The sequence below is a fragment of the Aphelocoma coerulescens genome, chromosome 1A (assembly GCF_041296385.1).
Source record: "Aphelocoma coerulescens isolate FSJ_1873_10779 chromosome 1A, UR_Acoe_1.0, whole genome shotgun sequence".
NCBI lineage: Eukaryota > Metazoa > Chordata > Aves > Passeriformes > Corvidae > Aphelocoma > Aphelocoma coerulescens.
The window spans coordinates 56972310-57100094 of record NC_091014.1 but is presented as its reverse complement, the minus strand read 5'-3'; the positions used below and the strand labels follow the sequence as shown (position 1 = coordinate 57100094).

General features: G+C 41.4%; 4 protein-coding genes and 1 long non-coding RNA gene across 13 annotated transcripts; 4 read left to right on the top strand and 1 right to left on the bottom strand.

Moving 5' to 3' along the window:
* Positions 1–2088: 2088 nt before the first annotated feature.
* RIC8B (RIC8 guanine nucleotide exchange factor B) lies at positions 2089–34672 on the top strand. Its single transcript, XM_069002947.1, has 10 exons — positions 2089–2233; positions 5398–5445; positions 13259–13867; positions 16450–16544; positions 21064–21217; positions 21518–21613; positions 24022–24166; positions 24318–24462; positions 26235–26354; positions 33583–34672. Exons 1-10 carry the CDS (start codon positions 2120–2122, stop codon positions 33692–33694), a joined length of 1638 nt encoding a protein of 545 aa, XP_068859048.1. The 5' UTR covers positions 2089–2119; the 3' UTR covers positions 33695–34672.
* Positions 34673–38117: 3445 nt separating this feature from the next.
* On the top strand, positions 38118–42048 carry LOC138104724 (uncharacterized). Of its 4 annotated transcripts, none has more exons than XR_011148235.1 (3): positions 38118–38577; positions 40463–41275; positions 41859–42048. It is a non-coding gene; the product is annotated as an uncharacterized lncRNA (long non-coding RNA). The 4 variants fall into 4 exon arrangements; XR_011148234.1 differs by lacking the exon at positions 41859–42048 and adding an exon at positions 38995–39103 and having other exon boundaries at positions 40463–41515; XR_011148232.1 differs by lacking the exon at positions 41859–42048 and having other exon boundaries at positions 40463–41515.
* Positions 42049–60374: 18326 nt separating this feature from the next.
* On the top strand, positions 60375–75670 carry TMEM263 (transmembrane protein 263). 4 transcript variants are annotated; one of them, XM_069002946.1, is made up of 4 exons: positions 60375–60474; positions 63886–63947; positions 69147–69216; positions 73025–75670. In XM_069002946.1, the coding sequence occupies exons 3-4, from the start codon at positions 69153–69155 to the stop codon at positions 73309–73311; spliced, it is 351 nt and encodes a 116-aa protein (XP_068859047.1). In that variant the 5' UTR covers positions 60375–60474; positions 63886–63947; positions 69147–69152; the 3' UTR covers positions 73312–75670. The 4 variants fall into 4 exon arrangements, with proteins under 4 accessions (XP_068859047.1, XP_068859046.1, XP_068859045.1 ...); XM_069002945.1 differs by lacking the exon at positions 60375–60474 and adding an exon at positions 60858–60878; XM_069002944.1 differs by lacking the exon at positions 60375–60474 and adding an exon at positions 61242–61335.
* Positions 75009–83735, bottom strand: MTERF2 (mitochondrial transcription termination factor 2). 2 transcript variants are annotated; one of them, XM_069002942.1, is made up of 2 exons: positions 83532–83735; positions 75009–79520 (listed from the first exon to the last, which is right to left on the bottom strand). In XM_069002942.1, the coding sequence occupies exon 2, from the start codon at positions 79492–79494 to the stop codon at positions 78298–78300; it is 1197 nt and encodes a 398-aa protein (XP_068859043.1). In that variant the 5' UTR covers positions 79495–79520; positions 83532–83735; the 3' UTR covers positions 75009–78297. The 2 variants fall into 2 exon arrangements, with proteins under 2 accessions (XP_068859043.1, XP_068859041.1); XM_069002940.1 differs by lacking the exon at positions 83532–83735 and adding an exon at positions 82263–83436.
* Positions 83736–87135: 3400 nt separating this feature from the next.
* On the top strand, positions 87136–126684 carry CRY1 (cryptochrome circadian regulator 1). 2 transcript variants are annotated; one of them, XM_069002938.1, is made up of 14 exons: positions 87138–87623; positions 110094–110202; positions 113469–113611; positions 114987–115171; positions 116535–116623; positions 117192–117332; positions 117428–117739; positions 120142–120293; positions 120403–120605; positions 121342–121443; positions 122478–122570; positions 123744–123815; positions 123914–124021; positions 126014–126684. In XM_069002938.1, the coding sequence occupies exons 1-13, from the start codon at positions 87466–87468 to the stop codon at positions 124015–124017; spliced, it is 1863 nt and encodes a 620-aa protein (XP_068859039.1). In that variant the 5' UTR covers positions 87138–87465; the 3' UTR covers positions 124018–124021; positions 126014–126684. The 2 variants fall into 2 exon arrangements, with proteins under 2 accessions (XP_068859040.1, XP_068859039.1); XM_069002939.1 differs by lacking the exons at positions 123744–123815; positions 123914–124021 and having other exon boundaries at positions 87136–87623.
* The last annotated feature ends 1101 nt before the right edge of the window (positions 126685–127785 follow it).

Genomic DNA, 127785 nt, shown 5'->3' with positions numbered 1-127785 from the left:
TGCTCTCTTTACTCTCTTTTTTCTTTTTTTTCTCTTTTTTCTTTTTTTTTCTCTTTTCCTTTTTAAAAAAATTTCTTGTTTACATTCTGTTTTTTTCTAACAACAAATACACATTTTTATAAAAATGTCATATTTTTCATAGGCTAAAATGTATAACAAATTATATATAATATATGGAGTAGAATAGAAACTAGTTTTATATATTACAGCATAACTGACATAACACATTTAATATTTTTAAATAGATCTACACACACATAAATATATCTGTATGTATGCGTACAAAAATCCATTACAATCCTTCAAGATTTTTCATTACCAGGTAGAAAAAAGGCTCAGCGGGGGAAGAGCAGTGAGAACTCCATTCAGTAGCATGAATCCTGTTTTTGTCAGGCTACCACTTGCTGCTAAGGTCACTACCCTTTGACAAAAATGGCCTCTGACCTCCCCATCCCCACAATTCTGTTGTGACTGACCCTGAAACCCATGAAATTCAGGGGCAGACATTGCTTTGGAAGGTTTAGATAAAGCTGACTAACATGGGAAGGGCTCATGGTATGCACCCATCTGAAAAGGTCTGGCAGTTCTTTGGTAGAGGATGCAATTTATTCTGTCCCTCTCTTTCACTGAAATCCTAATCCTTCATATGCTACATAAAGTGGAAACTAAAATGCACTGATGATGAATAACAATGTGCCTTTAAAGGGCAGTAACAGTTTCCTAATCTTTATTTTTCAGGTTTTGTAATTAAAAAAAAAAAATTAATTGGCTATGTGCAAGTAAAATGAGTGTTTTGCTGTGCTGTGAAGTAAATCTAAGCAGGCTTATACTTTATTATAGAGTTGTAAATCTAACAAGCAAAACACTCTTTTCACTAGGTTTTTCTCCAAAGCTGCATTAGTTTACACATGGATCTGACTCAGAAGAAATGGCTGCACACTGGATGGCTGGATTTTGTTACTCCTTGCAGTCCAGTGGCTGTGCTGTTCTGGTTTTATATTTCAGCTCTTGAGGCGAGAAACCCCTAGGGAGGAAACTCAGGTTCTTGTTTGGGTCTGCATATGAAACGCTGCAGGCATGCACCGTCACATCTGAGCCCTCAGCGCCCCGTCCCTCTGCAGGTGCAACCTCCCTGGCATTGCCCACTGGGGAGCCGGTCACTTGTGAGATGAAAGGTTTCTCTTTCTCACGGAGTACCTCCTGAACTGTAGCAATAAATATTTCAAGGAGAGACCGGCCGCAGCTCCGTATGAACATGGGGTTTTTATTAACTTCAATATATCATTTTCTGCTATCTGGGCAATGAATTTCGATTATAGGGCGCCTTGAGTATGAAAATACTGTGTATCTGCTCTGTGTAGTTTAAACCCACGGTCTTGCAAAACCTTTATAGAGACATGGTTCACCTATGCCCGGCTCTGCCGATGCAGCCCACCTTCCCCTCCTGCCACTTCCGGAACAAAACGCAGAATTTTCGTGTACCACCATTGTTCTGGTGGGTTACACCTGGGAAAAAGGCGGTTGGTTCTGCTGCCACACGCTGTGGCGAAGCCCCGCTTCAGGGAACACACACAGGCTTCGCCCGCGGTGGGAGCCTAATGACCTAAAAGCTTCAGAAAAAGCGGCCAGCCCTGGTTTTGGCAGCCTTTCGCCTAGTGACAGACACGGGGTGGACAGGGCAGGTCGCAGAGAGCACACGATCGGACAAGCCTAAGGAGGAGGGAGGGATGTGCCGGGCAGCGCCCTGCGCCGCTGAGCGTCCCGAGAACGCGCTGCCGCTGCTCCTCTCGGCGGGGGCCCTCGGGGCTGTGGGCACGGACTGCAGCACCCATCGTGCCCCACGGCAACAAAGCCCCGCTCACCCCGCCGCGCGCCGCAGTGCCGCGCCGCTCGGCATGCTGGGAGATGTAGTCCTCTCTCCGCTACGGCCGGCCGGCGGGACGGCAGCCAATAGGAGGGCTCGGGGGTGGGCGCCGCCGGCCCCTCCAGCCAATGGCGCGCGGACGGTGCCTGCCAGTTCGGGCGGCTTCCGCGGGGAGCGTCGGGCGTGTCAGGGGGCGCGCGGGCGGGGCGGCCGCTGTTCGGCGGCGCCGGGTGGGGCGGAGCGGGGCGGTCGGGCATGGAGCCGGGCGCGGAGCCGGGCCCGGAGTTGGGCGCGGTGCTGGAGGCTGTGGAGGGGCGCGGCGGCGGCGCCGAGGCGGTGGAGCGCGTCCTGGCGCGGTACAACGAGGAGGTAACGGGTCCCATCCCCCTCCCCTCTGCGCCGCTCCCCCGGCGGTGTCGCCGCCCCGCCTCGCCCAACATCGGCAGCGCCGCCGGCAGAGTCCCGCTGCTCCCTGGGCTCGGCTCTGCGGCGGGTCCCCAGCGCTCACCGCTTCACCGCTATGCCCCTGCCCGCGCAGCCTCCCGGCCCTTCCCGTGCGCTCCCCGCCCGCAGGCCGTGCAGGGCACCGCGGCACTGCCGGGGCGGAGAGCCAGGGCACTGCCTAGAGGAAAGCAGACTCCCAAGGGAGCACAAAGCCCATTGCTAGGCTCGGCCCCCGGCACCTTCGGTCTTGCGTTCTACGCGTCCAGTGGGCAGTGTGGGTTTTCGGCGATAGGGCTGTAGAAGGAGCTATTTGATAGCGTACATTTGCCTCACAAGTCCTTTAACCTACGTATACCACTGGGCAGGGGCTGGACAGAATAACACTGAAGTCTCTTGCGTACCTGCCCACCTGCCTGAGGTGTTGCCCTTTGTGGGCACCCTTTGTCACCGGGAATAGAGAGGCCTTGCCATCGCCTGTGTGGCCGTGTCAGCGTGCAGGGACAGGGGTGTGAAATGGGCTGACAAACCTCACTTCATTTTTCTGTGTTTCTGGCCAAGCAAAACGAAAAGGGGACGATAGCTTAGAGCAGGTTTAGCTTTTAATGCTGGCAGGTATGAAAAAGTAGTAAGGGTCTACTGCTGTTGCAGCCCGATATGTGTATGCTCAGTCAAGAAGTGAGGGGGTTTCCTGCTAATGCAGGAAAGTGAAAATCAGAGTGAGAATAGATATTGGGTGGATTTTTGTATTTTTTATCCACCTAGATTTTAGTAGAGCAGTATAGTCCATTTTCAAAGATTATGTCTCAACCCATCAGGTGTCTGCCCTTTGTGTAGATGCTTATGTGACTGGTACACAGGTCTGTAAAGCTGGTACTGACTCAGAGTTTGGCTTTGCATGTAATTTAAGGGCAGTCACGTTGAACTAACTGTTGACTGAAATTTAGGAATCTCTTATGGGAAGGAGCATTCAGATTTTTAATTAAAGTTTCATAGCTTTGTTATTAGGGGTGAAGCCAAATGAATGTGGATGTGATGTGGGTATTCTTCAGCCTCCAAGAGGTGTCCTGAAATTTGCTGTCTTAAGTGCACTATGTTTTACATCTAACAATGGCAGGAGTTGATTTCTTCACTCAAACTGGAGCTTGTAGAAGCTTGGGCAACAGCCTTGACATAGGCTGCCTCTGTGCATGTGGAATTCAAAGGTAGAGACTGATGCAGCTGCAGGGCACTTTCTCTGAAGGATTGGTAGATAAGGAGTTGGTGAGACACATCTGTTTTAACTTGCTGACCTGTGAGGTACAGAGGAAAGATTCTGATTGAAGGAACCTTTTATCTCTGTCCTTACTCTTCAAAATGACCCTGTGTTAAATGTGTTCTGTCGAAAAGCATGCACAAGCATAATTTCTTAATTTTGCTGTACTGGATTTTATGCCTGCTCAGCAGCTTTCCCAGATGAATTATTTAGGCTTGAGTTGAATTCTCAAGGACAGAGTGAGAGCTCGTGCAGCTTCTATTCTGACATTTCAAGTATTTGAGTGAAGTATTAGAGTTAAATGTGTAGCTAAATACCTCTTTTGGAGTGGGATGGGGAGCTCTTAGTACTGTCTCAATAGGACATTGCTTTACTGTGTTTCTTCCTAGAACTTTTTAGTCATATTTCCTGCATCTCTTTTCTGTACACTTTTTTACTGACGCTTTGTGGGCCAGCAGAGACTGAGCAGAGTACTCCATGTTCCAGGGCTTTAGGTTTCCTTAGCTTTTTTTCCAATTAACAAATTAAATATGCTTTAATTGAAAAAAAAAAAAAGATCAAGCAAGTGTAGTTCCAAGGTGCAGGTGGCTGTAGAATAACTATAATGAGAGAAATGAACAGATCTGTTGGTGCTTCTCTGTGCTGTCCAATTTGCAGTGATTATTCCAAATCTCCTCTAGTGCTTAGGCTTCTTGCTCTCACTACAGTGCTCCTGTAAATTTGCAAAAATGTTCATGTGCAAACGTAAAGTTTGCATTCTCTTGGTTAATTGCTCATCATTTAATGCTCACCTGCTCTTGATTGGCATGTTGCTGATCTCCTGTTGGGAGATTGTCCAGTTGGGAGCCCTGTAAGACAGAGGATGGGAATTATTTGCCTACTATTGAGAGAGGAAGGGAATGACTTTCCTACCATCCTAAAAGCTCTAACTGATGTTGGTAACTTTTGGTGGTTGGGTAGATGTCCAAAGCCTTTCTGTGTCATTGTGAGCTTGGGTCATGAAAGGTAAGAGGCCCATGAATGTGCTCTGGAAAGTCACTTCTGTTTTCCAGTTGCTTCCATGATGTAGTAAGTTGCATATTAGAAGTAGAAATTGAGGTTTTTATTTTTTTGGAAGCTGTTCATCATTCTTGATCATTTAGATGGGAAGTTTTAAAATGTTAAGAGAACTGTCTGGTATTAGTGCTGTTTTCTTTGACTGTCATAATAACTTTTGCCATATATAAGTAATATTCCACTAATAGCGTTCTTCAGGATACTAACATAGAACTAGACCCAACTGCTATTTGAAGTGTTCAGTAAAAAGTAAGGACTTGTTGTTAGACCATGTCTATCTTCTACCAGAGAAACAAATACTTTGGTAAGGTGTTTTGGAAATTGCCAGATCACAGAAACTGGTAGTTCTTGTAGCAAGGCTTATTTGATTTGTACTACTTGTTTTCTGGGCAAGGTGATGCTGTGGTGGTTCTGGTTTGGGACAGTCAGAGCAGTCAAAAGCTGATCAGCAAGATCTGCTCAGGGAAGAACCTGAGCAATGAGATATGTGTAAAACACAAGGCAATCTCTCTCATTTTTCACCCTGTCAAGTGCTATATGTGAGGTGGTTGACTCACATCCCACAGATAAATGCTTGCTCTGCACCAGTAGTAGATGTGAAACTCTTCATTGGAGTCACTTACTGAAGCTTTTGCTGTTGGGGAGGATGGGAAAAGGGTGATGTGGTTGTAGCCTCATTATCTGAGGCTTAGTTCAACAAGTTTTTAATAGTTTTGCAGGTATTGCCTCTTCATCAGCTGCTGTGCATGTAACAAACACAAACTCTTGGTTTTACTTACAGAATCGGGCCACTTTCAGATTTGATCCTGCAGATGAAGACAAAAGAAAGGTGAGTAAAATAGGCTGTTGAGCTGCATATCTCAATGTAGAAGTATAAAATAGTAAAGGCAGTCTCTTAACTTAGCTGCCATTGTGGAATGGTGCAAGCAATGAGTATGAAGTTATATTTTAATTTTTGCTTCTTCAGTCCAAGAGACGTGACAACTACACATTCCCTTTTTTTTCTGAAAGAGAAATTCCCCTAGCAAAGCCCCCTCTCTTGAATGAGAGTAGTTACAGAAAAGCCCATAAATTATTTTGCTGGGTACAGATTTGAGGTGAGGTGGAGGAATAAGGGTAAAGATACTCTTCTATATCTACTGAGATAAAATTTTGCAATAGATTTTTCAATTTTCTCTCTTCTCAGCAGGTAGCAGTATGACAGATGTATTTCTTGTCTATGTGAGAGGCTTAAAGAATACTAGAGATTAAGATGAAGGGATAAGTACAGAAGAAAGCTATTAAGATGTAAGGAAGACAGGGTTGCAGAAGCCTATTATTCCAAAGGTGGCTGTAATCAGTGAGATGTGGTACGTGCATGTCAGGTGTCAAAGATGGGAAATGTGTATTGAGCTGTACAGGTGTGTCAGGGCTTAACACATCCCTTGGGATCCATCCACAGCCTTGCATTTAAAGCTAGGACATGGATTGGTTTTATTTTTTCCTATTATTTTTAGGGTGTAATATGTAATAACAAGCCCCTTCCTTTCCGTTGTGTAATTAGCTTTGGGGCTGATTTGCATATTTATTCAGAAAATGTTCATTAGTGAATGAGGCTGTATGTTTCTGCTATTTCTGAAATAAACTCAGAGCTTGGAATCAGAATTGCAAGGTTCCTACCGAGGATAGCTTGTCTAAAATAGGGCGCACATCGTTTCATTTCATGATTTTTTGCAAAATCTAAATATTTTAAGGGGCTTTTTGTGGTAGAAATGTGTGGGATGATAAGTCTGGCAGTCTTTTGCATTTGCAAACCCATCAGTTGTTTGTACTGTAATCTTCAGTTGCAATTCCTTATAACACAGAGGACCCAGAGACGTCTTAGCTTTGCTTTATCTGTGGCTTTACTCAAAACTGGCACTCAGTGATGTGGTGATGGGCTGTGTGTGTCCCTTCTGATCTGCAGAAGAACTGAGCTGGGATCCCAATTTGGTGTTCTTGCCTCTGTTCCCTCACTGTCCCTACCATCCCTTTTTACACTGCAAATGAGCAAATGTCTAGTCTGAGATATTGATTGCCAACTACAGAACACAGGAAAGGAGAAGAGAGCAGAAGCCAGATTGGCAAAAGCCAAATAAAGACAATGAGTTTGGAGGGGTGTTTGTAAGATATACAGTATAAGGATTTTTTTTTTTTCCTGTGGATGGTTGGGTTTGGTTTTTTAGGGTGGTGTTGTTTTTTTTTTTTTTTTAAGCAACCCATACACACCAGGGACATGCTGAAAATACAAAAGGTAGAAAGGGCAAAACTATGGCTTGACTAGAAGCTGGGTAAATTGAACAGAGTAAATTGTTCTGCAGTGATCTATGGCTATCAAAGCATGATGCTTTAGGCTATGGCCTAACTAAATCAGCAGTGGGTTTGTGATACTGAATTCCAGGAGGAAAGTAGATTGTGTCCTCTAGAAGGCAGGAAGAGAGGTGATGCTTGTTTGTCTGGACATAGCCACAGGACTGTAATACATCACAGGGTGATAAAAACACAAGATTGTAATGTGAGCTGTCCTAGTACTTGTCCTGGTTGTTTGTTTAATGATGTATGTGTCTGCATTGTCCTATCTGTCATGAGTGTTATGGATATAAATGAGATGGAAATCTGTGTTGTACTGTAAGATCCCTTCAGATCAGTACTGTAAGATCCCTTCAGATACCAGACACATCATGTCAGTGCCAATCCTTCTTAACTTGTTATATACCAATAAAAAATACGAATTTCTGGAAGCCTGTTTTCAGTTTCTGGGTGTAAACAGTATAGAAATTGCCAACGAGAAGTAAATGTGTTCTGAAAAAGCAGCTGAAGTTGCAGCAGCGGGGTTGTGTCTGAGGAGCATAACGATCTCTTAGAAATCTAAAATATTTGTTTCAAGCAATCAAGAAGTTGTGATGGTGTTTTGCTGGAAAAAGTTGAGTCTTCAGAACTGCAACACTTCACAGCACTGTGGCATTGTTGAGACAAACAGTTGGTTCTTTAGGTCTCTTCTGGAATCCACTCCAGAAAATTAGTATCTGTTAACTTGACCAGGCAGTCACCTTGGAGAGAGTTGTCAGGCATAGTGTCTCCCTTTCTGTGGCAAAGCAGGTGCTTCAGCTCAAGCTCACATGTCCTAATACAAAAAGGAAAGGGTTTTTTGGACCACTTGATCCTTATTTAATAGCTTTGCTCTCCATTATTTATACTATGTCAGGGCCAAATACTGCTTCTGAAATAGCAACACATTTGTGCTGTTTACAGACTTCAAATGGTAAGAAAATTACAGTACTGTCTGTGCCCTAGAAATGTCTGTCAGCACTGACTGCCTGCTTGGCCACAGCATTCCACAGCTGGAAGTTGCTACAGTGCTGTTTGCTGTGATATAACAGACAAAGTAAATCTGTCCAAGATGGCAAGTAAGGCTTTTTAAATTGGATAGAGGCACTTGAGTTTGTGAGAGGAAGGGGAGAAAGGGGAAGCAGCAGCCAAATGTAAGAATATGACTTACAAGCCATATTCTTACCTGAAATGATTGAGATGTTTCCTCTTCAGCTGCATACCTTTTTGTCTGCTTCACCATTTGTAGTACTTGCAACATCTGATTTCTCCTGTATCAGGTCCAGCTTACTGTGCTGGATCTCTGATAGAAATCTTCAGAATTTGAGACCAGTGTCCTTGAGTTATTGTCCAGGTTCAATTTGAACATGATGGATCTAAAATTCAGTGGGAAGAAAATCGCCAAAACAGTCTTTTCCCCTTGCATTGCAGAGTGTTTTCAAGGTGTTGAAATAGCTGGTGGTAAATCATATCAAATGTATCGTGGGGCTTTCTCTACAAATTAAATTCATGATGTGGGGAGATTCTCTAAGTCTGTGGACAGTACCATACCTTAACTCTGGAAGGATGGGAGGAATGAAGTATGTTGATGGAGCAAGATGCTGTCATGCTCTAAATCTTAGAACCTCACTCTTAGATAGTGCTGTTGATGCTGTGATGCTTCAGGGAGGTCTGAAGGTTCCTGCAGCCACCAAGGCACAGTTTTTCTCCTCCCAGTAAATTTGTGGCAAGCTTTTAAAGACTGTTAGTGAGTGTCCCGTAAAAATAATAAGGTCAGGTTCTCCTGTGGGCACACTGTGTGGTAGCTTAGTATTAGTTGCTGTTGTTATTGTTCTGACTTCACCAAAACCCCTTAAGGGAGTACCAGTCTGTAAGAGGAAAAAAGTGCTAAGTATCCTTCATTAATACTGAGTGTTTGTTCTAATTCCCTCTGGTCCTGCCCATTCCCATCCAGCATTTTTCAGCTTTTACTGAAACCTCGTAAGGTTCGTGACAAGCCAGTGAAACCAATCTCTCCTTTTAACACCTTTCTTTCACCCAGGATTACAGAGGGTTAAAAGGGTTCTCCCTCTCTCTGTCCAGTAAGGTGAGCAAGGAGGGCTGCTGTGAGTGCAGCTGCCCAGGACTTCACCTTTCTGTGACTGTGAAGCAGGTGTTTAATCCACCAGTTCTGACAACAGGGATTGCTCAGTGTGCTCCTCACCTCACCTGCAGAGCTGTCGTGCTCTCACATGTTCAAACCTTTGACTTGGAGCTGTGCCATGTCAGAGCTGGCAGGCTCCTGCCAAACAGCCAACCTCCTGCTGTCAGTGCGGGCTCAACAAAGCAGTGCTCGAGTGAAGCGGGCTGGATCCTCAAGGAATACAAGTATCCATCTTCCCTCCCCACCCACATCTGTCCACAAAGACTAGGCAAAAATTTGTCGTGGCCTTCTCAGGGGAGATTATCCAATTGTCTGTTATTCAGCACACTTGATGATACATGTTCTATAAATGTTGTCTTGGTTTCCAGGGAGAGTTTTAACTAATGTTTCGAATATCCTTGGGCTTCCTTCCTCAATGTCTTGGATGCTTAGCTCTGAAACCTAATAGAAACTTAAGCACAGAAACTAAAGAGTTGTACTCCCCTTTCCTTTCCTTCCTGTCCTCTCCCCTCCCCCCAATCTAATCAGCCTGTGAACAAAGATGGTGGAAGATAATGGAAGTAAAGAAATTATATTGGCCCAAAGACACACAGCAGGTCTGTGGATGAGCAAGGGAGAAAACACAGGTCTCTTGTATCTCAGGAGAGGTATTTTTCTACTGGGCTGTGTTGCTTCTTAGCATCAAGACTTTATGCTGTCAGGATAAAGAACCAAAATAGGTTAATAGCTTATTTGTCAAAAAAAGATGACAAATGGGTTTTTGTGGCATTCCTGTTTTAACACAAGATTTAACACTACAGCATAGACAAAAGGAATGGTGTGTATTGTTCTGTGTTAATCTTACTATTAGCACAAAAGCTGAAAAATCTTGAATTTCAGAGAAATGAATGGATTTTACAATAAAAAAAGTTAAAACTAGAAACTGCCTTGAGTCTGTGAACAAGTATATAAAAAACAATTCTTTTTGTAGCATGGTTGATGAAAGTCAGATTGTTATCTGGATGTCAGAAGGACAGAACCCCAAACAAAGAAATGTGAAAATCTTGCAGTGACTTAAAGGGTAGCATCAAAGCACCTGAAACTAGAACAATTATCATCCATGTTATGGAAGGGGGAGGTACCTTCCTGTCTGAATTTTCACTTGCTTTCACTTCCAACCATATAAATGAAATCTGTGCCCCTTAGTTTATGCCATACTAATGCCCTACAGGGTGGTAGAAAGAGCACCACCTAAAGAAAATTAAAAGCATAATAATGCTTTTGTGGTCACATATCTTCCCGTTTCTCTTCACTCTGTGCATTGTTTCCCTTGTACCATCAAGGCCAAAACAGAAAATGTGCTGTATGGCATTTGGTTTTAGTTGTCTCCAAGGCAATTTCCTGGTAGGGTGCATCTTCAAAATTTTCCATGGATAGCTCTGCAATTATAATCAGATACTGTAGCTTTTCCTGAGCTGCTGATGGCTCTTGGGATCACCCAGCAGTGGTTCACTGTCGCAGATATCCTGATTGCTGATTCCTCTAAAATCACTCTGAATGGCTCACTGGCTCTAACTCCAGAGAACTTTGTCAGCAGTTAAGTTGTAAGCAGGTTGCTAAATCTCAAAAAAAAAAAAAAAAAGTTCTATTTAATATCTCTCTCTAGTACAACTGCTCAGAGTTAAGACTCTTTGGGTGCTGCGTTTCACTAAGATTTGAAGCTAAGAGATGATTTTGTATTTTTTAATTGAATTACTTGTCTTTTACTGTATGGAGGGAAGGTTAGACTTCCACCTCTCATAGCAAGTCAGCAGGAGGTTGGTGCCCTTTGGGATCCCTCCTGCAGTGCTTTTGACACTTTGCAGTGACACTTCCATAGCAGCAGGTGGGTAACTTATAGAAAAAATGAAAAAATCATTCAGAATTTGAGAGGCTTGGTCTCTTTGTAATCAAACGAGTTTTCAGAATTTGGATAAATTGTTACGGACCATCTTGTAGCAGCTGATACCAACAAGGAAGACAGTAACTTCTAACTGGAAGTGCTTAAACACAAAATAAATTGGCATTTTTCTGAAGTGCTGTGAGCTGTCCATTCAGTTCTGTGTTATTCCTCAAAACCAGACAGACTCCACACTTCAGCTTGCAAAGCAGAGTTAATTGTATGGAAGACTCTCTTAGCAATAGGAAGTGAACTCTTGTAGGAAGTCGAGTTGTGATTTGGTAATTTGACTGTGGATCTAAACTGGTCATTTTTTGTTTCCTAGGCATTTTTAGGAACACTTCAAAGATGCCACCTTCAGAAACATTTAGTGCAGGTGTAGCATACCATGCTTAAGTCAGGGAGTTTTGCAGATCTGTGTGAGCAACATTAGGTTAATGGTGAGGAACTCTGAGAACTCTGTACTTGAGTATGTTTTTCCAGCCACAGTAAGGACCTATATGCCTGTACAGGTGGTCAGATGTGGGGTCTATAGTGTTGTGGTGTCTCTGATATTCTGATAAAAATTTCTTATGTTGCCTGTGTGATAGTAAGAGGAGAAGCTCATTCCTTGTTTTCAAACTCTTACTGAATTAGTCTAGTCAGGGGTGTGGAGATGCAGCCAAGATCTTGGTTGTCTGGATGGTGCTTTTGGGTGGGCTTAACCCCAGGACAAGCATACTAGGAATCATATTGTGAGTTCCTGCTGTTTGACTTTGTTTACAGATTTTCTTTTAACATTGTTGAAGTTAAAAGAAAACAAGTTGAAATCTTGTGTTGTTTTCTCCCTTATTCTTCTGGAGTGTCTGTTCTAGATGTGCTTTAGACTTAATGTTTGTTGCTGGTTTTGTTATTTCTTTTAATTTTGGCTTTAATTATAAGTCATCACAGTAATAATATTGGCTTAGATGTCCCAAGTGGAACCTTTGTTTTGAGCTTTGTGCCAGGATCATGGGCTTCTGTGCTCCCCACCTTTTCATTGTGGTGATGATGGTGAAAAGTGGAATTCCAGAGTCCATTCCTCAAGAACTACTTTATACTTTACTAGTATTCCTATGGTTTTTTAATCACTTTCTTGACACAGACTGCCTGAGATCACAATATGAATTTCGGGTCCTAAGCAGACTTCTGCTCTAGTGCTATTCAACCCACTTGCTGCTCTGGCTCCTTTGGTAATTTATTAATGTTGATGGTCAAGACACCAAGCTGGGGAGGTGGAAGCATGGAGGAACTGTCCTGGGAGGTACAGTCCAGTTTATATTGTATTGGGAACTTCTTTTTGACTATGCTTCTGACACTGGTACCCACGAGGAGTAGCGTTGTATTGAGCTTAAGGCATAAAAACCCATTGGAGTCCTCTCACATCAAGCAGTCCCTTCTGGCCTTTTTCCCCTTTTGATTGATTGTGCATTTCTGTCTTATAAAAGGCAGTACTTCTATAATTCAGATGTTACAGTTCTGACCTGCAGATTATTGGAGTGTTGTATTTTCTCATGCTGCATTTATATGATTGTTTACCCTTGCAGTCCCGTTGGTATAAAGAATCCGTGAACTATTTTGACATCAGGAACAATCTGTGTTGATAAAGCAGCAGTTTTGCTGGCTTGGTAAAACTGCTATAGTCTGTCTTCAAGTAAAACTGCATTATGTATCTGTCAGAGGTGATATTTCTAAGAGTCTTTCTTAAAATGGCAGAAGTGTGTCAATTAGGTTGAAGTGGCCACACAAACATGGAGTACTAATCCTTGTATGTTAAGTAGCACTTATTTTGGTTTCTTTTTCCCCCAGCCTCCTGACTGAAACAACCTTAACTTAAAATTCTGCAGGTGTTGTAGGTGTGACTGTTGTACTTTGACATATTTTTAAAACCTTTCACTTCTCTCTAGCGTTGTTACTCTTCTGGAGTTTTTAGTCCTGATGCTGTAACTGGCAGTGGTGGGTAACAGCTGCTATTTTGGCTTAATGCTTTTGCAAATGTTGATGTCTTTGGATTGTATCCATGAGAAAAACCGCTTTTGGTGCTCTCTGGAGGCCTTTTGTAACAGTTCATATTTTGAAGAGCTAATATGGAATACCTGGTTTCTCAAGTCAGATAAAACCTCAAAAGTTATATGGAAGCTTAGCAAAGTAGTTTCTTATTGCCACCAATATTTTGACACTAAAACTGTTCCCTTTTTCTTTGTTGTGTTTGCCTAGAAACTGTGTGAGGGAATTCTGAACATCCTTGAAAAAGACACAAAAACTTCATGTCAAGTTGCCTGCTTGGAGGCCCTCCGGATTCTCTCCAGGGACAAGAAAGTTTTAGTGCCTGTAACCACAAAGAGGAACATGCAGATCCTTATGAAGCTAGCAAAGCTGGACACTGTAGAAGATCCTTTGGAGAGAGTATCTGAATTTCCTGTGATAGTAGAAGCCTTAAAATGCCTCTGTAACATAATTTTTAATAGTTCAGTTGCACAGAAGCTCAGTTTGGAACTGAATCTTGCAGCGATGCTCTGCAATCTTCTGCAGAAATGTAAAGACCAGCAGCTGGTTGATGACATTAAATGCTTTGATTTGCGTCTGCTCTTCCTCTTGTCACTTCTGCACACAGATATTAGAGCACAGTTGCGTCAGGAACTACAAGGGGTGCAAGTTTTGACTCAGGCTTTGGAGAGTTCCCTGAGTGTAAGATGGACAGAAGAATATAAAGCAGCAGAAGATCGTGACAGGCCTCCTCTATCTTTGCAAGAGACAGATTGTGCCATTGAGGCACTAAAGGCTCTATTTAATGTAACACTTGACAGTTGGAATGTCCACAGTAAGGTAAGGCTTAGCTGAAGTGCTTTTTCCAATTGATTTTGTTTAGCCTGCAAGAACCAGCAGGTAGATAGACAAGAGGCACTTATTGTTCCTGTTACTACTTGGGCAAAAAATTTTATCCATGCATTTTCTGTGTAGTGGGAGAATAGCTTGGCTTGCCTAATGCAAGTTAAAACTATGTTTTTGAATACAAAAATGCAAAAAATACTATTTCATAAAAGTCTTAGATTTCCAAAAGAAAATAAATGTTGTTCACTAATAATTAGCTCGCTAGGAAAACCTTCTTAATCTAAGTGTACCAGAGGGCTGCATCTCTGGAGGTTTTGGACCATGGCAATAGGGTACTAGATAGAGCTGAGAGGACTCCCTAGTTTTTGTCTGTTGTATGATAAGTACATCATCTCTCATTTTTAACAAATAACTCTGATGAAAGAGTGGTACTGTTTTTAATATCTTTGGCCCATTCTCCCAACACCAGCTTTGGACTTAAACATTATCTTTTAAGGTGAGATCAAGTACAAGAACCAAATACAGTTTCATTGTTATGTCTTATGAATAAAGTTTATCTTGGTTTGTTTTCATTATTACATCAGATCTTTCTTTTCCTTAGATAACTGTGCTTCCTATGTGTTGCATCCTTTAACTTATAAACAGAAGGTACCAGGATAACTTTGCTGCATAAACTGAGTCTGTGCTACAGCAGGAGAATTATGTAGGGAACCTTTCTTTTTAGTCCACATCATAGTCTCTAGAACAGTGTTGTTTACTTGTCACTGGGCATTGTAAATATGCAGCATATAAAGCTGATCAAGATTCTACAGTAGTTAAAACTCGCAAATAATTGTTCTCTTTAGTGCATTGGACTAAACAGAAAATAAGACATTAATTATAACTTTAAGGAATGTAAAACTTGAGAAAAGTCTGAAGTTTATTCTTTGCTTTAATGTCTCAAGGATATGGTGAATAAGAAATCCTGAAATTTAAGATTAAGTGACGGAGGGATCAGAGAAGCTAATATTTGAGTTAAGGAAATACAGAGAAAGTGAGCTTGCTTTCTTCTGTGTATAGTCCCAACCTAGACCTTTATTAAAAGTATCTTTAACTTTGTCAAAGTTCTTTGTATAGACAAGTGATTGTTTTGGAGGTAAAAAAGCATGTAACACAGTTATATGGAAAGTTGGAAAAAGAACTGTATTACATGTTCACCTCTTGAGAGGTAAGCTCTTGACAGCTGGAAGTTGGTTTACTCTTACAAAATACTGAATCTGGAGAGATGTAAAGCCCAGCTCACTGCAGGAAGGCAGGCAGGAGATGGCACATGGTTGTGCCTTTATCTGCTGAGGTTTTGTGTGGCTGCTGTCTGTGGAACGAGGGAGGTTTTGTCCTAGAAATCTTTTCCTCCTTAATATCCCAAGCGTGCCTGCAGCTTGCTTTTTTTTTTTTTTTTTAATGAGAGTTTAAGACATCTCAAGGCAGGAGAAGCTTATTTTGTGTTTTGAGATAGAGCTTAGATGATTACTCTTTGCTAGAAATTCCTAAAAGCAGAAAACCTTTACGTTAAAGAACTTTTTAGTGGCTGTTAGCCAGATATGTTAGGTGACATTCTATTTAGTGAATATTTCAGTGGCAATTTTAATGGTCTGGAAGAAGAGTGAAAGGCATGTTAATGAAGTGGGCTGAAGATGCAGAATTTGAAGAGATTCCAAACAGGAGAACACATGGAAAATAAAAGGAGAGCACAGATGTTGGGAATGTGGGTAGAAAGCTAAACAAGACCCACCCTAATGTGGAGAGAACCATTTGAAGCACCAATATTTAATGCCTGGAGATGATTTCAAAGTAGCAAAGCCAGACAAGAGCTGCAGGTGGTTCAGTTGGCAGATTTGGATGCTGATGCTACAAAAGATGCATTGGGTGCTTTGTGCCAGGTCAAGCACTCCAGAACATATGGATGCTAAGAAGAGCTGTTGAAAAAGGGTGAGGACAGTGGTACACAGTTAAATGGTTGCAGTTACTGGTGTAGTTTTGTGTGGCTGCTGTCTGGTGGGAGACTGGCATTGCTTGGAGAGAGGAAAAAGCGGGGCAGATGAGGTTGCTGAGAAGTTACTGGAATGGAGGAAAGGAAGCAAGGGAATTAGAAAAAGAGACAGACTGGGTGGAGGGAATGAAACTTGGCAGGAAAAGGCCTAAATGAGGAGAAGACAAATTAAATTAAGAACATACATAATTTAAATGGATGAAGAGGTGGCCCGGTGTAAATACAAGAAGGAAGAGAGTGGTATGTTAGGAACAGTGGTATGGAATTGAGCAAACACTTGTAACTGGGTTTTCTAGTAATGAAGGCTGATTTAACTGGAAAAACCTCCCCAGTGAGTTTTACAAGGCCTAGTTCAAAGTCATCTTATGAGAGTTATGTAGCATTAAGCATTCAGTGAACACTAAGGTACAGTCCTTTTTTTGATAGGGATGGATGTTATGATCTAATAGGTATTTTCCATCTTTAATTTTTATTATTCTAGTGACCTGAAACCCTCACTTGCAATCTTCAAAATGAAAAAATATCTTCATAATTTATATTTATATAGAATGAATCTCATCAATTTCGTTACATGGCTGCCATCCTTCGACACTGCTTATTAACCACGGGCCCTACTGAAGAAAAAACTGAAGAGTTGCACAGGTTGGTAGAACTGCAGACCCAATCTATGTTAAAAGGTTTTTGTTTGGTTGGTTTTCCTGAATAGAAATTACTTTGCCTAAAATCTAAAGTGAAAATCTGAGAAACAATGAAAACTACTAACTTGGAGTTAATATTGGTAATTTTTTTTGATGAAAGCTGTTTTCCTCAAATATTGTTTAAACATGTCCAGTTTTCCAGAGAGAAGGTGGCTGGCAGGATTGTTATTTTCTATCACTGATAATGAAGCTCACCTTTTTAAAATTTTCTTTTTACGTTCATGTGTGTGTATCTGAGGATGAAAATACATTTGGAAATTCTAAGTGTAATTCAAATTGAAGTGGAATACAACTTCTGTTGTTTTGCACAGAAGCTGATGGAAACAGTGCATTTTGAGATTTCTATATGTAAGTTTTGCAATTCTGATGGATTGGGGTGGAAGTAACAAGTTGATATTTTATCCCAATAGTTCTATAGCTATATCCCAATAGCTATTTATCCCAATAGCTTTATTGGAAGTACAAATCCTTTTTCCTTGGTAATAGTATTTTTTTCAAAGATGAGTGAATCACACAGTTTTAGGTGTGTGGTTTGTTTGTTTTTTTTCCTCAGTCCTGCACCCAACTGTTAGTATTGGCAGCCAGTAATTCAGTCAAAATTCAAATTATTTGGGGTGAGGTGGTGGTTCTTTGTTTAGTGTTACTGTTCTTTCTCCATGACGCCCTTCTTTTACCAAGTAGGTCAGCTGTTCACTGGGCCTGGCAGTACAGTAGCTTCTGTCAGCAATGAAATGTTGCCATTTTCTTCTTCAGAGGTATCTGTATATCTAACTGTAGGGTCTTTTGAAGGTCTTCAAAAGGAACTAGTCTCTGGGAAGAAAGATACAGCTTTTCCCACCCAGCAATCTTGAAAGTGTTAAATGACCTTGATTAAAATCTTGGAAAGCTCTTAGAGATCAACAGTCTTAGAAGGTGAACACTAAAATCCTACATCAGAGCCCTTCTCAGCTGGTGCAGACTAGTTTGGAATAATTTAGGATACTGCTGCAGTAGTTGCCATGACTGAAGTTAGCGCTGCATCGTAAAGGGCAGTTAGTGTTTTCTCTTTGCTGCTGCTTGTTGTGGGTGCTTTGTGCTCTCAGCTTCCTTTAAGGGAGGGACTGGCAGGAATAAAATCCCTACTGCTGGGAGAATTTAACAGTTTTGCATACAATCAACAATTACAAGAGAGTGTTACGAGAATTATTATACAGCTGATGCTCTTCCCAAGATCTCTTTCCTTGTCCAGAAATCTGACTAGTCTGATCACTCTGTTAAGTATACTGCCCTGTAAAATTTAATTATCTTGTGCCATTGCAAAGGGATGGAAATTATGCAGGTCCTTTTGGTTTTAGCTTTTGCAAACACTTGCAGATGAGATCCAGAAAGGGCTTTACATAAAGAAGTAGGCAGCTGTGAAGATGATGTAGTGTTGGTGTGATTTCTGTCCTTGCTTTTTCAGTCACAAGGGAGATTTTTTGTAGCGGTGCTGCCCATGTGGGCCTTATGGAGACACCAAGTCAAAGCAAAGGCTCTCCATAATTCTGAGAGGGGGAAGCAGGAAAGAAATGAGGACACACATCACTGCCTTGAGTCACTTCCATTGTTCCCCCTTCTCCAGCAGACTCAGTGTAGCACTGCATCAGTCTTTCTGCTATGCTGAGAAAACAACTTTGTCCCTCAGCAAACTGTAGCTGGTTAAGTTAGCTGAAGAGTAAAGAATGCGTCATTGCATGTGGTATTTGATCTTGATTTATGTGCTACAAGAGCACCGTGCAGGATTTGACTGCTGCAATTCAAATATTTCAGCCTTTTTGCTGAACTTGAGTTTTGTTTCTGAATGCTACAAGGATGCAGTAAAAGCTGAATAATTGAATTCCACCAAGATTGTTCATCACAAGGCAACTCTGGAATAGAAAAGCTATACTCAGAAGTAATGCCCTGCAAATCCTCAAAGGAACTGGGGCTGCATCAGAGGGCCTCACTCCAGTCTGCTGATGTATTTGGACAAGCAGAACTTAATTCCTGATAGGAGCTTCACTAACAAATGAGTGAACTGTTGTGAGCAGTGTGTAGCTAAGAAAGAGAGGCTGTGTCATCATTTGGGCTATGCTGGACTCTGACCACGCAATCTTTATTGCCAGAGATGAGGTGTGAGTCAGAGAGCAGAGCACAACTTCCAGCTCTGCTTTCCACCTGGAGCCTATCAGCAAGGCAATTATGAAAACTGTGTTAAAAATAAAATAAAATACCAACAGTGGTGAATGCAGAATAAACTTTAAGAAGCATCAGGGGGATATAAATATATTTCTTAGGATTGCTGATCACTTGCACTTCCCTAAGTCTGTAAATCTGCTGAACCTAAGATGCTTCAGTGAAAGGTTTGGGCAGCCCGTTAAAGCACATCATTCGTATGCCTGTGCTTGAATCTGTAAGTTGAGGATTTATTTTAAGGGAACACTGAATGTTGGATACATGCCCTGAGCCATGATGTGCTGATTGTCAGTGTGACTATTTCTAATAAAAAAGCAGAAGTTAGCCTTAAAAATATCTTAACTACTTTAGTACCCAGTAATGTCATTGTGGTTCTGTTGCGTCATTACTTAATGTTTGAATATGAGCAGCTTAAAGTACCACGTATTAGAGTGAGTGCCATTTTTGCCCACTAACAAGGTTTTAATCAAGGCATTCACTGGCTCTAAATAGGCCTTTGCTTCTGAATTTGCATATCAGGAGGGGGCTGGGAGCATGAGTGGGTGGATGTCATGTCCCAGTGATTAATGATCTCTAGGAAGCCGAAAAGGGGAGAGTAATATACGCAGTATTTCTACCCCCTGGAGTAGGAATGCAAACACTATTGTGCATATCTGTGCATAGTCACTGACTTCCTGGTAGCTGGAGAATTTCATACACTCCTCTGCCACAAATAAAACTGTCAGTGGAGTGACAAAGATCAGAAAGCCGGCCTTAATTTATTGAAAAGAATAGCTCAGACACAGTGATCCAGAAAATTAATTTTGTAGGTGTTTGGGAACTTGGTTGTTTAATAAGAAACTGGTAAAAAGAGAACTTTTGATGAAAGGCCTGAAGCCACCAAATATTTGTTGAATTTCAATCTGTTTTGTTTCTGACTATTCTTGAATTATTGGAGAGGAATAACTTCCGTGATATAAAAGACATATCTTGAACAGGAATTAGAAACAAAACAAAGAGAACAAGCGTTCCCAAAAGTAATAGTTGTCTGAATTTCAATTACTGAAAGAGCAAAAGGGAGATGGCACCGTGTGGAACAGCCACCCAGTCTGATCAAACCAGAACCAGCACATTTGTTAGAAATCCAGTTATGGTCTGATGGCCATGATTTGCTTTCTCTTTTGCTAATTCTTTGTTAGAATTGTATTACTAACTTAGAAACAGAGGGCAGCTTCTAAGTAGATATTATTAAAAGTCGTAAATGAAGTTGTTTGAAAAGTTTTCTCCATTCTTGGAACACTTCACTAGTCCTTGAAACATCAGTGCTCATTGGTTCATTGATAGCTTTGAGGTCTGCATGGGTAAACCTGAATAGTTTTGTACTATTTCTAAATGCATCCATTTATAAGTTTAGTTGGACATCAGCAAGTAAATGACGGCATTCTAATTTTTGCAGCATCTGCCTAATTTGTCCCAGTATTCAGGAACAGTACAAGCCCAAGTCTGTACAGTGAGAACAGGGTAGATAGCAAACTCAAGGGATGTGTACCCCACAAGAGACCCTTGCAAAAGTAAGTCCCACCTTACTCCATTAAAGAGGAGGGAGGGACCCTGTGGTCTAATTGAAATCACTTAATGGCTCTTTGGAAATGCTCCTCTTTGTGTGTTGTAGAATGAGAACACTGCCAGTTACTGAAGGGTGGTGCTTGGTAAATAAACCCAAGTCTTCTTTTTAATGTGTCAAAAGCCTTCTGTATTTCATGTATGCTGCAAGCTAAATAAAAGTGAAAATATTTCAGGGCACCTAAAAAAAAGGCTACCATGCCCCCCTGTTACAGCAGGAGGAAATGTTGTCTATATTGTATTTTGTCACATTAATGTTGGTAATGTGGATGAGTGGTAAAATGTTTTGAGTTTCAAGGAGGAAAAAACTCTGACCGCTGCAAATCAATGTGAGAGTTCCCCCTGCTGTCCTGCAGGACCAGCTGCCGTCGCTTGCTGCTGGAAGCTGTGCCTTATCCATGGGATGGGACACTGTGGGGGCTGGAAGTAATACTGCACTGCTGCTTTTGGAGCTTTTTGTCTTTCTTTTTCCTTGTTTGTTCCAAGAGCCAGCACTCAGGCGATAATGCAGGCCACCTTCTTTAAAACACAGAGAGGAAAAAATAAAGCATTGTTTGAGTTGTAGGGTCTCTCTTTGATTGCAGTTGTACAAGCAGTTTATGGTGTGTTGTACTCTGGTTTTAATTCTTTCTTCCAAATGAATAATGAATTTTTAAAATCTGTTTCAGCAATGCAATCAACCTCTTAAGCAATGTGCCTGTTTCTTGCTTGGATGTTCTTATTAATCCGTCGTCCCAAGAGGAAACAGATATAAAATACAATGGTATGAATATGGGAGCTATTCAGATTTTACTGGATTTCATGGAGAAGAGAATAGACAAGGTATGGACTGCAGGGATTTTTCACAAAAAGGGGCTTCTTTCACTAAAGCAAAAAGTGCACATATATCAAGCTTTGTATAAACCTTTCAGCCAGTACTTAGCACAAATATGGATGTCCTTCCTTCTAGATTGTGAAGCACCTCAAAATAAACAAATTCCTGTGAATATCTGAAGCTATTTGCTTATATGTGTCTGAGGGTGAACATTGGCTCTTTGTTTATGTAAAGTCCATATTTTGGCTGTCATATAGAACTTCATTGTTACTCTTAAAATGTTTTATTTGTATTTGGTTTTATTTTAGGGAAGCAGCTATAGAGAAGGCCTGACTCCAGTTCTCAGTTTATTAACTGAATGCTGCCGAACTCACAGGAATATCAGGAAGTTTATCAAAGCTCAGGTGAGTAAAATACTCATTAAAATTTGAATATGAAGCTAGTGATGAACTTTGATGTTTGTACATCAGTGCAGGACAGTGCTATAGAAATAATTTTTCAGTCATGTAAATCAGTAGATAGTATGGCCTGAGTTCCATGATACATTGTGTAGAGCTGTTAAATGATAACATCAGGGATATTGTAAAGCTGTGTTTATGTGAGTCACCATAATCGTATGAGATGGGTAGAAAACTCAATGAGGTCTGTTCCCTGACACCCAGCATGTAAAAAACATTTCAGTGCAGTTAATTAAACTGTGCAGAGCTGTGTGGTGGCCAGTGAGAATGCAGGTGTTTTTACAGGTTCTGCTTGAGGTTTAGTTTTACCTCAGCAGGAAGGACTTGTTGGGATTAAGACTTGTGTACCAGTGTGGATCAGCTATCCTGTCAGAGTAAAACTGTCCCTGGACAGAGGCACACTTCATCACATTGTCTCTTAAAAGAGCTCTTTATTACAGTATTGACAGTATGGCTTTTTGCAAGGAAAAAGATTTCTGTGCCATGGTTAAAGACCCAAAGGATCTGTGTAGCTTGGTGGTTGAGTGTGGGGTTTTCTGTTCCGAGGTCAAGTGGAGAGAAGTTAAAAGATGAGCAAGAGAAAGAAGTTGCTCCTCTAGTTTCTGCTGTTTTTCTCCTAAGCTGCAGTGACTTTTGAGTTGCATCCTAGATGCTGCTCCCAGATCAAAGCTGTGCCTGAATTCATAAATGGAGTTTAAAATGAAAAAGAGCATATATTTTCTGCCTCTTTCATCTATATCAGAAAAGTGGTTTTGAGGAATTTAGGGAAGTCATTCTTGTTGTTTTTGTCTTCATTCACAGCAGTTCATTTTTAGGATACTTTGCTGATCTGTTAACTTAAAAAAAAAAAAAAGTTGCAGAGCCAAGTGTTCAGAAGCTAGAAAATGAAGTTGTCTGCATGTTTTTACGACATCTCGGCATCTCGATGTCAGGATACAATTGCATGCTGACTCCTGCCACAGGACCACTGCCTCATATAGTGCAGAGAATGGATGGATGTTGCTAACTGCATGACTGGATATTTGATATTTTGAATTACCCTCATTGTTAAGTGCTGGCCTTGGGCTTTATTTATTGTGTGCTATTCAAATTGTGATCTGAAGACAGGATGATTGATTTCCTCATGGACTGTCCTATGGCACTCATCACTGTATTAGTATTAGAGTACTCTAAAAACATTAATTCATTCTTACAACACACTGGGAAATGGCAGTCATGGTACTATCCCCATTGGGGGGAGTAAGCAGGGACAAAGTAAAATGTGTTTGCTAATTGTTTGAATACTTAGCTTGAGAAAGACAGGGTCTGTTTTATCCAAAGTAGTCAATACTGTAGCACTCATGTAAGGATCAGTTCCCAGTGAGTCCAATTTCAGTAGTAATTGTGCTGTAATTTTACACAGGACATGGCACTTCATGTTAGACACCTAGAAGACAAAGGACCTGCAATTTCTTATGACAATTAGTGACATGTTTTGTTTTATTTCCTAGTAAAATATTGAAGATCCATAATTCTTATTAGAGTCTTCAGATCATTAGGTATTTCATATTATGGCTCATATTAGTTTGCAGATCATATCACATATCCTGCGAATGTGAAAAAATTTACATAGATTTTGAGTCTGAAGGCATCCACACAAGGAGGCAGAAGTTAGTTTGCCAAAAAAGCCATCATTCATGCATCTCCTGCCTTTCTTGAAGGTTGAAGTTAACAATATTAATGACCTCTCATGAAAAATAGTGTGTTTGAGGAAATGTTAAATAGTGATTTCTCCAAAATATTTCTGAAATTTAGCTTGAGCTTTTGTGTAAGTCTTTTCTGGTTGAAGTATGCATTTCCTCTTTATGTAGAGCCCATTTTTGAAATAGAGTAGTAGAAACTTGTAGTAGAACTTGCAATGTATTTTCCTGCTTTTCCATTATGAGCATATCATTGGTCTATATAAACTACACAGCATTTTAAGAGTGTAAGTTTTGGTAAGCTGGTATTTCTAATATTTTTACCAGATACATGAGCAAAACAGAAGAAACAGAGAACATGAAGTTATGGCTGCCTGTTGACCAACACTTTTGGGACACCCATTTGTGCTCATAAACTCCTAATAATTGTATTTTTAAAGTCTGCATTTGAGACTGAGTACTTTTGTGCCCAAAATGACAGACCAGAAAACTTAAAATATATTAAGAAGCAAGAGACACTACTAATGGATGTAGGCATAGTTGTCTGATTATTGCCTTTTTTTTTTTTAAAGACAGAGTATTTTTTAATTCTGTTGTCTACATTTGTTTTTGCAAGTATTGGGTAGATATTTCCATGCATTTTATGCTATTCTTCCCTTTCTTTTGTGCTGCCAGGTACTGCCTCCATTGAGAGATGTCTCAAACCGTCCTGAAGTTGGCACAACAGTGAGGAACAAACTTGTGCGCCTTATGACACACGTTGACCTTGGAGTAAAGCAAATTGCAGCAGAGTTTCTTTTTGTTCTTTGTAAAGAGAGAGGTAAAAATGACTTTTTCTTCTCCCTTTTGTGTAAGGTCTTGCTGTTATTGGTATATTTGCCTCTTGCTATAACTCTCAATTCTTGTAGCACTCTGGTGGGTTTGTTTTGTAGGTGATTACAGCTGAATAATTTCCTCTATCCTCTTTGCAGTTGATAGCTTGTTGAAATACACAGGCTATGGTAACGCAGCAGGATTGCTGGCAGCCAGGGGCCTGCTAGCAGGAGGAAGAGGAGATCATTGGTACTCAGATGATGAAGATACAGACACAGAAGAATACAAATCTGCAAAGCCAAAGTATAGTATTGTTTTCAATTCCACATATCCTGTTGTGTTTTGGATTCTTTTGACATAATTGTTTTGGTTTTTTACCTTTTTCAGAGAGGCCAGTTTTGGAATGATACATGCTTTTATTAACTCTTGTCTTCTGCTGATTTCATGGTCTAATTGTTGAGAAAGCAGCCTCTAACAGTGACCATCACGTAGTCATATATGGTTGCAGCGGGGAAAAAAATCGCTATGAGAATGATTTAACATCAGTCTGAATAACTATTTAAAATTCAAGAGTGGAAAGAGATTTTTAAGAATACAATAAAAAAAAAATATAGTAACAAACTTAAAAAGGATGGGTTTTGTCCCAGATTTTTTGAGGAACTCACTTGAAGTTGCCAAGCTGCTAACTGTTGTTTTTGGGGTATATCTCTGTAATGGAGAAAGTAATGGCGTCAGATATGGCTAAGGGTTTCCACCAGAACTTTGTTAAAAAGGAACAAGCCAGTAGGTCTAGTTTCAGTTTTGATCGAGTTTCAGATTGCCTGGTACTAAAATTTTTCTGAAGAATCAAGTAGGTTGCATATATAAATATGGAAGGAGCAAAATAACATCTATAGAAGTCATGCATAAGGAATCCAATATATTTGTTGGAAGGATTCAGTGACCACATAGAAGCTCTGTTGATCTTTATTAATTGTTATTGACTGAGTGTTAGAGGTTTTAGTTTGTTGTGTTACATCTAAGATTTGGTGCTGTTTTAAGGATGTTCTGAAATTGTTGATAGTGGAGATCTGAAGTGTTAACGTTATTTTTCTGTTTTACTCTGTTTGCCTTGAATTACAGACATGGTTAGGTGTATAAGGGGGGCTTGTGGTTTATTGAAAGATTCTTATTAAGGTACATGAATGAAGGACAGAATTAAATGGATGAGAATTAGAGGAATTACATTGCTTCTATGCTAAGAAATTAACTCTAAGCCAGGAGGTTTCTTTTTATTTCTGCACTTCAGGATTTTTTTTCTTGCTGTTTCTCTCTGCTCTTCTTTCAAAAGCCTGACATTCAGTTATATGCGTACAAGTAAAACTATAACATCTATTTAGCTAAAAGCTAACACTTAAATGGAGCATTCAAGACAACTGTCAGTTGATTTTCTGTATTGCTGTTAAATGTTTGTGATTAAAATATTTGAAAGGATAATGTACCCTGACAGTTTTCTTTAAAACTACTTCTTTGCTTTTGTTACCTTTTCTGTATCACTGTTCACTTATATTAACAGTGAAAATAAAGCTGGCTTTGTAAATTCTCAAAGTAACTTAATCTGGTCTGAGCAAAAAATCATCATTGTGGAAGGCCAACAGTTAACTAATTTAATGGAAAATTAACTGGAACCTGTCTATATTTTTAAAATTGTGCCTGTACAGAATTAGTTTCAGACATGTGTCTGTCCTTCAGTTCCTTATTTATGTCATTAGTACTAATGACATTGTCATTGTTACCATCATTATTCCCCTGGTTTCAAACTGCTCCTCTATGGATCCAACAACAAGAGCTACCAGGCTGTGCATTTCTGAGTACTGACAAGACATTAGTGCCGTGAATCAACAAGAAGATACAGTCACGATTCATGAGAAAATACGGTATAAATATGAACCTTGGCTATTTATAACAAAACCTTTCATGTGCAGTTCAGACAGTTTTAGTCTTGATGGTTTCTGTGCTTTCTTCCTCTTTCCTGCTATTAAGAAGACAGAAAATGTACCTATTCCTGCAGTAAACTGTTGTTTTTTCACCTCCAGCATTAACCTTATCACTGGTCACTTAGAAGAACCAATGCCCAATCCTATGGATGAAATGACAGAAGAACAAAAAGAGTATGAAGCTATGAAGCTTGTCAACATGTTTGATAAACTTTCCAGGTATTATTATATTATAGTTGCTTTTGAGAGGCAGCTTGTATCCTGGCTCTTTCCTAAGGTCTAGTGCTTCAAAATAGTGCTAGAATCAACTTCTCTGCAGAATTAGGACCACCTTAAATACAGAGGAAAATGTTTAGCACTTCAAAGAAAAGAGTGGTATGTTGCAGGACTTCACAGGAAGCCTCTTTTGGAGAGGATTGGACAGAACTGGGAAGATCTGGTGGTGAGGGACTTGCCTCCTGAATAGATAGGCTGATGGTAATAAAGAGAATTTCTTCTTTTAAAGTATGGGACACAATCCAGGCCCAAGGCAAGTGGGCTTATTTTCCCCAGGTTAATGAGCAGCATCTCGTTGTAACTACTTATGTCTGCTGCTTATACAAAGAACAAATATAGTGTGAAAATAGTTGTTGTCAGAAACAATAAATTGTATAATGGAGCAATTAAAAGGGAATTTACTGTTAAGACTTACTGTGAATTTATTAGGCTAAGTGTGAACTGGATTATAAATCAGCCTTTGTAATTTGTGTTATGTGATAAAGGTAATGCCATGAAAGAAATGGGTACTTCATCTGACATAATGGTGTTACAGTATTGATACAGAGAATTGATCTTCAGTTTATAACTTTCTGTGTACAAAAGAACATAGACCTATGCTGTTATCTCTAGCTTTTTTTTCTCTTTGGCTCAATATGCCTGGAATTTGCTGTTTTTTCTTTCCTCATACTTCTAGCCATACTAGAGTGATTGCTTGTAGGTTTTTTTAGTTCATAAGCAAAGAAAGTTACATTCTTGAGAAAGGCTTATGTAATACTAATTTCCTATTGAACTGAGCTGTAAGAGGTAAATATGTAACTGCATCCATTCTTCAAACTTGGCAAAACTCAGAAATGTGCTTGTTTTGGGAGAGTCTATAGATAGTCAATGAACAAGATCTATTGAGAGGAAATGCAGCAAAACCAGTATTTTTTACATCTCTGTTAAAGATTAGGAATATAGCAAAAGATACAGGAGAATCTGGATTTTACATTAGCTGTCAAAAACTGAATTACAAGCAGGATCAAAAGCAGGGAAGGAACTTAGAACAACTGATCTGAGACTGTCAATGAAGTAATTGGATATTTTTTCACATTATTTGCATGGAAAGCAAGTGTAGTATGTCATAGTCTTCTTAGGAAAGAGAAGGAAATGCAATGCACGTGTAATCCTAATTGAACTCTCTGTAAAATGTAACATTGCTGTGTTAAACTAGAGAATTAAGATGCTGAGCAGCATCAAGGACACCACAATAAAATGACTAAATGGTCTAAAATGTTTTTTGAAAGAAAGATTGAGACTGTGGATAAGCTGAGACTGAGGACAAGTCAGTTGCTGTCACTGCAGCAGTTACACAAAAACTCCCAATGGTTACTGTGGCACAAGAGCCCTTTCAGTTTGGAGGGTCGGAGGCACCTGCTGCAGTGCCTGCCATGGGCTGACAATAACTGAGCAGCTGCTGCCCTGTGTCACCACTTATCCTCTTGGCCAGCAGCATTGCTGTCACCTTGAGCTTTCTGTGCCCCTTACATCCACCTGCAGTTTCTTCTATAGTGCTTACACTGCCTCAGGGCTGGCACTCTTTGCAGTAGGGTTTTTGTTTGTTTAGTATTGGGGTTCTTGTGGGACAGCATTGTTGATGTGACCCCTTTAGGTGCTGTGATAACATGAATAAAGTCATATCACTGTTCTTCCCACACTTCTTGTTTTACTAAAATTTGGGGAGGAGAGAAATGCTGGCAGGAAGGAAAAAGTAAGACTTGGATTAGGGAGGCTGTGGGATGTTTTTCATGAATGTAATTGAGTGCAACTGTGGGCCTTGCAGATGTTAAACAATGTGGGAAATTGCCAGTCTTGTATACAAGAAGGAGTTAGTAACATGCTGATAGCAGTGGGAGTCCCTCCATGGTTTTGGAATAGGACACTTGTGCTGCCTCCAGCTTCAGCCCTTCAGTGCTGAGAGTTTGCAGACTTAAATCTACATGGAATGCACTTCTTACCCTTGGTTTGCCCCCTGCAGATGCAAAGCAGAGGTTGCTTGGTTGGAGTCTTCGGTTGATTCCGGAGTTTGAATCTTGCTTTGAGGCAGAGTGCTCATGGCAGGTTTCCTGCTTCTGCTGCTCTCTGTTGTCATCATAGGAGGGAAAATGTGCCATGAACAGGTTCAGTTTGGTGCAGTGCTTTGTTATAAAGGGGAGGAAGTTGAACAGGAACAAACAGCTTCTTCTCATCTTGAAGTTTATATAACTTTGTGTAACCTGAACAACTTAGAGTAAACTTGTATGATGTACCACAAAACAGGTTTGTTTAGTTCACTGGTATTGTCCCAGAAGTGAAAGATAAGCTTTAAAGAGTTGCCACACTTTTACTGGAGAAAAGTATGAAAAGAAATGTTGAAGGACTGACAAACTTGCTTCCCTCCTGACTGATGAGGATAATCAGGCCAGTCTGTCACTGGGGTACTCCAGATTTGGCTTTGACTGTCTGAGTATCAGAACTCAGAAAACAAATCTGCAAAGCAGTACTACTTCATTGGAAAATTACAGCTTTCATTAGTGGCTGCTGAATGTTTACACTGTACCCTTTGTAAAGGTTTATTGAAGCTCTAAGTACAAAGGGACATCCTTTCCCTAGTTCCATAATATGCCAGTGGATTTTTGCTTTTCAGGTTTCTTTTTATTTTCAGCATTGGCAGTGAAAAATTGAAACTTTTTGAGGTCATGTAAAACTGATTGATGTTTTTGGTCATTTCAGGTCATATTTCTAAAGCTTTTCTATTATTTTAGATTGTTAGTGTTTGGGTCTGTTCATGGGGTAGTTAACCATCAACATGGCTAAATTAAAATTTATTACCCAGTTTTGACTCAAAGTCCTGTAGGAAAGCTGAATATTTTATTGTGAACCTATTTCCCCTGCTCCAGTATTTTAACATAGACTTGGATTCTACAAAAACTTTTATAGAAATTAATATTTTGCTCAAATTTGGCTGGGTGAGATTACTTTTTAAAATAATTAAATATATACAAATGATAAGTATAAATGAACATGAAAAATCTTGATTACTATATTCCTTGGGAGATGTACAGGTTACTTAGGCTGATCCTGGATGCCTGAACTTGGCCCTGATGTAACTCTGTTGGTTTTGTCTTCAAAAAGTGTCTTGCTGGTTCTTTGAGAGTTGTTTGGTGACTGTAAATCAGTGTCCTCTGCACATGATGCACATCTTTGAGCTTTGAAAAACTCCCCACATCTGCAAGGATTTAACTCAGCCTTCCATTTTTTTGTGCAAAACATCCAGTTAGCCACCTTAAGTCAGTGTTGTGTGATATTCTGTCTATATAATAGATTATTGGAGATACTCCGTGTTAATTAAAATGTCTGGAAAAAATGCTAACATTTTTTCTATTATAAATGGTAGGTAGAATTGTATATTAATTGACTAATTTAAAATGTCAGGATGCTTTTTCCAAGCCAACCTTGTATTAATAGCAAGAATCCTTTTGCTGATAAAATGGTCTCCAATTATCGCAGCTCAGGTTTTGTTGTACATTGAACAGAAGTCAACAAAACGAGTAAGAGAACCTGTCTAAATAAGGTACCCTACTCATTAAAACCACAAAATTAATCATCGGATCAATGAAGAAGGCAGTGCTACATCGAGTTTGTTTTTTTTTCTTCCCCTTTCTAATCATAGAACAAAATAATGTTCCCTGAAAGGATCGGAACTATTATGTGGCACTCAATTATAAGGAGGTGAATAGGTCCCCAAGAAGCTGTTTTATCAAAGGGGCAGGCTGGTGTTTACATGATGGCTGTTTGATTACAGACACCATCATTAATTCTGTGTGGCAGTGCTGCCCTGCAGCACAGACAGCAGGCAGGAGAGAGTCACCCTTCCAAACAAGGCAATGATTTTTGAGTCGTTATCAAGCTAAAGGGCAAGCAGGAAGGCAGAACTTGTATGGATATATTTGAAGGGACTCTTGGGAGATCTGAAAGTGGAAGGAGAGAATGCATTTTACCAACTGTTTAATTATGGTGTGTTTCTAAGTACACTTGAATAGAATGCTTTGTTTGCATTAGAAAAATGAGTTGTTGCAAGGTGCATCTGAGTATGTGGAAGGCCACATAAGGATGTTCAAGCATGTATACACACACATTGTATGCTCATATAGATCTTCATGGATACAGAATTCCCACTGCCATCTACTGGGCTGAGGCCAGTGATGTTCTGTGCTATGGATGTGCTATAAACATCCAGTTTCTGGACAGTGAACTGTTCTCTGAGGCTCTGCCTGTCAGTTCCTGCCACTTCCCTTCCCACCTTGTTTCTCCCCATGGACAGTGGCCTCAGGTAGCCTGGGATGTCAAAGCACAGCTGAGGTCTCTAAGCAGCCAGAGCTAAATGGGCAAATTGCTGAGGCTGGCAGGACTGAGACCCTTCCTGCCAGGTAAGGAGCAGCTCTGGGGGCTCTTGGTGGTACTGAAGTTTAGCTGAGTGGTGCCTCTGGCAATCCTACCCAAAATTCTGTTATTTAGCAGAAAGTTGTTCTGATCTTAGGAAGCTGGCTTTGTGGGCAGCCCAGACCTTTTCATCTGTCTCCCTCCCTCTGTCTTTTCCCTCTCTGAAAACCAGGAGTGAGCTTGTGTGGTGTTCAGAGCTTGCAGTCAAGTCATCACTGACAAAAGGATGCTGTGCTCAACACTATTTTAGGACTAGATTATGGTTAGAAACAAAACAGGCTGATCCCTGCTTCTCCTCCTTCTTCCTTTGGTGGCTTAGCATATTTCAGTCTTTGCACAGTTCAGTTTTACTGGGTAGCACTTGCCTGAGAAAGGATGTGTGGAATTCAGCCTCCTAGTGCAGAGAGCAGCAAACCCCTTCCAGCCCTCTTCCATCCTGCTCAGGGACTTGCAAAGCAGGAAGCTCAGGCAGGAGCAGAAAGGTACTTGAGAAACATCCTTGTTATTCCATGCAAGGTGAGCTCAGCCTGGCTCCCATCGTTAAAGCCTAAAGCTAAAGTGGGATGTGAAAGTGAGGCTGGAAAAGGGAAGCCTCAGAGAAAGAGCTTTGCCTTTATAATTGGGAAATGATGAGATAGGACATCTTGACGGTATTTAAAGACACGAGAATTGTTGTGAGGAGAGGGAGGTCCCCACATAAAGGAACCTTGGGACCTTGTTTTCCTGTGTTTCTCTTTCCTTTTTCATGAACAAATTCTTTCTCCTTTATTAACCATTATAATTCATTTATTACCAATTATAAATGGTAAATGGCTAGAAAACAATATGAATCCCTGACTTCTGGCTGCAATATTTAATATTGCAATTTAAGAGTATGCTTTGGGATTTTTAAAGCAAAAATCTAGGATGCTTTCAGCTCAAAGGGCAAGCAGTGGTGATTTTGTTCTTTGTGGCTATATTTTTGCATTTTAGAGGGCACTTGTTTTGTATGATGTTTAAAGTTTGAAAGCCAAAAAGACCATAGATGTATAGGGTGTTTTCTCCGTGGAAAGAAAAGTCTCTGCTATCAGACACAGCTCCAAAGCATTCCAGGTTTGCCTTTGGGGGACCCCTACAGCAGGCAGGGTTCTGGTCCTCTTTGGACACCAGGTTTGCAGTCTTTGTGTCCTGAGCCCTTTCAATTCTGATTTCAGGTATTCTTTTGATCTCTTTTCCACACATCTTCAGCAGATTCTCTACAAGTGCTGTCACTTGGACAGAATCTGCACACTATGGATTGCATTGCCAGAAGGGAGAGGACAGTCCTTAAGTAATGGGAAGCTCTCTCCAGTCTGTTTAAACATAGATCCTGCTCTTCCTCACACACTGAGGGAGAGCCTGGCCTGTGCTCTTTGATCTGGTCTTACAAGCCTCGTCCCCTGGCCTGCAGCTTCCCACCAGACCTGCTCAGCCAAACCACAGCAATTGTTTCTCGTGTGGCATTTGTGAGTTTATCGCCGCAGTATCTGATTGTCACATCGGCACAAACAGCTGCATTTATCTTCCTGGTCTCTCTTGGAGAATTGATTTAACTGCATCTTGACTGTACGGTGTCTGGCATATGCATGCCTTGTGACTCAGATGTTGCCTTTCTTGCTGTTCCTGTGGGTGCATCAAGGTTGGATTGATTGCCAGCTGTGTACAAGGAATTGTTGTCCCTTTTTTCAGCCAAGGTAGTAGTGCAGACCAGGCAGAGAGCTGGGAGGCGCCTTTGCTTCCCCACTGAGCGATGCAGTTTTATTGTCCATGGCTTGGGAAGGTGGTAGATGTATGTTAAACTGACAGTTTTACTGGGCTGCCTTTCAACCACGAGGTAAATTAACATCAAACCTCTGCTCCTGTATTTAAGGTGACTCCTGAATATTTAGAGGTATTTTCTCTTTTTTTTTTTTCAGCATAAAATCAAAATGTTATCTTTGCCCTTACAGCTTTTGCCATAATCCACATATAAATGAGGTGATAAAAAGTAAGGATTAAATAAATCTTTGCTAATACTTTCTGATTGGCTTAATCAATAATTAATCATCTCTTAGATGAGGCTGTAGCTTGTGGAGTAGATATAATTGGATTAACTGCTGAGCAGCCTTTGGAGCTTTGAAGAGATTAAAATGGCTGTAAATCCTGTAATTAAACTGCCACAAACAAAAGCAATAGTATTAGAATCAGTCAGCTTTTTTTAAATGAATCAGCAAGTCCTTAACACACCCCTAGTAGTGGTGTAGGCAGAGTCTGTTCTCTTAACTGATTTATTTCTTTCAACAAGATGAATATGTATCAAATCATTGTTTTAATTGCTTGGGCATATATTAGCCAAAATGGCAGGTGAAATTTTAGGAAGAACTGACTGTCAGAGAACTCTTAGAAGAAAAGCTAGTTTGTGTATCCAAAACAGTGAACCTGCTCCTTGTCTGGAGCCTGTTAAGCACTGACTTTTCATGGTGTCTTTAATTGGCTAAGTAGGTTTGGCCTACATGAATGAAGTCTTTATCTGTCCTGCTCTTCCCCTCCCACCTATTTGGGAAGGTTTTTTTGTGCCTTTTTCTTTAAAACAGAGGGCTTTAGCAGAAATAACTTCCTTTTAGAGGCTCATTATGTACTGAGGCATATACTGTATGTGACTGTATTATAGACATGTGAATTGATATGTGTGCACATGCTAATATGGATTCTCTTTTTAAATCTCTCACAGAGATGAGCTCATAAAGCCAATGGGAGTGCGGCCGGATGGGACAATGGCTCCTTTGGAGGAAGCAGTGAGCCAGTACCATACCAGCAAGCAAGAGAGCTCAGATTCAGACTAAGGCATCACCTGCTTCACTCTCAATTCTCCTCTAATCCACACTTCTCCTTAGAGCCACATCTTTTATCCTCACATTAGCCAGCATCACTTTAACTGTTCTATTATTGGCATATTTAAATGATGGGTCCTGTGCTGTAATGTCTGAATTTTTATTATGTCTCTTTAGAGAACATATCAATTTATTAGTTCATGATCTTTATTAATTTAAAATTAAACGTATTTCAAAGGGATAAAAAGTGAAAGCCTACAGTGTAAAATAAAGTCCACTTTCATTTTCCAGAATCCTGTTTTCTGAACTCTGTAGGTTTTCCCATTCTTGATAATCTTTTGTATTGTCTTGCCAGTCTTCCTCTTTATATAATTGTATTAATGAAGCGTGTTTACTTAATGGCATTAGGAGCAGAAGGTGTTTAGACTTAGAAGGCTGATTGACCTTGGAGGCTGCTGTAGCTGGTATTGAGCAGTGATTTCAAAACTCCCCTTTTTAAAGTGCCCTGGGGTTTCTTACTCTGCTACAAACTTCTCCAGTTAAACTGCTGCTTAAGATTTTAACAATGTGTCAGTGACAGACTGCTTCTAAAACTGCCTTTAAATTGGGAACAAGATGATGTATGTTGTATGTCTTCCCTCCCTCCCTCCCTGGTTAAGACCACACGAATATACCCCCTCCTCCCCTCTTTGGTTAAGTAAAAACATCCTTATTGAAAATGGTGTTCAAGTATTGCACTTAAATGTTGCCATGAATGGGAGAGGACTGGAGTGCATGTGCCAGTGTTTCACTGAATTGGGGCCTACTTTTGGAGATTAACTGCTATGCCTCACTTCAAGGGAAGTCAAACTAATCAACAAAGAAATATTTCCTGTCAGAGAGAACTTAGAAAGCAATGGGATAGAGAATGAGAAGGTGAAAAGGAGAAGAAAGTGTCGCTTTCAATTCTGTACTTTTAAAAACAAAGATTAAAGTTTTAGGCGTGCTGCACTGCTGTTGTTTCCTCTGCCTGCTTGGTTTCTTTCTGTGTGTTTCTTCCAGCATGAATTACATGCACAATAATCCATGCCCTAATTTCTAATTCTTATTTTGTGCAGAAGCTTACACATGCCAGTCACTGGGAATGTTTCAGAGGTTGGTGATGGTTCTCCAGTTTGTTTCTTATGACTTGACACTGGTTCTCTGAACTAAGGAAGTTGTTGTTCAAAAACCCTGTAAAGGGAGGATTTGGTATGAAATTGTGCTGTGGTTGGTCATGTGAGGAGCTTCTACAGATTATAGTAGTCTTCCAAAGAACTGAAAAGAAAACAAATAATGCACTGCTGTCCTCTCAGAAGTTCAGTTAGTGTTTCCAAAGGACACTGCTTGGCCACAGCAATGTCCCTCCTGATACATTTGTAATATGTCATAGCTGTTCTGTATGACTCCAGAAGAGGAAGGGAGCAGTTGTCCAAGAGAAGAAATGTGCTTGGGTGCATCTAAGCTGGGTCTCAAAAATGTAATTCTGGGTTTAACATCATCCACTGACTACTCTGAGCCCAGCACAGGCAAGTATTGTGTGCTCTACAGGTGCAAAGAATCTGTGATCCCTTCCCGAGGAGCAAAACTTCTCCGGCTCTGTTAGTGAGGACCTGTCTTGGTGTCAGCTGGGGCTGTTTTGTGGGGCTGGAGAAGGAGTTGTTTCAGTCATGAGCTTCTGTAGGGGCTTCTTGCTGTAGAGCACTACGTCCAGAGCCTGAAAAAGAGCAAAATCTCAATTGTTGTTTTACAAGCTGTAGAATATCTCCTACAATTAGCTGGCTAAAGAGATTAATAAAACAATAATGGCTCCAGGGACCTCGTTACAAGCAGTGGAGCACAAGGCTCTTGTGGTCTGCCTCTTGTCATTTGCCACAGGGCAGCAACATTTGCAATCAATAGTTCTGTTCAGTTTATCTTGGAAAACAGATGCTTGTAGAAGGTTCTACAGACATGGGATGCTGCTTCAGTTAAGAAGAAAAAAGTGAAGACCAAGCATAGGAGGTTCTGCTTGAATCCTTCAGCTCAAGAGTGGCTGTCACAACTGGATTGCCTGTAGTGCAGGTGAATGTAGATAAATGAGTAACTTGCACTAGTGCAGTGTCCCAGAGCATCCCTTGTTCCAAGGAGATAGTTTGGAAAAGCTGCTGCAGGCTTTTTGGCTTTGATATAACGTAAGTCCAACCTTAGCTGTGCTGAGTGGAGATCTGGGAATGTCTTGGGACAAAGGTCCCTCAAATCAGCAGTGCCTCTGCTTCCTTTTGTGCTGGCTGGTGTTTTCAGAGTAACTGTGCACAGGGTAGGATTTCTCTTGGATGGGAGTCTGGAGAAAAGGGAGGTTTTGGTGGTTAAAAAAAGGAACTCCCTGGAATTTTTTGTGTGCCATGAAATTAGGATTTGCTCCTGAATTTATTTTCAAAGTTGAACCTCCAAAACTGGAGGCTCGGGCAGCTGAGTCTTGCTTAAACCGGCAAACTGGGCAGTGTGGGAAAGGGTCTCTTTGTTCCCCAGCAGAGCAAAGAGGGGCTGCCTCTGGCTCTGAGTGAGTGTGGGACATTCCTGGCTGGCTGACTGACCATGGGAATCTGCTCCAACCTGCAATGTTGTAATACCTGGGAGTCCCAAGCCTGGACAGCAATGAAAGGTCTGCTGCCTCTGCTACCAGGATTTCATCCCACAGGGTATGAGCTATTCTGTATTATATGAAATATCAATATTTAATTATATAAATGCATACTTTTTCCTCCAAAACACTTGAGTAAGAAAATATTGTAATCAGGAGAAAGAACCCTTCTGAGTAAAATGTCAGTAGATTTTCTAGTGGTGACTGTAAAGGTGTTATCCTGTGGGTTTTGGGGACACATACCTTTTGTTCCCATAAAGTCTTCCATAGTCAGTCCCAAATCCAAATCTTGTGTTTCGGTCTTTACTTTGGCAGTCCAAAGGAGCACAGTTCTCATTAAAGCTCATCAATGATTTGGAAACTTTGCTTCTCTTTGTTTCCCATTAGAGTTATGAAACAAAAGATGATGGGAAATTGCTGAAATTTGTCAGAATACTTTGTTCTTTTGCAAAATAATACAGACATATTTGTTTAAATGTTCGTGAAAGCTTCCTGGCAGGTATTCCCAAATGGTAATTGAAACTTCATGTGCCCCAAAAGTGGTTTTTAGGAAAAAGGGTCGTTTACAATCTGTTAAAAATGTTGTGAGAAAATTACCAGAACTTTAAAGAAGGTTGCCAAAGGGGAAAACCACATTAGCTTTGATGTTTTGAATGTACAACATTGTTGTATGTTTGTGTGGCCAAAGTAGAATTTTTACCCTATATCTTGAGTTTTTCAAAGTACCTGAAGAAAAAAAAAAAAAAGAACAACCAGGCAAGAGCACATTTCTCTTACAGTTCTTCAAACTGTAACTTTCCTGTACCTGGGTGAAAAATCAGTTGTCAAAGGTGGCTTTAAGGAAGAGAACATTACAATAAAGCTGTAGCATTAGTGGGTTGCCAAGCACCCTAGTCTGAAAGAGGAAAGTAAACCCCAAAGCACACAAGATCCCAAATCTCCTGAAGGAGCATTCCACAACATTGTACTTCACCTTATTACCACAAAACAGCTAATAAAATCCTGTGCTTTAATAAGGCTGGCTGTAAAAAGACTCTTCCACTGTTCAAACAGTAGAGAGCCAGACTTTGCTGGTCTTTGAACAGCAAGTTAAACAGCTGCCCAGGTCAGATTCTTTTCTGGTCAAGCATGGATAAGCAGTGATTTAGTAGGAGTGCAAAGATGTGGCTCACTTTTAGACAAAAAAAAAAAAAGCAATTCAATCCTACAAATGAAAATCCTTCTTGCATTAACATCTTAGTTACTCACATGAGTAACTAAGTAACTCTGGCCCTTCTGGAAAGTGTCAGGGAACATTTCTTGTTCTCCATGCAAAAACTTTTGCTCATCCAGAAGCTGGTTCTCTCCAAAATACTCTGGTGATGCAATATTTATAGACCAGGAATTTTGGGGGAAATTGATGTACTTTTGGCATTTCCATGTATCCTCCAGCAGTGCCTGGGAAGCAGCTCCCTCAGCACTGGAGGAAGAGCAGGCAGAAGAGTCTGAGAGGGCATCCTAGAACTCCTTCCTGAGCTGTGGTGCCAGCCTGGGGTGAGCTGGGCCAGGGAGCAGAGGTGTCTTGGGAGCCCATCCGCCTTCCCCGGCTGCCTGAGGGAAGCAGGGCAGGCACAAGGCTGCAGGGGGCCCAGGTGGATATGAGGTGTGGAAAAAGGTGGTGGTTGACTACTTGCAGCAAAGCTGAGTGTTTTTCAGGTCTCCTCCCCTCACCACAGCAATGCAGGTGAGTCCTGTTAATCCTCTGCTTTTCCCTGCGGCTCGGCCCCGTGGAAGGCTGTGCCAGCCTCAGGTTATTGCCCTTGGCTGGGAGGGTCGGTCACGCTGTGGCTGTTGCAGGTCAGTCCCTCACGTGGGAGCTGCACTGTGCTGCTGTGCCCTGCTGTCCTCCTTGAGGGCAAGCCCCTCTTCCTTGCTCTGGATGAGTGAGGAGGAGGAGAGAGTCCCACAAGAAGAGACCAAACTAATTTCTTGGGAAGGAGGTGGGAGCAGCCCTGTCTCCTCTCTATGCAACGTTGGAGCCACTTTCAATTCCACCATGAGACAGCTCCGAGGACCAGGCTGACCTGCAGCTACTCCCACCTCAGCGGTCTCTAGCCAGGCTCAAGGACAGCAGATGCAGTCTGTGAAGCAGGGAAAAAACCCCCAAACCCAAATCTGCTCATTGCCACAAGCTATCTTACAGCATCATCTGGCAGCACGTGGGTCAGCTCAGTTCTCTGTCCTGGCTGGGAGCTACAGGGTCCAACAGGACCAGGTAAGTTCCTCGAGCTTTCTCCAGAGCAGGCGGGAGCGCAGATCACTGAGCTGCTGACGTGCCTGGGAATCGATCCCTCTGACAGCATGCCAATCTCGGTGGGGTACCTAGGCATGCTTTCAGAGGCTGGTGGGGAGGGAATTATTCAGACCACCCATCTTAGCTGGCTAAATTACCCTGGTAGTCTCTTCTAACTCCTTTTCCAGTCACGGATGAAAGAGAGGACAATTCAGAGTAAGGCTAATTTGGGTGCACTGAATGACCCTCTGCAGGAGCTTTGCTTTCCCTCCCTCGACTACACAGGGAACCTGGGGAGACCAGCTGGTTACATTTAACTGCTAAATTGGTTGCCAAAAGATGAGTGGTGAGAATTCCTTGCAGTTTTCCCCTTTGCTGTGGACCACACTCTTCCCACAGCAGGATGCTCGCTTGCTCTCTCCTGCAAATTTGGAGACCACTCAGTGCAGTGGGATACAGGCCCCCAGGAGCCACCCCAAGACAAAAGCTGCATCACACCCCTTGGCAGGTACTGTATAACACTGTGTGCAGGATTTCGTGGACTTCCTGCTTAAACAGGTTCTTTAAAGCAGCTTTGCTTATGGGAGCCTGTTTAACATCTTGCCTTGGTATAAGCCAAGTTTTAGATACGTTCTGAAATTTGAAAAACAAAGTGAAACCTCCAGCAAAAATTGTAACTAGAGAGGGACAGATAAGAGAAAGACTTTTAAGTTTGCTCTGAATGTTACAAATGGAGAGGAAGGTAAGGCCATTCAGAATAAACCCTGCTGAGATTGCCCCTTCCTCTTTGCCTGATAAACCCATTAGAAATTAAAAGAAAAGCAGCCAAGATCATCAGGCTTCAGGATATCCATTAGCCCTCTTTTACATTTTAGAGCTCGTAACAGATGCAGACTGTGGGCTTTAGTCCTTGTCTAATCAAAAAGCCCAGTTCTTATTCTAGAAGCTTAAAATACAAGTTTCTGCTGTATAAAAGCCAACAAGTGTAAGAATTCAAACCTGAAACTAAACTACCAGGATTCTCAGGCTTCAGGATTATTTTATGCTCAAGAAGTGATCTTGCCTGGTAAATCACAGTGCTGTGGCACAAAAACCAGTAGTTTATTAGTGTTTTTTTCCTTTTTGAGAAGACACTAGTGGCTGTCTGGATTCCCTCCTGTTTTCTCAGTCCCCAAATGTTCATAACACCCTGTTGGGGAGGAATAATTCCCATCCAAGTTGTAAAACACACTTATAAGTAGATGGGAAAAGCATGAACAGAGCTGTAAAGAAAACAAAACCGCCAGGAACAAGATCTTATTTTGCATGCTTCTCACTGTTGTATTTTTGCCCCAATTAGCATATTTTAAAGACAAGCCTTTTTTAAAAAAAATTCTGCTATCTGCCTGAACTGTTCTCAAGCTTTGAACTTTTTCATCCTTTCTATTGATTATGGCCAAGTGACCCATATTTAAAAAGCATTTACAATAAAATTATAGCACTTTCTTTTGTGCTGCCGGCTTTCCCAGTGAAAAGCTAAAATGTTTTAAAATTGCCACTTTTTGACAGAGGTAATGGCTGTAATATATTTAGTCTCTTCCCCCTTGTTGTGCTTAAAATGGCTATGCTAATAAAGGGCACAGCTGTCGATACTTTATGGCCTGCTGGGGGAAAGAGGGGGAACGAAGGCAAAAAACAGATTGACTGTGTGTCAACAAATGCAGCTGGGAAAGAAAAAAAGAAGCCCCTTGAAGGCCCCTGCAACTTAAAGTCCAAGATAAATGATGTCCCTATGCTTAAAAAAAAAAAAAAAATGGAGGTTGGAATTCAATAAAGGGGAACTGAAAAGGAAACTGCTTAAAACTGAAAGCCTTTTCTCTGCCTCTAGACAGCTTACAAGAGAAATGAGCAAAACTGACCACAGAAAGAGGGTGAGCGGCCAAGAAAGAAAACAAAAGCCTATCCTGGAAAATATATTGCATCAAGGAATTATCTGAAGTGCACTGCGGCCGGCGGGCGGAGCGCGTACAGTTTAATGGAGATGCAACAGCTTTTACTCGCCGCCGCCTTTGGGGAGCAGGCAGCTTTGTGCCCAGGGAGGGAACAGGGCAGCTGGAATTATTCATATCAAAGCAGTAAAAGTGGGGCACAAGGGCAGTGGGGTGATGGTGGCTGTCCCTCCCTGGGGAGCCAGGCTGGGCTGTCCCCATGGCTCCTGCCCTGCCACTGAGACTGACGGCTTGGGGCTGCTCCTGAGGCACGGAGAGAGCAGCAGCAGGGCTGGGAGGGGTGCAGGGATGGGCAGCTGGAATTAATGCAGTGAGGAAATGGCAATATTGGGTGCAAACCCGCAAGAATCAGGCAGTATTCATTCCCCAGGTCATAAGGCAGCTGGTTTGCATGGAGGCAAGTTCCTAACAAAATAACAAGTGGCAGGGAGCCATTTGTTCATTGTCATTTCTTGGACAATTATGGAAGATGAGGGCAGATTTTCCCAGCCTAAGGCAGAACGCCTCTGTAAGTGTGGCTTGTGTTTCCCAGAGGTATCCTGAGAGTATGGGCTGGCTGCACCAGTGCCACCAGAGCTGCTGTATCCACCTGCTGAGAACCAGGGCCCAGGCACTCCCTCTGCCTGTTCTGGGCCTGGAAAGAGGCTTCCTGGAAAATAAACCCTTGGCAGCAGGCAAGGCCAGGAGAGCTGGTGAGCTTGCAAATAGCCTCTGCTTCTGCAGTGGGAGGGGATGTGGTCTGGGGTGGGATGTCCTGCTCTGAGGAACTGTCTGCTCTTCTCTTTTACTTTCCCGCTTCTGTCATTCTTTGCTCCCACCACTTTTTAAATTTATTTTTCATTCGAAGCCTTTTTTTCCTGGTGTGTTGATATTCAAGAACATCTGGAAAAGGTAGTCAAATGGAAAAAAAAGAGTTATCTGCTTTCTCAGTTTCTCAGTTTTTGCGTGTGTGTATGTATTCCCTTTAACCTCTGCAAATTCTGTAAAAATGGGAGGAAGGAAAAAATAAGTAACTGAAGACAAGGTAAAATCAAGAAATTGAAAAAAATCCTGAAATGAAATGAAACAGTCATGTCAAATTTTTTTACTAAAGCAGCAGGACATTGAAATGGCATAGTGAGTTCTCATTTCCTTCTGTAATTGTTTGAAAGAGTTTTAAAAGGCCATAATTTTTACTATTCTTGCTAGATTTCACTTGGTAAAGCTCTTGCACCATTAGAGGTCAATACCTCCCAGTGATTTTGGGATGAACAGTTTGGCTTTGCTTTTCTCCAGAGAGGAGTGGAATTTGGTATGGCTGATGTGCAAGAGGAAAACTGGAAGGTAGCTGTGCCCAAGGACAGAAGAGTTAAGAGATTCCCCTACCCACAACTGGGACTGACTTAGGGAAGCAAACCTCCTTGCCTGTGACAGTGACTCACTGTGTGAGTCCCACTGCTGCTTTGTAGTGGGCAGCTGGGAAAAAACTGAGAAAAAGAAAAGAAACATACCTGAACTCTTGAGTGTGTGATACAACTGATGTGTCCACGGGTGTGGGTTGGGGTGGTTCCACAGGCAAAGGTTCCCCTGCAGCTGGGCTGAAGGTGGGAACACATGAGCCTTGCTGGACAAAGAGGTCATGTTATGAGAAGAAGTAATGCTAAAGTTGGTGTGGCAACTTTACAGCACCTGTAGCACGGCTGTAAAGTAACTCAGCAGTACCTGACCTGGAGCTGCTTTTGGAGAACATTCTCCAAAGGAAAACTTCCAGCAGGTTTCTGGAAGACCCGTGGCCCTGGGGGACTCGATGTCCCACATAGCCATGATTTGGGAAACAGCCTGAAGAGGCTGGAGATACCACAGAGCTGGTGTGTGCTGGTCAAAGCCAACGCGTTACACAGAGGCTGCATAGTCCCTGCACAGGGAGTGTGTGAAAGTGCCACTTGCCACAGGGAGCTGATCCCTCTGTACAGCGCTGCAGAGACCATGGCTGTGGCCAGCTCCCTGCCCACAACCCACGGACCTGCAGAGGCCTGGAAAACCCAGGGCAATGATTTACGATGGTGCTGCTCAGCACGCCCAGGGGAAGGCTGAGAGGAGGCTGTGTGGGAGCCAGAGCAGATGGTTTTGGCAACTTTTCCTTTGCAGACCAGCACAATTTTCCAGGGGAGACACAAGCCCGGGATAGTGGCTGATGAGCTCACAGAGTTGCTTTGTTTAATTATCAATTGCAGACTGTTTGGTAGGGGCCTGGAGACCCCAAGAGCCACCAAGAGCCAGAGGCTGACAATCACCAAATATCTCTGTAGGAATGAGGTATGTAAAACTTTCATTTATCTAATGGAGCTGGAAAATACTCAAAATAGTATTTCATTACATAATTGGGCATTGAAGTGACAGACTCTGAGCTCTGGTGAGCTTTGCTGTCATCTGAAGCTCTTTGGTTGGTCAACTTGCTTTGGTTGGTCAACCTGTGCAGCCCTGCCTGCTGGTGCCATGGGTGTTCCATGTGCTGTGAGGGGTCTGGAGATCCTCAGAATGTCTGTGTTTTGGAGCAGTTACTTCTAATGCAGGTTTTCATGTTAAAGCCTTTCAGGTATGGTGTCTCCCATAGTCTTTCTAAACAAAAAAATCTCAGCCAGCAGCAGGTGAAACTCTACCTTTTGTTTTTAATATATATTTATAAATTCAGGCAATTTTGGATGTTGTCCTCATTTCTGGGTCTGTCAGTTTTAGGGGTGAAGGTTGTCAATACATTGTGTCTCAGCCAGGGCCTGACTTTGGGGCTGGCATTCTCTTATTTCCAACCCACGTGGTGTGTGGGTGCCTCTGCTTCCCTCCAGGCTCTGCTGCTCTCTGCTGGTCTCCTTCCACTGCACTTGGGTTTCTCAGAGGAGTCAAGTCACCTAAAATTTAAATAAAGGAGGCAGGGACAGGGGAGGAAAGGGTTCAAATGTGCCCTTTGCCTTTGTAAAATGGGGAAAAGTGTTTGGGGTCAAGCTGGTACCTTCTTATATCAGGACCTGGGCACGGATTTGTAGGAAATGGGTTTTGCTGGGTCTTGTGTGCAGGAACAGAGGGTCTTTTTTAACAGTTTCTTCAGTAATTGTTTCATCCTTCTAATAACACCAGCACTGTGTGGAGGCACTTGTGTGCTTCCATCCTTTCCCTGTGTGCCTTCTGGTGGTTTTAAACCTGCTGGCCCGCTTGAAATGCATCTATCAGCACAGTGAGGGTGTCAGAGATACATCAATGCCATGTTTAATGGAAGTCTGTGCCCTAGAAGAAAAGAGAGGTGCAAAATAGGCCCCCTCCGAGGGAAGGGCTCCAGTACATGCTTGCAGTTTGCTGCAGAATTTCCCATGCAAATACCCCAGCTCAGCCAGTCCCTGGGTCCCCATCAGACAAACATCTGCAGGAGGCCAGATGTTAACCCTTCCAAAACACCACAGCAGTTTTTCTCTACTTCCTTCCTGCTCCTTCTCTTCTCCCTCTCCCTTCTCTCCCACAGAGACAGCCTCTGGCTTTACCTTGCCGGATGATGCTTAGAGATGAGTTTAGGGATGCTCAGAGGACATCTGGGGGATGTGCTAGAGCTCAGGGCTGCACCTAAGGCAGGCATCTCCTGGCTTTTTTGCTCTAGAAAGGAGGTCAGCCCACCTGGGAGACCTGTCTTGGGAGGCATCACTCATCCTCCAGGGCTTCCCATCTCTACACTGACTCCAGAACAACCTGCAGCAGATCACACACCTGTTTTTCAATCAAATCCTAGAGTTTAATTTTAATACTGCTTCTAACTCTGGTAGTTAGATCCCGAGACCTGCTCCCAGCAGATGTTTCCCAGGTGAATGAGGAGGGCTGCTTTGCCCTGCTGCAACCCCTGAGCTGCCTGGTGAGGTGTGAGATGCTGCAGTCAAGGAGCCCAGAGTGACTGTGCCACCCTTGCCCACACTGTGACCATTGCCACCTCGTGTTTCCAGCTGGGAAAGGAGCTCCCACACACAGCAACCAGAGAAACACACACACACACACACCCCCTCCCACACGTGGGGGCCCGGGTGTATTTTTAGCTCTCCTGCCAACCCTTCAGAGTGAGTTATGAGATGGCTGAGAGGGATTTGGTCCAGACTTGTATCTCTGCCACCAAGCCAGGCTGTGGACCAGAATCAGGCAGGCTTTTCCACCCTCAGCTTGCCCTTAGATGGGGACAGAGCAGCTGCAGGAGCAATTTGTGGTGTGAGTAACTGCAGCATGCAGCTCTGAAATACCTTCTGCTTGCAGACCCTTGTACTGCCCCAAAGGAATCTGAGCAGATTGTCAAGGGAGGATGTTACAGTGCAGGATCCCAGAACTGTGAAAGGATTTAATCCAAACATTTGAAGGAGTCAGCCAGTTGGATCCTGACAGGAGGGACATTGGTGCAAAGCCCTTGCTGGGTCTCTGACGCTCAGAAATCTTCCTAACAATCCCTGTGTCATGAATGCTTTGGTGAGGAACCATATAAAAATACCAAAAGTACGTTATGCAGTAAGATGTTTGGGGTCACAGGGGAGACCTTGGAAATCTAGCCACGAGGAATTTGCATGCAAAAAATAACAAAATTAAAAAAAAAAAAAAAATTGTAGCTTATTTCAGCTGCAACCTAAACTTTGTGCTAAGTTAAATCTCCCCAGCCCTGGTCTGATCCCTGTAGCCCCTCCAGGGTTTTCAATGCATCCAACAATGAAAGTGAAATCCAATCCCATCCAATTAGGGGAAAATGAATGGCTCATCTACAATAAATGGGCTCTGAATAACAATAAGCCAACAAGAGAGCAATGAACTGGAGACAGAGTACAATCTTCCTGAATGTTAATCGACAACTAACTCCACAAGCTTCTTAGAGGTGGAAAGAATTGGAGGAAAATAGATTAGGGAAGCTTTAGAGCACATTGCCTTTTAACTGCTTAGGCCTCACATTTTTACCTAAATACAAGAATGTTTCTAATGCTGCCTTTTGCAGGGTGAAGGGGGTTTGTGTGTGTGTGTGTGTGTGTGTGTGTGTGTGTGTGATGGGGGTGTTTGTTCTCAGACTTAAATGTTTTCAATTTATTTATAATTTCATATGGTAAGTCCTACTGTATAGCCTCTAGTGTTATTTAATTGTTTCATTTATTCAGAAGGCCATTTTTAAAATTGCAAAGTAAAATGGCAGAAGCCTTGGAAAATGCTTTCTGTAGATCTGAGGAATGGGGCTGAATGAATCCAGGAGTTAGCCTGAGACTGACGAGAAGCTGGAGAGGTGAAAGAGAAAGGATAAGGAAAACTCTGCAGTTCAGTGGTTGAAGTGCTGTCTGTACCCACAGCTCCTCCAGTGCTGTTTGTTGGTCCCCCCTAGACACCTTTTCCCTGTGTCAAGGCCTGAAACACCTGCAGAGCAGCTCAGCTGCTGCTTTCCACTGCCCTCAGCCCCACAGGTAATTCTTGTAAAGACAGGGAAGATGCAAGGTGTCCTGACCCATCACTAAGAAGCTCCCACAGCCATGCAGTCTCCATACCCAAGGTAACAAGGTCTCACCCAGCTGAGCTGGGCTGCCCATCCTTTCTATTCAGCCTATTAATTCCCTAATAACCTCCAGACAGGCAGAGAGCTTATTCAGCTGGCCCAGCACAGCCATCCCCTCCTGCCTGCCTTCATCCTCAGGAGCCAACTCAAAGGCCATGGAGGCCAGGCAAGAGCAGGCTCACCTCACTGCAGGCTGGGCTCCCACCTTGGCTGTGGGGGTGGAGGGTTGACCCTTTGGAAAGAAAAGTTCCCCAGTGCTGGTGCTGCCACAAAAGATGGCGTGGAGAGGTCCAAGCAGAAAACAGAATGGAGTAACTTTTAAGGTAAATGACACTTTAAGTTGTATCTTTATAATTTATTCCATTAGCAGGGTTTTCATGTGTTGCATTCCTTATCACAGAGGTCTTCCCAGAAGCAGCTCCTAATTTGCTGTCTCGTGGCCTAAAAAGCTGGCAAACAGGTCAGTAGGAAACCAAAGTCTGTCCTTTCTCTGCAAGATGGGAATGAAGAGAGGAGCCATATCTACCTTTCCCTCTCCTGATCTGCTGTACAAGAAAAGGGTCACTTCTTGTATTCTTTCAGAGGAGCAAGAATTTGATAGGCATATAGATAAGCTATTAAGTAATATACATGCAGAGCTAAAGGGGATTTGGAAGGGAGAAATATTAATTTGTAAATTAAATAACAATTTTGTCTCAGTGGCATTAAAATGCATTTCCAAAGACCATTGTTTGCTTGAACAAAGAAAGGAAAGGAACTGTTAGAAGCAGTTTACACAGCTCAGATATGAGGGGTTGTGTGTCTAAATAAGACCAGTGTTGGTGTTCAGCATGCAGCACAGAGAACACTTTTCCTGCAGTGCGCTGGGCATGCACTTGGGAATAGCATCACACCCTGCCAAAACTTAGCATAGAGAGCCAAGGGGAATTTCAAATTTCACAAATGCATTTTCACTATAAACTGACTTTAACTGTGGGACGGGACAGGACAAGGCGGTGGCCAATAGGAACCTCTGGGTCTGGCATTTTGGGGACAAAATACTGTTCCTTTCCCTTTCACTGTCATCCTTCCCCCATCTTGCCTCACACCCTCAGCAGTAAACACAGAGCTTTTGCTGGAGTCTCCCATCTTGTTTTGTTTCTCAGCTTTGGCTGCCAGTAACTGCAAAAGTGATTCTTTGGTTAGTAGGGGATTTTCAATGCAAGAAGGTTCTTCTGCAAGTCCTGGGAAAAGTTAGGAGTGCTTTTCTCCCCAGATAAAAGGCAGTATAACATTTAGCCCAGGCCCAGGCACCTTAGGAAGCACTAAAAATCTTAGCACTCTAGCCTTATTGTGCAAAACTGCATGGCTTTATGCTCATTATATGACAAAAAGGGAATGGCACCAACAGGTTAAATTGTTGGTCTATAAAACCAGGTTCTGGTAACTCAGTTTACCCCAAAGAGCAGCATCTGTTCCTCAAGGTTATGCCTGTGGAGACAGGGATACTGCTTATGTAACAAGTGCTTCTCATCATGGGGAGTCATACTGAAGGTACGAGGTAGGGTAAGGACATATCTGATGACAAAAACAATATTCTGTGAGAGTTTCAGAGCAGTCATTACCATTTAGAAGAGCAATATCCTGTGAAAACAAATTCCCTTTTCATAGGTGCTCATCACATTTTCATTTTTTGGCAGAACCAGCTCCACTTGCTCCTGTGACTATAATACCTCCAAAGCACTGCGGTCCAAGGGCTGATGTCCATTTTCTTTTGGCACTGGACCGCCTCTCCCATGAGGACCTGCACCAGGAGCTCCTAGGAGGCTCCTGCCCCTGCTTCACACAGTGGGTAGCTGAGATGCCAAAAGGATGGATACCTTCTATCAGCCAGAAGTGCTTCCCCACTGGAGACTTCAACATCAGTCCTGGGGTAAGGTCAGCTGTGGTTTGGAGGCTTAGGGCTGTCCCCATATCCCCATCTCCCTGTGACCTGTGAGTGGCAGCCTGGCCTGCAGCAAGCTGGCTGTGACATTGGCAAAGAAGCACTTTGAGTCACTTTGAAGCAGCACAAAGGTTAGCCTCGCTGGGCAACAGAGAGGGCTCTCTGCTGAGATCTGTGCTCGTGGGATGGATGTTCCCTGTCATATTTTGTATTCCCAGCCTGCTGAAGTGGCTGATGCCCAGAGCAGAGAGCAAGGCCAGTGCTGCCCTGGCACACTCACAGGGCTGCTCCCCCTGGAACAAAGCACTGTTTGAGACCAGCTTGGGCAGCCCATGGCTCCCTATGGGGATCTCTTCCATTGCAGAGAAATATCTGGAAAATTTTTGCCTTTTCTGTCTTGACATTTGTGACTGTTCCCACGTCAGGAGGGGTAAGTCAGGGACAGAACAAGTCGGCTCCTGCAGCTCCCAGCACAGCGCTAAGACCAGACACCTTTCCCTTGACAAGCTTTATGGATGTTGCATAATTTGTGGGTTGATAATTAATAGCTAACTCCACCTATGTAAATCTGCTTTTGCTTTCCTCTCTGTTGTAGACTGTCTGGGAAACCAAGCTGGGTGAAAGAGCATTTTAAAAGGGGCAAAAATTGTGCCCAGGTAGTTCTTGGAGGAAATGAATGTCCAGATGATTTTTCTATATTACTGACATGAACATTTTACTGACACCGGGAATATCAGTAGTCTGAAAGGGAGTGCTTACTGAGAAGCATATTGTTTATTAAGTAATACTTTGAAAGAAAAGGATCTGTTTTAGAAAAACACTGGTCTGGGTGGAGGCTTCCTGTGCTGAACTGCGTTGTACACATGGGAACAAAAGTGGCCTTATGAGGATGGGAGATACTGCTCTACCATGGGAGCAGTTGTACCTAGTCATGTACCTAGTCATGGCACCTATGCCCAGGAGAAGGAGGGGTTTAACACTTCTCACTTCAATAATCCCTCAGAAAAAACAGAAGCAGATTTCTGATTTACAACTGGAGCCAAGGCTCAGGCCAGAGGTGGCCCTTTGGGCTGAGGTGTACAACAGTTATTGCAGTACCCATCTCCTTTTTCAACTTCAGGCACTCATCATCTCCCACATTTATCTTACAAACCCATGTTGTTTAGATTCAGATTTATTCCTGATACTGTCAAAGTCTGTTGGCAAACCTTTCTGCTCCCAGCTCGCTTTTATTCGAGTGACTGACTCTATCGACAGTGGCAGACGCTTTGCTCCCTTGGATCTTGTAGGGGAGCTCAGCATCTATATCCAGTGTGTCCATCCCCCTCCCAAAATTCAGGAACTACCATAACACTGTAACACTCCTGCAGCACCCCCATCAGCAGGAAGCTCAAACTCAGACCCAGCTTTCCTAACATGCAGCTCTCTGCTGCATCTTTATTAGCTGTAGCACTGCAGGAGGGAACATCTCAGATCTTCATGTGCACCTTTTTTCTGCTCAGCTCACCTGAAAAGAGAGGTTTTAGAATATCTTTGTCCTGGGCAGGCAGGATTTAGTCTGCAAGCTCCTTCTGCTCCCTCCACTTTCTGAGGTGTTACAGGCCTGCCACATCCTTAGAGGCTGCCAGAGCATAGCACAGTTCATTTGAATTTGAATAAAGTACTGAACTTTATTTTGAGCCCTAAAATTCAAATCAGAATGCAATGAGCACACGCCTGGAGGATGTGCATTTTAAAAAGAGCCGCTGAGCTCTTTTTTAGAGCTGTCCATGTTTCCCACCTCTCTGGTTTTATCATCTGGAGAGCAAACACTAAAAAAAGGAAAAGCCTCTGCATTAAAACATTTCCCAAAACACAGACCTCACTGAAAGAGTTTTTGCTGTCATTTTTCCATGACAGGGAAAAAGTGACCCCTTAGACAATATATCCTTGTTTCTTTTTCAGCAGAATAAAATTTTGGTTAACTCAGAGAGGCTACCCTAAATATCTTAAGGGAAAAAAAAGAAAAACAAAAAAGGGAAAAAAAAACCCCGAAACCAGTAAAGATTAATCCCAATTAAGATTTTGACAATTTGGGCAGAGCTATGTTGTTTTGGAAACACAGTCAAAACTGAAAATTATCTCAAAGTTTGCTACAGGAAAATGGCTGTCACATTTAGTGGGTGCAGCAAAAAACCCTCAATAGTTTATAAGAGAGAGAGAAAAATAAGCACCCTGTCCCTGGAGTTATCCAGGGCTCAAATTGGCGAGACTCAGCAGGTACTCTTTTTTCAGCAGAGGTTTGCAGAGAGACTATCAAGCCAATCCAAGAATAATAAAAACATTAATTATAGGCTTTGTCTCCCTGCAGAACACATGGACTTTAATGCCTCTTGTAGGGATTTATGACACGTGAGAATGTGGCATATTTTTTACTGCTCCTTCTTGCTCTTTTACTCATGAAATACTGGAATTTTCCAAACATGATGCTCTCAAAGACTAATTCCTTAGCTGGTAGAAAATGGGATCATGCAGCTAATTCCCTCTGCAGCTATCCTGATTTGCACTGGCTGCAGATCAGTCCTGTTACATTACCTAGGCACAGACTGGAGCTGCTTTAATTCTTTATTCTTGCTTGATTTCAATTTCAAAAATAAAACTGTCTTGCAAAGTACATGTTTACAAGTGAGTCAAAACCCATTACATGGAAACTATTTAATTGTAAGCAGGTTAGATCAGCTTTCCTATGATAACATCTTCTGATATTGGTGACTCTTTCTTGTTCAGGCTTAAAACTTTGCTCGCAAAATCTCCTTGTATTCCTTTGAACTCCCCTGGGAGATTAAAGAAAAAAAAACCCTCCAGTTAACACTCCCTCATTTCATTTTTAAAGGTCATGCTTAGAGCTGGCAGTTGTTATAGGAGCTGTCCTCTGTAAAGAAAAGTCTTAACTAGCCAGGCACAGACTTAACCTCAACATGGAAAAACTAACATTGTCACTAGGATATGGAGAAACCATGGTGAAGAACTAGCAACAGCCAGACCACGGCAGAATGAGCAGTCGGCATCTGCTCGGTGGGCCTTTATCATGCAGTGTTGTATGTACGATTCAAAATGCACAGGACGATTGTTGAAATGATGTAGACAAATTGACTCAAATTAGTTTAGCATGGGCCATGCAAAGTTTAAGCTTGTTGAGCCCAGACACATAGCAACAGCTCCACACGGCCCCGCGCTCGCGGCACAGGCACACAACGGGCACTGCAGCCCACGTTCGTGGCGTTTGCTTTTGTGCCTGCCTGCCTCTTTTCTTTCCATTTTGCCTGGCTCTAGACACTCTTGGCAGAAGCAAACCCTGCTGAAGACTACACTAGCACTGATAATTTTATAGAAGTACTTGTGAGCTTTAATGTCATTTTATACTTCCTTAATCTTTTGACTGTTACTTAATGACAAACAAATCCCCAAAGAACTGGGGAGGTGGGGGGAAGATTAAAAGGATTTTGAGATTGTATTCTCTGCTTTCAGTCAAACTGTCCCAAATCCTGCCAACACAATTCTCCAGTGCCCTATGACACTCCTCCCCAGACCACCAGGAGTGAGTTTCTTATTGTATTTACAGTAATCTAATTACAACAGTTCTCAATTCACAGCCAGCTTTGGTATACAGACTTTAGCAAGAACTCTTCTCTAGTGCAGATTGCAAACTTTAATCTTTTAAACTAACACAGAACACCCCCCTTCCCCCCCAAAAATTTCTGAAATGCCTGTGTAAGCTACAAAGATGTATTCCCCCTCCCACACCCGCCAACACTTCGCTCATCTTTTTGTTAAGTTTCTTTTGTGCCAATTTACTGCCTAAGGTAGTAAGAGAGTTCCTGAGAGGTAATATTCTGCAAGGTTATAAAATGATGGTAAAAACAAGTTGCCTGCCAGAAAATTTCTTCTAAAAAAGATATTTCTCTAAATATGTGTAGTTACCTTAGTTTTTTTTCAACTTCTCTCTGTTCTTTGTAGTCAAAGAAGCAGCTATGTAGAAAAAATATAGGCTGAGCATTTTACTTAAAAATTAAATAGTTTCTACTTAAAATTGTCATTACTCAAAGCCACTTGATGCAAACCTTAAAGTTAATCAGCTTTATTTAGATGAAACAGATGTCAAAAGTTGATGGAGTTTGTACATAATAAAAATGTCAAGAAAACAAAGACAGAGAAGATTGTTTTACATGAAGCAAAATACAAAACAAAAGTACATCCACGATCAATTAGCAAATCTGGACATTCTTAATGTGCCATTGCAGCCATCTAGCTCTGGACACAAGTATTGCACTGTTCACTTCCCATCACAGGTTTTCCACTCAGAGCTTTCACTGTAACATCGGGTTTACAAAGGCACATCTTCCAGCAAGTTCTTCAGCTTTTCTCTTCTTCCAGTCTGGCATTTGACTTTGTGAGTTGTGCTCACGAACAGTCTAATCTGGAACTCGCTAAAGTTAATGAAATCTTCACTCCCAAAAAAATTAGGAATAATTTAGGTCTTCCTCATTACTGTGTTCTTTTGAAGATACACAGAGGGCAGAAATAACTTATGCTCGTATTACATTTGCGAGTGTTTCAAATACTCAGTTTGCCCTTTGGAATCTTGTTGGTTGGTTTCTGTGAGACCCATCAATCATTTTGCTTTCTAGTACATTATCAGCAGTCCTTGTCATGTCAAAATTGTTTTAATATTTAATTCCTCTTGTTGAGATTCATTGCTATGCAAGTGGAAATGAGCTGGCCAGTCAAACCTCAGCTATTTCCTACTGTTTTCTGTGAATCCTGAAAAACTAGGAACACAATAGTATCTTTTCTGGTCTCACATTCCCTCTTGAAAAACTACTTCTAAAGCACCTTTGTGCTGTTTTCATCCAAGAACAATGTCCATGGCAATGCTTGATAAATGATGCAATTATTTAGCTTGTAAAATCTCTGGGTTTCTAGATGATCTCTATATTCTGCTTAATCCAAAGAACTCAGAATAATGAAATAGCTTTGAAAAGTTCATAAGAAAGAGCAGCTGCATGAAAACCTCCCAACTACCATCAAAGTGTCTTGCAAATGACAGATTTTATGTAGTGGTTAATTTCTGTGAGATCTAACTTCAGTTTTAATCTCCGAGATAATAGATCTAATCCTCACAGTCCAGTAACTTATCAGGTTGGGCAATGTACAGGAAATACTCCGACCCTTATAAAAACAAAGTTCTTTACCAGTTTGGGAGATATTCTCATGTGAGGGACTCGGGCTCCTCCAACGAAAGGAAAACGCTGCGTTGCTCCAAAGGGAAGTGTAGAGCAGGGATCCCGAAGTGTATGGATGCCATCTGCTGGCATTGAAGAATATGACCCTCTATCCACCTCGAAGATGGATGTGGAGGGTCAGATCTCATTTTTCACACTGGCATGAGCCACTCACGTTATTCCATGTCTCAACTCGCGTCATTAGAAGAAGAATTAAATTGAGATTATATAAGCCCTCCTTTAATGGGTATCTCTGTGCTTCAGCATTAGGTTTGTTTAATGTTTCATGTCATCAGGGCTTAGTTACTGAGGAATAAAAGGTATCTCTGCTTGCAGTTTTGCTGAATATCATGTTTAGATGTACTAATCCTCACACAAGTTTATATCCATTAGACCATTGTCTCACATGCAATGCTGCATGGAAAGGGTTCTGCCAGGAAAGCCAGGTTTAGCCCAAGGGATTTAATTGCTCTGGGTTTGTGCCCTTTATTGCAGCAGTGCAAGGCACAACCTTTCCAAATTTGACACAGACCTCCAAACTCACAGGACCTGAAAAATACCAAACATCAAATGGGTTTAGCTAGGCTTTGCATGCCCTCTGGCTCCTGAGCTGTTAAGATTTACATGCAACTCATTCTCTCTCTCCACAGCATTACTCCAGACACTGCAAGATGTCAGCGTGGATGGAACAGTTGGCACGGGAACCTTCCCAAAGAGGAAGGTGTGTGACCAGGGTGTGTAATTTAATCTGTATAGAAATGAGACTGATTTGGGTGGTTTTGCCTAGAAATGCTAGGGTGAATTTACAGAGTGTGGTTGTAGTTTATAATCAGAATTATCATATTGGCATTTCATAATCAAAAAGTAGTCAGAATATTCCTTTCCACATGTTTGATAATCGTCTTGGGACTATGCACGAAGAAAGGGCACCACCTCCATCATACTCCCCATAATGTACAGTGAATATGATACACTATATTTTTTCCAAATGATCCATTCTTGTGAGGCTTTCCCCATTTCACAGTTCTTCTTAGAAAGATGTTTTCTCTTTTTCTTTTTTACTCTAGGCACTTCATGTTGTTAGAAATGACCCAGAGCCAAGCAAGCTGAGAAGCCTGTCATTATTTAGTGCCTGAACTCTAAAACAGGGTCAGAGCCAACAGTGTAGCTAATGATGGGAAGAGGTTAATGAGGGATCAACGAAGGGATATGACTAATGAAGGGAAAAGGATTGCAGAACTGCAAAGTCACTGAGTGCGCTGCACGGCAGATAAAAACTCTCTAAGTCCTTATAACCCCAAACCCACAGCCATGTTTTGTCCCTCCTACTCCTCGTCCTTGTAGCACAGCAAGAATTTCCAAATCACCCATGGCAGGACCTGGCAAAGCTGCAGCTCCCGCTGCTGGAGATCAGGCTGACCACACACCACCTCTGCCACCCAGCCTCTCCCTGCTCCACAGGGAGCTCAACAGAGAGTTGTACTGGGAAGTCCCCTAAGCGAGGACGTCAATCCCACCAGTTCTTTCCCCCCCAAAAAGGTGTTCTGTGTCCTCTACAGACTGTTAACTGCATTACAGGAGTGACTCAGTGCTTTAAAATGTAAGTAAGTAATTATGCTGCCATCATCATCACTGTTATAATTTTTATCCTTTTCTTGAAGAGAGAAGAGAATTAAAGGAATTATAGGTTTGATTTGAAAACTTGGGAGAAGGAAGAAAACTGTACTCCACATAGAGAAGAAGGGTTCTAAACCATTGTGCAGAACTTAGATCTAGCTGTGTATGGGGTTGTATTTGACAAAGTTCAGAGGCTTGAGTCTGGGGTTTATGAAATCCTTTTTTTCCTTTACTTTTCAATGTTCCTTTCATCCACTCAGTATGCCAACTGTCAGTATGGAGTGGTCAGGCAGAGATCAGGCACAGCATTAGAAAGCTCTGTCATCAAGTATTTCCTGCTTAGCAGTGTCAATAGGATCTTACTTTTTATTTGAAGTAGGTGACTTGTAGTTCAAAATAACCACGAAGGTACTTCTTGTGAGTGTTCCTACACCTATTTTACAAGTCTCTGTTTCGTATTTGTCTTTTCATTTGTAGGAATAAACACAGCAACAGCAAAAAGAGTCTCTGGTACATCACTGTGGCAATATGCACAACTTGAGAGCCAGTGGCAAGCTGTTGGCTCTCCTGATTAGGAGCTGGCAGTGATCAGACCATTTACTGGACCTTAAGACATCGGGGAGTGGTTTACTGTTATGCTGCCATCTCTGAAAGGTACCAAGAGGACCTGAAAGCTTTTGCTCATCTATAACCCAGTAATTAAATAGCTGCAACAAAGTCTGGAGGTCCCTCTGAATTTCCAAATGCTTGTGTGTTTCATCAGTCCCCTGGGAAGAACAAGGAAGCAGAGCAGGGAGCTGAATGTCTAATTAAATTGGTGGAAGGCATCTACTCAGCTCTGCAGAGACCTCTTGGGAGAGAAAAGCAAGGGAAGAGGTGTTCGGTGCCTTTACATGCCTGGGTTTTATCTTTGCTTTGTTTGTAACCTCAAAAACATGGAAGGACTTCTTGCTGTGTAGATCTGTAAATCCAATCATGTTAATGTTTTATTTCATAACAAAAATGGAGGCATGGTAGAGATAAACCTTAGGAGTGACTTCATGCTAAGCACACTGTGTTATTTTAAATGTCAACCTCTTGGGGAAGGTTCCCATGCCAACAATTTTCTTTGGAGGTTATGCTGTGAAAGTGGGTGAACACACACCCAACTCATAACTCACTCAACCTTCCACCTGCGTAAAACAGAGCAAAAAAGCTTATGAAATCACACCAGCAAGTAGAGCACACAGCTGGGAAACAGCAAGAAGGATATTTTACTTAAAATTGAGTAAAAAGCCAAAATGTCACAAGAGTTGCTGCACTTCTATGCAGCACACCACACCTAGGAGATTAAACAGCAGTATTGTCATTTGTACCTGTTTATTCAAGGCAGGGATCTGACCTTTCCAGGCTCATTTGTTTCAGCAAACTTTGCTCATGCTACTCGTGGCTGCTCATATTCATAAGGCTTGCAAGATTAGAACATCAAATAATTGCTGATAATATGAAGACAGTGTGATAGAAGGAACAATAGTGTTTCTTATTATGTGATTATCTTTCTTTTTGTTTTAAGGCTCTGAGAAACCACTTCAATTATTTTGATCATTTTCCTGTCAAAGGTAAAATTTTTAATTGGCTACTGTGTTTCTACAGATAGGAAGCTTTGCTGCGATCTTTGCAAATCTCAGTGAATACATTAAATCAGATATGATAGTTCTACTAAATAATATTACTGTAATTGTTTTGTTCTGGGTTTGCCAATGTCCACCCAATCATTTTCTCAGTCGTATGGAAGAAATGCCACCCTGCAGGTTGAGCAACAGATCCAGCCTGCTTCAAGGGATGGGTGGCTTCAGTCTCGTCCCTTGACCCCAAAATGACACTGTGGCCTGACCTATAAAATGAGGACAATTAAATCTATTCACTTTTGTAAACACTAGTGCAACCCATGGTTGAATAGCACTATGTAAATTTAAAATCTTAATTAAACTGAGGCAGAGCGCCAAGTAATCACAAAGCACACACTACTTGAAACCAGCTCATTAATAGCTCTGCTGCTGGAACCAGTTTCTTAATGGCTCAGTAATGAGCTAACTACAATCTGCAAAACCATGTTTCTTGATAATTTTTTTAAAGTATGTAATTATATTGTGATAATGTCTTGAACTTGTGTGTGCACAGGTAACAAAAAAGATACCTCCAAACACTTAACAGCCCAAGATCTAAAAAGTCTGTTATTTTTTATTCACGATTTGTATTAGTATAACCCTGTAACAAAAGGGAAGGAGGATACTCTGGCTTTTTTGTTGGCACTGCTGTGGTACTTCAGTAGAACATTCGATCTGTTACTGCCTGGCCCCTCAGCCAAAAATATTGTGCAAGCAACTCACTTCTCCAAGTTTCTTCCCTTGCATGCTGCAGTCACCCAGGACTAGCAGACAGTCAGTTTCCTTTTCTATGAGACGAGATGCATGTGCAGGTGAGGCATCACGCTTAACCAAGCATGTCTCTTCATATGCAATGAGGACATTATATATGTTTGAGTGGGGTATGCTGTTCTTTCATTCCTGCCTGGTTTTGTCAGCAGTAAATCAGCCAGCAGCCTCACTACCAACAAATGTTGGATATTAACCTCCCTCCCTCCTTCCTTCCAGCACACTATTAATCTAGGTTATCTACGCAGGGAACACATTTTAAGCCCCAAGGTAGATTTATATTTGGAATTTGCAGAAGTACAGTCCTTGCCTAATCCCTCTCCATTACACCACAGGCATGGATCTGCGATGGGGAGGTATTCATGGCATACAAGTCAGGAGATGGCATCCACTAAGGTCCATCTCTGGCCTTGGCTGCTCCACTTCAGAATCTTTAGAAATGGATCAAATGTAACAGCACATCTCAGCAAGCTTTCCTGTTGCCTTCCCTGTTCAGGTCTGCTGTTGAGCACCCAGTTCAGCTGGAGTTTGTTGTCAGTCATATGCCTGTAGACTTCACCAGACACCTACCAGACACAAACCCCACAGCTCTGACTTTTCACAACAGCTACCTACAACAGGAAAATGGAACTGCAAGGCCTAGGAATTCAGGAGACAGTAGTCCCATTTTAAATTAAGTTCTGCACTGAGAGAGATGGACTTCTTTTAGGGCTCTTTCCTAGGTCTACATTGAACCCAACGCAGTAAAACTCCAACTCTGGCTGTAATTCCCCACAGCTACTGCAGCAGAAGCAACCACAATCCTCACAATAGAATACAAAATGTATATATTTTGACCTTGCTTCAATTATTTTCTGCATCTATAATCATAGTGCATTCACAGACAAAATAAAAGCCTATAATCTAAATGAAGGAACCACTCCTCCACAGGGAAAGAGAGAATGTTGTCTTTTTTCCATTTTAAAATTGTTAAGAAGGTAATTACATGTTATTTCCAGTGAAAGCATGTTATTTATCTCTCAGAAAGATTCAATAATACTTAAGAAGTCTTTTCTGAATATACCAACAGCAGACCATCTTTGAGCCTATTTATAAAGGAAACGTTCAATGAATGAAAAATTAAATGAGACTAAAAATAGTCATGATGACAACACCTCTGCAACCAAAACCTCTCCCTCAGCTTCAGCGTTAGTTTAGCAAAGTAACAGGGACACTGCTCATTTTTCTGTTGTCTGCAGAGATGTCAGCCTGAAGTTATTTCAGTCATTACACCTGTCAGCGAGACTCTTCTCCCTGTAGCTGGGGCTTTACAAGGAAGTTGGCTCCTTCTGTTGGCTCAGCAAAACACTTAACCGACCCAAGTCCTGTGCTATCCTAAGTCTTTCAGTGTTTGAAAAGAAGAGATGTTAATCTCTGTGAGGCCTTTCATTTTCAGTCACTAGGAAGCAAAACATTCTTCAACACCTTGTGCTGTAAAGTTTATGAGTGATTACCGCTATTACAGCAAAAATACTCGAGCAGCAACTCATTCTGCTGCCATGAGGAGCTTCAGGCCTTGCACTTGAAGCATATATAGAAAGCATGTATAGAAAGCACTGTGTACAGCTGGGCCTTAGGGCCAGGGATGAATAGCAGCTAGAAGAAAATATCCTTATCTCAAAGACCAAAAAGATGTCAACAGTCGCAGGTGTCGTCTATTAGAACCAGGCAGGCAAACACTAAATAGTAAACGCAGTCTGCAAACACTGAGTGTTTGCAGAGTTGCAGCCTTCCAGACGGAAATCAAGGTCCCAGAGTAGAACTCCCGTGTGTCTGTGCAGTATTACTTCCAAAGAACATGACTAATTCATGCACTCTGTGTGTCTCCCATATCCTGACAGGTCCATGGTGTGCTCCCTACCAGACACCACCCTCAGTGTTTTGCTTGGATTCTCCCACATCGATGATTTCACTCATTCAGATCCAAACAAGAGAATATGGATGTTATTCGTTCAGCAGGTCAGGAACGCCAAGTCCCTGTTATCAGCAAGCTCCTCTGATCCCATGCAGCATTGCTCTGATAGATTACATTGACACACAAATGAAGGAGGAAGCAGAGGTGGTATTTTGTCTACATAACTTTTCTAAACTCGTGAAGCATTCAATAAAGTATTTAGTACTCCTGTGCTTCTGAGAGCAGTTCTGTTTCTAAACTCAAAGTACCTGTGCCTTTCTTCTCTCCTCCGGCCATCCAGCATTTCCTTATCTAACAAACTTGAAAGTCACTGTTCATCCCCAGGGATGCCTAGGGATGTACGTGGAGAAGTCCCAAAGAAGGGGGTGAGCATCATAAAACCTGTCTTTCCCCAACTATCCTCATTGGTGCAGTTACCTATCAAGCCGTGCCCTTAAACCATGACTACCACGAATTTGTTCTCTACAGGTGCCATGTGAGAAGCTCAGCTCACTCAAATAGCTGGGATAAAGGGCGCAATGTAAATATTGCTTAACGTAAACGCAGATCCTTGGGATTAGACGCCGCTGGCACTGGACTGGGTGCAGCTCCTTGTCGGAGTGCGCTGCAGGGAGTTTCTGCAGCCTCCCCGTTGTGCCAACAGCACGGGCAGGGTGCCCCCCCAAGGAACCATGTCTTCTCCAGGACCTCTCGGCCGAGATGCTTCCCAGCCCAACTGAGCGCAACAAGCCCCTCTCCTGGACCCCGAAGCATCCCGGTCAGCTACGGCAACGCCGGCACCCCTTCCCTGCTCTCCTCAGCCCTGCCACTACCCGGCATCTTCCTCCACCTCGGTGCCCGGCCCCGCAGGACCCGCGTCGTGCCTGGGAGACGAAGGTGGCCCCGGGCCCGCAGGGTCCGCGGGGGTCGGGCCGGGCCTGCGCAGGCCCCCGGGGGCGCGGCCCCTCGGAGGGAGCGGGCACGGGCGGCGGCGGCGCAGGAGGCGGGGGCCGGCGGGTCCCGGCACCCCCGGGGCGGGGAGGGGGCGGGAGCGGCGGCGCCCCCCGGCCGCCGAGGGGCCGCGCCGGGCGCTGGGGCGGGGTCTGCGGGCGCCGGCAGGGCGGGCAGCGGCGGGCGCCACGTCGGCAGCGGGGACGGGCGGAGGAGTAAAGTCTGAGCGGAGCCCGGGCGGGCCGAGTGAACTGCGAGCGCCGTGCGGTGAGTGAGGGAACGAGGGAGGGATGAGCGGCCGCTGCTCCCCGGCCCCGCCGCCAGCCGGGCGGCCCCCCGAGCGTCCTCCCTGCCTCCCCGCGGAGAAAGGGGAATTTGGAGGGGAGGAGGCGAGAGAGCGCCGGGCGCGCCCCGGTGGAGCCTGCGGAGCCGCCGCCACCTGCCCCCGGCGCGGGCACGGCGCGGGCACAGCCCGGCCGCCTTTGTGCTTCCTGCCGCGGCTCCGCGGGGAGCGAGGGCCGGGCCGGGAGTAGCGGCTCCGCCGCGGCCTTGGCTGCCACGTCAGTGCCGCCGCCCTGCGCAGGGATGCCGGCGGTGCCCACGCCGGCCCGGCGGGGCACACGAGCGGGGGTCGCTGCCAGGCCGCCTCCGCAGCTCCGCCGGGCGCGCAGGTAGCTGCGGCGGGAGGACGGGGAGGGGACTGCGGGGCTTGGGCCGCCCTGGGGCGGTGTGGAGCGGTTCCTCGGGTGCGGGGCCGCGGGCGGGGTGGGCTGCTCTGCCCTGCCGCTACCACCCTCCCTGGGCCGGGCGCCCGTGGAGGAGCGGACCCCGCCCACCTGGGAGGGAGGGCAGCGGAGGGAGCCTCGGCCTGGCTCCTGGATGGTCTTGTTCTGCCTCGTGAATTCTCTGACCTAGGAAAAGCTTTGTTTCGGGTTTTCTTCTTTTTAAACTTTGAAGTGTTCGGATGTTTGCTGTAGTAACATGCTCTTTGTTTCATCCATGTCTTTCAAGTCCAGCTTGACGGAGTAGCATACGAAGAGGGGTTTTTTTTGTGAACTGTTTGGGACCAGCTTAGCTTTCCACATTCACCTAGCCCAGGCGTTTATGTGATGTGGCCTGGAAACAGAGGCAAGTTATTTTAGCCATACACCTGGTTCTGGTCATTGTGTGAACCACAGAGACAGCCCCTGTGGATGCAATTAAATGCTTTCTTCTGCTCATAATTGGGCTGAAAATGAGAACTCTGAATCAGGATGTCACTCCATAAGGAAGATAAATACCAAGCTCATGTAGCTTGTTTCAGTGTGTCCACTGTGTTGCTTCAGGCAGCATGCCCCTGTATAACTGTTGGGGTACGTACAAGATTGCTTAATTTAGCATGTAAATACTGGTTTGTATGCACATCAGTTTTAAGACTGCTTAGTTAATGTTATCCAGCATATCATGTAAAGCTCTCTGTTAAACTGTGGCTAAATATGCAGAAAAGTTAGTGTTGCCTCCTCTGCGTAGAAATGGACAGCACTGCAAAAGCACAAACTGAAAAGGGGTCCTTGTCCAGCAAGTGACCAGGTCTAAATGTCAGGTAGGAGCCAACAAACAGGTGGTGGATGCTAGGGAAAAGATTCTTTATTTCATTAGCAGAGGTGGCAGGGAAGTTCAGAAGCTGCTTTATCGCTGGCTGTTAGGCACAGTCAGGTTTTGCCTTTGAGGGCCTTCTGGAAAAGGAAGTCTGAGACTGATCTGGAGCTCAGGTATTAGGAAAGTGTAAGAAGAAATGGGGAAGGCTCTTCTGAAAACTGAGCTAGCATGAAGTGGAGGATGACAGAACTGGTAAAATGGAGTTTTCATGGTCTTTCTGAAGCTGTACTGGAATTTACCACGTGCTTCTTAGGAACCAGTTTTGGAGAACTAGAAAAAGGGAATTCTGTTTCATGCCACCTTTGATTTTGTACCTTGTAAATCATTACATCAAAGAAAACTTGATTGCCAACATCAGGTGTTCCCTAGAGCCTCTTCTGGACCCTATCTATGTTTTAGTTGACAGTGATGGAAAAATAGTTGATTCTCCATCCATGGTAGATATGATATAGTAATGTCCTGGGCAGAGTTAAGGGCTTTTTTTGCAGGAGATATTATACCTCTCTTTTGCTTTTAATCATGGTGTGTGTGTTTGGTTTTTAATACTGATATGTTGCATTACCTTCCCAGCTGTGTTCAGTATCCTGCATGCTGTGAGCTTGTTATGTACATTACTTATGGCAATTTCTTTTGGAGGAAGTTGTCTGCCTGCTGTAGGCTTGGAAGTAAGTCATGGTTCACACCTGGAAGCTTCTGATCAACTTCTTGGGGTCTTTACTTGAATGCAGTCTTTTTTTCATTTGAAGTGGGCATACTTGCTTCCAATCCACTCTTGCTTTGTATATAAATCAGAATTTTGAAACTTGGGTTTTAAACAGAAGGTTTGTTGAAATACTTGCTATGCTCTTGGTTTTTAGCTACGTGCTTTCTACATGCCTGGATTTGTTTTTTTACTTTAGTGCTGTAAGCACTGACTCTTCTTGCAGAAGCTCAGTCAACTCTCTTCCCTGCAGTAACAAACTGAAGCACACATTTCCATGTTGGCTGCGCTCGGAGGGTAGTGTCTGAGAGAACTAAGAGCACTGAGCACACTTACCTGTGGCACGTTACAAGCCCTAATCCAAGGAGTAAGGCAGCGAAGCTGATAGTGAGGGCTCGCTTGTGCAGCTGAAGCAGTACCCTGAAGAGCAGCCATGGCTGGGATTACCTTTTTGGCTTCATGTTTATTTCCTTGTTTAATTTGGAGAGCAGAGCACTGTTGCTCTTCCAAAAATTTATTTCTTTAACTATCATACCTAAAAATATTTTTTTTCCATGTATGTAAAATACATTAGGTTCATTCAGAAATCTGCTGTAGCTGCTGAAAGAGGGGAATGCATGTGGCAAGGGTTGTTTGTTTTCCATCAGCTCTGTAGCCAGGCTTTCTAACTGCATAGCTGGTAGCCAGAAGGAAGATAACTTCTTTTGTGGTGGAACAAGACAGGGAGATGGGTTTGTTTGCAGCTCTGTCAGGTGAGTAGTTCCAGCACTGGTGGCTGCTGTCTGGAGCAGCATTAAGCTGCCAGCTGAAATTGGCCCCATCCTTGGGTCGTTTCATTGCTGCCCACAAATATCTGAGTAGTGGCATTGAAACAAGCCAGTTTTCACTGGCTGCTGCTTGGACCAGGTTTACTGTGCTGAGACAGAAGGGCTTTTTGTCTGTAAAGTTAGAAAGACACCGAGAACATCCGCTAAAACTCGGGAAGTTACACGTCTGCAATGGTTAGAGCCCACTTCTCAATGGAAGGCTAAAACTTTACACAAATTACTGTCCAAGAACTGCAGGCTCATTAAGAAGCATTTGTGTCTTAACATGGATTATTGTGCTTCATAGCAATCCTCATGGCAGTACACAGAGCAAGTAAAAATATCTCTGTTGCCAAGAAGGAATTGGTGCTTTGGTGACATAAATCTCTAAAAATGTGGTATCTTAAGGCCATACCAAGTGTGCTTCCTCCATACTGTGAGGATTTGTATTCCTGTTTCCCACTGTACACCCATGGCAGGTGTGTGACAGTTGCTGTTCCATAAAATGGCATTAACCTTCTGCCTTTCTCATAGGTGTATGCAGAATACTTTTGTGGAAACAACTAACTAGAAATCTTCACAAAGGAATATATTTGGTGAGTAAGTTTTATTTTAATCATCTTTGATGTGAATGTATGTGTAGCTCTGCCATTACCTCTAGAGCTTCTTGGTGCTTTCATTTAGGGTCTTACAACAGTGTTAATGTTACAAATAGCTCTTGAATTAAAAACCCTCTTCTAAACAATTTCTTCTTTATTTTTTTCCAACAGGGTAAAGCATTTCAGCTTTCTATGTATTTGTATTCTGTCAATATGGAAGTGTGTTTTCTTTCAAATCAGTTGAGTGACTTCCATTTTTATTTTTTAAATCTTTTTCATGTGAAGGCTATAATTTATTTTAATGTGTTGTTAAGAAAGATGAGAAGTTATCCCTTATCTCTTGAATGAATAGCATCTTCATGAGCATACGGGGAAAAAACCCCAAAAGGTAGTTTACATTTTTCCCTGTTTGAAATCTCTTTTAAGAGCTGAATTTGCTTCCACTTCTTGACATGAGAAAACACAGATGAAGAAGGAAACTGGAGTGTGCCAGTGATATGATTGGTTTCTGCTTCATGAATGTCCCTATGAGTTTTGCTGGGCCTCATGGAGATCCTGCCTCATTCCATGTCATCATTTAATGAAGATGTTAAATGAAGCTGGAGGCTTTTCTGCAGTGACACAAGTGTCAGTGAATTTGGCATCACAGGATGAAAATGCCAAAGAAAGATCTCTTTGCTTGCTTTATTCTTCCCTTTTTCTTTGGCCAGTCTTACTGTACTTTGAAGAAGATTCTGAAAAACCTATCAGAAGAGTTCCAAAGTTCGGGTTTCTGGTAGATCTTTGCCTTGTTGCATACGCCTTCAGTACTGGTAATCATTGTGACTAATGATTCAGTGCACAGTGGGGACTTTGAATCTGCAACTTCCAAGCTTCCAGAGTTCCTTAACCTATAGCATGTCTGAATGACTTAACTCTGTGCAAAAGTCTTACACTTGCATCTCCATGTCACTGCCTTCGATTTTAGCTGAGTTGTAATCTCTGTTGGGTCTCATGAATTTTGCTTTCTTCTTCTCTGTGGGGATGCATCTTCAGGAGAAATCTTGAACAGGATCATCCCTTAGGATACACTGCAGTCTCATGACCAGAGGATTCTGATGCAAAGCAGGACATACAGGCCTAGATCTTAGTAGTCAAAGGTGGCATTGAGTGCTTTCACCTTCATGGTATTATGTAAAATGTAGTGAGTGGCTTCTGTTTTTCTGTCTCCAGTTTTTGAAGATAAAAGTTATATTCCCACCCTCTTGCTCTGAGGACTGGATGAAGTAATCTGCCACCAAGCAATTATTCCAGGCCTTTGACCTCCAGTCAATAGAAATACTCATCTTAAATCTCTGGAGGGGAGCCAGGTTTAAAACATGTTCCTGTGCATATCCTGTTTACCAGATATGCTGCACCTTGTTTAGCACACAGAATTTTTGGATCACTTTTCAGAGTCTTTCAAGTTTCCCGATGTGTTAAATTGGATACAAGGATGCTTAATGCAGACTGGAATGTAGATATTTGAAAATTTTCTGTAGAAGTCCTTTATTGTATCTTGGTCTTGATTCTGTGATTCCCTGGAGAGCTTCTACGGAAAAACAAAAGGACCTGAATTGTGCTTTGTGAGGTCTTACGTGCCAAGCTGTGTTTTGGGTCAGGCTGTGAGCCTTTTCTGACAGTGATGTCATTCGGTTCTCGCTTGCACTGACATCATAGAACACTGAGTAAAACCTAGTACAGTCTGGTTGGGCACATCTCTTGCAGCATCATAGAATCATCAAGGTTGGAAGAGATTTTCAAGATCATCCGGTCCAGCCACCCACCTAACATCCCTGGTGTGCTTCTAGGATCTGTAGAACCACCCATCATACAGTAGTTTTCAACTTTCTGGTCTACAAACCCCTGAAGGCTCCCTTCTGTGTAGAACAAATTCAGTCCTACCAACAGTGACTTACTTGCCTTAGCTGCTGTTCTCAGGCATGTGTAGTTCTCTGTTGAATTCTGGGGTCTTATAGCAGCTGGTTGCCAGTGCCTGGGCTGCACAAGATAAGATAGGCCACTTTGTAGTTGTGAGTGAGTGAAATATTTCTGTTGCAATTGTGTTAAACCACTGCATGTGAATTGCACATATTGTGTAGTATTCCCGTCTAACTTTTAAGGAGAAGCTTGGGGTCAAGAATTATGTAGCTTTGAAGTTCTGCGGAAGGTAATGGGAAAGAATGCCTAATCTGAACCACTCTTTGTATATAGTGCTGTGATTTTACATGTGCTGCTATTTTTACACTAATATACTTTTTAACTAGACTAGAAACTCTGCTGTGAAATTCCCCTGCCAATACATTGCTTTGCTCATTTAGCTTTGCAGGAACTGAAACCAAATCTGACAGTCTAAGCTAGACTGTGGAGACTTATGAAAGCTTCCCTTGCCTGTCTTGTCTGCCAGTCTTACTCTAACTCTTTCTATTGGACAAGTCTTATCTTAATTAACTACTGATATTATGTCATGTACAACAGATTCTAGGGGCTTCATCTGGGCTGTATCTGCTGTTAGGGTTGCTGTATCCGGTACCTCCTTAACAGCAGAAAATACTAAACCTTGTGTGAAGTCTTGTGACGCTTTCTAGTGTTCTGCCTATGTCCAAAACTGGTACCTTATTCCAACTCCCCTCTAAACTTGTTGGTAATCCCTGACAGTGTTTTCTCTGTCCTCTGAAGATTCGATAACTTCTCTGAATCTCTTATATGGAATTGTTGACAGAAACATTTTGGAAGCAATTTTATCTGGTGTTCTTTTAGGAGTTACATGCTGTCTAGATACAAATAAATTGGTGGAGGTAGTTCGTTATAAAAAATAATTTACCTCTGTCTTTACTCATTTGTCTCCATTGAGTCTGCTTTAGAACTGCTTTGATCACTTTTTTATTCCTTTGTTTGAACTAAGACTTGCTAGGCTCTGACTTTTATTTTACTCTCTTTAGGACTTTCCCTAAGGCAGTGGTTAAACTCCTTCCACATTCCTGGTAATCATCTTTGTGACTGAAATGGCCACATGTTAATTAGGAACATAGTTGCTTCATCTTGATACAGATATTTTGATTGAATAATGTCAGGCCTGTCAGTTTCTTCTGTCTACTCTTTCTTACAGTGCTTTGTATTATTTCAAGTTGGAAAAAAGCAACAAACCTACCTGGGACTTCACGCAGTGAGGATGATAACCTTGTATTTCTTCCAGCTTGCATTAGATGAATGCAAAGAAGTCATGTAGTATCTGAATCAGGTCCTTTTCCAGAACCTGATTGCCTTCAGTTGCTTCCTGTGATTGGTCAGGTTCTTTTTAAAATTTTTTCCCCCCTTATTTGTGATTAAATAAAATAACAAGGAGTTCTATAATTGATACTTCTAAAAATTGTCTTTTAGCCCTCATGTGTTTTAGTCTCCCAGTTTGCTGTGTTGCTACTCTACAACTTGCTCACCAGTGGAAGCAGAGGGGCGGACACTGATCTCTCCTCTCTGGTGACCAGTGACAGGACCCAAGGGAATGGCATAAAGCTGTGTCAGGGGAAGTTTAGGGTGGATATTAGGAAAAGGCAGCCCCACAGGGTGGTTGGGCACTGGAAGAGGCTCCCCAGGGAAGTGGTCACAGCACCAGCCTGACAGACCTCAAAAAGTATTTGGACAACGCTCTCAGGTGCATGGTGTAATTCTTGGGGCTGTCCTGTGCAGGGCCAGGAGTTGGACTTCAATGATCCTTGTGGTTTCCTCTCAACTTGGGATATCATATGATATTTTCCTGTTTCTTAGCGATCATGTTCACATGTCTGGCTTTTGAGTGGTACTTGTTCAGCATTTCCATCAAATTGGCCATCCTGGTAGTAGGTATTTTTGCTTGCTTTCCTGTTCAGCTTCTTGTGTAAAGGTACTGTGTTTTCTGAGCCCTAAACTGATACCCTTAGTGCTGATTGGGAGGACTCTTAAATGTTCAATTTAGGCTTGCTTCTCATCCAAAGATCTGTGATTTAGCATGTGGGTGCCAGTTTTTACTGTGATGTTTTAACTTCATAATAATACTGTGAGGGTTTTAGCTCTTGTTTTCCAGATGAGTCTTCCCACCTGCTTCTGCCTCCGCATTCCTTCTTCAGATCCCAACCACTGCTTTCTCACCCAGAGGAGGTACAGAGAGATCTGGGCACAGCAAGAGAAGGAGGAATTATTTTTGTGGTGCTTGTTGACTCCTGGAAGAAATTAAATTATTTAAAGACTTGTGCAGAGGGAAGAGAACTAAGAGGTCACTGGCAGAAAGAGAGAAGGATGCTGATTGGTGTAACGCAACTTGTTTTTCCTTCTGACCTTGGTGCCTGCTCAGGAGGGAAAGCAAGATTAGCAGGAAGATTCAGGGGAGGAGGCAGGACTTAATATCAAAGCATGCTTTGGTGGGGGAGGAAAGCAGGAAGGAAACCTGGACTGGTTATTACTTTCTTCCCCTCCAGAGGAAAAATTCTGTAAGCAGAGCTGCTGATTTGAGCTTTCTCCTATGCTTCCCCTGTCAGGCACTGCTGCTCTAGAACTGCTCTAGTAAACTGCTTCTGGTGTAAAAAAATCTTTTCTGAAACATTTTCATTGGAAAGTTTGTGTAGAGTTAAAACAGCCTAGTTCTGCTGCTGTCACTGCACCATTTATGCAGTTCTGTGACAAGATAAATTGTGTGTTTCTGTTGCTGTTCTTCCATCTTGTTTTCATGGCATTTGTTCAAATTACGCTGCAAGGACTTGTTTTTTTAAAACAGCTTTCCAGGTATCAGCAGATCTCACAAGCATGCTGCTATTGTTTCTCTAGTGGCCACCACCTCTATGATCACTAGGCTTTTCTTTTTCAGTACTTAAACATAAGCTGTTGTATAGCAGTTGCTGTTTTGTTTTCCTGCTTGTTGTTTTCCTGATTGCTTTTTTCTTGAGATGCACTTGGTGGTGTGGCAGCTCTCACCAAGACTGCTGATGTGGTGGAGAGCACCTTTTTCAAGTACTGAGTCTGGTTTAAGAATGCAAAAGCACAGTCTGATGATAAAAATAGGAGCAGTTTGACAGGACCTGCTAGCTTATCTAATAATGAAAAAGAAGTTCTCTTTGTGGAACTTAAGCTACTTGAATTTTGGATTAATGGATTACATTTATGCTTTGCCAGAAAATATGTATAGCACATGTGAATTTCTTTTTTTAGGCAATAATGAATCAAATGGATAAAAGTCAACAGGAAGTCCCATCATACCTTCATGATGAACCACCAGAAGGTATGTATTAGTTTTCATGACATGAAGTAAATTATTCAGAAGTTCAGTTCTCTCTTAAAGAAATGGATCTGCAAGCTGAACACTTGAACTTTCTTTTATGTAACAGTAAACAAACCATCCCTGGGATGAGATAGGCCTGGATCACTTCTGCATTATCCTGATTACAAAAAGGCCAGTGAATATAACTGAGTAAACAACTGTACCTATAAATTATAGAGAAGATGGGCAGTTACTGAAGGACTTAATTTGCAGATTAGTTTCCAGAGATATGAATTGGTCTAATGGGTATTTATTTCTTCTATTCATTATGTGAGATGGAAAGAGCCCAGCTTCATTTTTGGACATGTTGCTGTGTTCATAATGCATGTGACTTTTATGCAAGATGTGTTTAAAAATATATAGAACTTCATTAGTGCTTCTGGAGACTGTTTTCCATCATACAATTAACCGTGGTTCTAACTGTTCACAATCTCACAGTTTCATAAAAACAAGCACGCACTTGACTTCATTAACGAAGTGACGTCATGGTCTCCTGAATCAACTGAATGTTAAGCTGGTTATTAGATCTGCAGAGGAAATGCAGTTGCAAATGGGCAGAGTTTCTTCCAAGCTGTGGACTGGCAGGATTGAGCAGAGTCCTGTTTACATAATGTGACTGGAAGCATACTAGATCAAAAACTGTTCTTGGCACATAGGTTGTCTGTGTTCTGTCTGCTCTTGCTTTAAAACCAAATGTGTTGGATGTAGAGGTCGGTGAGTTGTGATTCCTCTTGGTTCATTGCTCTTCAGTTTATAATGGCCCTTTAAAGTTCTGTTTGTTGGTCTGCCTTTTTTTTCACCTCATCTTTTATATGTTGTATAACCAAACAATTTACTTCATTTGAATGACAGTATTATCCATTAACTGTAGCAGAAAGGGTTGAAGGGGAATAACTCACTCTATTCTTGACAACTATTAGGCAGGAAACACTAGCGGAAGAAGATGAGAGGAAAGGGAGTAGATTTTCATGGCACAGTGGTTCTTCAGCTGTGTTATACTTGAACTTGTTATAGTAGCATGGTATGAGGACAGAAACTCTTGCTCTTTTGGTGTTAAGATCCCAGAAGCATTTCTGCTAGCAAATGCCAGACTGGAAACTATACCTTAATGTGTTACCTTCAAGTCTAATTTTTAAGGCTGTGTTTTGTTTGCTTAGTTCTTAGGGGGTTTTTTGCCTTAAAGATTCAGTTGTATTCTATACATGGTAAACATCATGTGTAGAAAGTCAACAGTGGTCTGAAAACTAGAACAATTTTTTTATTAAGGCAGTGAAACAAGTGGGTATTTTTTATCTTCCTAGAATATTCACGAGGTTTTCCAGATTCAGAGCATAACAGCAGAATTTGATCATCACTGGTTATTCCAAAGTTTTATTTCAAATTTGTGAGCAGCTAAGACATATTTTCTTCTGCACATTGTTTTCTTTCAGTATGACAATAACCAGTTTGAATATGAAGTCTAAATAGATGGGGAAAATTGGTGTAGTTAGAGGGAGTAGAATGAAGCACAGCTCATCTTAATGTAAACTCCATCCTTGAAGAGGCTTTTTCCTTTTGGTTCTGGTTCACATGCACTCTTCAAGCCTTATGAGTTTAGTTAAAATATTGGAATACCATTGAAAAACAACCCCATTTTGAATGTTGGGCAAGGCCTTATACGTGATACATTTACACCATCCTAGAAAGATGGCCAAAATGTGGATGGAAGGATACCAGTTCAATGCTGGCAAGATCATCTCTTGGAGTAGGCTGCCAAAATACTCCTTAGAGGAAAGGCTCAATTCCAAAACCAATTTGCAGTTTTTCCTAAAGATAGAAATAGTTGTAGTTTGTTCAAATCACACTCAACAAGCTTGGCGCCCAAAGGCTTTAAAGAATGTGTGGAAGAAGCTTTTGTGCTCCTGCTTTTTATGAGTAGTGCTATTCTAATGCTGTATTTTCTGCCTTGCAAGTGGCACCAACTGTTGCAACCTAATTTCATTCAAATTCTTGTTTGTTCTTGGATTCCTTTCAGCGGGAAGCTGGCTGCAAGATAGCCTGGTAGAGCCAACTCCTGGATAGGGAACTTGTGTCATTTTCTCAGTGCTCCATAAATCAGAGTATTCTCAGAGTAAATATTCTGAGGTGCAAAGCACCCACAAGGATCATTGAGCCCAACTCTTAAGTGGAGGGCCCATGTGGGGATCATCCCACAACCTTGGTGTTGTCAGCACCATGTCTAAGTGACTGAGACAATCTCCATAGATTTAGGCATGGTCTGGTACTCTTTGGAAACATACTCTTTAGAAAAAAGGAGACCAGGGATGTGTATCCTAGAACAGAAATCAACTGGCAATAAAACTTTGCAGCTCTGGGCATTTGCTAGACCTCATGGACTATGCAAACAGGACAGAAATTGAATGTGTCAGCCATTACCAGAAGTTAGTTATACACTGTCACATTCTGCATTTACACTTCTGAAATTGAGTAGATGTCAAAGGACTGGCTACCTGAACTAATGTAAAGAAAAACACATAAAGATTACTTTTGTTTGTATGTCTTACTATTTTTAAAGTTAGTTATGATGGATCATTTCTTCCTTACATCAATTCTGATTCATTGAAATCAGCTCTTAAAATTCTGTGGTGTGAAACTTTATGCCTATTTCACCCTGATTGTAGTGAACCAGTTAAGTGGAAGTGAAACAGTTTCTGACCAACTTTGTTACAAGTTTTATTAGTCTGGTCACAAAAGTCCTCTAGTGAATAATCCGTAGACATTGGATTTTATAGCAGACTCTGCACGCTTCCTTCCAAGTGTGATGCTTTAAAGGCCTTCTGTATGTAAATAGAAATTCTGCTCTCTGTGTGCTTGTGTTGGCAATGCATGTTTGCTGGAGACGTTCGTGTTGAAAGCTGCTGGCCTGGAATGAACCAGGAAGGGTATTACATGGCTTAAAGTACAAGGCTTCATTTATGTTTTCAGTTTCCATTACCCTTTCTATTATCAATATCAATTTCTTAAATAGGAGACTAGTGTAAGCTGGAAGGACTTTCAGTATTTTCTGCTGCTTTGGGCTTCACTATTCTGTATCCTTGTTTTCCTTTTTGTCAACTTTGTAGGAAATTCTCTCATCTAGGTGGCACCTTTTGTTTTGGAATTATTCCAGGCGTGCCCATAGGAACTCTGACCTTTAGAGTTTTTTAATGAATTCTGAGTCCTGGGTCAGTCCTGGCATTATCACAAACGCATTGGCAGTGCATGGGAAGTTGCTCACCCTGGTTTTCATCCTGTAGTAGACGAGTGCTGGGATGTGACTCTTGGAATCTGTGCTCTGGATGCAGGTTGTCAGCAGTGAGAGTGCTGGGGACAGACCTGTTCTGCTGCTTCTCCTAAGGCATGTTGCAGTGGCAAGTCAGTGTGTTGGCAGAGCTGGACAGAGGTCTCTGGTGCATCTAGAGCTGATTTTTCTTTCCTACTGCCTCCTAGACTCATTGTCCTCCTCCAAGCATGTTACTTCTGCTCCTGACTCCCTCACCTCTTTATTTCACGTTTGTTTCTTCCCTAGCTCTGTCCACTATGGTTCCACTTGCTCTTTTCTTGGTTTTCTTGTTGTTTGTTATTTGGGACTAGGTGGTGTATGAGCATCCAAGAAAAGCAGCCTGCAAGGTAAGTATAGGCTGTGCAATAGCTGTTGGGCTAGAAAAGGAAATACTTATAAGTAACACTTTTTTTGAAAATGCTTAAATCCTCGTGCTGAAATTGATTTGCTTGTTGTTTGTTCCCTTAGGGTCACTCAAAGACCACCCGCAGCAGCAGGCTGGCATGCTTTCTCGTGTGACTGGTGGCCTCTTCAGTGTCACAAAGGGAGCTGTTGGTGCCACAATTGGGGGTGTTGCTTGGATTGGAGGGAAGAGCTTGGAAATTACCAAAACAGCGGTCACATCTGTGCCTTCCGTGGGAGTGGGTCTAGTCAAAGGAAGTGTTTCTGCTGTAGCTGGAGGTGTTACGGCTGTAGGATCTGCTGTTGCAAGTAAAGTGCCTTTAACAGGAAAGAAAAAGGACAAGTCTGACTAAAACCAAAACTGAGACATACTCGATTCTCCAGAATGTTGTGTCAGTGGCATTAAAATCTGCTAAGATTGGGACCATGAGAAGCCATGTGTCTTAGACACTATCTTCTAACAAGTTGTGCAAGTAACTTGATTTCATCTGAAAAGGACAGAAGAAGCTTGGCTAGCACAGCGTATGAGGATTTATTAGAGCCTAGATTGAAGCTTTGTATCTGGTGAAATGTTACATTTGATAACTATAGAAGTGAGTGTATCTGAAGGAGTAATACATATTTGAATATTCATTTACTGTAAGTCTTCTGCAGTTTTGGACTAAAATGTGAATGTAGAGGCTCGGTAGTCTCTGCGATGCCATCGATACAACGAGATGCCAGTTACTGTTCTCAGTGGTTTCCACATCCTCTTTTTAAGGATCCTTCAGCTGTGTAAAAGCATTGTTGGATGTACCCAGTCTTGGTTATGAACCTGTATTTGCAGGCAGCCTGTAAACTATCCCTGACTGCATTCTGCCAGTGAAGACTGGAGCAAAGAGACTGGAGGTGTGCAGAAATTGGAAATGAGAATGGGAGATAGAAGTGAAAAAGTTTAACAACATGGTAGAAAGGATCATAAAGAGTAAACTAACTTAATGCCTTATTAGAAAAAAATCTTTTACCAGGTGAAGCTGTGTAAAGAACTTCCTGTTGTTTCAGTGCAGTTTACAAAATGAGCTTTAGGCTCTTTATAAATCCTGCTATCTGAAACTTTGTCAATTTTTACTGAAAACACGATCGCTCCATCTCAGGTGTATTTAATAACATGCATCTATCTCCTGCAAGTGAGAACTTGCTTCTAATAAACTTCTTATAGACACTAGAAAAAATGACAGCCTGTGGCAACTGGGCTGATGTTTGTGGTCGTCTAGCACAACTGTCTAACTTGCTAGAAATTCCTTTGTGTAGCTGGAAACCGCTGAAGAACTAGCAAAGCTGTTCTCTCAACTCCATGATGCACCAGGTTAGCTTTTTGCTCTTTTAAGCAAATGCAAGGAATTTTTCACTACGTCTCTTATACTTTTCATTTTGATTTTTGAGTAAAATGCAATACTTTTATTTAAAGCAAACCAAAAATGGTAGATGAGGCCTTAAAAAAAAAAAAAGATTCAAGTAATTTGTATACTGACAGATTCCAAATGTTGACACCTCAAATGGGAGCATGTGTACATCCTCTGCAGCGTGTGAGGCAAAATGCACTTGAAATGGCACAGCGTGAGATTGCCTTAAAATAGAAACCATTTGTGATCTTTTATTTGTGTACTGACTTTGCAAATAAGCAACCTCTTTGGAAGCCCATGGAAGGCATCTGTTCCTGTTGTATATGCAGTATTTTCTAAAATCTTGTGTTTCTATGGAGAACTTGTACGCTTACTTTTTCAGTGGCTGTGGTTGTACTAGAAGGATATATGGGGGGACTTCTTAAAAATGCAAAAAAATCGAAACATATGACTTGTCAAACCTAGTCCTCTGTTCATGGGTGTTGAAAGTACACCATGTCTGAATTATGGTACTGTAGTCACCCAGTCTCTCTGAGCCATTGGTACTTCAACTGCACTCTGTAACAACTTTATTTTATATCAGTAATTGTATATGTTGGAAACATGATACTTGTAAGCATGGGAACTTGGGGTGGTGGGGAGAGAAAAAACCCAAGAAATGGCATCTGCTCCTTCTATTAGATGCACCAGCTGCTTGGTTCTGATCTGCTGCAAGGGTGTAATGAGGTAAGTTTATGCAACAAATGGAAGCCTTTAACTTTTTTTTATAGTCAAAAGAAAACTGCATATAGTATAGTTTAGAGGTACCAGTTAGCTCTAGAAATGAGCTAGCCTGGGTATCAGAGGCAGGCAGTCTAGTTGCAGCATATAATTTAGTATGGTCTGCTCTGCTGCAATTTCCAATGTAGCCATGTCCCCCAAGTGCTGCCACTGAACTCTTTAAGAGTCACCTGTTTGGAGCACAGTGATAATTTGCGACACTCAACCAAACCCTTCCTAATAGTTTTTCTGAAAACCCATTTTTTTATTATATTTTTTAATTTTTAAACTATGAAACTTGCAGCAAAACAAGTGTGGTCTGAGATAAGCAATGTTGGGTATGTAAAGAGTTGCCAACACTTCATTTCGTTTTGTTCTTAACATATCCTGTAGCTATTATTTTGAGTCTTGTAACTGAAACTTTTACATGGCATATGGTTTTAGTTTTCAAAGAGCTTTTTCCTATATCCTGTGTGTTTTCCATTCACTTATAAAACTTGCTTCATCTTAAAAACTTGATCCATTTCTGTCCTGGCACCTGTGAAACATTAAATTGTTGCTGTTTCAGACATTTGAAAGCTTCCTTAGCTTTGTGGAAAAAGGCATACTTAGCTACCCATCTTCTCACACTACCATGCCTCCAGAGTGTCTTTTAATTGTATCTACTTAGCACCAACCAGCTCTTAACAAAAGCTGTAACTTCAGTGTGTAAGCTGTGCACAGACACAGCACAAAATCCTTTGCACTAATCTTCTTTTCCCCTGATCAATGATGCTTAGGAATACCCACTTTTAAGATCATAGTGAGCTGAATGGAATATGGAGCTGAAATTTTCAGGGGGAGTAGTGAGGTTGTTCTTATGTCTTGGGATTGTTTTTGTGGTAGCTTTATGTCACTTTCCTTTTCCCAGTCCCCGTTTCAAAAGGGGAAATGTTTATGAAGGCAACTTGTATGCCTGACTGCTTGCTATGTAATGAAAGGCTTACTCACAGGCTGGTCCACAGTCACTGTGAGTAACAAGAGATGAGGATTTCAGCAATACAGTGTTTTGGTGACTGGGAGCTTTCCTGAGGTTTTATTGTAAATAAATCCTGTGAAGAAGACAGAAACAGGTCCCAGGCATAGAGTTATGAATGAAGGATTGACTGAATTTTTATCTGGTAGTAGAGAAAAAGCATTTCTGCTCATGCTTTTATTTTGAAAGGGGAAGAGAAATTGAAACATTCAGAATGCAAAATGAGTTTGTGATAATTCAGGCTGTGACTCAGTTAAGGAAGTACATCCTTGTCCTGTTCTGTTGCCACTGGAGATAATGTGATGGGAATAAGCTGTTCCAAGAACTTTGTAAAACAGGCAACTGTAGAAATGCTAGAACTAAATATTCAGGGAAAGCACTGTTCTAATGTCTTGGTTTCCTTTTCCTCCTAAGCCACCAATCAGGTCTCTGGCTCAGTTACACATTGTGTTATGAAGAGCTTTGGAGAGCTGAAATGCCCCCTTGTGTCTGAGGGGAAGGAGGCTTTTGAATTCAGACAATATTGTGGTCTGTTTAACAGCTGAGCAGGGAAGGACAGTCAGAAAGTGACAAAGGCAAGTTCCTATGAATTTTTAATACGGCTGTCTTACCAGTTTCCTCTTAAAACAGTCACCTGTTTTGAAAGGGTCAGCATAGACACGGCCTAGTACCACAGCCTGATTTTCTTCATGCTGGTGATACGTCCCCTTCTTGAATTCCTGCCACTGTCGCACGCGCTCCTGCACGAGTGGCATTTACCCCAGGAGCTCCTGTCATGTCCACAGTCGCCTGCAGAGTGCTCAGTGTAAGACCTTCAGCTGTTGAGATCTTGGCACTGCTCCTACCAGGTGTTTGCTGCCCTTCCCCAGTGCACAGCCTGGGGAAGGGCAGGTGGCAGACTATATAAAATCATCATCTTTCAGCCCACCCTCTGTACCAGTAATTCAATACCAGCTTTCTTTAGCAATTCAAAACCGCATTTTAAGAAATGGAGGCCTGGACTTGCTGCCAAAATGGGTGTTAAAAATGACCTTGAATAATGCCTGGAGTGAGGGTGGTGTATAGCTGGTTTTTATTCTGCTGTCAAGAGGGAATGTGTGTGGAATAGCTAGGTAGGAAAGTGAGAAATAAAATCACTGATGATCCTAATTCTATTGAGATGATTGTCAGTGATACTACTATTTTATATTATCGTTCACAGCCCATAAATGAGAAGAAATCAAATCCCCTGAGAACTTAAATGCTGATAGTTACTATTTTGAAAGCCAGCACTTGTCGCCAATTGTCATATGGTGTTATCTGAGATGCAGTGCCACCCATATATTTAGAAACTTGCAGCTGTGTGCAAATCTGGTAGTCATTTTTAATCACCAGTGGTTTACAGACTAGAGTTTTGTTGCACCTAATACAAAGCATGACTTCCTCTTCTCCTACCGTCATTTGAGACTTGAGTCTCTCCCTAATTTTTCTTATCCCCGAGCCTTGCTAGAAGAGATTAAGAACTATACAATAGCAATAAATGTATTTCCTCGTGTCCCAAACCTTTTGAAAAGTAAGTAAATTTTGAAGTCTCAGAAAAGTGAAGGTTGTCATCTTGTAGTTTCTTTGCATTATGGTTTGTACACAAACATACTAGGGTCTCACCATAGCAGTCACTGAATTTAAAAATAAAATGTCCCGCCCCTGTGCGCAGGACAGGGCTTTCCTATCCAAGAAATCAAGTCTGTTGCAGGTCAGGATCCAGGAGCTAGAGCTACTTCAGCAATAAGGAATAAAACTCCAAGAGAGTTTCCTGAAGATATTGAAGCAGCAGACTGATGAACGCTGCTGGAAAAATAATCCTCCTCCTGTCTTCCTCAGATAAAAATTGTGCTAATCACTACCACAGGCTCGACTGCAGTGACAGAGCTGAAAACCTAAGGCAGTTAATGCCCCATCAGGTAAGCAAATGTCACATCTGAGGTACCCTTAGAAAAAAGCAACCTTTATCATAATTATTACTTCTATGATATTATTTGAAAGCATTAGAGTACTACAACTGTATAATGAAGCTGTACCTAAGACCCCTCCTGGACAAAGTACAGTATAAAACTACAGTCTGGTTAAGATTGCTTTTGTTCCATCTCTTCTCAAAGAACCAACTTCCCTTTTGTTTTTGCGTAACTTGAAGTACAGCATTCAAATTAATCTTCAATGTGTAGAGGAGCAACAGGATTAAAAATAGGTCTCTCCTTCTTTGATTGTATCTTACCATAAGTGACTTCAAAATCTTTTTTAGTACCATTCAAGCTTTCTAGACTTCCACTCTTTATATCATATCCTAATGCAGAGAGCTTTTTAATTCGGTACTGAACTATTTGTGTTGTCAACTCCAGCACCATTGGTGTGTCTCTAATCTGCGCTATAGAAATTCCTTCCTTCAGTAGTCCTTCAAGTCTTTCTTCCAAAACTGGAACAGAATAGTAGAGAAGGGCTGGGCATTTCAGCACTAGTTGTTTTAGTTCTTGATCACTGCACTTAAAGACGTTTTTGGAGAAAAGCATACTCTTCTGCATAGTGGTAGAATTAAGTTGAAAAATGAAGCCTTTAAGTTTAGAGAGCAGCTGTAGAACTTCCTGGTCAGTGAAATCATTCTTCTGGAGAAATTCCAAGTTCTCCTGGATTGCAGTGGAGGTATTTAATAAAATAAATGGATTTTGGCTCAATAGCTTCAGTATCCAGATCTTCATATTTGCTTCAGAACCCCCTAAATTTAAATAATTTCTTTGTAATGTCTCTATCACGGTTTTGTTTTTCTCAACAGGATTATAGAAAATATTGGGTGCACTTGTCAAGAACCTGGTGATTATATTATTCTTAAGTCCCAGCTCTTGAAAAAACAGTATGTTTGCCTTCTGGTTCTGCTGACAGTCAGTAGTAAAAAAAGACTCTGGAAATTGCTCTATTAATTTAATCAGGTGTTTTTTATTCTGGCATACTAATTGCCATAAATCTCTTTGAGAGTTTATCTCTGCTGGGGTGTGGAGAATTGCCTCAGGGCAGCGTTCTATAATGTTGGCTACAGTGGTCTCATCTGCTCCCATTTCCTGTAATATACCAGCAATTTCTTTAACATAGGCCACATCCTGGAGAAGGACCCATTCCTTCAGTCTCCGTATCTTCGTGATGTCAACTGACAAACTGTAGAGACTCTCAAGGGTTTTTTTATTTTCCTCTCTTGACTTGGTATCAGTTGTGTAACTGGAATGTATTAGGAAGCTTCTGTTTGCTACGTCAGGCCATACTGATGAAAACTTCAGTCCCAGGTTACAGCTCTGAGATCTTGTCAACAGAAGAGTGAATGTGTCTTTTGCACAGTGAGCGACTCCTCTCAACATCATGGAAGTCAGTCCTATGGAGACAACAACTGTAAGAAAACACATTTAAGGAATGAGTTAATGGTCAGAATCATTGATGTTTAGACAGAGCTGGCATAAGAAATTACTCTCAAGAGTGGTTTTAGTTACTGGTGCAAAATCCAGCTTTCACATGAAAGCAGGGAGAAAAGACTATTTTTGAAAGGTTAATGTTCTGATGGACATGTCACTGGAACAGTAACATGGATGCAACAGACCTGACGTGGGGCAGTGCTCTGTTCATATAAATGCCTGCAGTCATACAAGCTCCAAACTGTCAGCCATTTCTTGCAGCTAACATTGTTATTGCATTACAGATCACTCACGCTGTATGAGAAAAATGATTCATGTGGTTTCATTTGACAGCAATCCCACTAAATTAACAAAAATGGCAGCTTAAATATCTTTCTTAGTTCTTATGAATGTATTTGCTTTAACTTCTCAAGCATTATTTGGAGTGTGAGTTGTTCTTTCGTGTGTCAGAGACCCATCACGCAGTGCTGCTTCAGCAGCAGTTTGTAGCGTAACTTCATTTTAAAATCATTCTTTATATAATTAAGGGAGAAAAAAACTCACATGAACCCTTATGTAAGCGTTTTTCACCAGCTGAGTGTGTTAATTGATGTTGAATAAGCACCCTGGTATTTTGGGGGAGGAAGCAAGTACACAGTAGCATTTCCATGCCTTCGCCTGCCTCTTCCAGCACGTATTTTGCTACAGCTGCCCCTTGCACCAATGCCTTTTTTTCTGCCTCCAGGTCTCTTCTGTAGGCAGAGTCCTTGTGGAATAGGTGTGTGGCTGTGCTGGAGTCCACAGGGCCAACCCCACACCTCACCTTTGCTCAAACTGGCTGCCCAGTTATCACCAATAGCACATGTGCTGTCACCTGCTCTGCAGGGGCAAAGGAGCCGCAGCAGTCAAACAAAGATATCATCGAGTGTATCTTTAACTTCCCGGGGGTGTTTTCGTAACAACCCTTTGGAAGTACTGAGTGTGAAAGGGAGAACTGCTGATCTCTGCAGTACTCCTGCAAATGGCTACTGCTGGTAACATGCTTAAAACTGCTTAAACTGAAAGTGAGAACATTTGGACAGTTGCTTTCACCTCTCCCTAAGTATAGCATGCTTCAAAAGGTACCTGCATGAGCACTGTTAAATAACTTTTGTTGGGTTTTTTGTTGTTGTTGTTCTATTTTTTTTGTTTTGTTAGGAGAGAAAATACTGTTATCATCATCTGTTATATATACTGTTATACTGCTATATCATCTCCTACATAACAGACCAACATACCTATTGCCCAGCTGTACAAGAGCCCTAGAATCTTCCTTATAGCCCATCTTCTAAGAAAGTACATGGTTTGTTTAAAGAACTTTAGTGATAGATCCTCTTTCTAGTTGCCAGGTAAGGTTAAATATTTTCTAGAGGTAAATCCTTTATCTCAAGAAAGTGTACCTTTGCTTTTAGGTTGCTTTTTTTCTGCTTCTAAGCCGGACTATTGTTATGTTACTACATCATAAACTAACAGTAAGACAATTTCCTATATGCACACTTATGTTATTAACAGAAGCTGTTTATTGATAACTTGTTCTTTAGTATTATTTCACACCTCTAAGGCAAAACCAATTTCCTAATGAGCTGCTTGTGTCAGAACCTCAAGGCGGATGGTTTTGTCTTCATACAGCTTGTGACTTCAGAAGTGCTGTCCCAAGCCCCAGCACAGAACAAGTGATTTTTTTCCAGTAACCCTGAAAGCACTGGAAGTATAGGTAAGTCACAGATGTTTTGTGTGCTGACCTTTCCATGTCCTGAAAAAGTGACTGCAAACTAAACCTCTCCTCTACAGGAGTGACACAACTGCCTGTGTCTGAGCACTCTGTGCAGTCCTACTGAGTTTAGTGGGTCCAGTCAGAATAAGCAAATCTCTGAAGAATCAGGGCTTTATTCATTAATGCTTCAGCTCAGCTAGAAGCTGCCAGCAAAGCGAAGCGTTGTAAAATTGTTTGGGATGTCAAATAATACTTCCAAAGTACAAACTGGAAAAATAACCATTACTTACTTTTACTTCAATGTGTAATCCTGCTGTTAAACAAAACTGCCTTGTGAGTAATGCAGTCCCTTAAAATACTGTAATTTTTACTATTACTTTTAAAAAATTCTGATATAGTAAATTGTGCTCTTCTAAAATCTGACATGGGAATGGTTGTTATATTCACTTAAAAGGGGCTTTACATTTCCTAAAAATGTCTGGCTTCATAGTTGATTTTTCCCTGTTGTTAGTAAGGATCATCAGAAACACAGAATAGTACTGTAAAAGACAGGAAAACTATTTGCCAGAACTCATTTGACTGGGGTACTCAGGAGCCCTTGTAAAAAAGCCCTATGCAAAATACAACATACAAAATAATATTAATGAATTTGAATGTCATGATGTTCTATAGAAACCAAGAATATCAGAGTTACTCGATGTATTTCCAAGTCCCCAGATGACAGTATCACATTTCCAGGGTATGGAACTGCTTTCATGAATTCAGAGTTCTCTTAAAGCTCTTGTTGGATCTAACGCATGTTCTAATGTGCAGAACCACACTGTAACTTTTTACATACTTAGATTGCTGTTGGGGTTGTAAACCAATTGAGAGATTTAGGAAAAAACCCAGCCAGCTCAGATAAGATATTTGCTCTCACTGCCAGTAGCACCCTTGCACCACCAAGTGTAAGAACAGCAATAAGGAAGTGGGCTAATGTCGAAGTTACCTGTGATCCTGCTTGCTAGCACACTTGCAGAGACCTGTATATACAGAGCAAAGGGGTGCTATAAGGTTCATTATCTAAGGAGACTTCTACGTAGATCTTCTATAGGAAATGGATACAACGATTAACTGGTTGATTTATCCCTCATTTGAATTTCTGAATGTGTGCTTTGAGACTTAACATCTCACTTTTTGAAAATTAGCAAACCCAAACTTTTACTCATGTTGGATTTTTCACAAACTCTTTTAGTAAAGAGGGCAACAGTATGACTGCCTGACCACTACCATTCTCATTACAGGAAACTTAGTAGGCTGTAAAGAATTAAATGAAACTACTGAATGCCTAGATTGACCTTTAACCAGGAAGATTAAGTATCTACCTAGAAGAGAGCAGTGTAGACAGAGTTTGAATAGTTTGTGAAGGAAACTGGGTAGCGATAGGTAGCAGTTTTGTACATTAATGCACAGTAAATATTCACACTTCTGCACTTACAAAAAAAATGAATCCCTGCTTTGCATTAATGGTGGAAATGAGGTAAAGGATTATAAAAGATACGCTAGACCAACATAAAGCTTTCTAGAAAAAAACATAGAGGATCCTAGGATAACCCAGGTTTGAAGGGATCTCAAGAGCTCGAAGCAGAGTCTGCAGGATCCAGGCTGCTTTGTCCAATCAAGTCTTTAAAGCCTCCATGGATGGAAGCCACCCAGCCTCTCTGTTCTACTGCTCAACTGTCCTTATGGGGAAAAAGCTTTTCCTTACATCCAGGAAAGGAAAGACATTTGAAAAGTGCTTAAGGACGCACCGCACTATTTAAACCACTGGTCATCAGGTGGTAGTGCTTTCAGCGCAGAGAAAACAAGGGTCTCCATCACAGCCTGCTCCCACAGCCCGGCCGCCTGGACCGTCCCTTCTCACCCTTTGGACTCCGCTTGGGGGCGGAGAGGCTGGGGACGGATGTTTTCCTGCAGCCAGCACGGGAGCAGAGGCTGCAGGCCCATCCCGCCCCGAGAGCCCTTCCCGCAGCCGCTTCGTGCCGCTCCTGCCGGAGTCACCCGCGGCCGACGCGGCGCCCCGCGCCCGGGGGTCCCTCCCCAGCCGCTTCTGCCCCTGCCCGCCGCCCGCCCCACCCTCAGCGCCGCGCCGGCGGTCGGCGCAGGCCAAGCGGAACGCCAGCCGGCCCCTCCGCCCCAGTGCCCCGGCGCCGGGCCGGCCGAAGAGCGGCCGCGCTCCCGTGGCCCCGGGCCCGCCGCCGCCGCCGCCCGCGCTCACCGGCCTCGCCGCCGCCGCCGGACCGCACCACCGCCGGCGCGCGGGGGGCGCCGGGCACGTACCATGTGCCGGGGAGGGGCGGGGCGGGCGCTGAGGCGCAGGGCCGGCGGACGTGGCTGTCCCGCAGCGTGGGCCGGCACGGGCTCGTCCCGTGCGAACGCGCCTGAGCCTCCGCCGCTTGCCAAAGCAGGCTCCACCGGCACTGGGAAAAGTAAAGGCCGTTGCGTTAAAACGGCTTGCAGAGAGAAGTAGTGGGGTAAATAGGAAAAAAAAATATATATTTGGAAAAGAAATAATTTCGAAGTAATGTAATAGCAAAGAATGGAACGTGTTAAAAGTTAGGATACTTGAGTGTGCTCTGACGGGAAGCAGATAATTCTTTTGATTCGGTAACACCGACATGATGGTGGGAGGCTTGTCTTACACCAGTATATTTTCTTCATATGATCACTGCCTTATTACATAATTAAGTTCACATATAGCCATTGGGCTTATAGTGTTTTGCTGGTGGCTTTTCAGAAGTTCATTGAGAACCATCTTCCTCTATCTTTTTTTTTTTCAGCTATATTTACTTCTATGTCTCTTCTAGAGTAACAAATCAGCAGTGACATAAATGATTTCTAGACTAGAAATATTTTACTAGGGCTGTTTGGATTTTTTAACTAACTCCAAGTCTGCACAATCACATCTTTCAGAGACTGAAAATCACTGCTGTTGTCTCTGTGAACCCTTCTTTTGTCAGCTCCATGTTCAATAGTCTGTATTGGATCTGTGCAAAAGATCTAATGGAGAAGAGCAATGCTACAGAAAGAAACCCTGCTCAAGGAACCTAGGTTGGGCTTGGTCTCCTAAATAAAAGCTGTTCCAAAACCAGTTAAGAAAATCTGTGAATATAATGCATAAAACGATGTTAAAAACATGCATCTAAAAAAATAGCTTCTAATTTGTAACACAAAATATACTGTATACTTGCTTCTTTATGTTTTTGTCACTTCGTGCCTTCATGTTATTTTTTCCCTTCTATCTCCTCCCCATTCTCTTCATTTTTACAATCACAGTCTGGTCTAAATTAGCAATATTGTTTAAAAAAGTTATTCACAAGAGAACACTGTAGTGAGGTTTACTTGTATGAGTTCCTTGATTAACCATCATTCTATTTTCTATTTCAACTAACTTGGAGTGACTCTTCCCTTGAGATCTGACATTTTAATTAATATATTCTGCATCTATTATATATTAATATATCCTATTACAATATTTATATATTAATATGTTCTTTCTCTGACTTCTTGAGTCAAGAACAAACTGTCTCACATAGAAGGCATGGCTAGAGCCAAGTAGTGTTTTGACATAATTATATGCTAATGATATACTGCAATTGTTATTTAGCCTGTAGCAACAAAGAGACTGACAGTTTTCATGGCTGCCATTTGCTTGTGAAGCCATAAGGTCTAGTGAGGAAGGGCTGCTTCCACCTCAGTACTCCCAAGAAGGCAGATTGGTTGATGCTGGACTTTATGCAGGGCTACCTTCAGTGTGGCAGCCTTGTGGGGAGCTAGCAGGACAAATAACGAGTGTGAAAAAGCAATTAAAAAGTTTGAAATAAAAACTGTGTTGTGAAGTGACTTTCCTTGAAAATAAGGAGTCTACTTGTTCAATGTGTTCAAAAATTATAGAATTCAAATGAGTTTGATGGACAGTGGTCATTAACTACTGAATTTTCTTTTTCTTTTTTATTTACTTGAAAATTATTTACCAAATATTTGGCATATAATAATAATAACCAACCAGGCAAATAAGAATGTACTTTGTATTAATTGAGAAAGCAATGCTCAACTTTACAATGACCCCACTGCCCCAGCTTTGAGTTGCAGCAAGGGTATATGACAGGATCCCATGTTCTTGGATCAGGATGATGAGCTGTGGAATATGTTGTACTACATACAACAAAGTAGTAATTGAAAAACTCATCATCATCAATTTATGCTATTGTTAAAGTCAGTGTTCAAGGACTGTTCAGTCTCCACACTCTACACCTTTTATACAAACTTTCTTTCTAAGACCAAACAGAAAGGGATTCTAATCATGGCTGGGTCATTTGCCCCTAGCATACCTTGATCATCGATGTCAGGTGGGACATCTCCCAGGCAAGCTGTGACAGGACAAGAGGACAGAGCCTCAAGCTGCACAAGGGGAGGTTCAGGTTGGACATCAGGAGGAATTTTTTCATAGAAAGGGTTGTTCAACATTGGAATGAGCTGCCCATGGAGGTGATGGAGTCCCCATCCCTGGAGGTGTTCAAGAAGATACTGGATGTGACAGTCAGTGCCATGGTCTAGCTGACATGGTGGTGATCAAAGGTTGGACTCAGAGGTCTTTTCCAACCTAAATGATTCTGTAATTCTGTTATTCTGTTTATTACATCATTCAATATGAGGAAAGAAAAGCATGAAGGGAAACATAAGATGCATGCCTCATCTTGTTGACTTGATGTTTACTCTCCGTGTATCTTAGCAGAAAAAATATTTTAGGAGAAAGAAAAATGACAGTTCTTAAAAGTACTGTCTAAAATTCTCGAAGTTAAGAAAGGTCAGTACTGCTGATTTGGGTCCTCTGCCTTTTACTTGAGACATTGAGACCACTTCTGCTGTTGCTACCCACTTATTTTCAGATCTGCATCTAGAGCTGCCCTGTGAAGACACAGAAGGGTTCTACCGAGTCGTGTCACTGCGATGCCTCGGTCGGTTGTTGGCCGTTCCCAGTGTAACCACGGAGCAGGTCCAGGGAAACCCGCTGTGGTGGCAGCACACAGACGGTGGTTTGAGCTCTGTAATTAACAGGCGTGAGAAATTCACCATTTAGTAATGACTTTACTAACGGTGCAAGAGGGACCATTTTAACTCGTTCTGCTGCCTGGAAGCGTATTTGGGTGCGGCAGCGCCGCACGGCCGAGCCGCTCTCTCTTGCTCGGGGGTTCTTGTCCAGCTCTTGTGACCAACACCTCCCGGCTGCAGCGGGCGGCTACGAGCCCTGGGCCCGCGTCACAGAATCGTCAGGGTTGGAAGGGACCTCTGGAGCTCCGCTAGTCCGACAGATGCTCCCTACGCACACGCTTACATAAGCGCCCCGCCTGTGTCCCGCGGGATGGGACCGGATGCGGTGGGACCGGTGGGCACAGTCCGGGGTGTGGCGGGGTGACCGGAGCGGCACGGGCACGCGCGGGGCGCGATACATAACAGGCCGGCGGGCGCGCGCGCGCCTGCGCCTCCCGGCGGAACCGGCGCCACCAAGAGCCGCCTCGCGGCCCCGTGCTCATCCGGGTCCCGCCGCACCGAATCGCGGGGGGGGGGGTGGGAGAGAGTCGGGCCCCGCCCCCCCGCCGGCCCGGCCCGCCGGCCCCGCGCCGCCTTGGCGGGTGGGATTCCCGTCGAGGTGGCGGGCCCCCGGCTGCCTCCCGCTCCGCCGCGGCCGCGGGGCCGCCCGGCCAGAGCTCCCTTCCCCCGCGCGCCGCCGGTACCGAACACACCTCAGAAACGTGAGGGGCCGCGGTCACGTGGGGGAGGCGCCGGCCAATGGGCGGCGGGGGGCGGGGCGGCCGGCGCAGCCCCGCGGCCGGCGCAGTCACAGGGCGAGCGGCGAGGAGGCGGCAGTGGGCACGTACGGCGCTTTCCGCGGGCAGGGCGCCCTCACCGCCCCGCAGACACCGCCGGAGCCAGCGCTCCCACCTTTCGTCCCTGCTCTCCCCGGCGCGGGGGCTCCGCGGGGTGATGCGTCCCCGCCGGGCGGCCGCTCCCGCCGTGTCCGCCGGGTCCTAGAGCCGTCCGCAGCGAGGCCCCGTGGGCCGCCCCGCCGCCCGTCCGTGCTCGCCCGGCGGCGCCGGGCCATGAGCGGCCCCGCGGGCGGCGGCGGTTCCCGCTGAGCGCCCGCGCCCGGCATGGGGGTGAACGCCGTACACTGGTTCCGCAAGGGGCTGCGGCTCCACGACAACCCGGCGCTGCGGGAATGCATCCAGGGCGCAGACACGGTGCGCTGCGTCTACATCCTGGACCCCTGGTTCGCTGGCTCCTCCAACGTGGGCATCAACAGGTGGCGGTGAGTGCGGGGCGCTGCGGGGGCCCTAATCCCCGCGTTATGTATTCGGTCACGCTGCCTCCCCGCCATCCCCTCCCCTCCGCGCACGATTGGGCCGCTGCCAGCTCCGGCTTCCCTCGGCCGCCCGCCCTCCGCGCGGGCCCGGCCGTGTTACATATCCAGCCCAGCGCCCGCCCGGGCTGCGGCTCCCGCGGCGCACGTGGGAGGGACGGGAAAGAAGGAACCGGGAAGCCCCTGGCAGAGTGCGGGGCGGGGGGCCGTGGCTTCCCGGGGAGGGGGACCCTTATTCTCGCTCCCGCGGGCGGCGGTTCAGTGCCCCAGCGCTGGAGCTCAGAGCGGGGCTGCTGTCGGGCGGAAAGCCCTGTGGGGAGTAGCCCGGAGGGATTGCACCATCTCAGGAACTCTGGGCAGTCGGGAACCCCAGGGTGACTCCGTCCTGGAAAAACTGTGAAGCTGCTCGCTTAGCTCAGAAGTACTTTCTCAGAGTAGCGTTCCTGCACGAAAGGTTATCACAGAATATCCTGAGTTAGGAGTGACCCACAAGGATCATGGAGTCCCAACTCCTGGCCCTGCACTGAAGAGCCTCAAGAAACCCACATTGTGCCCGAGAGCGTTGTCTAAATACTTCTTGAACTCTGGCTGGCTTGGTGTGCAGTGTCCCTTTCTGGAGTGTGGAGATTTGTTCATACACCTTCAAGCCAGTTGTAATTCTCCCCAGTTTAAAAATGAACTTTACTGTGGAGCTGTGGCTGATGATTGCATATTAAATGTGTGCCATAATAAGGCAGAGGTTAACAGGACTTCTGTGCGTGCTTGTCATGTGAGATTAGTTAAAACATCAGTAGGAATCTGAAAATTGTTACCCTTTAAAAGGGTTGACAATGCAGTAGAGTTTGTGTATTGTCTGTCCCTCCAATGTCAGGAACTTAAAATGCTCCTGAACTTAACCTGACCAGACTACAATGCTGAGAAGTTGCCTAATTATGGAACAAGTAAAATGAAACTTAGCTTAACCCTATGTCATAGAAGAATGACAAAGTTTAGATACTTCAGGTTTCAGTTGAGTTCACTTGAAGGATTATTCCTTTTGGATTTAATAATTTTTATCCTAGCTTATTAAATACTTTACCAACCAGGTAACTTACCTTTGGAGTTCTGGGTTTCTATTTTTTTTCAGATTTTGAGAGGTTTTCCTTATAATCATCTTGTTTTCAAGGGATAGAGATACTAAAGATGCTTTATGTGAACTTTACCTTGATGCTTATTTCATTTGCACTGACAAAAACAACTTAAGAATAATTGTTAGATACTTTCCTTATCTGAGATTCATGATGTACATTTCTTTTATAAGAGATTTTTTATTGTTTTTGTTTTGAATAAATTTGAATAACATTTTGACTTCATGAAGAAGCTCAGAGGTCTTAATTTTGTGGATCATACATGAATAGCTATTTAAGTTTTGAAAGAATGTGGACAATTGGCACAAGTCTAAGTGTTAAGGAAATCACTTGTCTAAGAGTACATGTCATAGGTTTCTAATGTGCCCTGCAACTGAAATGCTGAGCAGTTTTTGGTTGTATTCTCTGAGCTAGTGAATGATAGACGAGTGTGAACTTTGATTCTAGCAGCAGGAAGTTCATGTCTTCAGTGCTATTGCCCTGGTTCTTCAATGACTGTGTAATATGATCATTAGCTAATAGAATCCTTGACTACATTTGTGTGTGATATATTTGCTGATTGGTTTGCTTTAACAGTGTTTTCAGTGTTTAGAAGGCATCTAGTCCTTCCACTGCATTTTGCATTTGAAGAAAAATGCCTGGTTTTAGTTGCTGGTCAGAGGGACTGAGTTTGGGGTATATTACAACTTCCCTGTCCAAAGCACTTCAAGCAATCTCCTGGTACACAAATACCCTCAAAGCACATGCTGTGCATGGATTTGAGTAGGAAATCTTGCTGCCTGCATAGCCTGGTTTTGTGAGATCATCAGGTTTTTTTCAAGTTTAAAAGTACAATAACTTTATAGAATAACTGTCTGCTAAAGCTGTATGTTTATTATGGGTCTTCTCAATACATTTTTATTTAAATGGACAGTTACTAGTTTGGTATGAATCCATTTTAGATTCCAGTGGTTTTAATGAGATGCTTTTAACCAGTACAAACACATACATTCACAATAAGTATACACAAGATCTGTGATGCAGTTTTTTGGTTTGCCAGTCTCATTCGGGACTTGTAATTAATGATCAAACATTTTATGTTCTTGCTCACTTGATGACCATGAGCAGAATCATTGCTAACATGCCTGTTGAGTAGGGTGTTGAATTAGACAAAAACATTTTATTTGAGACTAGGAGCAGAAGCCCTTCAGCATTAGGAACATGAGTCAAATTTAACCTCCCGGTGTGAATTTACGGGGGTTCTTTCTTAATTTGAGTTGATTGACACCAAGTGTTTGTGTTCTGGTGAGTTTATGGTTCTAGTGCCCTGGGCAAAACTCTTCTCTATCAAACTATGACTAACACAATCTCTATGAGGAAAAATGGTGAAAGAATACAAGAAACCAGGAGGTTTAGTTTCTTGTTAGAGTGTTGTCACTACAGGGTCACCAGTTACGGTTTATATTAAAAAATGTGTGTTAAATCTGGTAAATAGCAACCTTTAATACATAGGTGCTTTCTAATTAACTTTAAACAGTCATGTAACAATCGGGAACTAATATTTTTGTGTAATTGCACTACCGAGCAAGTCTAATTACTAAGCAGTCACATGGTCTTACTGACCTCCTTTCTCCTGGCATTCAGCCTACCTGTTCTAAATTCGTGAATGCTACGTCACAAATGCCAGGACCTCCCTCAGCTCACTTCATTTTTTTCTGGTTCTGTTCTGTTTCTTCTTATTGTTCCTTTTTTTTCAACCTGTCAAATAAATCAAGATGTGCCTTCATTGCGACATGCTTTTTCCATGGGATGAGTTCACAGTGTTGTTCACAGATCAACACTTGAGAGAGAGAAGTTACTTGGTGCAGTAAAAGGTGGTGGAGAAATGGTGGAGGGAGATGCTAAATGCTAAAATCACACTAAGGCTCTCCTAAAATTTTGTCAGTTGCCCTTAAACGTTTGGCACCAGAATTAGCTTGCATCTAATTGTGTCAACAAAGCGGACAAGGAATGTAACTTGCATACTCCAACAAGTAACCATTACCTACTTCTGAAAAAATGTGTTCGTATGTGCTCAGACTTTTCCATATTAAGGAGAATGGGATCTTATGCTTAACACCATCACCTAGGGGAGAGTTTAATTTAGTCCTAGTTTTAGTGCAGTGGCAATTGATCACAATACCTGAAAAGAAATGCAAACATTCTGTTAGTTGCTGCATAAGGATTTAGTTTAGGTAATAATTTACTTCTTTTAGTTTATCTTTTTGAGTGTGTATGTCTTGTCTTTAATATGTTACCTAAAACACTGGTGTGAAACAGCTGATTTTATAAAGATGGATAGTCTAATCTTGCCAATCCTTGTATTTCTTTTTCTTAACCATTTTTGAAGAGAACATATTTCACTTTTAAAATAAGAGTAAGAATTTTTTTGTATATCTCTTAGATTTTGTGAGAATATTGGTGTGTTCAACATCCTTCAAAGTTAGCTGCTGCCATTATGGCAGATATTGGTACTGATTTTGGATAAAGAAAAGAGGTGATTTTTTTTTCCACACTCAAATTTCAAGCAAATTAAACATTAAAACCTGAGGGGAAAAAAAAGTTTAATTTCCAGGACAATCACTGCAATTCATGGAAATGGGAACTTGTTTTTAAAAATTAATACTTTAGGCATCTTTCTGTAGTATCTATTAAATTTTGCTATTCTGTGCATGTGGTTTTGAAACTATAGTTTCAGCTTATGTAGGTATGATTTGTCCAGTAGAGATATGTATGTTGGATGTGGGATTGGTAGAAAAAGTTTGTCAATAAAATTGATCTATGAGTGATTTGAGTTTCATATATATAATTCAGGCAGACATAATTTGTGTATTATACTTTGTTAGTTTTGGTGACATGATTAGTATGTAAATAGGAATACACCGAAACATTTATGACTTCCCTGATGAAAACATCCCTTTAAGTTTGTTTTTATTGTGTAGCACTTAGAATGAAAATCTATTTGATTTATGAAATATTTAACATGAAGCCCACCAAAGGCACTCTGTCATTCCCCTCAGTTAGACAGGGAATGGAAAATACAACAAAAAGCTTGTGGGTCAAGATAAGCGCAAGGAGAGGCCATTCAGCCATTACCATCATGGGGAAAATGAATTAATTTATTACCAATCAAATCAGAATAGGGTAACAAAAAATAAATTAAATTCTTAAAGCACCTTCCTCCCATCCCTCCCTTCTTTCTGGGCTCAACTTCACTCCCATTTTCTCTACCTCCTGTCCCCGAAGAACACAGAGGGATGGGGAATGGAGATTTTGGTCAGTTCATCAAACATTGTCTTGGCTGCTTTTTCCTCAGGGGAAGGACTCTTCACACTCCTATTTTCGCTGCCATGGTCCTTTATGGGCAGTAGGTGGACAGCCTTCCTCTCAGTGGTTTTCACCATGGTCTGCAGGGGAATCTCTGCTCTGGTGCCTGGAGTGCCCTCCTTCTTCCCTGACTTAGGAGTCTGCAGAGTTGTTTCTCTCACATAGTCTCATTCTCCTCCGGCTTCAATGGCTCCCAAGCAGTAGCGTTTTCTTCCTGTCAAATACATTATCCCGGAGGTGCTGCCTTGGCTAGTGGCAGGTCTGTGTTGGAGCCATCTGGCACTGGCCTGGAAAGACATGGAGGAAGCTTCCAGCAGCCTCTCACAGCAGCCACCCTTGTAGCCCCCCAATACCAAAACCTGGCCACGCAAACGCAATGCAACCCATCATGCCCTCTAATGAGTGGCTTCAGCTCTAGGGCAGTGTGTGCCACTTGGAGCACTTCTGTTCACCCAGCCCATTAAATTGAGGTTGATTAATCTGTAGAAAGTCTGTATGTAGCTTGTTTCCAGAAGGTGCATGTTCAGATGGGAGTTCTGTGGTACTAGCAGTTAGATTGGAGAAACCCCTCAGTGCCACACCCCTAGGCTGCTCACCTGTTCTCTTCCACAAAAACCATTTTTTACCCCAAAAGTGCCTGCAGTTCAGCAACTCCCTCTTTAATTTGTGTTATATGATCTAGCCCTATGATTTACAAAGTACGTCACTGAAGCACACTGACGTATGTTCTCATGGGTTTAATCCTGCACTGTTGATGAAAGGGTTGGCTCCACCCTTTTATGATAGCACACTGCCCTATGGTGAGCCAGTTTAGCTCATCAATCTGTCCAAAAGAGATTAATTACCAGTTTTGGTGGGATTAGCTCTGTGGTAGATTGTGCCAGCAAAAAGGTCACCGTAGTAGTAGTGAAGAGGCAAAGAATGGAAAGGGCAGGTACCATTTCTTTCAGTGGCAGTATGGATTTGAGTCAGATTACAATGGTCACGTAACTCTGGCCTGCATTGCTCAAGTCTGCAGTAACCACCAGGTGCTTTTTGGAAGGGCATTATTGGTTTCTTCAGTGGCTTGCCATTTGTTGACACCCTTTGGAATGATACTGCTGAAAATAAGTATTGGCCTTTTTACTGTGCAGGGAAAAGGTGCAATTTATTTTTTGTCAAACTGTCAAAATGTGAGAAATAAGCCTGCTAGCTGAGAAATTACACTGTGCTTGTTTCCTTATTTTGGTGAATGATCTTGTATCACTAGATTCTGTAATGTAACTATTATTCAACTGGACAAGAAGACTGCACTGGTTGGTCTGGAGGGAGCAAGCAGTACTGCAAATTGTGCTCAGTAAGTTGTTTTTTCAAAATAGCAGTTACTATAGGCCAGAAAAATTATAGTGAGCATCTATGCAATTTGGGTTTTGACTCCAAGGTTGATCTTGAAGTAATCTTAGTTCCTCGGGTTAAGAAATTTTGAGGTTTTAGACACCTGGTTTTACATCACTAATCTCCAGGTTTGAGGATGTCCAGAGAAGATCTGGGTCAAGTGTTCTTAATATGTGAGAGTAGTATGTGGACTTTGAGTATTAAGGGAGAAATGTGGTTTTGAAACAAGTCCATAGGGTTTTTTAAGTCTTCTCTTGGGACCAGTAATCTATTTTTGTTTTATTTTAAATAAGTATCAATAGATCACGTTGTAGGGGAAGGTAATCGGTCTGCATATCATGGTATTTCCTGCTCTGGTCACAAAGGGGGAGGGTGATAACCCCCAACAAACACCATCTGTGATGAATGTGAAAGCAGCTTTTTTTAGGCAGTTGAGAATGCAGCATTCTTTTTTTTCTCAACTGATGAGTATGTGGCCGTGTCAATGAATTCTGCATCAGTTCTCCAAGTTATTTTATATAGTATCATTCTCTTTTGGCCATTTTAATACAATGAAATATACTCTCCTCCGGTTTGGGAAAATGTCTTTATCCCAACCAATGGAAGCTACTCTTTAAATATATTATGCAAGTGTTGCAGAAAAGCCTGTTTATCGTTGTGCACTGCCTGAACTTTCTGGTTTCTAACAGTTTATCTACAGCATGGAAGCCTTTATTTTCAGAAGTGGTTCTTTTCCATACTCTGTCTCAGTGCCTGGCAGGTTTTCAGGTTAGTTATATAACCTGTGATAGGAGGAAGGTCAAGCTGCCAGCAAAGTCGGCCATTTTTTCAGTGTAGAAGTCACACTAAAGTCTGTGATATTATGAATTTGCATACTGGAAGAAACTCTTTGCTTTACAGAATTTTGTGACCTTCCCATAAGGACCTAAAAGGGCAAAAGTCAGCTTGAGCATGAGTGGGTTGTGTAAGCAGTGTGAGAGTATATGGCTTTGTGTGCCATGGGCTTAGGAATTTGCATAGCACGTTTTAGCAGGTTTAATAGCCATACCTTTGGCTACCCCTAGGAAAGGACTGGATTTGATTACCAGGGTAAGAACTTCATAGTATTTTGGTACAATACATTTCACTTAGATTTCTCAGAACTCTTAATTTAACATGGAGCAAGGTTAGTTTGTGTGCTTCTGTGTACTTCTGGCTTTCATGTTCTTTGCAATCTGGGTCAAGAGGTGAGCTATAATTGCAATGTTCTTCTAACCCTGAAGCCTCCATTTGTTTTTCAGGTCACCATAAAGCATTTGCTTTCACTGCTTTGGAGTTTCATGAGTGTAAATTATTTTTTGTAAGGGAATAAAGCTTCAGTGGAGGTGAAGGATAGACTGGAAAGGACAGGTCAATATTTCAGTGTTCAAGTGTGTAAGTGGAGATGACTGTGGCAAAAGTCTACATGTGCATCTGTATTTTTGGAACAGTTACAAATCGGAGTGCATTCCAATTACCAGTGAAGATAATAAAAACCAACACATGAGCTTTGTTTGCATTAGTTTAGACAGTAGCTGAGCTGCAGTGAACAGAGCTTCCTAAAATACGATTTTTTTTTTGCAAGTTCTGTACTTTTCTTTTTTTTTAAAATTATTATTTATTTTAAAATTGCATTAATATTTGAAAAGTCTAAAATTCAACATTGGTAAACCTGGCCAGGAAATAAGAATTTCATAATACTCAGGGCTTCAGAAGTAAATTCAGGTGTCAAACTGTTGCTTATAATCTCTTTGAAAAGTGCAACAACTTTCTTGCAATAAGTCAAAACCTGTTCAGTTTATCAGAGATGGAAGGGATTTCTTCCAGTTGAACATTGGTTAGGATGTGTCTTGCATATCTAATTTTTGTATTGACAGGTATGTGATGTACACCTGAGCTTTTGTGTTATGCATTGCTTCCTCCTACAATTAAACTAGAGAAATTTTATGGACCTGCTTCAGAAATGTACTTTATCTCAGTGTTTATTAATTTGTAGGAAATCTTTCCCTTCCTGTTCACTCTCATGCATTTCTTCTCTAACATCTGTATGGTTGAGGCTCTTTCACAGACATGAAAAGTTAAGGCTGTAAAATTCTTGCAATGAAGGTTTGTACCCTTTCATAACACAGACCCTTATCTCTTCAAAATTAAAACCAGAAACGTTGAAAAAATTCTGTTTAAGCTCAAATGGGGAAGTTGTGGAGTATGAACATGTGCTATGAATTCTTCAGTGATGGAGATGAAATATCTATAATACAGGTTACTTAGGAACAATTCCTGTAAGGAAAACTTGGATTTTTCTATCTGTTATCTATCCAAAGTATGAAATCCATGACGTAGGAAATGCTTTATTTTTTATAGTAGGAGCCTGTGGAGTTCAGTGCTTGCAGAATTTTGTTTGCCTGTTTCTCAATGCCAGTGTTCTACTGACCTTGTTGGTGAGGGGTAAACTGTGCTGCAATTGAGAGAGACAGAAAGTGGTTGAAAAAACAGAAATAGGAGTGTGATTTGCATCAGCCAGAGAAATAAATAGGTAACTTGTTCATGTAGGCTGCTTGCTACTTCATGCCTTGTATAGTTCATAAAACACGATCATGGTCTGAATGGTTGCAGTTTTGCTGTGCACTAAAGATACAGAACACCACGGCAAACTTTATCTCAATTTCACAATCTGTGCAGTTCTGAAGTACTGGGAAAGCGTACAGAGAATTGTGATACTGCATTTTATAGAGCCACTGGCATTGAAAATAGTGGTTTGATTTCTAATATATTGGATTAGTTGAAGAACGGACTAAATGTTGTCTTTGCTATGTTCTCTATAGAGTTTCCTCTGAGTTGAAATTTTCTGTCTGTAAATCCTGTGACATCAAGTGATTTTTTTTTTTATTCTTTCTCCTTTATATTTTATATTCTAGAGACTAAACAAGCACATTTTTTTTCTAGAAGTCTTAAAGTTGAAGAAAACATTGTGGCTTTTAGCAGAGATTACTTAATATTTTTTCCCTTTTTCCTGTCTGATGGGAGAAGCATGACTACATCTGTAAAATTGAGACATCCATTTAAAAGAAAACATTCTCCACAGTAATTTTTGCCATCCAGGTTTCAGAAGGGCCTTTGGGGAGGAGGTTGCATTTCAGTTTTGTTCTTTTTCAAGTCTTGGTATTAGTGAACTCATCCAAGTCTTAATGAGGGTGATCAAGCCAAGGATGGCATCTGAATTATTTGTTTTATTTGTGTTGCCTAGGGATAATTCCTGTGACTTTCCATCATTACTTTTCAGTAGATGACAGGCCTGGTATGGTCTAGTTTACAGTGCTTTATCCGTTTCTTTTTAGGCAGTGTAACTGCTGTTTACTGCTCTTGCACAGGATCCCCCAAACCCTGTGAATGCTTCCTTAAATGACTCTATGAGGGACTTCAATTTTTAATTTTTTTCTCTAGCATACTCTTTCACTTGGATGATCTAGAAACATCTACTAGTATGTAGTTTGTTCAGTTTATGTCAAAGGAAAAAAGTTGTAAATTGCTGTGATATTGACAGTTCTGCTTTAATTGCTGTGTATTTCCCCCTTTTATTTCAAGGCTTTTGTAACCTGAGGAGACCTGCGTAAAATTAATTTTCCTCATATAGTCATGGTGCTTTTCAGTGAGTAGGATTTTTTTACTTGGTTGAAATTTCCTTTCTGGAAGGTAGTTGCCAATAAATTTACTGTTGAGAAGTACTTTATTTCAGCAGTAGTGTGTTTTTCTTCTAAACCATGGAGAAAATCATGAGTTTGTGGGGGATAATGTGCATCTTTCTATTTTTACATTTTAGAACTTGGCTTTCTGCATTCTTTTGAATATAGTTCCACCAACCCCTCTTTTTCAGTGCCAACACTGAAACATTATGTTAGTTTGTCAAAGCAAAATTTTTCAATGCTGCATTTGCTTAAAGTTTTACTCCAATTTTTTACTGCTTCCATATGAGACAGCACAATGAAGCTTGCATTTTTGGCACTGGAAGTCACACTTTCAAACTGAAAACTGTTACTAGTAATTGTATGTTCCTCTTTCAGCAGCAGCCTTCCCTGGTTTTTTTTCATAATTCTGCACTTTTTTCCTCTATTAGTCTGTCTTTATTCCAGAATCTTACCTTAGAGTTGTTGCTCTATGGCTTGACAAGTGCAGTGGTAAAGTAAAAATAATTTTTAGGCTTTTAGGGTGTTTTTTTACTATTCTGTTTGAAGAGTATGTGATTTTCAGGAACAGTTATATCATTTTAAGTGGCTTGTTCCCAAATGAAAGTGTGGGGGAAATTCCAAAAACTTTTCCACTTGCAGTACCGTGTTGTCACTAGTTGCAGTATTTTTCCTGCTGAACTTAGAAATTTTAAGAATACTTAAGGTAAAGTAAGCTTTGGAGAGCTTTTTTTTCTGTGTTCTTTGTTTTTCTGCTTTCATATGAGCTGTATCTGTCAGAAGCTTTCTGTTGACTGGAGTTTTAATTACGGTGTACCATATGGTAATGCCTAGCTTGCCTTTTCTTGGAATGAGTTTTCTTTTGCTTGGAAATGTTTGTCTCTTGTGCTTGTCTGTTTAATTTTACCTTGAATGAAAGCTTTTGAACTTGGGATTGAATAAATTGATCAAAAAATACCTAAGTACAAGTCAGTGTGATTGATGTTTGAAGTCTTACAGTCTTGTTTCTACAGAGGTAATTATTTCCTTCATTAGTTTAAGAGGTGATACTTTTTTCCGTTGTCATAAGGAAAAATGCTGATTTTAACAGCAACAGTAAACAGGAAATTGTGTAATTGTCAGCGTTTCTCCCCGGATTTGTGTGGTGCCTTTGTATCTCCCCTGTCCAGCGCATGCAGGGTTAAATAGGGTTTAAAAACATGTGAGCTTTACCTGCCATTCACCAGGGCTTTTCTTTTACGCAGATTTAGTGTTATTTAGACCTGTAATGAAGGATGGTGCCCATGAGCTTGTGCTTGGTTGGTGGTACAGGAACAGCCTGTTTGTGCGGAAGTTTGGTGCCAGCTGTTGAGTCTGGCAGGGGACACGCTGTTCACGAGCGGCTGTTCCTTTTCACACCTTCCCCTTCCATTCTTTATCAGCTCCTCCGGCTCTGAGCGCTGCCCTGGGACTTTTTGAGCTCCGAGCGCATATTGGGTTTCACGTAACCTTTCGCCACCAACACTTCTGAATATGACACAGAGGAGCAGAACCGACCCGCTGCTTGTACCTGCTCAAATGAAGCCTATCTCTGTCCCTGTTGGGAGTAAAGCTCGGCTGTGGTACAGGAATCCTCTCGGAGCGGCTCCATAGGGGAGGAATATTCGGCTCTTACTACAGCGGTTACATATAAGTGGAAAAGTAGGTCATTGTGGCAGGGAGTAGTCCAAACAGCCGCCCGGTTGCTGCAGCAACGACCTACTTTGCGAAACTATTTTTGTTGATTCATATTGAAATGTTCTTCTTGAAAGCGCTATAAGGAAATGATCAGGTTAGGAGATATGTAACAATGAAAGCTGCAGGCTTTGTGGGCTCCTCCTGCCCTGCTCCTTCCCCTCCGCCCCCCGCCCCCTTGGTCTTGCCCCCTGATGTTGGATATAGGCGGATTAAAGCAAATAAAGTTTGTTTCTGTTCAGTTAGACCTCTAGTGGGGAACATCTTTTTTTTGCTTGAAGGTTCTGCATAACAATAATGCCTATCATTGATTATGTTTCCAGAGCCTACAAGTCTTCCCCTATAAATTTTGTCTATAGAAATAATTTTAGAGTTAAAACGAATAAACAAAAAACCCACCTTGTTCTAGGAAAAGATAAACTCTTTCTTTAGGGCTGGAACAGGCTCCCCAGGGAAGTGATCACAGCATCAAGCCTGACAGAGCTCAAGTGTTTGGACAATGCTCTCAGGCACATGATGCAATTCTTGGGGTTGCTCTGTGCAGGGCCAGGAGCTGGACTCTTTGGTCCTTGTGGGTCCCTTCCAACTCAGGATATTCTATAATTCAATGGGTATCACTTTTCTGGAATGTTAACAATTTCTCTTGATATTCAGCTGCTCTTATACTAATCACTTGTCTCCAACAAAGTTTATCCACATTCAGGAAGGTGGGCTTGGTGCCCGCCCTTTTTTTTTTTAATTGGCAGTGTTCTTGTCTGAGTCTTCTCTTTTGCAATTAATTCTAATCCTTACACAAGCAAACTGGAAAAAAGTGCAGTGATTCTGTATAGAAGGATGTTCTCCAGTTGTCTACCTTTATTCTTTCAACAGAGTAATAAAAAATGCTGTCACTGATGTTTAGGAAGTGAATTTTGGAAATCCATTCCTGTCTTCTAAAAGGAATGGATAGATGGGGAAAATGTACAAGTACAGTTGTTACAGTAAAGGTTTCATTCTTCGTAAAATAATTCTTTATCTAAACTACTATGACTTGGGCAGAGATGACTATCACTCCATAGTTATCAGAATCTTCTACTTAACTGTACTATGTAACTTTTTAACATCAATTTAGTTACTTCAAATGATGTACTTTCTGTTGGTCCTGGCCTTCAGTATTGCAGAGAGGTGCTGAAGTTGTGGCAGATGAAGATAGCACGTTTATCTAGAAGTTATTTGGATTTTTTCGTCTGTTGTGTCTTGAGCTATACTTCAGTTCCAGGACTCACGTTACTGAGCTCTGAGCATCTCCTGCATCAGCTCTGTAAGGTCTCTGCAGCATGAAGTGAACAGTCACCTCCATTGGTCTGCCCTCGTGCTGAGGTAGTTGAGGACAAAGTGGAGAGGTTTTTGGGATTTGTGCAGCTTGGTAAACAAATCTGTGTTTCAGTTACTTGTTTGGGGGGGGTTAAGTGGTTTTTTTTCTACATGATTATTACTCAAAACCGTGAATACATCTTGAGCAAGTTCACCTTGTATTCAGCTATAAATGACTAATTTCTGCTTTGAAAGACCAGTTCAGAAAACTTGGGCATTTTCATTCGTAAGAGTAGCAGTGGGAAGTTAAGACAGTGCTGAAAGTCTGACCACCATAAGGTGAGCACCAGTCAATTCTAATTAAGATTTCCAAGAATAGCTTCAGGATATTTTTTTTCAAATTTCCAAACTTTCTACCAATTTCTGTGCTTGCTAAAGGATTTCAGCTATATCCTTAATTCTCTTCTATTAGGTAAATAGATTTTTGGGATATGGGAAGCCAGAGATGATGGAATTGTACCTTAAGGACTTATTTAAGGCAATTTATCCAGTGTAGTTAAGAAAAATATTTATTTAAGCCAATGTTTTATTTCTAGGAAACATAAAACTGCAAAATTTTACTAGCACTAATTGTAACTTTTAAGAGGTCACTTTAATGTAAGGAGAGGAAGAGGGTTTTATTAAAGTAAATGAAGGGCAGTGTAAAATCTGTCCTTCAGAATCAGATTGCAAGACTGTCTTGTTGGAGTGCTCTTATCATGCTTGCTCTTTTAAAATGAGCCTTAGCTGTTACTTTCTCATGGACAGCTTAGATTGCTGAAAACAACATGGCTGAAATATTTTATAAAGCAGACCAGCTCTCTTTTAATTACATCAAGCCTTAAGAGCTGCTAATTTAAATAAGAGAGCTTGGATACATGAGAATAAGGTGATTTAAATTTATTTATGTATGAGCATGTCTGTACTCTCAAGTAACTAATTTTGTAATTTGCTTCTAGGTAATATTTCCCCAGTTGTCTCCAGTACAATTTGTTTGCTATTGGGTTTTCCTTTATGGATCCAACCAGTTTCTTTCTAGAGAGAGCAGGCATAAAGAATTAAAGTCAAATAATAAAGACTTTGATTTATCAGATTGGAATTAGAGGATTAGAAAAAAATAACCACAGAATATGTACATTAAAGAATGGAACACACTGGGAGAGAGAGGTTTAGGAAGCTGTGAGCTTCTTAGTCTCCTATCACCAGCAGGCTGACCTTTGTAACATGAGGTAATTTGAGATGTTAGTTTCGAGTTACATGGGAAAAATTTAGGTGAGTAATGGGTGCCCTTTGAATGTGAAGTTAAGATCCAGACTTCATAGAAGCTAAGTACGCTATTTGCTGTGATGTATGGCTCACAAAATAGGAACCAACTCCATAATGCTATTTCATGGAATCACAAAATGGTTGGGGTAGAAAGGGACTTCCATCAAGTCCAACCCCCCCCTAAGGCAGACTCACCCAGAGGAGGTTGCAGAGGATGTGTCCAGGTGGGTTTTCAGTATCTCCAGGGAAGGAGACCGCAACTTCTCTGGGGCCTGTTCCAGTGATCTGTCACTCCCACAGTAATGAAGTTTTTCTTTGTATTCAGATGGAGCTTCCTGTGTTTCGGTTTGTGCCCATTGCCCTTTATCCTGTCACTGGGCACAGCTGAAAAGAGTCTGACCCCATCCTCTTAACACTGCCCTTAAGATACTTGTATGTATGTATTGGTAAGATTCCCTCTTAGTCCTCTCCTCTCCAGACTACACAGGCCCAGCTCTCTCAGCCTTTTCTCATTAGAGAGATGGTCCAGTCTCCTCATCAACTTTGTAGTCCTCCCCTGGACCTTCTTCAGTGGTTCCTTGTCTTTCTTGAACTGGGCAGCCCAGCGTACCCGGCCACAACCCTGGACACATCACTCTGGATGTGGCCTCACCAGTGCAGAGTAGAGTGGGAAGATCATCTCTCTTGACATGCTAGCAATACTCTTCCTAATGCATCCCAGGGTACCACTGGTCTTCTTGATGAGAAAGGCACACTGCTGGCTCCTGGTTTAACCTGTTGTCCACCAGGAATCATGGGTCCTTCTCTGCAGAGCTGCTTTGCAGTAGGACAACATTTAACCTGTACTGGTACTTTCATGCACTTCTCCTGTTCTCCATGACCTTTCAGAGTGATAGAGAGTGGATGATGGTTTAGCAATAACATCTGCCAGCTCCCTCAACACTCATGAGTGCATCTCATTGGGGCCTATGGATTTCTGGATGTCAAGCTTGACTAAAGGATAGCTAATCTGATCCTCCTTGACCAAGGGAAGGTCTTCCTTTCCTCAGAATTTCGCTCTTGCCTCCATGCTCAGGGATTCCCATAGTCTGGCTTTAGCAATAAAGACTGAACAAAGAAAGCATTCCGTAACTGCCTTCTCTACATCCTTTGTCACCAGGGCACCCACTTGATTCAGCAGTGAGCCCATGTTTCCCTAGTCTTCCTTTTGCTACTTGTAGTGAAAGGTAGGAAGGTGTAGAAGAAGCCCTTCTTGTCATACATGACATCCCTTGCTAAATTCAATTCCAGATGGACCTTAGCATTCCTTATCATAGCCCTGCATATTCTGAAAACGCGCCTTTATCCCTCCCAAGTGGCCTGTCCCATTTTCCATATTCTGTAAATGTTCTTCTGTTTCAGTTTTGTCAGAAGCTCCTTGCTCATCCACACAGGTCTTCTGATCCTTTTAATTGATTTCTTACGAATAGGGATGCTCACTGGTCCTTAGCTTGGGAGAAATGATGCTTGAATATTAACCAGCTCCCTTGGACCACTCTGCCTTCTTGGGGTCTTAACCCTTGGGATTCCTCCAAGTAGGTCCTTGAAGAGGCTAAAGGTAGCTCTCCAAAAGTCCAGGGTTGTAGTCCTACCTATTACCCTGCTTCCTTCATCTTTGGGACATTATGAATGCCTTTTGAATAGGACAAAAAAACAGCGTGTTTCCTTCATTTGGGAAATGCTAACCTTGAAAAGATAGTTCAGTTGGAGAGAAATTAATGAGGGATGGTATGTAAGGAAATGCTAGCTTTGTGCCCAGTGTGAGCTAGGTTTGATTCAAATTAGTTTGTTGTTCCTAATAGAGCAATATTGCTTGCTGTAGTTGATATTCTATTCCCACTCCATATCTGAAATGGTCTTTATTCCTTAGTGTCAAAGAAGATGCACCCAAAAGGACTCAGCTTGGAGAGATTAAATTTTAAACATGTTTTTCTCTTGATTATTGTTCAAAGCCCTTTCTTTCATCTGTTTTCAAAGAATGGGTTGCTTTTATCCCCTGAGAACCTCTTTTACAGCTGTACATGGACTTGGATGTATCTTGCATTCTTCCTCCATCACAGCTCTGCTTTGGCTTAAAGATTATAACAGTAGTAAATATTAGGGGAAAAAAAGCCAAATGACGCACTTCATGGTCAGCGTTTGGTTTTGTTTTTGCAAGTGGATCAGCTCTACTAAGTTATGAAAGATGCTGTAGTCCTGAATTGCTCTCTAAAGGAGCTGGTTTTTCTTCACTGAGTGTAGAGCAACCCTGCAGGAGATTAGTTAGCTCCCACAGCTACTTCACTTAAGTATCTAGAGTTGAATAACATGAACTTTTTCCTGCTCTTGTGTATATGCTCAAAGGATAATACCTTTACGAAATGTATTATTGTATACCATTTTAGAATGTGGAAGTTGGATGTGGGATTCGTTGAAACAATGTGGTACAATAAGGGATGCCTCTGTGACCTTGATTTGGTAACAGGAAAATACTACTGTGGCTGGCTGCCAAAGGGTGCTGTGGAGTGTACATAACACTTAAATCCTGTCTGAGCTTAATCTTCTTACTGTTTCATAAGAATATACTGCTTGCAGTAAGACACATTGGTTGGTGGCAATCAAACCGGAAAATGCACTGGTAAAATACTAAATATTTGTATAAAGGGACATCAAATTTGAGATACTTCCCAGTGCCTCATACTCTGTTTTGGTATTAGATTTGGTATTCGCATTGTGATTCCTGTTGAAATTAGTATGAGGTGTATATTTACCTGATACTGAAATCTCCTAATAACCTAATCAAACATATGGCAAAGTATGTGTGAAAGAAAAGTGCACTCTCTCTCTCTCTCTGAAGAGAAAGAAATGGTATATGATTTGTGTGATTAATACATTAGGGTCTAATGCTGTAAATTATACTCCCTCTAATAAAATGTAGTCGGTATTATACAGTGTGTAATATTCTTGCTTTTTATTGAATCCAGCTCTACTAAACTCTGAAAGATGAAGGAGGAATATCTGATAACAGTGTTGGAAAAAACAATTGAACAGGGTAATAAAGCTACCAGATATTAGGCTGCCTAAGATAATTCTGATAGACAAAGTCTGGGTGGCAATCAAATATCCATGAGTCTCATGTTTGACATGACTTTTCTGTTGATGGAAATCAATGGCTTGGTGTGAGGACTAGTGGAGAGATAGAAGATGTTTAAAAAGACAGGTTAAACACAAGTTTGGATGGATTGCTGGAAGCTGACCAGTCGTGGGTAAAAAGCATTAATCAAATTAGGAGCGGAACAAGTTTTATTACTGTTCTTTTTCACTCAAGTTCTTAAATTTCCTCTCAGAGTGAGGAAGCCTAGCTAAATTCTTATATTTTGTGTGTCTGTGCAGTCTAACACTCCTATTAATGGTTAAATTCAGAATCTGGATTAGTTCAGAAAAATTATTCTTAATGGTTTAGCACTAGCATTTTCAAATGTGAATAGCATCTGCAAGAGAAGTCATTGCATTTTAAGTCCCCTCAATTCCCAGCAACTGCCCTCATTTCGTACTGGCAAGGATGGTTATCTGAGATTGTGGTTTCTGGGTGTTCATTACTCCTAAAAATAACCCCAAACAAGACTTAACGGTAGCCTTAAATAGTGTGTCTATAAGTATCCTCCTTGCTAGTCTCCTCCCTAAATAAAAGTGTTACCTTTTTAACAGACTGCTCCCGACTTCTTCCCTGGATAGTCTTTAGTCACGTTAATAGTGCAGAGCCAGGAACATTGCGTGATGTAGTGCTTGCTTTCGGTCATTTTGTTAATGGTTAACTGTGTTAGCAATTATTAATTGAAGTTTTTGAATAGCTACTTTGATGGTATCAGTTTATTTCAGTTGCAGGGTAGCTAAAATTATGACCCGTATTATGCAACTATTGCCAGTTTCTGGCAATTAGTTTATATTTTAGACCCCAAACATACCTTGTATGATTGGCAGCAGGGAAGGTTGTAGAGTTTCTAGGAGTCAACTACTAAGATTTTGTGTGCATGTCTTTCAAAGAATGAAGTCTTCAGCAGCTTTGATGACAGTTCTGAATATCAAAATTAGATGTCTCTGGCAAAATGTGTCTAATGCTTTCTAAGAATTTTGCTTGCAGACAGGTATGCTTTGCATCAGCATCTTCCTCATGTTAAAGTAAGTCTTTTCTGCCTCCCTCTATCATGCCAGTTGTACCTCACATTGTTTGCTACTGTGAAATTATTAGGGAACATTTCCTTCTGGTTTGCCCAAGGGATGTTATAGACCAGATATAGGAAACTGGGCTGATGCGTTAATCTGATAAAAATTATCTCGGCATCCTTTTTGTGTCTTTTAATGAAGTCGTACAGCTCATATAATTCATTCAAAGTGTAAAAGACAGTGCTTTCCCATTGACTGTTAGGTTGAGGGAAAAAAGTTAGTTTGGATTGTAGACTCAGAAACATGACCTGTTATTGTAGGGAGAGATTTAAATACCTTCTCATTGCCGCAGTCTGGTATAAAGTATGGTAGAGTTCAAGCCTAGTAGCTCTTACTTCATAGCTGCTATGAAGAAACTTTGCCTCTAGAGCTCATATACTGAAAAGAAATACTTTTTATGAGATGGAAATTTTGTATTCATTTTCAATTCGTAGACTAATTTACCATTCATTTTCAGTTTTGTTCTACTGTGAAAGGAACGTGTTTGTGAGCGTTTTGGTTTATCTTTTCAGAGAGAAAGGTCAAGTAATTTTGCATACAGTTAAAGATGCTGTGTTGCTTCTGCAGGTTTTAGGGGTACTCATGAGTGAAATAGGACATGAGAACTTGGGTTAAGACAAACGGTTGATTCGATTATTAAGTTTCTTGGTAAGGGATGTATTTAAAAGTGATTATTTAAGAAGGTTCATATTGAACAAGGCTCTTTGTGGGGGAGATTGGACTAGATGACCTTTAAAAGTCCCTTCCAACTCAAAGTATTTTGTGATTCTATAAATCTTTGTAAAGGCTTTTATGTTAGGCAACTTTTATTAGCACTTTAATGAGAAAATGCCTTTAGATGTGGTATAGCATAAACACTGTTGATGAAAACAGAATAGATGATTAATTATTTGCATCACACTTTGTTAAAACACATTTGGTTCAACTGAAAGATTAAAGTATGCTTAAAAAGTGGAATGCTTGTTCTGAGTAACTACTTGTAAACTGAGTCTGTGTTCTGGAAGCCAAAAGCCAGTATTCTTTTGCATTGCTGTTACTCTAGATATTGTAGGGTCACTAGGGCTTGATTTGGTCGATTATTTTTGAACATTGTGCTTTCCGTAAGTATTGCAACACAAGCTGTGGTTTGGCTGTTTTTAATTTCTTCTGGTTTTTGTTGAGGTAAGGGGGGGTGGTGTGTGTGTCCCCTGGCCACCCTCCTGCTCTCTTCCTACATATATTTAACAGTTTGAGTCTGTGCTGTTATTTTTGTTAAGTACCTAAAAGAGTTTTATGGAGATTGAAATGCTGGAGTGTGGTGAGAGATAAGAGAGATAATAGAGGGGATTTGGGGAACCAACAAATAGAGATTAAACAGTATTAAGGGCAAGTTTAGGGTTCTTGGATGTGAATTGGAGACTGGGTCGGTGCATGTTATCTTCTTGAATAGGATTTTGTGCCAAGTCCAGACTAGAAGTTATGTATTGTGGTCAGTCAGGTTAGGAAGAAAAGAGATTGAGAAAATAGAGGGAACTGAAATGTTAATAGGAAAAAAATCGAAAGTTTCCTGAAATACAGGAATAGTTATAAATATTTTATGTCACCAGTTCCTCTTCATAACCTTTCCCTATACTCCATGAGATGAATTCAGACAACAAACAAACCCGTGTAACAACAACAAAACTCCATAAAACCAAACCACAAAAAAAACCCCAAAAACCCTCTGGACTATTCCAAAGTTATCCAGGACGGTATTGCAGTTTGTCTTCCTAGTGATTTGTGAAGTGTATGTGAATGCACATGCTCCTTGAAAGTGAGATTCACATGGGTAAGACTAATGAATAATGTCTGTCATTCCAGGTTTAAAAAAATGAAGCTGTAATTTTCAGAGTCCAGATGGAATTGACTTTGTCCTGGGAACGTGGGGCTCAAGTTCTCTCTGATAGAAGCATATACAACTCTGATCTGATCCTTAAAATGACTCCTTCATGGTTTCTAACTAAAGGAGTATAGAGAAGTTTCTTTTTCTTTTCTGACTACCCCAGAGTTTTTTCAAAACAAAACTGAGCAAAGTGAGAAAATTAGGCATTTTTGGTTTGTTCTAGTCATTAAACATCTAACATAGTTTGCCAGCCAAGAAGTCATTGTATTCTTTTATGCTGGCTGCCAAGAGTCCTGTTCTTACTCTTTCAGGTCGAGTGAGCATTTTAGGCATTTAATAGCAGCCAAGGGAGGTTCCTCGCAGCCTTTTAGATAGTGTTTTTGATAAGTTTTTTCCCCCATGTAAAGTTGGAAGCAATGTGTGTTAGGTAGGCGTCACTTACATACTGCTAAATACTTAGAAAATGGATGTTAGCAGGTTTAGAGCAATCATGTATGCTGTATCCCTCCTAGAAGGTGTAGCATTTTCATTGCATCTGGTTAGCTTTTAGGATTCTTCTTAAAAATCTAGGTGCTAATGAGCTCCTGATTTTAGTACACCTGGTTGCTCAGTGTCTTTGTCTTCATAACACTTTGGGCACTTGCAGAGGTGCTCCTGCCCTTCCATGGTAGCTGTGCACCTTCTCACCAGGCACAGGCACCGTCTCCAGCTGTCGTGGCACTGCTTCCCCGGCCTTGGTCTGGGGCGGTTGCTCCGGAGGTGTTATCGCTGTGGCCTTGCACCTGCACAGTGTCATTACAGCAGGTTTCCTCAGGAGTAATGGACTGCAATGTGGGAATTGCCTCTTTCCCCCCCCCACTTTGGGTGTAGCTTGTGGTTTATGGCAGGGGATCCAATAATGTGTGAGCACAGAAGTTAATGACCACCAGGCATTGACTCAGCAGTTGCCCAGATCACCATGTGCTTTGCTGAGTGCCAACAGCACTGTAAGAAGGAATGGCTGAGAGGGCTTGAGCAGGTCCTGGTGAAATATATATTGTTAGTACAGAATCATAGAATGGTTGGGGTAGGAAGTGACCTCTGGAGATCACCTAGTCCAACTGTCCCTGCTAAAGCAGGTTCACCTGGAGCAGGTTGCACAGGATCATGTCCAGATGGGTTTTGAATATTTCCAGAGAAGGAGAATGCAGCCTCTCTGGGCAGCCTGTTCGAGTCTTCTGTTACCCTCAAAAAAGTTGTTCCTCATATTCAGATGCAGCTTCCTGTTTCAGTTTGTGCCTATTGCCCCTAGTCTTTTTGCTAAGCACCACTGAAAAGAGTGGCCCTGTCCTATTGACACTGCATTTAAGATATTTGTATGCATTAATAAGATCCCTCTCAGTCATCTCTTCTCCAGACTACCCAGGTCCAACTCTTAGCCCTTGCTCATAAGAGGGATGCTCCAGTCCCCTCATCATCTTTGTAGCCCTCCACCAGACCCTCCCCAGGAGTTCCTGGTCTTTCTTGGACTGGGGAGCCTAGAAGTGGACTCAGCATTCCAGATGTGGCCTCACCAGGGCAGAGTAAAGGGATAGAATCACCTGCCTCAACCTACTGACCACATGAGAAAAATATTATGAAGGAGCCACTTGCTAGACTGGAGAGAGTCCAGGGAAGGGCACTCATCTGGGGACCCCCAGAACTTCTCTTTTCAGCTGGCTGCAAAGTAAAGTTCTTTTTTTCCTCTTTCCTTTTGTTTTTATTTCTTCCCCAAACCACTTTCACCATTGGAGTTATTTTAGTTGTTATAGCTACTAATAAATCTTTGTGCATGTGAACCTGTTTCAACATTCTTTGTGCAACTACCTGTTTCCTTTGAACACTTGCAGATTTGCAGCACCCTATTCCCCCCCTTTTTTTTTTGTCTGATGTGGTAATTTGCTCATTAAATAATTCAGGGGAGGGTACAGTCAAGATGCATATGCTACATAGAGGGCTGTTTCTATAAATGAAGACCAGAGGGATAGTCATGACTGTGTACTCCTCTGGTATGCTGTTTTTAGTAACAGTTCAGTTTTGTAAGAAGGACTTGGATTAAGTTCAGTAGCAGTGTGCCAACAGCTGATTATCTGTGTTTGTTTGTTGAGGGTTTTTCTGTCTTTAGAATGGCAAGATACTTCTAGTTTAGTTAAGACTAGAGTATGTTTTAGTCCATTCCAGAGCTGAATAACATTGAGGGGAAAACTGTGAAATGACAGTGTGGTTTGGTTTTATGAATTATGTATTGTGGAAGATATTACATGGTGTTGTACCACTGTAAGCCAAGTGTAATTAGGATGTGAACATACATGCATCACCAAAAAGTGCACCAAGCACTCACGGTCTGATAATTGTTGTTGATTATTCCTCTTAGTTACCTTTTTCTATTGTAAAATTGTCTCGTTTGCCTCAGAAAATAAATGTTTCTTTACAATTCTTGCAGATTCCTGCTTCAATGTCTTGAGGATCTTGATGCCAATCTACGGAAACTGAATTCGCGTTTGTTTGTTATCCGTGGACAGCCAGCAGATGTTTTCCCCAGGCTTTTTAAGGTAAATGCCACCTTGCACTTGTTGTTTCTATCCACAAGTATGACCAACAAATTAATTTCAACTAGGAATCTTTCTTGTACTGATTCGTTCTGTGCAAGTTATTCATGCAAATACTGATCTATCCTTGCAGTTTCTCATTAACGTTGTTTGTTTTGAATTTTTCCTCTCTAATGTACATATCACCAGCTGAGCTGAGTTGCTTTTAGACTTTACTGGGTTTTGTTTCTTTCCTTCCAGAAACAGAATTGATTTCAAATGGTTTGCTAAGTGTAGGTACTGTATATTACTACATTTTCCTTTACAGGTTCCCTTTGTAATACTGACAAAAAATTTTGTGCATGTGAATCCATGTTCAAACCCTGACCTGTAAAAGCAGTGTTTTATTTAGGCCAAACATCTGCTGTGATTGCTTTTTGGCCATTAAAGGTGATTTAATAAGCTTTTTTCTAGTAGTAGTATTGATAAAAGCATAGTGTAACTAGAAAGCAATTTCTAGTCAAAGAAATTTAAGGCTTTTTTGGGAAAGGGTCTTACTAAAAATATTAAAGCTGTGAGTGATTGTTACTGATAGTAATACGTTGTCCATGGATAATAGTGTATTTAAGGTAATAATACTATAATAGTGTAGTAAAAATGAACACTTGGCAAATTGATTTGAAGAGCTTTTTCAGAATGACTGAATTGAGGTGACTGAAGCAAGCAAGACTGTGGGGGAAAAAGTAGATACCCATTTTTCCAGAGGTCATACATTCAAGATTTTTATTCCCAGGTTTTCAACACCAACCTGAAAACTCAACCAAAACTCCTATTTCCATCTTCATTATTGTGGTTTTGTTGTGAAGCACTAACTGGATGATACTTCTACTGGACTTTCCTTGATTTCCCCTCAGTGAAGAATTTCCTGGAGGAGTACTGTGGCATTAGCTGCTGCTTGCAACCTCTCAGATATTCAAGCTTGTTGTATTTATCTGCCAAATTTAGTTTGATTGCATTTAAATAGGAGCAAAAGTCTTGTTGTTGTGTGCATTACCTTCTGGATTTGAGCAACCTGTAATAAGTCTTCTTAAATACTTTAATGGCTACTTTGACAGCTCCTGTTGCAGATCTTGCTGCTAGGCTGATCTTTCAATACCTGGCAGCATTGGATTGCCATTTTTTTAGAATATAATTTTAGTGGTGAGAAGAAAATGAAAATAACTTGTAATATAGATAGCGTACAGCAATCAAAAATGAACATTCACATCTGTTTATGTCTTGTGGTTCCTCAAATTAAAGTGCCTTTATCATATAGTGGTTCACTGAGGGGCTTTGAGGACATCCTCTATGCTCAAACAAGTTACTGAAGCTCTTGAGGACTTCTTCACTTTTGGCTGAAGTCTACCTGGAATGTGTATTTATCTCTTAAAATTATATCTCACAACTACTTCTGCCAGAGCAGTAGCTGTACATCAGACACTTGCAGTGCAGTGAAGGGATTGTAACACTGAACAAAGCGTTCCAGATCATCCCTATTAAATGTTTCAAAGGTGAGCAGTGATCCTGACTCTGAAGAACGAACACATGGGGAAAAGATCAGTTAAGTTTGGAAAAATAACTTTAGCTAAGTGATGGTAGGAGACAGTGGAACTTCTGTATGGCCTGGTGTCAGTAGTCCTGTCACAGATGCCAGCATCTGTGGATTTTCTGGGAATGAATGTACCACAGCTGTTTCTTGGTAAGGCTTTCCTTTTCACAGACTGAAGAACAATTCCTTAAAAAGGCAGAACACTGACCTATCTTTATCCTTGCAGAAGGCTTCAAACACCTTTAGGGTCTTTCATTTCAGTTAAGTTTTGGTTTGTTCTTGCCTCATCCTCTTCAGTTTGTCCTGGTCTGCTTTCTGTCTTTAGCTCTTTGGGCTTGTCTCAGTAAAGAAAATAAAATTGAAACAATCACTGCTTTTTTTAATGCATCAGTGTTGCTAAAACCATTCTGCAGTATGAGTACGTGCAAAATGATCTGTGTCCATGATTCTTCTAATTGCCTGGCTCACGATGTGATCTGGGTGTATTCACATTACACAGCAGAGTTTTCTTGACTCCCTTAGGGACATGGCTCTGGGTCTTGGTCATGTTGTTTTTATGGCCATCTTTGCTATAAGCCAGAGGAAAGAAGGGTTTAGAAAAGTATCTGCTGCAACTTGTCAGACAGTGGTTTTACATTATGAAATGGGAAGTAAATGTTATGTGATGGTGTAGGAGGTTGCTTGAGGATTCAAGGCCTGCTGGGTTAGTCTTGGCAGACTTAAGGATGGCCGGAGCCCAGCCTTGTTTTGAAGAGCAAGCACTCCTTGGAATCATCTGTCCTCAGGGCTGGGAGAGAGCTGGAATTCAGAAGTGAAATAGCACCCCAGGTGATTAGCACTGAGTGCCCTTGTCTCTGGTGTAAATCCAATTCTCTGAAATACTATGATGTATTAAACCAAGTCATTAAGATTCTGAGGTATTAGAAAGGTATTTCTTTGAGTTTGATTGGCATGATGGCTTTCTAGGATCATCTTGTGCATACTTCATCTTTCCAATTTCCTACTGTTGCAGAAGCCTTAGCCATTATTGATCCCTTTGTTCGCTTCTTTTTCCTCACCTGTGACTGTGGCCTTGGTAACAGAATCTGTGACATAAAGGATATTAGACTTCAAGGCATAAGGTATTCTCTTTGTAGAAGACAGCCTTTTTTTCTTTTTTTTTAATTAAGTATTTGAAGATTGTCTGAGTGAGGAGTAGGGATTTGGAAAAGGTAAAGAAAGTGGTATGAGAGTGGCAGTATTTCCACCCCTCTCCCCTGAAACTTCAGTTCTGCTGCTAAAGCTCACAGGCATATGTAAAAAACTTTTCTGCAGAGCAAAGTACTGCTGCTGATCCATGTTCAGAAGACAGTCTTTGTCATCTTTCCCTTTCTGTTGAGTCTCTTAAGGTATGTGGATCCTAAAGCTAGAGATGAGTTTTCAAAATTTGCATGGAAGTTGTTCCATTACAGTGAACACCCACAGTAATAGGACAGATGGAGGCTTTTTTTATGCCTGATAGCTACTTAGATGCCGAAAAGTTGGACTTTTTTTTTGTTATTCTGGGTGCCTAATGTATTTTGGATCTTTCTGTATCTCTGATAACTATGCACAGGTAATAGCTGGTGTTCCGTTCTGCCCCTGTCCTTCCAGTTCTCCTTTCCCTCACCCTCCATCATGCAGCTGAGTTGCTAAAGGACCACACTTTTGTTTTGTGTTGTAGGAATGGAACATTGCAAAACTTTCTATTGAATATGATTCTGAACCATTTGGGAAGGAAAGAGATGCAGCTATCAAGAAGCTGGCTAGTGAAGCTGGAGTGGAGGTCATTGTTCGGATTTCCCACACATTGTATGACCTAGACAAGTAAGTTACTGTTTACCTTGGATTTTAAAAAAGGAGGAAAAAAGCCCCTTAAAATTTTGTGTAGTATTAATTTATATATTATGTGCTACTTTCCACACTGAACACTTCATGGTTAGGAAAACTACAGATTTGTTTCATGTTTTGTTTTTATCCATCCATCAATCCAAATTTTACTACATACTGAGTAGAACTTTGAAACTCTAAAAACTGATATATAACTGTATCTGAAATGCAGTTTTAATTTGGAGTTCTTTTGAAAATAATGTTCATTTTAATTAGCTGTCCTTTATAATTAAGTTACTCAAACATGCCTGTGACGTCTCCCAAGTAACATGTTTGTTTAGTTGTTTTGTTAAATTGTTTTGTCTTTATTTTACTTCTTGTACAGGAGTTATGAGAAAGTCCTTTGTTTTTTTAAGAACTGTTTCCTACCAATTTTCTATTCAATAAGTAATTGGAGATTGTTTGCTATCCCTGTGTTGCCTTAATTAATGTCTTGTTTATATTTTTCGACTGATCTATTTAATGGATTAGTGTTAATTCTCTATTACAGAAATATAATGCACAAACTAGTTAGAAGTATGACTTATCTTCTCTTAACATTGAGTGATTTCTTGTGGTAGCTGCCCATTGTACTCTGTTACAAGCCAATGTATAAGAGACAGACACATGGGAGGGCAGCGAAATTGGAAGTATTTACTTTTTGAAACTAATAGCTGACTTTTTTTTTTAATCCCAAATTGAAAATTCCTTTTTTCCCCCTCCCACCCAAACACCCCACTAAATAAGCATTTGGTTCCATCTATCACTTTGTAAATTTTTCTTTGAAGTTTTCCCTTTTTTCCAAGACTAATTTAGATATATGCAATACAGAACACGAAACTGTGTCTTTACAGCAGTCATTGTGTATAAGCTACTTGTTAATTTCCCCCCATATTAAGACAGTTTTAATATCAACTACTGTTCTCAGTACCAGAAGGGAAAGGTGGGGTTTTTTGAATGCAAATACCATAGTCTTGTAGGTGACTTGGATATTTCTGTATGTAGCTAGGATCTCTATCTGCTTTCCTGATCTGTTCTTTTCTTTGCCTTGAGGTGTCCATGTTCATTATATTCTTGTTCATGAGGGAATTCCTGTAACCCAGGAAATTGACTTGCTTATAAACAGTTAATTTATATGTCTCCATAGTGGGGAAAAAAGGATGGTATATTTAAAGTTCTGACTGTCTGGATTACCGTGTATATTGGGATTCTATGTAAGATGGAGGAAAGTAAGAAGATATTTCTGTGTATGTATAGCTGAGTATATTTAATAAGAAAAACTGTTAAATACTATTGTCTGACATGCTTCTTTTCTTTTTTTTGTTTAATATAGAATAATAGAATTAAATGGAGGACAGCCTCCTCTTACTTACAAGCGATTTCAGACCCTAATTAGTAGAATGGAACCGCTGGAGATGCCTGTGGAGACTATAACTCCAGAAGTAATGAAAAAATGTACTACTCCAGTTTCTGATGACCACGATGAGAAATATGGTGTGCCATCACTTGAGGAGCTGGGTATGTTCTGAGGTTGCTTTGACATTTTGAAACTAAGATATAATCTCCCACTGAAAGCACAATACTTAAAACAATGAATGAGGTCCTGCTAGTGGTTAATTGTTAACCTGATGCAATTATGGCATACAAAAGGAACAAAAAAAGATAATCAACTCTGTAAATTCTGGTTGTTTTCTGGTAAATGAGGTTTCAGGTCAAAATATACTAAGTACTCTTTGGCTTCTTGTAATACAGCATTGCCAGGGTACCAAATAATCATTAAGCTATTAATTAATAGTCTTTGATGCTTCATTTTGTATTAAATACGCTTTGTATCTTTGTGCTTCAGATCATTAATCTGTCATTTAACAAACTAGTTCTAAAAAAAAAACCTCTTTCCTTGATACACCAAAAAAAGATAGTAATAAGACAATTACTTCAGAAGGTTCTGGGGAGAAAAAAGTCTTATGTTTCTGTAAATGTATTTTAAGGAATAGTGTCAGCTATTGTCCTGTGACTCTCCTAGTCTCTTTCCTGTTTCTCCACACACCTCCCAAAATAGAAGCAAATGCGCTATGACCTCCAAATGGCTAACAAAAGGGTCTGGACAGATTTTGGTTAACCTGTGACTGCCCTGTCAAGTCCATTTGAACTCTCGCAAGACAGACCTTGGTTTTTAAAGCCTTTCTAAGAAGAGATGATCTCACTATGCTGTGGTTAAACTATAGACAGCCATGTTCTCTCATGCATCTGATGAACAATCTTGGGGCAGGTGGGAGGGTATGGAAAAAATCTTACTACCTTCCTTTTATCTTTCTTTTGTGGCTCAAGTACATGTTTATCATCAAATTAACAATCCCTGTTATTTAAGTTGAGGTCAGTGATACCTAGGAATGTTCTGAAGATGGCACTCACGCTTTTACCTTGGTGGAAAAAGTTTTTAGACATTCTGTAAATTACAATAGCAATTGTTGCTTCTTAGTAGTAATTAAAAAAAAAAAAAAAAAAAGTTGTGGTTTTAGGATATAGCCTGCATATTGCAGATTTGGGAAATGACAGAGAGGTCACTTTATGAAAAAAAACCCAAAGAAACCAAAACCGGAAGAAATGGGACTGAAGTAAGACCATTCAGCATGTAAAATTTGTAATGTATATTAATGTAAATGCAAAAGGAGAAACTTGAGTTTTGCTGCATGTTAAAGGTATTGGATGTGCTTTGAGAAGTCTTGGTCGCATACTGTTTTAAAACACACTTTTTCATGTATCCCAACTTAGGGTTTTTCTCAGGATGCAGTAGAATGTAGTCAAGTATCAATATGCTATAATTTTGTTGCCCTACAGTATAAACAAACAAGGAATTTCCTTGTTTCAATTTGTCTTTCAGGTTTTGACACAGATGGTCTGCCTTCTGCAGTGTGGCCAGGGGGAGAAACAGAAGCTCTCACGCGATTGGAAAGACATTTAGAACGAAAGGTATGTTTCAGATCACTGCAAGTCTGACATATCTGGGAAACATAGTTACTCTTTGCTATGAAACCTAAAGGGATTTGGGCACGTTGTGTTAAAAAAAATCAAACCCCGCAAACTTGAACTCAAGGCATTAATGATATAAATCAACAGTTTGTTTTTTAATGATGAAAGCAGATTATCTTTGCTATGAATTTTAGAGACAGTCTGTTTTACTCTTCTGTATTAAAAAAAAAGAAAATTTATTTTTGAAGTAATTTTATTCGAAGCATACATTTTATAACTTTGAAGGGGAATTCCTCTGACAGCTAATGTGTTGCTAGTTATATTTCCAATGTATTTAAAAGAAAATCACAGATAGTTCTGGAAGACAGTCCATGCCTTCTGTATTGAGCTGAACTACCTTCTAGAGGTTCTGCTGACTCAAAAGGAACGCCTGGGTATCGTAGGTGACCTGACCATCTGTCCACTGTTTGCATTCAGTTACAAACAGTGTGTGATTTCTCCCTTTATAAGTTGCTATGTAGCCTCTAGTCTGATTTTTCTGTGTGGGTTTTGTTTTGTTTTTTTTAAGGCTTGGGTAGCAAACTTTGAAAGACCACGAATGAATGCAAATTCCCTTCTGGCAAGCCCTACAGGGCTTAGTCCCTACCTCCGTTTTGGCTGTTTGTCCTGTCGGCTCTTTTATTTCAAGTTAACGGATCTGTACAAAAAGGTAGGATTTCTGTGTAGTCAGCTACGTATTGTTAGATGCCACAGTTTTCCCCTACTTCTCCTAATAAAATGTTTTTCTTTAATGATGATTTTCAGGTAAAAAAGAACAGCTCCCCTCCCCTCTCCCTCTATGGCCAGCTGTTATGGCGTGAATTTTTCTACACAGCAGCGACTAACAATCCACGGTTTGATAAAATGGAGGGGAATCCTATCTGTGTTCAAATTCCATGGGATAAGAATCCTGAGGCTTTGGCCAAATGGGCAGAAGGCAGGACAGGTTTTCCTTGGATTGATGCAATTATGACGCAACTTCGTCAGGAGGGTTGGATTCACCATTTAGCCCGGCATGCTGTAGCATGCTTTTTGACTCGAGGTGACCTCTGGATTAGCTGGGAAGAAGGAATGAAGGTATTGTTTATTATTCTTGAATTTAAGTCTTGGAGTGCCAATAAAGTCATTCTAGAATTGTTACTGTGTGCTGTCAGTTGAATTTTAAACCTTAAATTGTGGGCAAAACTAAATCGATTCTGAAAAACCAGGTGTGCTGAAATTTTGCCTCTCGAATGTTCTCTTTTTGGAATGTTAGAGTGTTTCTTGCAGTTGGAATAGGTCTGAAATTCTTTTAAATTTGAGATTTCTTTCTAAATCTGGGCAAATAAACATTCATAACTATTGTAATTGAGATTTTTTTTCCCCCAGTCATTCTGTGTGAACAATTCCTGTTCATATCTTGCATCTGCTTCCCTTCAAAGGGAAAGTACTATGGGAATTAAAGAGAGAAAACTAAAAACTGAGAACGTCCTTTCAGCAATTTCTGTCACTTTGCCCAGTGTTAGAAGTGTGAGCACAGGCAACATGATTTGGCTGAAGGCTCAGTGCAGTTAATTTTGTGGAAGTATGAGATGCTGAAGCTTGAATTTAAGATGTCAGGTTTTTGAAGACAACAATGGAATAATTTAATCTCACTAAATTAAACCTTTAAACAGTTTTACATTTACAAAGGTAGCATAACTTTTACTGAGCAATAATAATCTATGAACAATTGAGAATCAGACCATTTTATTTTTGAAATCTGAAAAAATTTGCTTGCCATCAGGATTATGACCCCATATTTCTATATGTATACAATCATAGGAAATTTCATTTCTTAAAAAATCAGTTGTAAGCAAACACCTCTCAGTTTAAAAAAATTGGTTACTTTTGCAGTTCATAAATACAAACATTGAAGATGCCCATGGGTAACTTAGATATATTACTCTGTATATTACAGAAAAATGGCAGCTTGTTCTTACTTTTGCAATAATACAGAAGGCCCCAGATTTGTGCAATGGAAAGATGTTCAAGTCACGTGTCCATAGCTAGCAAAAGTTAATCTGGCCTTCCACGTGGTGTTATTTCCAAAGTCTTACTACATGGCAGCATCTAGTGGGGCAATTGTATGCTAACACACTTAATGTCTAAAGATTTTGTTGCATTATGAGTCACCATCTGTTTTTTGAAAGTGTTTTAAGATAAACCCTATTTTTTCAAAACAAGCTTTTTTCCCAAGTAGCTGCAGATATTTAAACAAAGATACTTTTGTAACACTTAGTGTATACTGTGGAATGAATGCCTTGTTGAATATATGGTGAGAGAGATCAAGAGATCATTGTTTAATGGTATTACCTTATTTAGACCTTGTATAGGAATAATATTAGTTGAAGGTGGGTGGCAGTACTAAGATGTTGGGTTTTTTGTGCCTTAGCATGAAGAAAGATGGTAGTTGCTTTGGAACATTTGGAAATTATGCAAGTTTGAAAGGAAAATCAGAACGTGCAAAAATATGTATTAAATAAGTATCTGTTCTTAAAACTACTTGTAGGTGCACTCTTTTTATAAAAGGTCCTTGAGCACTGTCCTTCACAGAATGAGGCCTTTGCTCTGTTTTTTGTCAGCCTGCACTGCTAGTGATCTGACTGAACAGATAAACTTCTTTTTATACAAGTTAGTATTGTCTGTGTTGAAGATGAAAAAACAATCAGGGCTGGAAGCTTGAATGTTTCACAAGTACTGAGCTCCGGATTTAAAGTGAAACCCTCATAAATCTTCATCTTTCTCTCTCTTTTTTTTTTCTTTTTTTAATATATATAGTAGGGGTAGCAAATTGGAATTAAAGTTTTTGGGAGTTTTTTTGTCTTCACTCCAGACTTCGTTATCTGTCACACCATCCTTCAGTGTTCTTGGTGGTTCATAATACCTCCAGGAATTTGAGTGTGTTCTCAAAACTGTGACTTGCTAGATTAACTATTAGCCTTCAAGAACACAACTTCTGCATGTTTGTGCTACCCTGAAACTCTTGAGTTCTACTCTTGGGATTCCTCACATAGTGAAAAGTGCTGTGCAAGTGGAGGTATTCAGACCAACAGTTTGAGTTCAAAATGCACTTTGTATGTTCCCTGTTTTCTGGAAGTTTGCAAAGCTTACTCAACTGTGATGTGATGAAGCAATTCTTCTGAAAACAGCAATTGCCACTTGGAAGCCATCAGGCTCCAGCCATCCTTTGGGGATTTGTTTTTCAAGGATGTGTTTATGTAAGAATCCTAGCTTCCTGAGATGTTTACAAGTTTGTTTACAGGATAAAAGCCTGGTTTTGAATTTTTTCTTTCGTTCTTGAGTTTGGTGTTAAGGCATTTCAATTTCATACTGAGCATTCTGTGAATGCTGCCAGGTAAGAAAGAGCTTAAATCAGAAACTCAGGAACTAATCCTGAAAAAGTAGGTGCCTTGACGGTGTGCCATGTCCAGACTAACTTGTTGCACTAATTTCTTAAGGTCTTTGAAGAGCTCTTACTTGATGCAGATTGGAGTGTGAATGCTGGAAGCTGGATGTGGCTGTCCTGTAGTTCCTTCTTTCAGCAGTTTTTTCACTGCTACTGCCCAGTGGGTTTTGGCAGAAGAACTGACCCAAATGGGGATTATATCAGGTAACTCACAATCCAGAAATTGCAGTGATTGGTTCATGGGTGTTGCTTAAACTATTGAGCAGCTTTATATGTAACATGACCTTTTTACCTTTTTGTTATTTTTTTAAAGACGTTATTTGCCAGTACTTAGAGGTTTCCCTGCAAAATACATCTATGATCCTTGGAATGCCCCAGAGAGCATCCAGAAGGCTGCAAAATGTATTATAGGAGTTAATTATCCCAAACCAATGGTAAACCATGCAGAGGCAAGTCGTCTGAATATTGAGAGAATGAAACAGATCTACCAGCAGCTTTCACGATACAGAGGACTGGGTATGATTATAGATTATTTGCTTTATTTATTTATTGAAAACTTTTCTCATCTTCTAACAAATAATAGTTTAGTCCCATAGCGGGTGTAAGCTTAGGGTAGTGACCAGGGTTTATATCCAAGTAAATGAAAATAATACATGTACTGAGAAAGGAAAGAGTTTGAGGGGAGTGCCTCTCCAAATATTGCCTGGATTTTCTTTTCTATGAGTTTTTGGAAGTGTTTTTGTTAAACTGGGCCTTTTGTGCATTCTGATATTGTTGTACAGATAGGTTTGAGTACCAGTGATTAGAAATTTAATGTGGTTCATAACTTTAATGATAGTGTATTTGCATATGCAAATGCTGTTGCAGAAGTAGGCACCAGCCCAGCCCCTGGTAGCATTCTTCCCCTTTGCTCTGAGAGGTAAACCAGGTGCATTGTAGTGCTCAGGAAGGTGTGAGCAGTCAGTATGTTCAGATACTGGATATGGAATCAGGATATGTTGCACTTAAACCCAACATATTGGATACGTGTAACTTAAGGAATATTGGAAAAGTTATGCAGAATATTAAGTTAATATGAACTAAAATAGTTTGGCAAGAAACAGAAGTAGGCAAGACAGAGAGGTGTTCTGTTGTAAAAGTAAACTACTCAAGCTGAGGGTGGAGAATTGGCTATCACAAGGGAAACAGAATGCTGCACTTAATTTTTTTTTTTCTTGCTATCTTTCTTGATATATTTTATTTTGATTTTTAGGTCTTCTTGCAACAGTGCCTTCTAATCCAAATGGAAATGGAAATGGTGGCCTAATGGGCTATTCACCAGGAGAAAGCATTTCCGGTTGTGGTAGTACAGGAGGTCAGTCAAATTCTTACAGTACATAGAATTATTGGAACTGAACTACATGAACTTCTTTCATAATGCCCTTGCCATTTTGTATTATAAGAAAGAACTGCTTTTATAAGACAATTTTTAGTGCAAGTCACAAATATTTTCAAATTTATTCACTGTTTGATTAGTATTTGTATATAGACATATTGAAATTATAAATCTCTAATATGCAAATATTTTTAACCTGTGTTTTTTCCTCCCTCCAAAAATTAGTTACTAACTTGTATTGAACAGTTTGACTCAAAAGTATTTGAATATGATTTTCTCCTAGAAGTGTGTGAGCATCCTGATATTTATAATAAAGAGTGACTTGTGAACTTTCAAGTGAGAATTGTTAACTTGTAAAGTTTTCTAGTGCTGGCATTAGATTGCTAACTGGAATTTATTGCTACTAAGAAAAAATAAGAACAGTATTAAGATTGTATTAACCCATGGCGGGTCTTAAATACTTAAATACTATATACACACTATAGATACCTTAGACTCTTCAGTGTAAAAGGATACAGCAGAACTGGAAATCTACTGGTTTTATGTTCTTCATAGGCTTTAGTCAAGGTTAGAAGCAGATTGTGGAGGAAGATGGACCTGATTGTTCTTAGCCAGTACAGTTCTCTTAAGGATTAAAATGCAAACTCCTTAAAGCTGGGTGCTTGAGCTTTTATTTCTTACATTTCTTTATTAATTAGGACATTTATAAGACAAGAAGGTTTTATTTTTAAAAAATTAACATTATTTGCACTCTTTTCTCATTAAAATGTATTAATATATACATGTACTTACACTTTTCACATCAGAAATGTATTCCTTTTGTAGGAGGTTCAGTGAATTTGGAAAAACAACAATCAGAGCTTTGGACGTGTAATGAGGTGGTTTGAAAAAAAAAATTAAAAGCCACAATAAAAAGCTTATCTCTTGAAGAGGGGGTAAACCCCCCACACTTTAAATTCCAAAACTAGAACTGTACCTTCTGTTATGTTTAACTCTTCTCCCTGCCTCTCCAGGAGCTCAGTTGGGAACTGGTGATGGTCATACTGTTGTTCAGTCATGTGCCCTGGGAGACTCTCATACAGGAGCAAGTGGAATTCAGCAGCAAGGTATTATGGCAGTGCCTGTCTGTAGAGGATCTCCAAATCCTTGCAATTATGGAAAACCAGACAAAACATCAAAATAGCATGGCTAGATTTTGGGTGACAGCTGCTGTCTACAACATGAACTGACCTTGTTTCTGTTCTCAAAACATAGAAATTATTTCTTAGAGTGAACTTGCTTGTCTTGTCATTTTTATCTCTAAAATGCTCATCTAGAGCAATATTTGTATGTTTTGAGTGGGAGGGATCACAAGTGTGACTAAACAAAAATTAATAAACATTATCCTAGGCTACTTTAAATGAAACTGAAAACCAGAAGTTCACCTTGTGTGTTGGATAGGAAAATTTGTATGTTATCTTTTCCCTGATTTCCCTACCACTCTTTTCATATATAATTAATTTCCACAGTCTTGTGTGGATAGTCTCTTGTTGTGGAAGCAAATTTTTGTTACTTTAACTATACAGAACCTTAAGCTGTGGTTTGTGATAGATCCAAGTTGCCATCAAATTTAACCCAACTGTTTGTTTCTTTGCAGTCTTAACAGGTGTGTTTACTGATCATGAAGGGCTGTAATCTGTGTTTTGTTTAAGCACCCAGAACATAACCGGAACACCGCAACTGTTCAGAACAAGAAACCTTGCAACTGCTTCTGCTGATTGCACTATTCATGCAGAATACTCAGTTTCAAGGTTGCCAGTAGATAGTTCACATGAATCAGAAGAAAGTTTGCATCTTTCTTTTAAGTTACTTGCTTTATTTGTTTTTCCACAACTAAGTTGTGCTAGGGATTCATTAGCATTGCTGTAAGAATATAATAAAAAGGATGAGGAGACTTGGCAGAAATAATGTTAAAATTTATAACAACTTATAATTGAAGTGTTTGGCTGTATAAACATTCTGCTTGTTGCAAAGATAATGCATAAATATGTAGGCACTTAATGTTGTTCACTCTGCATATATAAGTGCATGTATGTTTAACTGCTGTAGACTACCATGAGGCTTATTTCTCTTTTGCATATGAACTCTTCTGCATTCAGGATAGTTTCTGGCAGGATTTTTCTTGATGATGGAAAATAAATCAATTGGCTCCTTTTTGTTGTTGTGAAGAACATAATTTTACGCTTGCTTGCAGCTCTAAATTTTATGTAGTATAATAAATATCTACTGTATCTGAACAGGTTACTGTCAAGCAAGTAGTATCTTACACTATGCTCATGGAGACAATCAGCAATCACATTTATTGCAAGCAGGTAATTTAAACAACAACAACAACAAACCCCAAACACTTTTCCTGAATATATAAGGGTGCAATAGAGTCTTAATGTAAATACTGATTTTAAATTATCAGGGAGAACGGCCCTTGGTACTGGCATTAGTACAGGGAAACGCCCAAATCCAGAAGAAGAAACTCAGAGCGTTGGACCAAAAGTCCAGCGACAGAGCACAAATTAAACTGGTAAGATCTGAGGCACCTTAAAGCTGTCAAATTTCTGTGCAAATTTTGTGTCTGTGATAACATTCATGTCACTGCAATGCAAGGATCCTAAGCCATTTCTGTAAATACTTGTTTTCCAGGGACTGTACAGACAGTACAAAATTCTGGCTCTAAGAGTTTGTGAAGTATGAGATAGGAAGTAGTTGCAAAAATAGAGCCAGACTGGAGATTATCAGACACAGATCCAGGTGTTAATGAAAGAGAGATGGATAAACTCTGGTTTTAGTACATTAGCAGAGCTGCTTAAGTAGCTTCAGTTACTCTCTGCTCCCACATCTCACCTTAAGTTGTGCCAGTAGCATTGTTTGTGTGAATGTATGGTGACTTGAATCAGGAGACTTAAGACAACTTAAGAGGAAAAGCTCAGGGCCTGGATTAGTTTAGACATATAAGTGGACTAAACAGAACATGTTTTAGAGAGATAACTACCAAAATCCTTCAAAATGCTGATGTAGTTATTGATTGTGAAGACGTAGGGACAAATAAGATTTGAAGACATGAGCTTTTGTCATTGGTCTGTAATTGAAGCAGGTTACTCAGACTGCCTAAGTTTGTCAGGCTGTGGTGAAAAAGACTTGAATTTGGAGAAGGAGGCACTGCAGATAGATACACACAAACAGGTGTGAAAATGTGTAGAGAGAAGCAGAAAATTGGAGAAGAAATTTTGTATGTGTGGAATCATCAACATAGAGATAAGTCGATTTTGATTTTCGGATGAAGTCGGGAACAGGATAGAGGAAGGAGAAGGTCGAAATTTTAACAACTCTTCCCCCAGTAAGCTTGATTTGAGAGGAACAAGGAAGATGACCTGAAAAGAATCAAGACTAAATTAAGGAGTAATTACTAAGGAGGAAAGCCAAATAATGGAGGACTGTCTGAAAAAAGAGAGGACAGAATTTCAAGACTGGGAGTGTGGCTGCAAAGATTAAAGGTGATTGAGATGTTTAAAAAAAACCCAAGTGGAGCACTGATCATTATGGAGTTTGAAGAATAAGTAAGAATAGCACAACAAGTGAGATAATAGCACATGAAGAGATTTTGTTGGAACTGAAAAACAGGGATTCCGTACAGCAAGTGTAGGAGATACATTCATCATCTCTAGAGATAAAAAGGGAAATTCAGTCTACTTCATTTGGATTTGACAGCAAGATGTAATTTTGCTTGCTATGCAGTGGCAGCACTTTGTCAAAGTTACTGCGGTGCATTATGAACAATTGTGTCGTAGTGATTTGATTCAGTGCAGAAGCACAGCATTGTTTCCATAATGCCGGCGATTGAGGAAGTGAGCTGAGACCTTAGTGAGTGATCCATCTGCTATTTTCTCACGTACTAGAAGCGCTGTAAGCTGCTTCTGTGTTCTCAAACTGCTTTCTGTTACTCGGATGGGCCTGAGTGGAACATAATTCCAAGGGAGTCTGTGTTTCAGTAGCTGTCTAATCCACAGTATGTGTAGATTCATTCAGCATCCATGTTTTGTATTGCAGAATTCCTTAGGTGCTCGTGTCTGTGTAGAAGAAGTACCTGCAGAGCGAACGTCTGGTTCCTGTCTAAGCTCTTTTTCAATTGAGAGACAGGTTGGAGGGGTTTCTAGTTTGGCAGAGAAGACTGATTTTGTTAGGGGTGTTCAAAGCATGCTGCAAAAGCATTATAGTCAATACAAACATCAGCCAAGATCATACTCAAAAACACTGCTGGCAAAAGGTTGTGCACTTCTGAATAGCACTGAAGTACAGAGTACAGAGGCTTTTGTTGGGTTTCTCTTACTTTTTTTCCTTTCCTGTTTAGCCTCTAAGCTGTGAAATAAGAATTCTGAGTATTTGGGCCAATACAGGTGGGGACAGGGCTTCCTGCACTGAGAAGGGGGGAAACAATACTGGTCCCTTGAAGTACCTCTGTCTTCAAAGACTTGCATCGAACTGCTTAAGAAAATTCTTTTTTCTTTTTTTCTTGCAGCTTGATTGGAAGAGAAGTTTGCCACTCAAAGAACACATGGGACAAAATTCCTGCTACTCTGTATTGGAACTAAAGTGTTGTGAGAGTTCATGTTCTAAAATTACATACTTTTTCATAAATTATTTTCAATTGTTCTCAGTTGTTGTAAACAAGTCCAATTTTTGGAATGCATTATTTCTAACTGGCATTTCTATGGTTTTTAACTTTTTAATGACTCTTTCACAAGGGCAAATTGAGTTTTGTATATAAAGTATTTGGTGAAGAATTTGCTAACTTATTGTAAATATAAATATTCATGATTAGTGATAGACCCATCAATATATTTTTGATAATCTTTCATGTATATGGTAGTAGGAAAAGCTATAGTGCTGTTCTGAAAAACAGATGAACATAGAAAGTTTGGAAGTTTTTAAATTGTTATTATTTTTAGATTCCATACTTGAGCTCTGTATGATCAACTTCATATTTTCATAACGTAGATGCTTAGGACTGTGTTTAATCAAATACAGTAGAGTTGTAACCGTAATTAATCACATCTGTATATAAAACATATGCCAATTTTAGTCGAGTTGTAAAATTTTCATGTTTATGTCCAGTCCTTGTATTTTCCAGTTGCCTTGTTCAGTAATGACACACCTTGTTAATAAAAGAAAATTGTATATATAGATACATATCTTTGTCTTTTGTGTACTCTATTGCTCCTGCATATATTTCCAAACAAAACTGTTTCAGGAAAGGAGAAATACTCTTTTTAGACTTAATCTGGAAGGCACAAACAATATTACCTTTCACTTACAAGTTTCATGATACTGAAGAAAAACAATATTCAAATTATCCAGGCCTTTTTCTTGAAACTGCATGTATGTATTCTGACCATTAAGTGTTTTTCACTGATGGATTTATTAAGTGTTTCTTCACAATTAGGTGTTTGAGTTGGTTATTTTTTCCTGCTATGATTACAATTTGCTTGACAGCTGGGAAGTCTTTCCTGCAATGCATTTAATTTGCTGCTTTTTGAGAATGTTGATTTCAGACTTGCTGAATGCTCAGTCAAATACTATCTCAAATGTTTATAGAAATTGTATGTAAATGTTTTCTCAGACCATTAAGATCTCTGGAGAAGCAGTATGAATTTGCATATGACTAGGTTAGTTCCCTACTTGAATGGGTACCCAAATTAGAATCCTAGAATATCCTGAGTTGGAAGGGACCCAGAAAGATCACCAAGTCCACCTTCTGGCCCTGCACAGCACCATCCCCAAGAATCTCAGGCACCATGTACCTGGGAGCATTGTCCAAACACTTCTTGAACTCTGTCTGGCTTGGTGCTGTGAGCACTTCCCTGGGGCACCTGTTCCAGCTCCCAGCCACCCTCTGGTGAAGAACCTTTTACTCATATCCAGCCTAAACCTCCCCTGACACATCTTTAGGCCATGCCCTGGGGTCCTGTCACTGGGCACCACAGAGAAGAGATCAGTGTCTGCCCCTCCTCTTCCCCTCATGAGGAAGTTACAGACTGCAGCGAGGTCTCCCCTCCAGTTTCTTCTTCTCCAGGCTGAAAAACCAAGTGCCCTCAGCCACTCCTCATACAGCTTCCCCTCCAGATCCTTCATCATCCTTGTCCTCCTTTGGACACTCTGAGAGCTTTAGATCCTTCCTATGTTGTGGCACCCAGACCTGCCCCCAGCGCTGAGGTGAGCCAGCCCAGTGCAGAGCAGAGCGGGACAATCCCCTCCCTTGCCTGGCTGGAGATGCTGTTCCTGATGTCCCAC

What these genes read in the sequence shown, in the direction of transcription:
- RIC8B (XM_069002947.1), top strand. Translation starts at nt 2,120, where the DNA reads ATGGAGCCGGGCGCGGAGCCGGGCCCGGAGTTGGGCGCGGTGCTGGAG. An exon ending in GTTGGAATGTCCACAGTAAG is followed by an intron (nt 13,868 to 16,449) that starts GTAAGGCTTAGC and finishes ATATTTATATAG; the next exon opens with AATGAATCTCATCAATTTCG. An exon ending in TGTTCTTTGTAAAGAGAGAG is followed by an intron (nt 24,167 to 24,317) that starts GTAAAAATGACT and finishes TCCTCTTTGCAG; the next exon opens with TTGATAGCTTGTTGAAATAC.
- TMEM263 (XM_069002943.1), top strand. Translation starts at nt 62,450, where the DNA reads ATGTACATTACTTATGGCAATTTCTTTTGGAGGAAGTTGTCTGCCTGC. An exon ending in TTCACAAAGGAATATATTTG is followed by an intron (nt 63,948 to 69,146) that starts GTGAGTAAGTTT and finishes TTCTTTTTTTAG; the next exon opens with GCAATAATGAATCAAATGGA. An exon ending in TCATGATGAACCACCAGAAG is followed by an intron (nt 69,217 to 73,024) that starts GTATGTATTAGT and finishes TTGTTCCCTTAG; the next exon opens with GGTCACTCAAAGACCACCCG.
- MTERF2 (XM_069002942.1), bottom strand. Translation starts at nt 79,494, where the DNA reads ATGATGTTGAGAGGAGTCGCTCACTGTGCAAAAGACACATTCACTCTT.
- CRY1 (XM_069002938.1), top strand. Translation starts at nt 87,466, where the DNA reads ATGGGGGTGAACGCCGTACACTGGTTCCGCAAGGGGCTGCGGCTCCAC. An exon ending in TTCACGATACAGAGGACTGG is followed by an intron (nt 120,606 to 121,341) that starts GTATGATTATAG and finishes TTTGATTTTTAG; the next exon opens with GTCTTCTTGCAACAGTGCCT. An exon ending in CGGTTGTGGTAGTACAGGAG is followed by an intron (nt 121,444 to 122,477) that starts GTCAGTCAAATT and finishes CTGCCTCTCCAG; the next exon opens with GAGCTCAGTTGGGAACTGGT.